The sequence below is a fragment of the Archocentrus centrarchus genome, unplaced genomic scaffold (assembly GCF_007364275.1).
Source record: "Archocentrus centrarchus isolate MPI-CPG fArcCen1 unplaced genomic scaffold, fArcCen1 scaffold_64_ctg1, whole genome shotgun sequence".
Taxonomy (NCBI): domain Eukaryota; kingdom Metazoa; phylum Chordata; class Actinopteri; order Cichliformes; family Cichlidae; genus Archocentrus; species Archocentrus centrarchus.
In genome coordinates, this window is record NW_022060281.1 from 663,011 (window position 1) to 764,547 (window position 101,537).

General features: G+C 43.6%; 1 protein-coding gene and 1 pseudogene across 1 annotated transcript; both read left to right on the top strand.

Moving 5' to 3' along the window:
• The first annotated feature begins 45,311 nt into the window (after positions 1-45,311).
• On the top strand, positions 45,312-51,632 carry LOC115777680 (verrucotoxin subunit beta-like; annotated as a pseudogene).
• Positions 51,633-59,059: 7,427 nt separating this feature from the next.
• LOC115777695 (uncharacterized) lies at positions 59,060-92,927 on the top strand. Its single transcript, XM_030725644.1, has 3 exons — positions 59,060-59,128; positions 83,435-83,542; positions 88,319-92,927. Exons 2-3 carry the CDS (start codon positions 83,443-83,445, stop codon positions 91,639-91,641), a joined length of 3,423 nt encoding a protein of 1,140 aa, XP_030581504.1. The 5' UTR covers positions 59,060-59,128; positions 83,435-83,442; the 3' UTR covers positions 91,642-92,927.
• Positions 92,928-101,537: the final 8,610 nt, after the last annotated feature.

Here is a 101,537-nt window from a genome sequence, read left to right on the forward strand (position 1 = left end):
CTGAAAACCAAAGATTAACCCTGAAGTTACCTCCATCAGCCCCAAACCCTGCTTCATTCACAGGCCTCGGGTCTCGAGCTCGTACGGCTCTATAAACACATATCTGCAGATTACTGGTTTTAGTGACCAATCGGGTTTCAGCAGGCTTTGGGTTCATAGGTAAACTGTGCAGGTGAAGAGCAAAAGAAAGAGTTCATTTATTTTGATTCAGTTCAGTTTTATTTGTACAGCACATATAGTTAATAATAGTTAATACATTTCTAGAAGTGAGAGCAGCTCCATCCAAAGTGGATGAATGTCGTGTCTCCTAACGAGACCACATTTTCCAGAAAGTTTCCTGATATCTACAAAGCTCAGAGCTAAACATGTCTGATTATTGATCTGTGATCTGAAGACCATCAGCTGTGCACAGTTCAGCTTCTTTAACTTTTCCACCTGCAGCCTCTGACAGGTGGAAACGTCCTGTTGGGCTCTGACACAGAAACATAAGGAAAAGTATGAACTCTGTGGCAGGTGAGTGTATTTGAAGTATTTACCTTTACAATAGGACACAAAGGTGGGGGAGCCACGCCTCAGACTGTAGGTGGAGATGAACTGCTTCATGAACTGTTGGCACACTTTGGCCTGTTGTTACAGATACAGCAGAAAGGGGCCGACACACCTCCAGGTTTACCTGACGACTGCATTTGGAGCTTCATGGTATCACAGAAGAAACATCAGTTAAAATCAAAGAGCTGAAAATGTTTCTCGTAAATACACAGATCCCTGCGCCTGCTCCTCGGAGCTGCGCCTGCTCCTCGGAGCTGCGCCTGCACCTCGGAGCTGCGCCTGCACCTCGGAGCTGCGCCTGCTCCTCGGAGCTGCGCCTGCACCTCGGAGCTGCGCCTGCTCCTCGGAGCTGCGCCTGCACCTCGGAGCTGCGCCTGCTCCTCGGGGCTGCGCCTGCACCTCGGGGCTGCGCCTGCACCTCGGGGCTGCGCCTGCACCTCGGGGCTGCGCCTGCACCTCGGGGCTGCGCCTGCACCTCGGGGCTGCGCCTGCTCCTCGGAGCTGCGCCTGCACCTCGGAGCTGCGCCTGCACCTCGGAGCTGCGCCTGCACCTCGGAGCTGCGCCTGCACCTCGGAGCTGCGGTAGTTAATGAGAGTTAATCCCTTAAATTAGCAGTGAGCCTCTGTGAATGCCCCACACTAGTTTGGCTGGTTAGTTGTGTTATAATCTGCAGTGCGCCCTCCTCCCTCTGAGGTTTTAATGGTTTCATCATCACCCGCTCTCAGGACTCTGCACCCACCCACATCTGTCTGAATGAGGATTTTGAGCAGCTTTGCTTCAGCTTCAGTGATTTTTGTGCAGATGTTTTCAAACCTTTGATTTTCTGTTGCAGTAAGATTTTATGAGCAGAGGTCAAAGAAACACAGGACAACGTTAAGGTTTCACTTTGTGTTCCTCGGGAAAAGTTCGACCACAAGCTGAAACATGTCGCAGTGAAGCTGCTCGGCCTTCCACCTGAACAGGATCAACAGGTGTGATAAATAAAGAGCTACTGTGACTAATATCATAACACATTCCTGAAGCACATTTATGAGCTGCTGCTCGACTCTTGGTATCATTTTAATGATCATGTGAATCTGCAGGACCTCTCCTACATCAGCACGAGGATAATGGAAAGCTGTGTGAAATACACTCACCGGTCACTTTATTAGGTACACCTTGGCCCTCACAGCTGCCTGTATTCTTGAGGTTCACTGAGGAGCTGGAAACATTTTGGTCCATCCTGACATGAGAGCATCACAGCTGCTGCAGATTTCTGATGATGGGAATCTCTGCATCCACCACATCCCACAGATGCTCCATGGACCTGTGACTGTGGAGCCGCCTGAGTGCAGAGAGCTCACTGCGATGTTCATGAAGCCAGTCTGAGATGGTCTGAGCTCTGCTGTGTTATCCTGCTGGAAGCATCCATCAGAGGGTGGAGCACTGAGGTCATGGAGACGGTCAGCAACAACACCCAGGCTGCTCAGCTGGTACTGAGGGCCCATTATGGTATCACCAGTCCATCAGCACAGTTTGATCCTAACATACAGACTGCACTCAGACTGACCTCAGGCTCTAAGAAAATGTGAAAGAAGTCAAACAAAAATTATACAAACAAAAATCATTTTGTTTGTATAATTTGTGTTTTTTTAAACATTTTTTTAGCATCAAATTGAGTGAAAACCAAAGTAACTCTGTTATACTCTTTTATAATCTGTTATAAGCTTAAAAATAACCCCTAAAAATTCAACGTGCAAGAAAAAATGCTTTAAATGTTAAAAAAATGGATGTTTTTAAGCATTTGATTAATGCAGGAGGGACCAGATCAGACTCCACCCTGATGAATCTGAGCTAATCAGACCCACACAGACAACAACAAAGACTCTCAGGCTCGGATCAATATTTCAGATTTGAATCACTCCTTTTAGTTAACAAACTAAATCCTGTTCTTCAGCTGGATCAGTGGGACCACAGATTCCTTATTCCTGCCTCTGCTTCATGGTTTTAAATGTTATTTGGTACATATGAATCCTGCAGGCTCTGAGCTGATACAACAGACCTGCTGAGACCTCTTCCTGCCTCTGAGCTCGTCTCTCCCTTGGAGCGTTGCTGCCCTCATGTGTCCAAACTCTGAGTTGCATGTTGTTTCCTCTGCAGCAGGTCTGACCCTCAAAAGACTTTAATGGAAATAAAACCAGAGAAACTCCAACATACCAGATCCCTGAGGATCATTAAAACCTCTGAAACAGTCCAGAACGTCTCAAAATGTCTGTGAGAAACAGTCCTGTCAGCTGACTGATGTGTAACCAATCAGAGTGCAGCAATAACCCTGCACAGGTGTGATGTGCAAACTTGCAGCTGCAGGTCAGAAATACTGAGAACGTTTGTTAGACAGAGGAAACATCTGGTGTCCAGCTGTTAAACTTTACAGACAAGCATTTAATGAGAGACACTCCAAGTCACAACACAACAAATCTGATCCTTGATTTTAAAACCCTTTACGTCCATCTGTAATCTATCATTAAATGTAATTCATTGTTATACCTCTGTACTGCAGACGACTCTTCACGACCTCAACTCTCAAAAACTCTTGAAAAACTGTTTAATAACCGACTGGAAACATTTATAGATAAACATCAACGACTCACCGAGAGTCAGTTCACAAACATCACAAAACAACACGTGGTTATTCACAGACAAAGCATTTGGTTCAACAGATCATCATCCATCCATCCATCCATCCATCCATCCTCTCCTGCGTATCCTTTTCAGGGTCACGGGGGGCTGTCACAGGGTGAGAGGCAGGGTACACCTGTACAGGTCACCAGCCTGTTGCAAGGCCAACATAGAGAGACAGGCAACCAATCACACATATGGACAATTTAGAATCACCAATGAACCTAACCCCACTGACTGCAGGTCTTTGGACTGTGGGAGGAAGCCAGAGTACCCAGAGAACCCACGGGGAGAACATGCAGACTCCACACAGAATCGAACCCAGCAACCTCCTTCTTCTGTGAGGCAGCAGTGCTAACCACCACCGCTGTAATGCTGAAAAAAACCCATTATGGTAGTTTTAAACTGGGTTGGGAGTTATTTAAAAACTGTTTGTGATGTTGCGTTATTGCTGCTTGTGTCTGGACATTGCCTGTGGTGAACCCCAGGGGTCAGTGTTGGGTCCCAAATAGTTTGATTTACACATCAGTGACTGTAACATGTCCCAAGTGTTAAAAATGGAGAAGAAGAAGAACTTTATTTGTCACATACATATAGTGAAATTCAGCCTCTGCATTTAACCCATCACACATGGAGATGTAGCCCATCATGGATGTTCTCCATCCATGATGATACAAATATTTTCTGCTCTGGTGATGATTTACAGCATTTATTGGATTAGATTAAACTGAAAATTTCATTTGTTAAAAACAAATAATCAAATTTGAACACAACTAAAATAATATTATTTGGAAATAATGTATGAAATTCACACAGATTCAGAGTCGATGAAACCTGGTTTCTGGGGTAATAACACTTTGCTGGAAAGCCCATATTAGGTGTATTTATGCCAAAGTATCAACGAGTACTGCAGTACTAAACTAGAGGGGTACTCAGCATACCCCCACCCCCACCCCACACTCTGTGGCCCCGTTTACACCGTGACACGTGAAACGATGAAAACGATGTAGTTCCCATGCCAGGCCACAAGTTGGCGTTGGCTTTTTCTTTGCAGCTTGTTTACGCAAGACGGGCATGCGTGGAGGGACACAGTAGGAAGCGCAGCAAATTATTCGCTGCCGCACACAACGCTGAATTACTGTCAATCACGAGAGAGGCGTATGATCTAGGTTTCAGTATTTATTAATACCAAGCTGTTAAGAGACAATCCACAAAAGTCATGGGGGAGAACGCCTAGCATATCTGTTCCCCTAACACCTCGCGTTACTCTCGACCTCGCGAGACCGACTCATACGGCAACACCGTTAGTCAAAACAGTGCATTAACACAACTGTCTACATCCCCCTTTGTAGGCCTAACATGCAAAATGAACACAACTGACTGAGAGTAGGTCATTTTAGAACTTCTTGTTAGAACTTGAATTGACAATCAAAACTGAACATATCAAAATAAAACAGAGGACAACTGAGTTAAGGTGGTGCATAAACGTTACAGTCTAGAGCGAAACAGCTACTCATTCTAACCAACAAAATATAACAGTTTACACCATGTGTACATTTAAGCCACTTATATAATGGTGCCTTAATTTGAGTTTTACTTTCAGTCCAGGTACTTTCTGTTTGGTTTGGAAACTCTGCCAAATCTGGTGACATATGTGGATGTGGAAGGCTGTGCCACGCTTTCTCTCCGACTCTCCTGCAGTACACTGTTGGGACTCTTTTCTGCAGTAGTTGGTATTTGACACTGTTCTGGGTATACATGTTCCGCGTCAGGGTTTGTTGTTTCAGGTTGGTGTTTATTTTGAGGTTGTTTCTGTTCGCTTATATGTGTGAGTGGCTCAGAGGGTCGAGGAGGTTGTGGTTCCATCACTGGCAGGAGGTGCTTTCTGTTACGTCGGTACTCTCTCCCTTCAGACTCAACTACATATGAGCGTGGTTCATTGCATCTTCGCCTCACGATGCCCATCCTGTCATATCCTTTTTCCGTTTGGAGTCTTACTACTTGATGTGGTAGCAGGGGAAGTAAGGGTTTGCTGGACTTGTCATAATAACGTTTCTGTGTCTCACGTTTCTTTGTGAGCTGGGCGTTGACATAAGCCGTTGATCTTGCTGCAGGTTTTAACAGATGTTTGCAGATGGGCAGGACCGTCCGGGTCCGCCTGGACAGCAGTCTTTGTGCGGGAGAGCCCAGGATCTTGTCCCGTGGTGTGTTACGCAGGCTTAGCAGGTTCAGGTAAAAGTCTGTCCCATCCCTTTTTGTCGTCTCCAGCAGCTTCTTTGCACTCCGTACGGCCCTTTCACTGAGGCCGTTGGACTGCGGGTAGTCGGGACTGCTCGTCACATGTGTGAAGTCCCAAGATTTGGTGAAGTCACGGAATGTCTGACTCGTGAACTGAGTGCCGTTGTCTGAATACAATTTCTGCGGTATGCCCTGAACAGAGAAATGTCGTTTTAGTTTGTTAATTACACTTAGGGAGGACATGTTGCTGAGCTGGTCAACTTCAAACCACCCTGAGTACGAATCCACGAGTACAAGGTAGTGGTGGTTCTCCCATTCGAATATATCTGTGGCAACGACAGACCAGGGCAGATCAGGGACTGCGTGTAGTTTTAGTGGTTCTCTTTGTTGGTGTGGTTTCAGGCTGTTGCAGGTACTGCATGCTTGTATAGCAGTCTCCACATCCTCATTTATTGAAGGCCAGAATGCGCATTCTCTTGCCCTCCTCTTTGTAGCTTCCACACCTGGGTGGCCCTTGTGTAGCGCCTTAATATACTCGGAATGCAAGGAAGTAGGGATGACAGCTCTGTGCCTTCGCATGATGATGTCATCCTCGACGGTGAGTTCATCGCGGAGATTGAAATATGGTTTGGCCTCTACGGGCACTCTCCCTGTGCACCTGGGCCATCCATTTCTGATAAACTGGGTGATTGTCTGGAGGACTGGGTCCGTGGCTGTGTGTTCACGCAGTTCAACAAGCCGCCGTGGGGATATCAGTTGGACTGACATCACCTCAAACTCGTGCTTTTCCTCATCTGAAGGACCCACATCACGTCTAGGTGCGCGTGAGAGGGTGTCAGCCAGGTAGAGGTGTTTCCCCTTTTTGTACATCAGGGTCAGGTTGAATTTCTGCAGCGTCAACATCATGCGCTGCAGACGTGCAGGGATTGCATTAAAGGGCTTACTGTGGATTGTGACCAAGGGTTGGTGGTCAGTTTCAATCACAACAGGTTTGCCATAGATGTAGTCATAGAATTTGTAACAAGCAAAGACCACTGCCAGTAGCTCTTTTTCAATTTGTGCGTACCTCCGTTCTGTCTCGGTCAGTGCGCGGGATGCATAAGCCACTGGCATGTCGTTCTGAAGGCAGGCAGCACCTAAACCATGTTGTGATGCGTCACAGGTGAGAGTCACAGGTTTTGTGACGTCGTAGTAACAGAGCACTGGCGGCCTTGTGACACACAACTTGAGTCCATCAAACGCATCCTGTTGGTGTTGCGTCCAGCTCCAAGCCACATCCTTGTGTAGCAGTTGCCGTAGTGGCTGCGTCAGCTCGCTCAGGTTCGGGATGAATTTACCCAGGTAAGTGACCATTCCCAGAAAGCGCTGCAAGGCTGATTTGTCCTCTGGAGGGGGCATTTTATTGATTGCTGCTATTTTTGTAGGATCAGCTTTGAGGCCTGCCTCAGTGAACACGTGTCCTACGTAGCTCACCTCCCTGAGCCCGAATTTGCATTTTTTTCTGTTGAGTCTGAGCTTTATTTTTCTGGCCCGGTCCAGAACCATTCTCAGATTTTTCTCATGCTCTTCTGCGTCTCTACCACCAATAATAATGTCGTCCACGATTATAGCGCAGGGGTATCCGGCGAATATTTGTTCCATGGCTCTTTGGAAAACCTCGGAGGCGGTATTGATGCCAAAGGGCATCCTGAGGAATTTGAACCTGCCGAAGGGGGTAGTGAATGTGGTGTGGAGAGATGAGGCACTGTCTAATTTAATCTGCCAGAATGAGCTTTTGGCATCAAGGACGGAGAAGACAGTGGCGCCTGACATTTGCGCTGCCACCTCCTCTACTGTACGCATTGGGTGATGGGGGCGCATTAGTGCTTTGTTTAAGTTTCGTGGGTCTATGCATAAACGAACCTCATCTGTGTCTTTCTTGTGTGTAGCAACCATATTAGAGACCCACTCAGTGGGCTCGTCCACTGGTTCGATTACTCCAAGGTCCTGCATTCTCTGGAGTTCCAGTTTCACCTTTTCCTGCATTGCCACAGGAATGCGGCGGGGGGGGTTGATGGCTGGCACCACGGTAGGATCTAACTTCATTACATAGGTTACAGGTAGATCACCAAGTTCATCTGTAAACAAGTCCGCATATTCCTTGAACATCCTCTGTGATATTGTTTGATCCTGAACAGTGTCTATGTGGTGCACATCTTTGCTAAAGGTGACCAGTTTCATCTTCAGGCTGTCTTGTAAGCCTAGTATAGGCTGTGCACTTTTGTGAATAACTTGGAATTTTAGCATGTGGTACTGGCCATTGAGCTCACATTGCAGAGTCACTGTGCCAATTGACTCGATCACAGTCCCACCAAAAGCAACAAGTTTTATCATTCTACTTGGTTTGCATATTTCTTCATGTTTTTTGATGGTTTTGTATGTATCGAGGGAGATCACGTTGCATTTGGCCCCAGTATCAACTTTTAATTCAAGGCTCTTGTCATTAATCATTACAGTGCAGTGTCCTTCCCCTTTGTAACAGTCCTCAGTGTGTATAGTGTCGATATTGTTGTCTCCCTGTATTGACAAGCCCTCAACCATAAAAGTGTCAGTGTCAGAATCTGCCTCTGTCAATAGCTGATTTACTTGTCTGCTAGACTTGCAAACTCTTGTAGATCTGCACAGCTTCTTGAAATGGTTGTAATTCCCACAGCCGTGACACTGCTGACCAAAGGCCGGGCATTGGTGGCGTTGGGCAGGGTGTGTGCCTCCGCAGTAGCTGCAGTTTGAGATCGGTGTACTTTCCGGTTTGGCTTTAAATTTCAACTGGCCTTTGGGTTTGTTACTGCGTTTTATCTGCATGGTATCCACACTGGCAGCTGTCGCATATTTAGGTGCAGAGAGGGTTTTTGTATGTTGGTCTGTGAGCTCACTTATTTGGCAGATACGTATAGCCTTTGCTAGCGTGAGGTCAGTTTCTTTGAGTAAGGAACGTCTGACACTGTCATTACATATTCCAACGACCAGTCTGTCTCTAACAAGTTCATCCTGTAATTGGCCGAAGTTGCACGTTTTGGCAAGGTTTTTCAGTGTGCTTACGTACGATTCAACTGTTTCTGCTGGTTTTTGGCATCGAGAATTGAAATTGTGTCTCTCCATTATCACGTTTGTTTCCGGGTTACATATTTCTCTAAATTTTCGTAGCAGGCAGACGGGATCCTCCCGGGACTCCGCCTGTGTGATGACGTTTTCGCCATCTGTGACCGCGGGTGCATATGTGAATGACTGTTCCCTTTCTATAGCCTCCGGTCCCGCCAGATTGAGGAGTATGTATGCTCTCGTCTTGGCAGGCTTATCACTGTGTGCAGCGGCGATAAATATTTCGTATTCACGTTCAAACTTACGCCAGTTTTCTGCTACATTTCCGTCAAAGACGAGGGGATCGGGACGTCTGAATCCATCCGCCATTCCGGCGATTTATTCACCTCCTTTCCTGGTGCCGAGTTGTCTGTGAAATTCCGTCCGGCTCAGTCACAGCGAGGGATATCCCACTTCTGACACCATGTCAATCACGAGAGAGGCGTATGATCTAGGTTTCAGTATTTATTAATACCAAGCTGTTAAGAGACAATCCACAAAAGTCATGGGGGAGAACGCCTAGCATATCTGTTCCCCTAACACCTCGCGTTACTCTCGACCTCGCGAGACCGACTCATACGGCAACACCGTTAGTCAAAACAGTGCATTAACACAACTGTCTACAATTACAAAACAGCAAAAACACGAGAAAAGCATAAGAAGCACTCGTGAATCCGCGAGTACTGTGTATCAATTTGCACATGCACGGAAAACTGTGGCCGTCGCAACCATAGTGTGCATGTGCGAGTCACCTGTTTTCAGATCACCCCGGTTTGAGCTGTTTACACGAGAACGCAGCCAGAGAATACAGTGAAATGAAACTGAGATCAGATTCGTCTGCTCAGAGATGATCCGCTGCTCGACTCCTCTGCTCAGACTTCCTGTGGCTGAGGTTAAACTCTACCACACAGGAGGTCATGAACTAAAGTACGAAGAAGCTTTTGAAGCTCTCTGTGAAGAGCTCAAAGATCTACATTCTTCACACAAAAGAAGCAGATTTTATTTCAGCAGCTCAAAATATCAGCAGGTTATGACATGAAATGGAAAAACACATTATTAATTATCATCTACACTCATCAGTTACACTCTGATACTGCATCATCATCTGCTCAAGGAGGGGCTAAGACACAAGGAAAGGAGATGAGGATGCACAGATTAGGAACTAAAAAATGGGGCAGGTGAAGGGAATCCTACCTGGACTCCGCCCACCAGGATCCTGCAGGCCTGAGCAGGAAACAGAGGAAAACAGGAGAGCAAGAGAGCAGCGCCATCTCACCTGAGTCCCTCCCACCAGGGGCGTGAGCAGAGGGTGAGGCATTTAATGAGAGGACACAACGAGGGGCACCTGGCAGTGTTCTGCTGTCTGGCCTCTGATTGGCAGAGGAGTCCTGACAGGAAGTGAGGTGTGTGGGGTGTTCGTGTGTGCTCAGCAGCTGAGGGCCTCACCCTGAGTGTGAGTGTGATCTGTGTTACAGGATATTTCAGAGTTTTATGACTGAACTGAGATCTGCTGTGAGGGGAAGTGATTGCTGTGTTTTTGGACTAACGACAGTTTTAGTGGATGGTTCAGTTTGTGTGTTGTTGTTGTGACTGTTTCCTGCTCTCTTCTTGATTCAGCTGTAGCTCCTGTTTTGGACAGTCTGCCCAGCTTTGTACGGTTTATTAGACGAACATGTGGGAGTGTATAAACATGAAATGAAGACCAACACCACAGCTGTTTTTACAGACACGGTTTATTAAATCAGTCGAAGATCTGAGCTAAAAACCTTCAGCCATCACAAAGTCGAGGCAGAAACAGTGTCCCTCCCAGGCCAGCCTCAGGTGAGCCTTTATCCACCTTACCTGGGCTTGGTTTACACCTGACATCACAAACAGACACTTCCTGTCACTGTAAGGCCAGGAGGGGCTGCAGAGGGTCTTAATATCATTAACTGGTTTTTTCTGCCTGTAATTCCTGGTCGAACTGAGACCTGACCTGTTTGCAGTGTGCATACCCACGAGTGCACTGCAGTCATATTTCAGTTCATTTTTAGTGATTAATGAGGAGTTTAAATATATTTTTATTTGTTGGTCATTGTGTGGATGCAGTGCAGTTAGTTACACATGACACAAAGATGTGGAAACTTCCACAGAGGATCAGTAATCACTGTGTGCTGAGCTCTTATTCAGGCACTGAATGCAAGTTTATATCTATTTAAACTCTTTGTTCACTGTGTAGATGGATGACAGCGTTAAAGGCTTAAACGTTATATCAATCATTATCAAAGTGCAGGCTGCAGCTCCCTCTAGTGGGTCATAAAGTTACTGCAGGTGCTCCATGGCAATAAATGGTTTTGATTTCATACCTCTGTGTATGCTCTATATCAATCATATACATTATACTGCCAAAAGTATTCACTCATCTGCCTTCACACACATGAACCTGAGTAACATCCATTCTTAGAAAACAAAGTGGTGCTTTACACCACTTTGCATTGAGCTTGGTTTATACACCTGTGGCCATGGAAGTGACTGGAACACCTGAATTCAGGGATTTGGATGGTGAGTGAAGACTTTTGGTATTATAGTGTACATATACGAGTTATGATATTCACTAAGTGAAAAGACTGAAGAGAAGTTTGTTTACATTTTCTTTTCCCTTTTTTCCTACTGAGCTGGAGTCGGTTCTTCTTAAATTTGATGACTTTTTTATTGAAGTGTGATTTTTCCACAGTTACAGCTGAAAAAACAGGAAGTTACAAACAAAAAGAAAACAAAGTTAATCAGAGTCACTGAGTTTGTGCTCCAGCTAAGAGCAGCTTCCTCACTGTCTTGTAAACCAAACATGTTGTTTCAATAACATTTAAGAAACACAACAATAACTCACATGCAGATGGAGGACCCCCACCAGCACCTCCATGCTGCCTTGTCCACTGGGACTTTCACATCCACCTGCACACTTGTGTCTTTTTTGGGTACTTTCATTACCATTTCACTCAAACTTAAACAACACAACTCCAAACTGGACCTGAAACCTGAAGAAGGCACAAAGGTCCAGAAAAAATGTGCTCACTGCTGCAGGAGGGCAGACAGGGCCTCATCTATGAACAGCTGATCTGAGGTCTTCAGTGTTTGCAGGATGAAAACAGAGCTCAGAGCAGCTGAAAGGAAACCTGAAGGTTGTTGGTTTGTTCAGATCTCAGAATAACTCATTAGTAATATTTTCTTTTACTAAAATATGTCAGTTTGTCTTCAGTTCTTAGAGCCTGATTAAAACTCTACAATCATACATGCAGATGTAAACAACAGATGAACAGAAATATGGTGAAACTGAACAGTACAGTTAGAGTAGAATGGGAGGCAGAGCCTTCAGCTTTCAGGCCCCTCTTCTGTGGAACCAGGAGACAGACTGTCAGGGTGCGGGTGAGTGGTGTGGCTCTGTGTGTCCTTTTCCTCTCGCTGTAGGCTGGGCCGTTTGTGGCTGGGCGGAGCAGGCGGCTGTCCTCGGTTGGTTGTCGCACCGGATGCTCATCCATCAGTGATTCTTTGCTTTTAAGACCTGCTGAATCCTCCAGTCCTCGCCGGAGTGTTGTTTACCTGCATGACCTCGGACGACGCTTTTTGACCCTCCCAGCCTGCCTGTCCTCCCGGACCACTGCGCCCGCATTACTCACCTCACCTCCCTGGGACTATACTTATCAAGCATTCTAGTAAGCTATTCCACTCATCTCCTTCTCCTGTCGTTACTTAAGACCACTTATCCCTGTCAGGCTCGCTAATCGTTATTTCCCTCTTTTTAGACTTACTTCCCGGTGACCCATGCTTGTCGTGAACGCCGCCTGTGACAAATCCTGCACGCGCTCCGTAGAGACCTTGCATATTCAGCTGTTTGCCTTTTGTAAATAAAACCTTTCCACGTTTGTTGTGACACTTGGCTACCGAGTCTGCTTTTGGGTTCCTCCTTCTGAGTTTTTCCCCGGCCATGACACAGACACCCTCTCTATGTTTAAGATTCGGCTTAAAACTTTCCTTTATGATAAAGCTTATAGTTGGGGCTGGATCAGGTGACCCTGAACCATCCCTTAGTTATGCTGCTATAGGCCTAGTCTGCTGGGGGGTTCACATAATGCACTGTTTCTTTTCATTCACCTTATTTACTTTGTTTATACTCCACTCTGCATTTAATCATTAATTGATATTAATCTCTGGCTCTCTTCCACAGCATGTCTTTTCTCTCCCCTCAGCCCAACCGGTCGCGGCAGATGACCCCCCCTCCCTGAGCCTGGTTCTGATGGAGGTTTCTTCCTGTTAAAGGGAGTTTTTCCTTCCCACTGTCACCAAGTGCTGCTCATAGGGTGTCATTCTGACTGTTGGGTTTTCTCTGTATTATTGTAGGGTCTTTACCCACATTACAAAGCACCTTGAGGCGACAGTTTGTTGTGATTTGGCGCTATATAAATAGAATAGAATTGAATTGAATTGAATTGATGCCACATACGTCGGGGGTTGGAGTTTGAGAAGTGCTCCTCAACCTTCAGCCTGTAGTATTTGGCCTTCTTGATGCCCCATTTCAGGTTAGCCCTTGCTGTGCTGTAGGTTCGTGCATCACCTGATTTGAAGGCAGCATCAAGGGCCCTCAGCAGGAGACGGACAGCCCTGTTTGTCCAAGGCTTCTGATTTGGGTACATGGTAATTTGTTTCTGGGTGGTGACACTGTTTATGGTGATGGAGATTTAGGCCCAGTTTACACAACACCGTTTCAAAATGAAGATGGTGTCATTTTGATGAGTTTTGGCCTCTCGTTTACACGAGAATGGAGTGAAAACGATGCGTTTTGGAAACTGGGTCCAGAGTGGGGTGTTTCAGAAATGCTCCGGCCTGCATTTCCATGTAAACAGATGAATACGATGCCTTTTTGTAACAGAGGCACTCACACATGCACACTATGGTTGCAACCACCACAGTTTTCCACGCATGTGCTCATAGATGAACAACACTCGTTAGAGTTAGGATTCACGAGTGCTTCAGCGTACTTCGAGTAGAACGATTCCCAGTCGATCTTTTCTTGTTTTTGCAGTTTTATAATTTAGTGTTGTGTGCAGCAACAACCCAACCTCGTTGTCACTCCACACAAAGCCTCTCACAATGGCCATTTTGAAAATAATGAACAGGTGTATTTGCGTGCGCGCGTGCGTGTGGGCGGGTGTGAGCGTGGGGGGGGGGCTCCATCTGGGACCTCCCTCTGGGACCTCCCTCTCCCCTCTGCTGGGGTGGGTATGCGGTTGTCGCTGGAATGTGCGGCCGCGGGTTTTCGTGGCTCTTGATGGGCTGCGGATGGCTCGGTTTTCCTGGGTCCTTCTCTGCCTGCCTCTAGCTCCTTGTGGACGGAGCGGCGGCTTTTTTTGTAAAAAAGGTCGATGATATCAGGGCAAGTGTAAAGCCACCTCCAGGGAACATTGCTAGTGTTGGCTCTACAGCATGCTCCTGGTCCTCATTTACTTCTGTCACTTTGGAGGATGTTAGGGTTTTGCTAAAAAGGATTAAGCCGTCTTCCTGTGTGCTTGATGTTATACCCACGCCTTTGTTTTTAAAGGTGTTTGATATTGTTGGCCCATATGTTGTCAAGTTGATTAACATTTCTCTTTCAACTGGGTCAGTTCCATGCTTTTTAAAACAAGCAGCACTATGTCCACAGCTAAGAAAATAAACAAAGAAAACCAACATCTCAAACTGAGTTAAAAGCCAATTAGAAAAATGTGTTTTAAGAGAGGACTTAAAAGCAGAGAGTGAGTCAGCCTGCCTAATGTGCAAAGGAAGATCGTTCCACAGTTTTGGGGCAGCAACTGAAAAAGCGCGGTCACCTCTGGACTTCCTCTTTGTCTTTGGAACAGCCAGCAGTGCCAGATCAGCTGACCTGAGTGAACGTGAAGGAACGTACAGGTGGAGCAGATCTGACAGATATGACGGGGCGAGGCCATAAAGACATTTAAAAACAAATAAAAGGATTTTAAAATCAATCCTAAAATGAACTGGGAGCCAATGAAGTGAGGCCAAGATCAGAGAAATGTGCTCACGTTTTTTGACCGCAACTAAAAGCCGTGCAGCAGCATTTTGGACCATCTGGAGCCGGGCAAGCAGTGTCTGACTGAGCCCAACATAAAGTGCATTGCAGTAGTCTAAGTGAGTCGTAATAAAAGCATGGATTAAAATCTCAAAATGATGCTGAGAAACTTTGGCCAGTTGTCTTAGCTGATAAAAGCTGGACTTGACTACTGACTTAATTTGGGCATCAAGTTTGAGTTCACTGTCCAGCTTCACACCTAAGTTTGTTGCTGTCTTAATAAGATGTTGAGTTAAGGGACCCAGGTCAATAGTCATTTTTGAAGTATCACTGGGCCCAAGCAGCAACACCTCTGTTTTTTTATCAATTAGGTACAAAAAGTTAGTGGACGGCCATGCCTTGATTTCTCCAATGCACTCGAGGAGATGGTTAGCAGAATATGCATTTTGCTGCTTGAGAGGCACAAATTTGGCAGTCATCAGCATAAAGGTGGAATGCGATGTCATGCTTTCTGAGAATTGATCCCATCGGAAGTAGGTAGAGAGAGGAGAGGACCAAGAATAGAGCCTTGGGGCACCCCACATGTAAGGGCTGCTGCGCAAGATTCAGCAGCCCCAATACGAACACAAAAACTTCTCTCTGACAGATAGGATCGAAACCAATCTAACGCCACACCCTTAATGCCCACCCACTTTTCCAGTTGAGACAGGAGGATCTGGTGGTCCACAGTATCGAAGGCCGTTGTTAGGTCCAACAGGACCAAAGCAACACAATGACCAGCATCTGTGGCTAAGAGAATGTCATTAAAAACCCGCAACAGTGCCGACTCAGTACTGTGGCGGGATTTAAAACCAGACTGGAAGTCTTCTAGGGTGTCATACTTATCTAAAAACGAACTGAGCTGGCAGTAGACGATCTTCTCTAGAATTTTTGAAATAAAAGGGTGTTTAGAAATCGGCCTGAAATTAGAAAGTTGAGAGGAGTCTAGGCCAGGTTTTGATATTGATGGCTGCAGACTCTGGTCAGTACAGTGTATTGGTTCTATTAGATTTGTCATCTGCTTTTGACACAGTCGACCACAAAATCCTGTTACACCGATTGCAGAATGAGATAGGAATTTCTGGAAATGTTCTTAAGTGGTTTTCCTCCTATCTGAGCAATAGAACCTTTTTCTTGTTTGCAAATAACGTAATGTCCAAAGTCGCTCCCTTCCTGCATGGCGTTCCTCAAGTTTCAGTCCTAGGACCCATTTTGTTCCTGTTATACATCAGCCCCCTTGGTAAGATTATCAGTAGCTTTAATAAGGTATCTTACCATTTGTATGCTGATGATATTCAACTTTACTGTTCCTTCAATGATTCAGAATTACACAAGCTTGATGACTTACGTAACTGTGTCTCTTGTGTTAAGGACTGGCTAGCTAACAACTGCCTTCAGTTAAATTCTTGTAAGACTGAAACCCTGATCGTTGCACCGGAACAAAAAGTTTCTTGGATCAAACACCTTGGTCCTCTGGGCTCCTCCTCCCAGTCCAGCCTCAGAAACCTTGGTGTTCTGTTTGACCAGTCAATGTCTCTGGACAGACATTCAAGACATCTGGTAAAAAGTTGCTTCTATCATCTGAGGAATATTTCCAAGTTGAGGTCAATTTTATCCAAATCTGACCTAGAGATGATTATTCATGCTTTTATTTCCTCTCGTTTAGATTATTGTAATTCTCTTTTTACATGTTTTAATAAATCTAAAAAAAAGCGAGGCTTTTGACAGGAACCAACAGAAGGGCACACATCACACCTGTTTTATCCTCTCTACATTGGCTACCTGTAAAATTTAAAATTGATTTCAAACTTTTAGTCTTGACTTTCAGAGCTTTTAATGGACAGGCCCCCCAATACATCATCGAAATGTTGACCGTTTTTTTCTTCAGGCCGCACTCGTCGGTCCTCAAGCCAGAACCTCCTGAGGGTCCCTAAGACCCGGTTTAAAACCCGGGGTGACCGGTCCTTTCAAGTAGTAGCCCCCAGGCTGTGGAATGCCCTGCCGTTGTCTCTCCGTATGGCCGAATCTGTTGATTCTTTTAAATAGCAGCTCAAGACACTTATTCAGACAAGCTTTCAGTTAAATGTCTTACTTTGTCTTATCGGCTATTGTTATTTATTTTACTTGCACATTGTAAAGCACTTTGTGATTTTATCTGTGAAAGGTGCTATATAAATAAAGTTTTACTTACTTTCTGCCCTCGTTGGTAAGTGCGTTCCATGACACAGACACTAACGCAGTCACAGCATAACAAAATTGTTGTTCTTATTGTCACAGGCTGGCTCACGGCCCATAAACAAAGAATGAGGGGAGACAAAGGTATAGGCAAACAAATTCGTTTTATTGAAACTTAAGCAAAACCAAAGGAAAGATAAATATGAGATGTGAGTATGTCATGATGGTCAGTGTATGCAATGTATGAGTGTGTGGACATGTATGTCCACGCACTCATACATTGAGGGGAGAGGGGAGAATAATTAGTGGAGCCCTGCTTATATTAGTGAGCCCAGGTGGCTCCAATTACTCAAGGCCCACCTCTGCCTGCAGGAAGCACCGCCCCTGCAGGTCAGAGGAGGGGCCGTGACACCTCCCCCCTTAAAATGAGGGACCCACCCTCATCCCACAGCTTTGGCCAAATAAAAAAATCCGAAGGCCCTCAAAATCCAAAATTGAGTCCAGTCCTGGCTCCCTAAAAGTTGCCCTGTGTCCTCTGGCCAGCTGTCCATCCCTCCCTTGCAACAGCCCTGGTACCTGGGGAGCAGCTCAACAGGAGAAGCAGACAGCCTGGAGAGGAGAGCAAAAGACAGATTAATTTAAAGGAGCACAGGATAAAGCATCTGCAATCACATTATCTTTACCACTGATGTGCCTAATATCCAGGTGAAAGGGTTGCAAGAATAGAGCCCAACGCATAAGGCGTTGGTTGGGGTTCTGCAAAGACTTCAGAAAAGTAAGCGGGTTATGGTCTGTATAGACCGTCAGTGGAGTCAAACCAGAGCTGACATAGATCTCAAAATGCTGTAAAGCCCAGATGAGAGCTAATGCCTCTTTTTCTATGACCGAATAGTTTTGCTGATACTTATTAAACTTTCGGGAGAAGAAACTGACTGGACACTCAACTCCCTCATCGTTGTCCCGCAATAAGACAGCCCCTGCCCCTATCTGACTGGCATCTACCATTAATTTGAAGGGTTTACCCAAACATGGTGCCTTCAACACAGGAGCTGAACACAAGAGAGCCTTGACTGCCTCAAAGGCTTCCTGACACTGAGTAGACCAGACAAACTCAGCCTGGGCTTGTAACAGGTTGGTCAATGGCGACACTACCGAAATGTTTTTACAAAAAGCACGGTAATACCCTGCCATTCCCAAGAAACGCATGAGTTCCTTTTTAGTGGTGGGCTGGGGGAACTGCTTCACTGCCACCACTTTTGCTTCCACCGGCCAAACAAAACCCTGACCAACAATTTTTCCCAGGTAAGTTACAGTTGCTTTAGCAAACTCACACTTTGCCAGATTAATGGTCAACCTGGCCCCCACCAACTTTTCAAACAAAGCCTTTATTCGCTGGACATGCTCCTCCCAAGAATCTGAGTAAATGACATCATCAAGATACACAGCACACCCTTCCAGGCCTGACAACCAAATTCATCAGCCGCTGGAAAGTGGCAGGAGCATTCCTCAAGCCGAAAGGCATCACTGTATACGAGTACAAGCCAGATGGAGTTATGAATGCAGCTATTTCAATCAACTGTTCCTTAGTACACAGTTCCAATGCCAATTCTGAAGGAGACTGAACAAAACTTTGCAAAACAGAAGCCATTTCCAACAAATTCCACAACCATTAAAGTCACAAAAGCAACCCACCTGCTGCCAGACTGGGTCTAGGATTCAATTCAATTCAATTTTATTTATATAGCGCCAAATCACAACAAACTGTCGCCTCAAGGCGCTTTGTATTGTGGGTAAAGACCCTACAATAATACAGAGAAAACCCAACAGTCAAAACGACCCCCTATGAGCAAGCACTTGGCGACAGTGGAAAGGAAAAACTCCCTTTTAACAGGAAGAAAACCTCCAGCAGAACCAGGCTCAGGGAGGGGCAGTCATCTGCCGCGACCGGTTGGGCTGAGGGAAGAGAACTGTGGAAGAGAGCCAGAGATTAATATCAATTAATGATTAAATGCAGAGTGGAGTATAAACAAAGTAAATAAGGTGAATGAGAAACAGTGCATTATGTGAACCCCCCCAGCAGACTAGGCCTATAGCAGCATAACTAAGGGATGGTTCAGGGTCACCTGATCCAGCCCTAACTATAAGCTTTATCATAAAGGAAAGTTTTAAGCCTAATCTTAAAAATAGAGAGGGTGTCTGTCTCCCGAATCCAAGCTGGAAGCTGGTTCCACAGAAGAGGGGCCTGAAAGCTGAAAGCTCTGCCTCCCATTCTACTCTTAAGTATCCTAGGAACCACAAGTAAGCCAGCAGTCTGAGAGCGAAGTGCTCTGTTGGGGTGATATGGTACTATGAGGTCTTTGAGATAAGATGGTGCCTGATTATTCAAGACCTTGTATGTGAGGAGAAGAATTTTAAATTCTATTCTAGATTTAACAGGGAGCCAATGAAGAGAAGCCAATATGGGAGAAATATGCTCTCTCTTTCTAGTCCCTGTCAGTACTCTAGCTGCAGCATTTTGGATCAGCTGAAGGCTTTTCAGAAAGCTTTTAGGACAGCCTGATAATAATGAATTACAATAATCCAGCCTAGAAGTAATAAATGCATGAATGAGCTTTTCAGCATCACTCTGAGAAAGGATGTTTCTAATTTTAGAAATATTGCGCAAATGCAAAAAAGCGGTCCTACATATTTGTTTAATATGTGCATTGAAGGACATATCCTGGTCAAAAATGACTCCAAGATTTCTCACAGTGTTACTGGAGGCCAAAGTAATGCCATCCAGAGTAAGTATCTGGTTAGACACCGTGTTTCTAAGATTTGTGGGGCCGAGAACAAGAATTTCAGTTTTATCTGAATTTAGAAGCAGGAAATTAGAGGTCATCCAGGCCTTAATATCTTTAAGACATTCCTGCAGTTTAACTAATTGATGTGTGTCATCTGGCTTCATTGATAGGTAAAGCTGAGTATCATCTGCATAACAATGAAAATTGATGCAGTGCTTTCTAATAATACTGCCTAAGGGAAGCATGTATAATGTAAATAAAATTGGTCCTAGCACAGAACCCTGTGGAACTCCATAATTAACCTTACTGTCTGAAGAAGACTCCCCATTTACATGAACAAATTGGAGTCTATGAGATAAATATGATTCAAACCACTGCAGTGCAGTACCTTTAATACCTATAGCAAGCTCTAATCTCTGTAATAAAATGTTATGGTCAACAGTATCAAAAGCTGCACTGAGGTCCAACAGGACAAGAACAGAGATGAGTCCACTGTCAGAGGCTCTAAGAAGATCATTTGTAACCTTCACTAATGCTGTTTCTGTACTGTGATGAATTCTGAAACCTGACTGAAACTCTTCAAATAAACCGTTCCTCTGCAGATGATCAGTTAGCTGTTTTACAACTACTCTTTCAAGAATCTTTGAGAGAAAAGGAAGGTTGGAGATTGGCCTATAATTAGCTAAGACAGCTGGGTCAAGTGATGGCTTTTTAAGCAGAGGTTTAATTACAGCCACCTTGAAGGTCTGTGGTACATAGCCAACTAATAAAGACTGATTGATCATTTTTAAGATTGAAGCATCAATAATTGGAAAGACTTCTTTGAACAGTCTAGTAGGAATGGGATCTAACAAACATGTTGCTGGTTTGGAGGAAGTAACTATTGAAGTTAACTCTGAAAGATCAACTGGAGCAAAAGAGTCTAAACAAATACCAGCAGTGCTGAAAGCAGCCGAACATGAAGAATAATCTTTGAGATGGTTATGAATAATTTTTTCTCGAATGTCTAAAATTTTATTTGTAAAGAAATCCATGAAGTCACTACTAGTTAACGTGAAAGGAATACTCGGCTCTACAGAGCTCTGACTCTTTGTCAGCCTGGCTACAGTGCTGAAAACAAACCTGGGGTTGTTCTTATTTTCTTCAATTAATGATGAATAGTAAGATGTCCTAGCTTTACAGAGGGCTTTTTTATAGAGCAACAAACTCTTTTTCCAGGCTAAATGAGCATCTTCTAATTTAGTGAGACGCCATTCCCTCTCCAGCTTTCGGGTTATCTGCTTTAAGCTGTGCGTTTGTGAATTATACCACGGAGTCAGGCACTTCTGATTTGAAGCTTTCCTTTTCAGAGGAGCCACAGTATCCAAAGTCGTACGCAGTGAGGATGTAAAACTATTGACGAGATAATCAACCTCACTGGGAGCAGAGTTTAGGTAGCTGCTCTGCACTGTGTTGGCACATGGCACTGAAGAGCATAACAATGAAGGAATTAGATCCTTAAACTTAGTTACAGCACTTTCGGAAAGACTTCTACTGTAATTAAACTTATTCCCCACTGCTGTGTAATCCATTAAAGTAAATGTAAATGTTACTAAGAAATGATCAGACAGGAGGGGGCTTTCAGGGAATACTGTTAAGTCTTCAGTTTCTATGCCATATGTTAGGACAAGATCCAGAGTATGATTAAAGTGGTGGGTGGGCTCCTTTACATTTTGAGAGAAGCCAATTGAATCTAACAATAGATTAAATGTCTAGGATAGGAGACACCCCACTATAGCACAAAACAGCTAACTAAATACACCCTAGGCTTCGTGCAGTCACATGTGGGGGGGTCTTATGCACCCAAACCCAATGGAACGAAAAAAGTAACCAGAATCTGGCCACCCTCCCCATCCATGGAGGTGCTCCCGAGCCGATGTCAGGGAAAAGGGAAAAGGGAAGCTCTACCCACGTTCACTGTCACCTAAAAAACAAAACACCACGAGCGTCCTAATGACACTCGCTGATTAACCTCAAAAGGGGAGGACTCCCACCAAACACAAACCCAGTACAGGCCCAAAGTGAGTCACAAAACCAAATAGCAAATGCCAACCAAACAAAAGGAACAAATGCCCACTGCTCACTCCAACCAAAATGGCCCAACCAAAATCTCCCCCCAACAAACAGCCAGGGAAACAAATCCAAAACCCAACAAAACACCGAAACAATCAAAGTAGCCAAACAACAACAAAAACAAACACTTAACGAGCCCCCACTTGTCACAGGCTGGCTCACGGCCCATAACAAAGAATGAGGGGAGACAAAGGTATAGGCAAACAAATTTGTTTTATTGAAACTTAAGCAAAACCAAAGGAAAGATAAATATGAGATGTGAGTATGTCATGATGGTCAGTGTATGCAATGTATGAGTGCGTGGACATGTATGTGGAAAGCTGAATGAATACTGCAACCCAAAACCAAACCAGAACCAAAGACAAACCAAAATTACCTGGAGGAGCAGAGAGGGGAGAATAATTAGTGGAGCCCTGCTTATATTAGTGAGCCCAGGTGGCTCCAATTACTCAAGGCCCACCTCTGCCTGCAGGAAGCACCGCCCCTGCAGGTCAGAGGAGGGGCCGTGACATTATACAATCATGCTTCATTTTGTTGTGCCTTTTCCACATAGTTATCTTTCCAGGTGTTGCTTGTTCTGTTTTGGTATGTTGTCTGTTTTCTGGTTTTTTTTGCAGTTGCAGCATTTGAATTGTTTTGGTAAGTTTAGTGGTGCTCTGTCCTCTTTTTCTGTTTTCTCCCCTCTCTCTCTCTCTCTTTTTTTTTTCTTTTCCCCATCCTGTCAACTGGAATTAAATTTATATGTACACAAATAAATAAATAAAATAAAACAAACAAACAAAACAAAAAGACAAAACATTAACAAGAAAAGCTTATAGAGACTCTATAGAGCTTATCTTGGAAGAATAAATATGTTTGGCACAACAATGCATTCAGATCACAATTCTGTTTGCAAACAGTGCCAGACATGACAGGCTTTAAAAAAAAAGAAAAAAAAAAAGAAAATAATGAACAGATCTTTGCAGCGCATCCTACTGAGTCCCCCCACGCATGTGCGTGTTGTGTAAACGTTTCAAGCGTCTCCGTGTAGACGCAGATCATTTTTGAAATGTCTCTGTGCAAACAGGAGGTCAAAACGCATCAAAACAACACCGTTTCCAAATGGTGTTGTGTAAACATGTCCAGTACTGTGGCTAAAGCATAGTTCTCACTGTCCATGTGGGAGTGACACGAGTGGCAAACATTTCTCAATTGCTACGTTTCCACCGCCAAGGAGCCGGTGCTCGTGCCAGTGCTGGTGCTGGTTTCAGTGAACCAGTGAAACACTTAAGAACGGGCCCGCGTTCCCACCAAGTTTCTGCTCCTTTACGTATGAGTGTGGGCGGGTCCTCGTCTGCACACGAAGCCGAAGCGCACAAACGTGGGAGAACACGCTCTCCTTTCTGTGCTGCAAACACGTTTTAGGGTCCAAACCAAACTACTGCAGCATCTGTGTGCAGCACAGAGGGAAACACAGACAGTGATTAGAGCAAGACGACAAGTACGCACTTTGTGTCCTTTTATCTGTGATATGAACTGATACAAAGCAGCAAGTTCAGCCTTAGAGCCCAACCTAATTCACAGCCGTGAAAATCGCTTCGCTTTTCTCCTGTAATACACATGTAATATGGTAGAAAACTTGATGTTGAGACGGCAGAGTCACGCCCTTCTGCTGCTTTCATCACGCGTTCTTGGTTCCAGACCAGCTAGTTTGCGGGACCGGAGTTGAACCCGTTTTTCGGCCGAGCACCGAGTGCGTTCGCAGTGGAAAAATTGCTGAACGGTTCAAATAAAGGCACCAGAACCCTGTCGGTGGAAAAGAGCCCTGTGAGAAATCTTGGAGCAGTGATGGTATAGTTACCATGAAAAAGTAATCCGATTACTGCTTTAAAAAGTAACTTAGTTACTTTACTGATTACTTAATTTTAGAAGTAACTAAGTTAGATTACAAGTTACTTTATTAGTTACACCAACCGCTGCCGGTGTTGTGCCAAAAAGTGATCGTCTGTCATAAAGTGATCCCGATGTTTCTGTGTGCTTTTCTGTGTAATGTCTTTGCTTATATTGGTAAACAGAGTGCAGTCAGCATGATTTATGAAGGGCTTATATATAAAATGAGGAAATAACCTGTTTTTCAACAATCTGTAGAAGTCTGTGTTACTGTACCTACATTATAATCAATCCAGCATTTCCTTAGGGATGGGAAGCTCGACACTGAAGTTTCGACACTGTGTCGAGCTTCCTAAGCGCAGGTGTTTCGAAACACTGCTCCGAAACGTGGTTCAAAACGCCCACATCACGTGACCGTGGCTAAGCTCAGCTTCAGTTGGTTTCACTCCTGCTGTTTCCAGGCAGGCAAGGCGCCAGGATTCATTTGTTTTTCTTCTATTTTTAATTTAATGAACGAGTACTACAGTATGCTTACCAACTTGGTCTCTCCGACCCTTGGAGAGTCACCCATCCCCTTGATAAAACTTTTATATTCTTCTCTGGTGTTCACCACACTTACTCCAGGACTGATTGATTTCACAGGTCTCGTCTTCGGTCTACCATCCCATCGTTACACACCTAGCCAGAAACGATGGACATTTTGCTATTATATGCTGTCGGATGACGACTTTAAAAAAATCCATCTCTATTTTTCTCTTAATGAGTCCCCTGAGGTTGGCATCCCGTGTGTGTGAGAGGCCTTCAGAGCTTTTATCTGGGGTCGTATTATTTCATACATCTGTTACTCTGAAGACAGAGAGGCTGAGACTGTCAGAGATCACAGAAGAATTATGCAGGGTTGATGCAGCTTATGCTATCAATGCCTCTTCCACATTTTATAATAAACGCCTTCAGCTTCACACAGAATGAGCTTCTTATGACACGTAAAACTCAATTACAGCTGAGACAGTCCAGGTTGTGCTACTATGAACAGGGTGACATCTTTTGGCTCATCAGATGTGCCTGGGCCTGTAGGCTGTGGAAAAAACACTGAACGATTCAAATACCGGCACCGGAACCCCATCAGTGGAAAAAGGGCCTCAGAGGAGAGGTGAGAACCTCCAATGGTTCTTGAAGGTGGACCGTGGGCAGAAGGGGTTAACGGGAGTCCTGCTGTCGTGTAGGTTTGGTTTACAGGTGAGCTTCAAGTTTCACCTGTTGACATCAGCTCCTCTGCACTGCACACACATGCTGTTTGAGATCGGGCCCTGCAGTAACGCCGCTCATTCATTCACCTTATGATGCAGTGACGCTGAGCTGAACACCGATTCACCAACCTGTTGGTTCCATCGAGTCGACCGCTTCAAAGCCGGGTCACATATTAAACATACAAAGATCTGAGAAACAGACTAAAGTCCATAAAACATTCAAAAAAACCTTAAATAATCCATGAAGCATTCCTCAGCGCTTACCCCACGAGCACTTCCACCCAGGAAGAGTGGGCAGCCTCCAGCATTCTGGAGATCCCTGGAATGAGTCGAAGATCAGTGATAAAACGGTTTGAGTTTGGTGTTCTGACGACAAAGAGCTCCCGTCTGCTGTAGGATGTTAAAGCAGTGCTGTTCTGAACGAACAGTGCAGCAAGGAGCAGGCAAAATGCCACTAATTTAGAAAAACTGGAGAGATGCTGAACCTCGGTGGTTGACAGACAGATCCGGTCTGTCGTGGTCAGGGTTATTATGGTCAACGAAAACGAACAAAATAACGAAAACTGAAATCATAGATTAAATGACCTTTCTTTTCTTGTTTGTCATTTTATTTAAAAGCTTTGTGGATCGATCATTTTTCCGCTCTCCGAGTTTAAGCCGGGAGCGTCGTCGGGCAGCTGTGTGCGTGTGTGTGCACGAGAAAGCGGCAGAGTTGCTCTGAACCGATGTAACCTGACGTTCACCTCTGGAGAAACGTCACTACTGGTTGGGTCCAGGCAGCAGCAACGTTGTGATGAACCTGTTCCATCCTTGTGCGTTTCCAGCTGCTTTATCAGTGAGAGAATAACAATCAGGAATAATAATCAAAGCATCAGTATAAGGACTCACAAATGTCAGCAAATTCCTGGAGGGAGACTGCTGAAATTGTCGGAATGGATGTGAGGGAATGAAGAAAGTGGAAAAACAGGGACAAATATGTTTGCAGCCAAAAAACTGAGACAAAGAGTGAGGACCAAAAAAAACACAATACCACAAGGTAATTAACACAAAATCCAGCTACACAAGCAGAAATGTGGACATGAGGTCGGACACTTCATAGATTGTACAGAGGCCGCAAAGACCCTAAAGGCTAATTAGAGCATCCAACCAAGCTAGCTCCAAAACAGAAGCAGCTTCAGTTGGTGAGAACATCAGGATGCAGCTGGATTTGACCTTTGACTCCTTCAGTCAAACACCACATGTAGCTGTTGTTAATCTGCTGCACTGACACTGGAGTTTATTGGTAGTTTATTGTAGAATTTGTTGAGTTTGGGAGTTCATGTTTTTCTTTGTTTCTCCCTGTTGATGTCCATGTGTGTCCTTGATATTACACACATTTAGCATGTAGTGCTGCTGTCTTGTTGGTTGTTGAATATATTTCTCTAAACGGGATCTTTTGTTGACTTTTTATTACACGTTACTCTTGTGCCTTGAATCTTGCACCTGACAAAGTATGAAAAACTAAAAATTAATCCTGAAACTAATGAAACTAAACTAAAACTAAGCAATAAACCAAAAATAAAAACGACTGAAACCACTATAAAAATTAATTAAAACTTACTGAATTAGAGAAAAAAAAAGTAAAAACGAACTGAAACTAAATTATAATGTAAAATCCAAAACTATTATAACTCTGGTGGTGGTAAAGAAGGAGCTGAGTGTGAAAGGGAAGCTGTCGATTTACTGGTTGATCTATGTTCCCACCATCACCAGCTCTGGGTAGTGACCAAAAGAACGAGATCGTGGATACAGGTGGTGGAAATGAACTTCCTCCAAAGGGTGCGCAGCCATTCGGGAGGGGTAGATGTCAGAGCTGACAGAGTAGAGCTGCTGCTCCTCCACACCAAAAGGAAACAGTTGAGGTGATTCAGACATCTGATTAGGATGCCTCCTGGACGCCTCTTGGGTCCTGCTGAGAGGAGGACCCGGGCAGACCCAGGACACACTATAGGGATTTCCTCTCGTGGCTGGCCTGGAAATGCATCTGTGTCCCCCTGACAGTATTCTTGGTAGCTTTAAAAATGGTTTGGCATGCATTTACATATTTCTATGTAAATATTTACATATTTTATATTTATTTTATATACAGTGGATATCTTATTAATCTAAACTGAAATGCTGTAGCAGCACGAAGACAGTTTGTCCTTGTTTGGCAGTAAAAACCAAACCTCTGCAACAGCAAATAAATCTGTGTATGCTTTTAAATTCTGTTTATCAGTTCATATAAAAATGGTGCTCTAAACTGAAAAGGATATGAGACAGTTTAAGGAGACGAGAAGGAGATATGTATGAAGAAATTCAGGAATTCACGTTAGATAAATAACTGAATGTTTTCTTTATGTATAAAGATTGAATCTTATGTTTCTCTCCTTCCTGTTTACTGTAGAGGCACACAGAGATCACAGTTTCTGAGAAATCGCCTCCTCGTCTCTGCACTTCCTGTGAGAGCAAAAAGGCACAAAGCTTGTGTCTCAGTGACCTCAGAGGTAGAAGTGAGAACAACCTCAGAGGACCAGCTCAAATATCCTCATTTTGTCACAGTGTTTTCAGCCTTCAGTGCGCCTCTGAAAACAAGTTTGTAGCATTATTAATTTGTACAACACTGATGGTTCACCTGATCACTGAAAATGTCTGAATGGTTCAAACACTTTGATTGTTGGGCTGCAGTTTTTGATGATCTTTAGATGTTGTGTATAACAAAGAAAAAAAAGGGGGGGGGGGGGGGGGGGGGGGGGCGTCTGTTTTTTTAAAGCCCCTCATGTCTGTCAGTGTTCACAAACAGAATCATGATCTGAATGCACTGTTTCCAAACATGCTGGCTTTCACAGGAAGAGTGCTATAAGTCCTCTTCTCTGTGGGCTCCACTGTGGGCTCCACTGTGGGCTCCTCTGTAGGTTCCTCTGTAGGTTCCTCTGTGGGCTCCTCTGTGGGCTCCTCTGTGGGCTCCTCTGTGGGTTCCTCTGTGGGTTCCTCTGTAGGTTCCTCTGTAGGTTCCTCTGTGGGCTCCTCTGTGGGCTCCTCTGTGGGCTCCTCTGTGGGTTCCTCTGTGGGTTCCTCTGTAGGTTCCTCTGTAGGTTCCTCTGTGGGCTCCTCTGTGGGCTCCTCTGTGGGCTCCTCTGTGGGCTCCTCTGTGGGCTCCTCTTGATAATGTTTGTGTTTTTATTTATTTATTCATTTGATTCTATTACACAGCCACGTCTGACAGGCAGGAAGGAGAGAAGAAGAAGAAGAAATAAAGGAGTGAGAAAACAGAAGAAATTACAGGACACAGGTACACACACACACACATGCACACAGACACACACACGTACACACAGATGTGTTTTGGACAGATGTGTCTCCTGTAGAAAGACGATGGCAGCCTCGTTTCTGGTTTTGTGTGTGTGTGTGTGTGTGTGTGTGTGTGTGTGTGTGTGTGTGTGTGTGTGTGTGTGTGTGTGTGTGTGTGTGTGTGTGTGCATGCTTCTCCTTCTTCTGATTCTGATTCTGAAAGAAGAGAGGTGTGTTAAAAGTGACAAAATAGAAATAAGAGTCCAAACACCAAAGAGCCAAAGTGAAAAACCTAAAAACAACAAAACCCAACAACAGCACTGACAGAATCACAATATCAGAATATCCTTTATTGTCACTGTGCAGCAATGAGACAACAAAACTGTGTAAGCACTCTCTATTTAGTGTCTTTAAAAAAAGATAAAATAAATAATAAACAAAATAAATAGGTACATGCATACTTCCACAGATTAACACTCATTCTTCTAGACATACACCCTGCCCAGCCAACCTCAAAAATACACAAATCCGTTTATAAAATAAAACATTACAAAATATGCAATTCAACACAAGAACAAGACAGTACCAACATAAAATTAACCTGGGTTACTAATATGTGGCACCTGTTTCCCGCAGCTATCAGGTTTTCCGCCACTTATTGGCACCAATTAAGCTCCGGCGCTATTTTAGCCTCCGAGCTACTTTAGCCTCCGAGCTATTTTAGCCTTCGAGCTATTTTAGCCTCCGAGCTATTTTAGCCGCTGAGCTAGCCCAGCCCAGTGCACTCACCAAGACGCTCACACTGCTCGAAACCACAAGGGGGTCGGTTACGTCTCCAGGTTGTTGTCTTGTTCACTTTCTTCAGCTTATTTCCAAGTTTGCTCAACTTAGCTCGGCAGACACTGTCATCTGCCCTCCTGCTCTCTGCTTCTGCAGTGCATACGTAACAACCGTCAACATAAAGAAGAACACACAAGTGCATAATTCACACATCACATCATTAAAAATAGTATAAATTTGAAAGGAAAATAAATATATATTACTTAGGATCAGGGTTATAATAGTTTTGGATTTTACATTATAGTTTAGTTTTAGTTAGTTTTTACTTTTTTTTCTTTAATTCAGTTAGTTTTAATTAGTTTTCAGAGTGGTTTTTCTCGTTTTTATTAGTTTTTATTTTTGGTTTCATGCTTAGTTTTAGTTAGTTTCAGTATTAGTTTTAGTATTTTCATACCTAATCAGGTGCAAGATTCAAGGCGCAAAAGTGACTATTGTGTAATGAAAACTATATATATATATTCAACAACCAGCTGTTCACAAGACATGCTAAATGTGTGTAATATTAAGGACACACATGAACATCAACAGGGAGAAACAAAGAAAAACATGAATTCCCAAACTCAATAAATTCTACAATAAACTCCACAGTAAACTTCAGCATCAGTGCAGTAGATTAACAAGTTCCAGAGAAACACATGTGGTGTTTGACAAAAACAAACTCTTTGAAGGAGTCAAAGCTCAAATCCAGCTGCATCCTGATGTTCTCACCACCTGAAGCTGCTTCTGTTTTGGAGCTAGCTTGGTTAGATGCTTGCAGGGTCTTTGCGGCCTCTGTACATAGCCTACGGAAGTTGCCGACCTCATGTCCACATTTACGCTTGTGTAGCTGGATTGTGTGTGTTAATTACCTTGTGGTCGTGTGCAGGTGTTTTATATGCGGCGCAGGCTGGGACTTCTTTTTTGGTCCTCGCTTTTTGTGCTCAGTTTTTTGGCTGCAAACATATTTGTCCCAGTTTTTTTTCACTTTCTTCATTCCTTCACGTCCATCCTGATAGTTTCAGCAGTCTCCTACCAGGAATTTGCTGACAGTTGTGAGTCCTTATATTGATGCTTTGATTATTATTCCTGATTGTTATTCTCTCACTGATAAAGTAGCCGGAAACGCACAAGGACTAAACAGTTTAGTCACAACTTTCTGGGCTGCGTGGACCCGACAAGTAGTCCCGTTTCTCAGAGGCGCAGGCCAGGTTACCTGGTAGGATCAGAGCGGTTTCTGTAGCCGTTGTGCGCTTCTCAGCTGGACTTTGATGTTGCTGGTTTTTCCTGACTGAGAAATGTTCCGCACATTTTTCATCATCCACAACAAGACTTTCGATTCTATCTGTGCTCTTGTACTCAAAGAACCTCCATACGGGACTCTGCCGCTTTCTCGGCAGACCGCAGCCATTACTTTGCGGACCAGCGCGGTGAGCGCACGCACATGCGCACACACTCACTCAGTTGTCCGATGGCGCTCCCAGCTTAAACTCGGAGAGCAGAAAAAATGATTTCATATCAATCCACAAGGCTTAAAAAAAAAAAAAAAGTAAATGAAAGTCAGTTTATCGATAATTTCAGTTAGTTTTAGTTAGTTTTGTAAACTCACAATTCAGTTTTAGTTAGTTATCGTTTTTTCCTTTTAATTATAGTTTTTATTAATTTCAGTTAACGACAATGTTTTTTCAATTTCAGTTTTCGTTATTTCGTTCGTTTTCGTTAACTATAATAACCCTGCTTAGGATACAACATTAATCTGAATTTACTTTATCAGAGCAGCTGGCCCTCACACTGTCTGACAAGAAAAATGCTGGCCCTTGGACAAATGTAGTTGATGACCCCTGCCCTAGGCCACAGGTTGATGATCAATTTTGCCATCGTATCATCAGATCTGCGGCCGTATGTTCTGGACACTCGGGTGAAGAGAGGAGCTGAGCTGTCACCTGATCACCACCTGGTGGTGAGTTGGATCAGGGAGTGGGGGAGGATGAGGGACAGACCCGGCACACCTAAACGTTTTGTGAGGATGCGCTGGAACACCTATCAGAAGCCCCATTCCAAGAGATCTTCAGCTCCCACCCCCAGCAGAACTTCGATAGCATTCTGAGGGAAGCTGATGACACTGATTCTGAATGGACCATGTTCTGCACCTCCAATGTTGAGGCTGCTGCTCAGAGCTGTGGCTGCAAGGTGGTTGGTGCCTGTCGTGGTGGAATCCCCGAACCAGAGGAGTCCTGTTGGGCTTGGTTAGCCTGTGGGACTCCGGAGGCAGCTGATGAGTACTGGCAGAACAAGCAGAACGTGGCTCAAGGGGACTCAGTGAGGCCACGGAAAAAGACTTTCAGATGGCCTCAAAGCGATTCTGGCAAATTGTCATCAATTCAGGAGGGGAAACGGTGCTCTATTCACACGATCTACAGTGCAGGTCGGGTGCTGACTTCAACTGAGGCTACAGTCAGGTGATGGAAAGAATACTTCGAGGACCTCCTGAATCCCACTGACACGCCTTCTGTAGTGGAAGCAGAGTCTGGGGATGGTGGGGATGACTCGCCCATCACTGGGGGTGAGGTCACTGAGGTGGTTACACAACTCCTTGGTGGCAAGCCAATGAGATTCACGCAGAGTTCCTAAAAGTTCCTGAAGGCTCTGAATGTTGTAGGGCCGTCTTGGTTGACATGCCTCTGCAACATTGGGTGGAGATCTGGGGCGGTGCCACTGGATTGGCAGACCAGGGTGGTGGTCCCCATCTTTAAGAAGGGAGACCCAAGGGTGTGCTCCAACTATCGGGGGATCACACTCCTCAGCCTCCCCGGTAAGGTCTATGCGAAGGTGCTGGAAAGGATGGCCCATCTGTAGCTGACGCTATGGTGGTCTGTGTGGGTTGCCGTAGTGACAGGAAGTAGGAATATGCTACGAGATTTTATTTGCTAATTTTGGTTTAATAATGGCACAATTATTTTATAACAATAAGTTACATGGCATTTCAGTTAATGTTTGTTTGTAAAATTACCGGTGCTTAAAAGAAAACTATATTTGTATTAAGTCATGGAAATGCATGACCCGGAAGTGTGTGTTGTCAGTAGCGGGAGAGAACGGACACAAGAGAAGGCAGAGAGAAACGAAATCGTCGATAAAAGACTCAAATCTGCTAACGATATTCTACTACTGGTCAACAGGCGCACACGGTAATGATTATTTGCAATGCTGTTAATATGTGTTACAACTGAAATGTGTGATTTATGTTTAATATGAATGCGAGAGTTTGAACGAAGCCATTTTGTTCTTTATTTTAGTTTTCACGGTGTTCCAGGTGTTCCATTGATGATCCGTGCATCGTTTATGATCTGTAAAAGAAATAAATGTCTGTGGACATCAGTACGAAGCGTGAAGTCCTTTTGAGCAGACCAGAGTAGCTACAGTGAAAACGTGACCTGATTCATCGCACCGAGGGGGCGTTATAGCGACACGTGACCTGATACGGCGCACTGAGGCGGCTTCACCCTGCATCCACAAGGCGGCGCCAGAGTTCTTCACATCCTGCCGCAAGCTACAGGCTTCAGAGTTCAACTGCGGGAGTAAGATCAAGTCCAAATGCGCATCCTATGGTCAGATTGTGTAATTAAACGGCCTCTGCTACTGATGGATGAATAAGAGTTGAATAAACACAAAATGACTTCCAATGATAATCCCTTGTTACAAAATGATAGCCATATTAACCATGAGCCTCAAGAGCAAGGCAAACAATGTACAGAAGCAGATGTAAGACCAAAAGAAACTGTAAAGTATGCTGTAACTGATCAAGCTAAAACAGATTAGAAAATCCTCCCGTGAAAGACATTTTACACCTAAAATGCAGGAGCTAAAAGAGCAAGAATTGGTCCAAAAGGAAAGAAAGTTCCAGTCAGTCTACGACAAGTGGAAAATTAAAGTAAGAGACATTCGCACAAGATTAAAAGAAGAATGCCCAGAAAAAGACTTATACAGCATGATGGATGATGTTGAATTGTTTGATTCTGAATTGAAAGAACTGTATGACAATATCAGAAAGCAAACAGCCCCAAATCAAGAAATTCGGAGGAAAGTTGATGCATGCTCTGCTGTAACTTTGGACTTGATGCGGTTAATGAGAGTACGGCTAACAGAGGATGCAAGTGAGTTTGATGCGGTAGCAGAAAAGGCAAGATTACGCATGCTCCTTGACAATGAATATGCCAGATCAATATATGGATCTACCACCTCCGGAGTAACTGCACGCAGCCCTCATTCTGACCATTTCTCAGAGTCAACCAGCATCTCTCACAAGAGAGCCGAGACAGCCGCACAGCTAGCTGCAAAGAAAGCTGAAATTGAAATGGAAGATGCTATTGAAGCTCATCGTCAACAACTGAAAAGGCTTGAAAACCAAAGAGACATTGAAGTAATGCAAGCAAAGCTGAAGGTTTACACTGAAGAGGAGATCAAAGACAAAAATGAGAAATGTGCACATGGTAAAGTAAGTTCTAGCCTGTCCACCTCTTATATTGAATGTCACAGTGATGCCCAGCCAGTCACAAAAAATGAGTCAGCCATTGTGCAGGCAGTTCAAGAGTCAATAGCTCTTACTCAGTTACCTGCTCCAGAGCCTACTGTGTTTTATGGTGACCCTCTAAAGTTTATAGAGTGGAGCACAAGCTTTAAAGCTCTTATAGAAAGACGCTGCTCAAATCCTGCAGACAGGCTATTTTACCTGCAAAGATACATTGCAGGAGAGGCAAAATCCACACTTGAAGGCAGCTTCTACCGGAAAGATGAAGAAGCCTATAAGCAAACATGGGACAGGCTCGATGCAAGATATGGACATTCATTTATAGTGCAACGTGCTTTTAGAGAGAAACTTAACAAATGGCCAAAAATTGGTGGAAAAGAGTATGTCAAACTGAGAGAGTTCAGTGATTTCCTGCAAACATGTAGCAATGCAATGCCTCACATAAAAGGTCTACAAGTGCTAAATGACTGTGAGGAGAACCAGAAGTTGCTGGTCAAACTCCCAGATTGGATAACATCCAGGTGGAATCGCTATGTAACAGAACAGCTAGATCAAGGTAAGGACTATCCAAGCTTCCAAGACTTTGCTTCCTTTATCTCTAAGGAGGCACGCATAGCTTGTAACCCAGTGTCGTCCTTACATGTTCTAAAGCCACCTGCAGAAATCCCAGTAAGAGAAGCAAAACGCACAAAAGCAAATGCATTTGTCACTAATGTAAAGGCTTCAGACACCTCAGCCACTGCAACTAAGCCTAATATAGAGGAAATCAAGCCAAGAGACTCTGATAAACGAAAGAAAAGAGACATACCACCACAAATCTCAAGCCTGAGCAAGTGCATTTGTTGTGGAGAAAACCACACCGTACACAAATGTCCAAAGCTAACAGAAATGTCTGCGGATGACAAGAGAAAATTTGTTCATGAAAACAAACTGTGTTTTGCATGCTTGAGGAAAGGTCATAATTCTAGAGACTGTAAAAACAGAGCCATGTGCAGCATATGCAAAAGGAGCCATCCAACCCCTCTGCATGAAGACCGCTCTCCAGCAGGCGAACCTGAACAAAGAAAAGCAGAACAAAATATGTCCTCACTGTCTTGCTCAGTGGAAGGAGGTGATAATGGGAGCACCTCAATGATTGTGCCAGTGTGGATATCAGCAACTAATACTCCTAACAATGAGACTTTGGTGTATGCGCTATTAGATACGCAAAGCACCCACACGTTTGTTGATCAGGAAGTGTGTGAAAAGCTGCGGGCAGTAACAGAGCCAGTGAAACTAAAGCTCGCAACCATGGTCAAAAGAGACAGTATTGAGAAGAGTCAGAGAGTACAAGGACTTAAAGTCAGAGGATTCTTCTCCAATACATCCATTGACCTACCTCCAGCTTACACAAGAGACTTTATTCCACTTGAGCGCACACACATTCCTACATGCCAAACCGCCAGCAAATGGAAACATCTTGCAAACATTGCTCAAGACCTTCCTCCTCTAATGGATTGTGCAGTTGGATTGCTGATAGGCTATGATTGCTCCAGAGCCCTAGCTCCCAGAGAGGTCATCACTGGTGGCAGCAACGAGCCTTATGCTGTAAGAACAGACCTAGGCTGGAGCATTGTAGGAGGGGCACCGCAGTTTGTCAATGCAAGAGATGTAACTGGTCTGTGTCATCGTGTATCTGTGAAAGAGGTACCTCCTGTAACTCCATCAGCAATTATTAAGGCACTTGAGTTAGATTTTGCAGATACCAGGTCAAATGACAATGATATATCACAAGATGATATTCAGTTCCTCCAAATCTTAAAAGAAGGAATTCATCAGAATGAGTATGGTCATCTTGAAATGCCTCTTCCCTTTAAAGCACGTCCACAGCTCCCAAACAACAAAGCTCTTGCTCTTGTTCGTTTAAAGCACCTCAAAGGGAAACTGGACAGAGATCCCAAGTTTAAAGGTGATTATGTAAAGTTCATGGAAGGAGTTCTCGGAGATGGCGATGCTGAAAAAGTGGACACACAGCCAACAACAGGAAGTGTCTGGTACATACCACACCAAGGCGTTTATCACCCACGAAAGCTGGACAAGATCAGGGTGGTATTTGACTGCTCTGCAAAGTTTAAAGGGACAGCTTTAAACGATCATCTGCTAACAGGGCCTGATCTCACAAATGGACTGACAGGAGTACTGTGCCGTTTTCGCAAGCACCCCATTGCAATCATGTGTGATGTGGAGAAGATGTTTCATAGGTTCCACGTCAACTCAGAGGACAGAGACTATTTGAGGTTTCTCTGGTGGGAAAATGGGAACACAGACTCAGAGCCCTCAGAATACCGAATGAAAGTCCACCTCTTTGGGGCATCCTCATCCCCTGGCTGTGCTAATTATGGTATGAAACATCTGGCCAATGAAAATGAAAAAGAGTACCAGTTAGCAGCTAACTTTGTCCAAAAGCATTTCTACGTGGATGATGGCCTTGTAAGTGTGGAAACTGTTGGAGAGGCAACTGAGCTTGTGAAAGAGGCTCAGGCTTTGTGTGCCAAAGGAAAGCTGCACCTTCACAAGTTTCTCTCCAACAACAGAGATGTTCTAGACTCAGTCGATGTGGCAGAACGTGCAGCTGAGATAAAAGATGTTGACCTCAACTACAGTGACCTTCCAGTGCAACGAGTACTAGGTGTAAGGTGGAACGTAGAAAGTGACAACTTCTTCTTCCAAGTAACACTTGAGGAGAAACCACTGACACGGCGTGGTATTCTCTCAGTTGTAGCATCCCTCTACGACCCCTTAGGGTTCTTATCCCCTTTCATCTTGGAAGGGAAAAGAATGTTGCAAGAAATGTGTCATAAGGGCATTGGGTGGGATGATCCACTACCTACTGAACTGAAGCTAAGGTGGGAGAGTTGGATAAAAGATTTAGAAAATCTCAGAATGATTCAGATCCCCAGGTGCTTCAAGCCCACGAACTTCGGTGAAGTCCTGAGAGTTGAACTTCACCACTTCTCTGACGCAAGCAGTCAAGGATATGGACAGTGTTCCTACATCAGATTAGTGAGTGAACATCAAGTACACTGCACTTTAGTCATGGGCACTTGGCAGAGTTGTACGTGTACATGAAGATGATGATGGACTGGTTAGGAAAGTGACACTACAAGTTGGAGACAGAAAACTGGGGAAGAGGGGTGAACGCTTACATAAGCCATCTATTATTGAAAGACCCATTCAAAAGTTGGTTGTTCTTGTAGAAAGTAGTTAAAGGGTATATCCCACTGTTATTTTATTTCTAAATGTGTAAAGTTTGAGGAAAGTGTATATTTGGAAATTACCATTGATTTATTTGTAAGAATATTGTAAAATGTAACATTTACATTGTATATCAAAGGTAATTTGGTGGGAGTGTAGCTGACGCTATGGTGGTCTGTGTGGGTTGCCGTAGTGACAGGAAGTAGGAATATGCTACGAGATTTTATTTGCTAATTTTGGTTTAATAATGGCACAATTATTTTATAACAATAAGTTACATGGCATTTCAGTTAATGTTTGTTTGTAAAATTACCGGTGCTTAAAAGAAAACTATATTTGTATTAAGTCATGGAAATGCATGACCCGGAAGTGTGTGTTGTCAGTAGCGGGAGAGAACGGACACAAGAGAAGGCAGAGAGAAACGAAATCGTCGATAAAAGACTCAAATCTGCTAACGATATTCTACTACTGGTCAACAGGCGCACACGGTAATGATTATTTGCAATGCTGTTAATATGTGTTACAACTGAAATGTGTGATTTATGTTTAATATGAATGCGAGAGTTTGAACGAAGCCATTTTGTTCTTTATTTTAGTTTTCACGGTGTTCCAGGTGTTCCATTGATGATCCGTGCATCGTTTATGATCTGTAAAAGAAATAAATGTCTGTGGACATCAGTACGAAGCGTGAAGTCCTTTTGAGCAGACCAGAGTAGCTACACCATCCACTTGTTTAACCTCAGTTTCTGGAGGAACAATGCTTTTTTTTGTTTGTCCTGGTCATGGAACTCTGGACCAGCTCTTTAGCATCTCGAGGATATTTGAGTGTTCGAGGGAGTTTGTCCATCTAGTCTACATGTGTTTTCTGGACTTGGAGAAGGCATTCAACCATGTTCCTCGCGGTATCTTGTGGGAGGTGCTATGGAAGTATGGGGTGTCTGGCTCGTTGTTGCAAGCCACTCAGTCCCCATACAACTGCAGTGAGAGCTTGGTCTGCATTGCCGGCAATAAGTCGAACTAGTTTCCTGTGATAGTTGGATTTCGCCAGGACTGCCCTTTGTCACCAATTCTGTTCCTAATTTTTATGGACAGAATTTTTAGGCGTAGCCAGGTGGCGGAAGACTTCCGCCTTGGTGACCTCAGAATCTTATCTGCAATAGTCATAGTCATGCCCCTCACACTGGGAAAGACTAGAGCAGAATAACACCACAGCAGCAGTACCTTTAGCTCGAGAGCCCAACAGGCCACTGCTTGAATGTCTAGATTTAGATTTCAAAATGGGGCACTGATTCTTCCAATGACCTAACCCATGGCAATAATGTCAAGACTGTGCTGGATCAGACACAGCCCACAGACCTCTAGCTACTTTGAAAACTGGTGTCTTATTAGAGTGCCAACGCCTAAGTACCCCTGTCAAATGGGGGGTACACCCCACCAGCATTATTTCTGTGTACCAATACATAATCGTCAGCCAAAGTGGCTGCTTCAAAAACATTAGTAACTTTACGTTCACTCAGGTAGGTTGCAATGTGCTCTGGTACTGAGTTGTAAAATTGCTCTAGGACAATTAGGTCACAAAGGCAATCAAAAGTAGTCACACCTGCTGCAGAGCACCAGCGGTTAAAATATGTCAATAAATCCCAAGCAAAACACTCAATATAAATTTGTAGACTGTCTAGGTCTTCACCACTGTCCTCCAGTGTGCTGCAGTTAGTGGAAACATAGCTAGTATAAATGTTATTATCTTTAAGGTTATCTGTAAATAAGCTGGTGGAGAACATTAATAACTAGGCTGTTCAGTGGCATGCTGCCTTGTTCGGTACTGCCGAGATTCACAAAAAAGACTTGAGTTACTACACCGTTGTCTTGCCTTCTTTCTGTTGGGAAATAGTCTTTTTACCACAGGCCTAAACACCTGACCATGACTGCATCACAAACAAAGTCAAATTTAAACTGTATTACTCTGATATATTTCCTGTTTACTTTTTGTGTGAACCATCTACAAAGATTACAGCTTTCACCAGACTAGCAATGCTTCAACGACTCCATTAACAGCACCATGCGGGTCTCACAGTGCTGTGAACTGACAACTGCTACGTCAAGTGCTCTATTGGGGTGATACGGGACTATGAGGTCGTTGAGATAAGATGGTGCCTGATTATTCAAGACCTTGTATGTGAGGAGAAGAATTTTAAATTCTATTCTAGATTTAACAGGGAGCCAATGAAGAGAAGCCAATATGGGAGAAATCTGCTCTCTCTTTCTAGTCCCTGTCAGTACTCTAGCTGCAGCATTTTGGATCAGCTGAAGGCTTTTCAGGGAGCTTTTAGGACAGCCTGATAATAATGAATTACAATAGTCCACCCTAGAAGTAATAAATGCATGAATGAGCTTTTCAGCATCACTCAGAGAAAGGATGTTTCTAATTTTAGAAATATTGCGCAAATGCAAAAAAGCGGTCCTACATATTTGTTTAATATGTGCATTGAAGGACATATCCTGGTCAAAAATGACTCCAAGATTTCTCACAGTGTTACTGGAGGCCAAAGTAATGCCATCCAGAGTAAGTATCTGGTTAGACACCATGTTTCTAAGATTTGTGGGGCCGAGTACAAGAACTTCAGTTTTATCTGAATTTAGAAGCAGGAAATTAGAGGTCATCCAGGCCTTAATATCTTTAAGACATTCCTGCAGTTTGACTAATTGATGTGTGTCATCTGGCTTCATTGATAGGTAAAGCTGAGTAGCATCTGCATAACAATGAAAATTGATGCAGTGCTTTCTAATAATACTGCCTAAGGGAAGCATGTATAATGTAAATAAAATTGGTCCTAGCACAGAACCCTGTGGAACTCCATAATTAACCTTAGTGTGTGAAGAAGACTCCCCATTTACATGAACAAATTGGAGTCTATGAGATAAACATGATTCAAACCACTGCAGTGCAGTACCTTTAATACCTATAGTATGCTCTAATCTCTGTAATAAAATGTTATGGTCAACAGTATCAAAAGCTGCACTGAGGTCCAACAGGACAAGTACAGAGATGAGTCCACTGTCAGAGGCTCTAAGAAGATCATTTGTAACCTTCACTAATGCTGTTTCTGTACTGTGATGAATTCTGAAACCTGACTGAAACTCTTCAAATAAACCGTTCCTCTGCAGATGATCAGTGAGCTGTTTTACAACTACTCTTTCAAGAGTCTTTGAGAGAAAAGGAAGGTTGGAGATTGGCCTATAATTAGCTAAGACAGCTGGGCAAGGTTATTATAGTTAACGAAAACGAACGAAATAACGAAAACTGAAATTGAAAAAACATTGTCGTTAACTGAAACAAATAAAATCTAAAATTAAAAGGAAAAACGATAACTAATTAAAACTGAAAAATGTATGGAACACGTCTCAGTGAGGAAAAAACAGAAACGTCAAAGTCCACCTGAGAAGCGCACACAAGGCAGCTACGGAAACCGCTCTGAACCGATGTGATCTGGGGTTCACCTCCAGAGAAATGTGACTACTCGTTGGGTCCGCTCAGCTGCAACGTTGTGATGAACCTGTTCCGTCCTTGTGCGTTTCCACTTTATCAGTGAGAGAATAACAATCAGGAACAATCAATATAAGGAATCAAGGGAATGAAGAAAGTGAAAAAACAGGGACAAATATGTTTGCAGCCAAAAAACTGAGCGAGGACCAAAAGAAGTCCCAGCTGGAACCACATATAAAACACCAGCACACGACCGTAAGGTAATGAACAGACAATCCAGCTACACAAGCAGAAATGCGACATGAGGTCGGCCACATATGGAGCATCTAACCAAGCTAGCTCCAAAACAGAAGCTGCTGTTAATCTGCTGCACTGACACTGAACTTTAATTGGGAGTTTATTGTAGAATTTATTGAGTTTGGGAGTTCATGTTTTTCTTTGTTTCTCCCTGTTGATGTTCATGTGTGTCCTTAATATTACACACAATTAGCACATAGTGCTGCTGTCTGTGAACAGTTGGTTGTTGAATATATTTCTTTACGGTATCTTTTGTTGAGTTTTTATTACACAATAGTCACTCTTGTACCTTGAATCTTGCACCTGACAAAGTATGAAAAACTAAAACTAATACAGAAACTAACGAAACTAAACTAAAACTAAGCAATAAACCAAAAATAAAAACTAATAAAAACGAGCAAAACCACTCTGGAAACTAATTAAAACTAACTGAATTAGAGAAAATTAAAAACTAACCAAAACTAAACGATAATGTAAAATCCAAAATTATTATAACCCTGCTGCTCAGTGATGGCTTTTTAAGCAGAGGTTTAATTACAGCCACCTTGAAGGTCTGTGGTACATAGCCAACTAATAAAGACTGATTGATCATTTTTAAGATTGAAGCATCAATAATTGGAAAGACTTCTTTGAACAGTCTAGTAGGAATGGGATCTAACAAACATGTTGCTGGTTTGGAGGAAGTAACTATTGAAGATAACTCTGAAAGATCAACTGGAGCCAAAGAGTCTAAACAAATACCAGCAGTGCTGAAAGCAGCCGAACATGAAGATCAATCTTTGCCCTTTGGCCATGGGGGCTCGGTCTGTGGTCTCCCTCCTTCCTCCTCTGGGGTGTGCACACGGTTGCCATCAGGATGTGTGGCCTCAGGTCTTCTGAGCGCCTGGGCTGTGGATGGCCTGGGTCCCCTGAGTCCTTCTCTATCTGCCTCTGGATCGCGGGCGGCATGGTTGCAGTTTCTTGCCCTCATTATTGAGTACATTGCACTACAGAGGCGCATACACACACATTACTGCAAACAATAAAATTGTGTGTATGTGTGTCTATGTATGTATGTGCGTGTGTGTGTGTGTGTGTGTGTGTATGTGTGTATATCTACTTTTCTTTGATTTTTTTTTTCTTTCTTCCTTTTGCCCCCCCCCCCCCTTGTTCTTGCCCCTTCCTTGTTGCCTGTCAGACTTGGCATAAATAACTAAATAAAAAGATAAATAAATAAAAATACAAACATTAACAAGAATAGCCTATAGAAAACTTATAGAGCTGTTCTTGTTAAAGCAAATATGTTTCGTACATCAGTGCATTCAGATCATCATTCTCACTGCGAAAAACGCCAGACATGACAGGCTTAAAAAAATAAATAAAAAAATTAGGGGTGGGACTTGATTAAAAAAATTAATCGAATTAATTAGGAGCTTTGTAATTAATTAATCAAAATTAATCACATTTTAATCACATTTCAATATTTAACATGATAAATATTAATTTAAGTTTAGTTGATGAATGAATCAATATACATAAGCTTAAACTTCAAAATGTTGTTCATTTTCCCACCAGTCTACTACACAGACCAACGAAGGGTGGAAGTGCTCCTGTGATAAGCAAACTCCTGAAATTAAAGTTCAGCATCATAACTGGATAGTTTTATTCAACATTAATGTCTCACTTAATATAGTTGGAAATTAATCATTCTCTCAGCTGTATTCCTTGATGTTGTTATGCTTGTTTTAACAGCTTATTTTGAATTAAAGACTTAAAATTAAACCACAAAAAAATCAACAGCATCACGGACTGCATCACTGATTACATCAATTTCTGCGTGGAAAACACTGTGCCCACCAGGAGGGTACGGTGTTTTTCAAACAACAAACCCTGGATCAACTCTGAAATAAAGGCTCTCCTGAAGGAGAAGAAGAGAGCCTTTAGATCAGGAAATAAGGAGGAGCTGAGAGCCGTGCAGAAGGATCTGAGAAGGAAAATCAGGGATGGAAAAAACATCTACAGGAAGAAGATGGAGGACCAGCTACAGCAGAGCAACATCAGTGGGGTTTGGAGGAGTTTGAACTCAATTTCAGGCCACAAACCAAGCCCTAGGGTTGTGGGAGACTTAGAGTGGGTTAACAACCTGAACCAGTTCTTTAACAGGTTTGACCAGCCACCCACCCCTCCCCCAGCCCAGTCCCCCCTGCTGTCAGCCCCACCATCTTTAATGACTGCCAACCTTTCTTCTTCTTGGGACCTCACACCTCTCAGCTCTCAGCCATCACCCACCCCCTTCACTTCTGAGGACTCCATCTCACAACCCCCATCCCCCACCTCCATCTTGTCCCTCTCAACTCATCATGTGAGGAAGGAGCTACGTAAGATCAAGGTGCGAAAGGCTGCTGGTCCAGACGGCATCAGCTCCAGGCTCCTGAGGTGCTGCGCAGATCAGCTGTGTGGCATCATGGGATACATGTTCAACCTGAGCTTGAAGCTGGGGAAAGTACCACAACTGTGGAAGACCTCCTGTGTGGTACCGGTACCAAAGACCAAACATCCAAAGGATCTTAGCAGCTACAGGCCGGTAGCCCTGACATCGCATCTAATGAAGACCCTCGAGAGGCTGGTCCTCAACCATCTACGCCTCATGGTGTCGTCTTCGTTGGACCCGCTGCAGTTCGCCTACCGGCCTGGCATCGGGGTGGATGACGCCATCATCTACCTCCTGCACCGAGCTCTGACCCACCTGGAGAAGCCTGGAAGCACTGTGAGGATCATGTTCTTTGATTTCTCCAGTGCTTTTAACACCATCCAGCCAGGACTTCTGAGAGACAAGCTGGAACTGTCAGGAGTGGACCACCACATCTCCGAGTGGATACTGGACTACCTCACTGACCGCCCACAGTACGTGAGGACACAGGGCTGTGTCTCTGACAGGCTGGTCTGCAGTACGGGGGCCCCACAGGGAACTGTGCTGGCACCGTTCCTCTTCACCCTCTACACTGCAGACTTCTCCATCAACTCCCCACGCTGCCATCTGCAGAAGTTCTCTGACGACTCTGCCATAGTTGGCCTCATCACAGGTGAGGATGACTCAGAGTACAGACAGTGGACTCAGGACTTTGTGGACTGGTGCCAGCGGAACCACCTCCTGATCAACGCCGCTAAAACCAAGGAGCTGGTGGTGGATTTCCGCAGGCCCAGACCCACCACACGGACACCGGTGAACATCCAGGGAGTGGACATTGAGATAGTGGACTCTTATAAGTACCTGGGTGTTCACCTAAACAATAAACTGGACTGGACTCATAACACTGATGCGCTCTACAGGAAGGGTCAGAGCAGACTCTACCTGCTGAGAAGGCTGAGGTCTTTTGGAGTGCAGGGGACACTCCTGAAGACCTTCTACGACTCTGTGGTGGCATCAGCCATCTTCTATGCAGCAGTATGTTGGAGCAGCAGCTTGTCTACAGCTGAGAGGAAGAGGATAGACAAGCTCATCAGGAAAGCCAGCTCTGTCCTAGGATGTCCTCTCGACTCAGTGCAGGTGGTGGGAGACAGAAGGACTCTGACCAAAATAACATCACTGATGGACAAGGTCTCCCATCCCATGCATGAAACTGTTGCTGAGCTGGAGAGCTCCTTCAGTGACAGACTGCTGCATCCTAAATGCACAAAGGAGCGTTACCGCAGATCCTTCCTCCCAGCAGCTGTAAGACTTTATAACCATCACTGCTCCCAACAAAAACCACAATAGCCTACACAATGTAGGATAATATATAATATACTGTAAATAGTCCGGCCTGTTAAGGTTCAACACACAGGCACATCATGTACATTGTATATAGTGTTATTATTAGTAGTATTAAGGTTAATATTGTTTGTTGATTTTATATATATTCTTTTCTTAATAGTGTGAATTATTATATCTTTATTTATATTTATAATAACTGCGGCTGCTGTTACACCCAAATTTCCCCTCTGTGGGACAATAAAGGCTGTTTCTTCTTCTTCTTCTTCTTCTTCAAAAAGGAGAAAAAGTTCGTTCTCCGTGTAACCAGCTGTTTTTACACAGCTGTGCTTCACACTCACGGTTGCTAGGCGACATGAGCTATGCAGAGGTGAGGGCAGGTGACGCTGATATGAAGGCTAGCCGCTCACTTCTGGCTTTTGCGGTCTACGTGGGCTCTGAAGGACGTGGGCCGGGTTCATTCGAAGGATGAGGCCCCTGAATCTGGACATTGTGCGTCGATATAATCTGTATGCCTGGAACTCGTGCACTGAGAAACGTTCCACGGTGCAAAGTGCGATTAAAATGCGTTAAAATTTTTAATTCGTTAATTTCCCCGTAATTAATTAATCGAAATTAACGCGTTAAAGTCCCACCCCTAAAAAAAAAAAAATAAACCTTTGAGATGGTTATGAATAATTTTTTCTCTAATGTCTAAAATTTTATTTGTAAAGAAATTCATGAAGTCACTACTAGTTAAAGTGAAAGGAATACTCGGCTCTACAGAGCTTTATACAACACGTTTGCATTTACCCATTCATACAAGCACTTTTGTCTGAAGTTAAGCACTTTTACTGTCTAACATTCACACTCCAACGCTTGCATCGGAGAGCAACTTGGGGTTAAGTATCTTGCCCAAGGATTGGCATGCAGGATGCTCTGGAATGCTCTGTGCATGTGTCAGAGTAACATGAATGATTGGCTGATATGTTTCCCTTTTTTGATTGGCTCTTTGGAGGCAAGCGGGGAGATCACAAAGAGAGTCTCACAAACTGTTTTCTATTTATTCCAGTTTGGACTGAAGGATGGAGTGTACATCAGGCAGGGCGATGGAGGTGGCAGCACTCGGTCGGCCTTTCAGCCTCGGAATGATGTACGACTGCCGCAGTGACTTGCTCATTCCTGGTAAGAATTTACATGTAAATTTCTTGATGTGCCACAAACTTTTCTTATTTAAAGTCATTAACTCTGCAGTCTAAAGTCTGAGACTAAGTCTGAAATGTAAAAAAAATTAAATTAGATATAAGTTCAGTTTGAGCAGTCATTACAACATTTTAAGGATCGAGTCAAGGCCCTTGTATGTGAGCACCACTTTATTGAGTGAACATGAATGTTTGTCAAATTTCAAACTGGTATCGCATTATTGCAAACTTTTGTAAAAAGTATTGATGATGGGAGAGTGTGACAGCTAAAGTCTTCTCCAGCACTCCAAAGATTCTCAGTGACGTTAAGGTCTGGACTCTTTGGTGGCGTGAAAATGATACCACATGCTCTGTAAAGCACTCTTTTAGAATTTGAGCCCTGGACTGGATGGGTGCTAAAACCAAACATAAAATATGGAGCAGGGTGACACACAGCATGGTTAAAAAAAAAAAAAAACCCAAAGCTGCGACCAAAACAAACAGTTTAGGTGGTCCCCCTAGCCATGGGTACAGAACAATAAGAGGTGGCACAATGCCAGAAAAACAGTCCAAAACCAAAAACCTCAGGATGAGTCAGAACAGGGGCGAAAATGGTTCAGGGGTCTGGGGTCAGGGGTCTGGGGACTGTAACCAGTCTCTGAACTGGTTACAGTTCAGGAACTGCCCAGGCCATGCGGCCAGACAGCAGAGTCCAAACAGTTCAGGACTTCACCCGGGCCAAGGGGCCAAACCTAAAGACTGGGGGTCTAACATGGTAGTGAAGCAGATCAGGGGTCCAAGAAGGTGGCCAGCAGCAGAGATGATGCAGATCGGGAGGCCAGCCACAGAGCCAGCAGTGGCAACAATGCAAATCCAGAGGCCAACTGCAATCCCAGCTGCGGCGATGACAACTTTCCAGAGCCTTAGCATGCAACAGGACACCTCAAACACTGGTAGTGTTGGACCCTTGGGTTCTGGCTCCGAAGACTCGGGATATTGTGAAGACAGGGAAGGACCGGGACCCATCAGCTCCAGACACTCGGGACATTCAAGTGGAGCTGGACGCTACACAGACCACTGCACCAGTCCTGGTTCAAACAGGGTACAGAGGCCAGGCATCAGCAGACGTGTGTGGGGAAAAAAGTCCTTGCTCTGTAATCCAGGTAGGTCTGGGTGCGCAGGCTGGGGCTGCAGTGCGGGGCACACAGCTATCTCATCCAACAGCTGGGGCTGCTTTGACGATTGTTTGGGTGGCTGTTGCGGAGGTGCAGGTTTCTCAGGTGGCGGAGTGGCGAGCAATGACACTGAGGTCCCTTTCCCCAGCAGGGACCTCCCAGGACAAGGTGAGTGCCCCCAAACTCTGGCTCACACTCTGGGGTGAGCCACGGCTTCGACTTCACCAGTTCCTGCAGGTAGGCATGGACAACTCGCTGCCGCCCACACAAGTCTAAGTCCGCGGGGTACATGTAATGGTTGTGTCTTTCTGTATTGGAGAGCTGTGTGGGAGGTGAACTTGGACCCAGAATGCAGGACTGACAAAGCAGAACTGAACTTAAACTGAACAATTAAAGTGGACTCACTGGACGGGTACCAGAATTAACCATAAATTATGGAGGAGGGTGACACACAGCTTGGTAATATTGACGACGACATGACAAGGGACAAGGGACCAGGGGAATACAGAGACAATATATACACAAAAACTAACAAGGAAACAGGCAACAGGTGGGAAGCACAGGTGCAAGGAATAACAAAAGACAAGACCAGGAAGTGTAACTAAACACAGCATAAATGACAGAGACTGACAAAGTAAAACAGCAAACAAATAAGCGCAGGAACAGAGAAGCAGTCATATCACAACACTAGGAACAAAACATATGAGACAAGAGGAACGACACTGAGGAGTCTAAACATTAAGAAAACTCGGAAACAATGAACCATAAGGGAAAGAACACAAAACACTGGGCATACGGCCTGGGACCATGACCCTTTGTGGCTGATTTCCATGCAGATGCTTCATAAAAGTTCAAATTTTAATAAATAAAATAGAAATTTTCATTCCATTTAGAGTGTTTAGAGTGATTTTCAGCATACGTCACAGTGTATTGTTGTGTAAACCTCCAAGATTGTGCCAGTGTCTGTGGTCTGCCTTCTCTCTCTACGAACTGTGGTTGTTGTCCTGCTGTTTTGGTTGTTTGTTACGCTGAACGTCCACTCTCTACTGGTTTATGATCGCCAAACACTCCTAAATACCTTCCTAAGGACCTTCTACCTTCGACCTCCTTTGGGTATACCGGCTTACCTCTGCCGTTTTCTGGCTCTATCTGCACGCAGAAGGCGCAGACATCGTGGGAAATGCAGCAACAGGCTGACAAAACGTATTAGTTTGGTGTGCTCTCCTGTCGCTTTCTCTGGAGATACGGGATCAGCATCTCTTCATCTTATTTTGTGGGGCTTCCTGGATCTGATTGCCTCCTCTCTGGATCCTGTGGTCGGCTTGGATGAGGTGCAACCGACAGGTCTCTCCTTTCCCTACCTCTGTGGCTGTGGGGTGAACCTATGCGATCTGCGGCCTCTCTCTCGGGCCCAACAGTCACCTAATGCTGCGGCTCCTGTCAGGATGGTGCTGGTAAATGCTAGATCACTAGCTAGCAAAATGTTTATCCTGAAGGATTTCTTTATATCCCGCAGACTGAACTTTCTCTGTGTTACTGAGACATGGAAGGCTGTTGGTGAGTCTAGTGCTTTCTGTGAACTTTTGCCACCCAACTGCACTTACTTTAAATCTCCGAGGACGTCAGGACGTGGCGGAGGCACAGCAGCTGTTTACAAAGAACGATATAAGTGTAAACAGGTCAATCTGACAACATCTTATTCCAGCTTTGAAATGAACTTATTTGAGCTTTGCTCTGTCTCCCCAGTGTTGTGCGCTGTTGTATACAGACCACCCAAGTGTAACAAAGAATTCATTGGTGACTTTTCTGACTTCTTGGCGGGAATAATGCCAAACTATGATCGGATTTTAATAGTTGGTGATTTTAATATTCATGTATGCTGTCCCTTGAAGCTGTTGGCCAATGATTTCCTACATCTTATTGACTCTTTTAATTTTGTACAGTCTGTGTCCAGTCCAACACAAGAACGTGGGCACACTCTCGACCTTGTTTTAACATATGGATTTACTGTTTCTAATTTGGAGGTTTGTGATGCTGTTTTTTCTGACCATATGCCCGTTGTTTTTAATGTGCCTTTCTTTTGTCATATGGTGAAATCTTGCGCTGCTACACAGCGCTGTCGTGTTTTTAATTCCTCCACTGCCACTCAGTTCTCCACAGCCTTTAACGCTGCAATCAGCCCTTCTGAGTCTCTCAGCTCTAATTCAGATGTTGAGGAATTTACCTCTCAGTTCAGCTTGACCTGCCAGACCGTCTTAGATACTGTGGCTTCGCTGAAAAATAGATTTTCCAAACCTTGATCTGAGCCTTGGATGAATGACGCTACGCACGCTGCCAGGTGCACTTGCAGGAGAGCTGAGCGAAAGTGGAAGAAGGACAAGTTACAGGTGTCCTTCCAGTTGTTATGTGACAGCTGGCGTTTTTATCAGAAAACTGTGAAAGCCGCTAAATCTAAGTACTTTTCTGATATTATTTCTTCTGTCACAATCCCTGTGTTCTTTTTAAAATTGTAAATTCTGCTCTAAATGCACCACAATCAGATTGCCTGGAGAGCTCCACTGAATTGTGTGAGAACTTTATCAATAAGGATGCTATCATCAGGGCCATCATTAGTTCTCCCTCTTATGACCCCTCTGTCTCTGTGACATGCCCGGCTGTTTTTGACCAGTTTGAGCCTGTCAGTTTGCCATCTCTGAGAGATATCATTGGTCATTTAAAGCCTGCTGGCTCTCCAAATGACCCCATTCCACCTCGTCTTTTTAAAGAGGTTCTTTCCACCTTGGCACCATATGTACTTAATATTATTAATGGGAGATTAGCGAATGGTACACTGCCTGCCAGCTTTAAGAAGGCAGTTGTGTCCCCACTTATTTAGAAACCTTGTTTAGACTCCTCTAAACTTTTCAATTTTAGGCCAATCTCCAAACTTCCTTTTCTTTCTAAATTTTAGAGAAAATCATCTACTGCCAACTGAGATCACTTTTAAATAATCATGACACCCTGGAGGTGTTCCCGTCTGGTTTTAAATCCCATCACAGTACTGAGTCGGCACTGTTGCGGGTTTTTAAAGACATTCTTTGATCCATTGACTCCAATCACTGTGTTGCTTTGGGCCTGTTGGATCTAACAGTAGCCTTCGATACAGTGGACCTTCACATCCTCCTGTCTCATCAGGAAAACTGGGTGGGCATGAAGCATGTTGCTTTAGATTGGTTCAGATCCTACCTTTCAGAGAGAAGCTTTTGTGCCTGTATTGGAGAATCTTGTGCGGGGCCCCTTACATGTGGGGTTCCTCAAACAGGTTGAACCATGTTATCTTCTTCTCTTGCAGGAATGACCCTGTGGGATTGGGATGACCTGATGAAGGATATTGGAGAAAGACCACAAACATATAATGATTTTGAAATAGTTGCATCTGAATCAATCGATGACAAATCTTCAGCTCTAAGTGTTAATGCTTCACTGAAGGCAAGTTTCTTGGGTGGACTCGTTCAGGTTGACGGATTGGCCAAATATCTGAATGATAGTAAGTCTTCCAGAAATCAGGCCAGAGTAACACTGAAGTACAAGGCGACCACAAAGATCCAGGAGCTGTCCATGAATCAGCTTGGAAGAGGAAATGTGAAGCATCCATATGTTTTTGATCAAGGTTTAGCGACACATGTAGTCACAGCTATTCTTTATGGAGCACAAGCTTTCTTTGGGTTTGACCGTGAGGTTTTTGAAAAGGAGAATCATCGAGATGTTCAGGGCAGCTTGAATGCGATCATCAAGAAAATTCCAAAATGTGTCATAGAGGGGAAAGGTTCCCTGAAGATAGAAGAAACGGACAAAGCAAATGTTGATTAATTCTCCTGCAGATTTTATGGAGACTTTTGCCTTCCAGAACCTCCAACAACCTTTCAAGATGCTATAGAAACTTACAAAAGTCTGCCAAAATTACTGGAAACCAATAGAGAAAAAGCTGTACCAGTGAAGGTCTGGCTGCTGCCACTGACAACTTTAGATTCTTCTGCTGCTAAACTCATCCGTGAGATCAGTATCGAATTAGTCCAAGAAGCTCAGAGAGTTCTGGAGGACTTCAGTGAGCTGGAAATGAGGTGGAATGATGAGAACCATCACTGCACAGCAGTTCCCACAGATCGGCAAAAAACTGGAAAGTTTTAAAGAAATATGCTCTGAGTTTAAGCTGGAATTCCAACAAACTTTGGCAAAGAAACTTCCATCAATCCGAGGAGGAGGAGAAGAGGAGGCTGAGCTTGCAGAGGTCCTGAAGAAGAGACATTCTTCACCTTTCAGCAGCAAAAACCTGAACGAGTGGATGGACTGTAAAGAGAGAGAAATCAGTATCTTAAAATCTGTCACCAAAAACATGACAAACACCAAGATCATCCCATCACACAGTCATCTGTACGAAGAAGAGCAAGTTGTGTGTTTAGTTTTCACCTCTCTGGGAAAGGATGAACCATACCTCTCAGCTTTATCAAACTACTTAAAAGGAAAAACCAACACAGACCTTCAAGATCCTCACTCTCATGATGTAGAGAAGGAACAGTGGTACGCCTCCAAAGAAGTAACAGGTGAAATGAGGAAGAAAGCCAAACTCTTCAGTGATTTTTCAGAGGCCAACAAGAAGAATGAGTACATGAAGTTCCTGACAGTCGGATTAACTAATGAGACACAGGAAGGTTCCAGCACTTACCTTTATAAAGACGGATTTGCTGTCAGTGAGAACTTTGAACCTCCTTCAAAGCCTGAAACTGTGACAGCAGCTGACAGAAACCACAACAGTGTGACTCTGAAGATTTCTCCACACACATTTGGAGCAGAGAACATCACCTCCTACTCTGTTGAGTACTGTGTCAGTGGGGAGGATGGATGGCAGCAACAGACAGGAGCAAAGGCTGAAGAAGTCACAGTGACAGATCTGAAACCAAACACAGAGTATGTGTTCAGATGCAGAGCAGTGACTTCAGCAGGTGTTGGACCAGCTAATGAAGTCTCCATGGTTTTGGACCATGGAGATAAAAAGCATGAAGAAGTTTTTTGCTCCCAAGTGTCTGAACAGACTTAAAGCCATATCAGTGAAGCCACGCCCTCCGTCCACAGAGAACGTCGACGTGCTCGACTGAGAGAAATCTGAGGGCAAAGCGGGCTGGAAGGGACGAGTTCAGTCCCTGAAGGAGATGAAAGAAAAAGCCCACATCATGGATAAAATAGAGAAGGGAAAGAAACTTCTCAATCACTGTAACCCACATACTACTGATCGGCATGAATGGGCCCTGAGTTCGTATTCAACGATATTAATTACTTAACCACTATAACATCACACACTCTACAATTGGAATGAACAATGCCACCCTTTAATTAGAAAACACCAAAAACACACTTAAAGCAATATTTCAGTTCTTTCAGGTCAATTAACAATTCAAATATATATGTATTCCCACACACAACAGTCCCAAATAATATGTTATCAAACAAAACAAACCCGTTGCAGGCCTGATTCGGAGCTCGGGTACGGTGATACCAGAAACTTTGCGGTCCTTTCACTCAATTAGAGCCAAATAAAATAATAAGCCAACAGTACCTTTTTCCAATATGGCGGTGCAAACGTTCAATCCACGTTGTCCTTCCCACACAGGCAAGAAGCACAGGGAATACCCGCCTGGTCGCCGTTTCCCGCGTGGCCAGAGGAACTCTGAACTATAGGTAGCTCAGAGCGCTATCTGGGATCCTCCTTATGTCTGTGTGCGGTAAGAGTCAGCCGAGTCCTGTAGCGATTATGGGCTCGACACACGGGGAGCGACAAACGACAGCGACGAATGGGTCGCATCGCCACTGGGGTGAAACTGAACACACGGGACGCGATAGCGAAGGCAGCTTTGCGAATCGCGCTCTTACGTCACTCGTCTCCAAGAAATGTGATTGGTTATGAAACTGGAGGGATTTAGACATTTTCAAAGCAGTCCGTGTCAGACACGGCAATAAAGATGAGGAGTCTGAAGATTTTATTGGAACTGACAGAAATCTTGCTGTTAAGTCTCCTCTACAAAAGAAAAAGACAACCTCGCGTTCATCCTATATTAGCACAAAAGTCCTCTCTATCCGTCTGTTTAACGTTAGTCTTGCACCAACACGTTCTCATATGGCTGCCTTTTATGTTTAACTCGATAATCACTGCGTGAAATGTCATATAATATAGGAAAGTCAAACACAGCTAAAACGATGCTTTCCTTCCTGCTGAAAGTGGTTGCAGACTGCAGTGTGTAGCATACTCTTCGCTCATTGGTCAGTCAATGAAACTCTTGCTGATTGGTTTAGTGCCACGCGACAGCGACAAAAGTAGAACATTTTCCAACTTTGTTGTGTCGCGTCGCCTGGTCGCGTGTGCACGTCTACGTGTACGAGCTCGAAATTTCACATGCACGAACGTCGCCGGTCGCTTAGCTGGAGGAGGGCAAGCGATTGTCGCCTCATCGCACAAGCTCCATAGGAAATGAATGGAGAGCGAGCGACGTCGCTCCCCGTGTGTCGAGCCCCTTAGCCGGGCTAGCCAACCGCAGCTTTCAGACGATCAGCGCGGCTAATTTCCGCTCGATTATCCAGCGAGCAAACCACGACTTTCAAGTCCAAACACTTAGAGGCGTAGGCTGCGCCAAATTAAACTGTCCTCCTTCCGTCCACCTGGCCGATGTCCGAACACGGAGTACCAGTTTAACTCGCCATAAAACTTTCACTTTTCCAGTCAAAGTTGCCTCTCTTCTCGGGTCTCTCTTTTTTCCTCTCTCGTGCACACTCACACCACCTCCAATCAGCAGCCAGTACAGAAACAGGTGACTAAAATGAAACACTAGATTGGCTTTCCTCCACAACAACTGAAATAAACAAATAAAATAGAATATTTATGGCAAATTAATTATCTTAACACCTTAACATTTGAAATTGTAACATTCACATAAATGCATTTAACCACATTCAATCAACTTATTTATGTCCATTTCCTACAGGGCTACATCATTTTGGATTCAAGTGATCACAAACAGGAATTAAGACAAAGTCGAGACCAGTTTGAACCACAACTGCAACAAGACCTGATCAATCAAGAAGTGACGATCAGATTAGAAACAAAGAAACAAGTTCAGAAAACTCACTCATTCTGTTTGCTGATAAAAGTTTCCAAGTTTTTAATTTTATCAAGTGTTACATCCAGGTCTAATTAAGATTTCACTGAAGATGATCACAGTATTTAACCTTTTGTCTCTGAGTTTCAGCTTCATTGGTATTTTTTAGGTTTGAATAAATATTACGTTTATTTTCTTTATGATTTGAAACATCAGGACAATCTGAATCATTTAATGACTCCTGATATTGATGTTAATGCATGTTTATTTTAATGTTTTATGTGCTTTTATTACAGTGAGTGTAACTTCAGCTTCAGTGTTTCTGTGATACCCGTGATCCTCTTTTTCTTCATTTCCTCTTAGAAATGTCGATTGTTTCTAAGGTCACGATTTTAATGACGAGGCATTGAAAGCTGCTAAGTCATGAAATGCTGAAGATCATTTTGGTTCAATCCTGCATTAAAATATTTTTAGTTTTTACGCTTTGTGGTATGGTTTGATTTTACTTTTTGTTAGCTTCCCTGTATTTTTTCTTCTTCCTACAGTTATCTGTCAATCATTTGCATTAATATGCGTTTATTCTGTTATGTATGAACAGTGTTGAACTCATTAAAATCATGAAAGCTGCCTCTGATGTGTCAGTTTGTGTCTTTTTCTGCATCTCAGTTTCCTCTTCCAGGATTTTTCAGGTCAGTCGTATCTGTGCAGCCACATCAGTTCATTAAACCAATAAAACAGTGCAAATGATCAAACAGAGCAGAGACGATTATGATATGAGAGCAGCTATTTTCTTCCTCTATCCAAAAAAAGAGCTTTTAATCTTTGTGCATAATGTTTAGCTATTTTATCTACACCCTGGTGTATTTCAATTTACACTGTGGTGTGTTATTTAGTGTGTTTTATATTTTTACTGTTTGTTATAATGTTTTTGTTTTGTAGCACTTTGAGGGTTTTTTAAAAATGTAAAGTGCGTTATAAATGAAATGTATTATTATTATTATAATTTACACATTTACAGCTTCATTTTCATTTACTTACTGTCCACTGTTTGTTCATAATTCAAATATTTGTTCAAACAGTTCAGAGTTTACACTCAATGAGCTCAGCAGATGCTTGCATTTTGGTCAAAAGTCCAGCAGAGGGCACTCTCTTTCAGCTCATTTTTCACAAAAAACAAAAACAAAAGTTGAACAAATTTTAGTAACAAAGGCTTCAGTCCATAAAGTGCCGCAGAAATCTGACAGTGAGGCAGCAGGCAGAAGTCCAGCAGCCTGAAACCTGCTCCTCTGAATGAACTGCAGCAGTTTTTAACATATCAAGTTACACCTGCACTATGACTGTTCAGCACAGGAAGATGATCAATAAAAGCAGAGGAGAGGCTGATGAGCAAAGCTGTGATGATCAGAACACAGAAACATTAAAGACGCAGTGTAGAAACATCCTGGCTTTTATATATTATATATGCTGAAAAAACAGCTGTTGAACTCTCCAATCAGAACTAACCTAAGGATACAACAGAAACCAAATGAAGTTTGTATCCTCATCTGAAGTAATTTCATCAACTCACAAACACGCATTTTAAAGCAGATAACCCATAAGATGGAGAGAAGTTGTGTCTCTCTAATTTCAAAGATCTTCATTTAGACACATAAGCCTGTGTCTATTGTCCTGTCTCTCTCCCCTCCCCCTAAACCAGTTGAGGCAGATGACTGCCCCTCCCTGAACCTTGTTCTGCTGAAGGCTTCTTCCTCTTGAAAGGAAGGTTTTCTTTCCCACTGTTTGCCAAGTTCTTTCTCGGTTGTCTGATTGTTGGAGTTTTCTCTATATTACTGTAGGGTCTTTACCTTACAATATAAAATGCCTTTAGGCTAATGTTGTGATTTGGTGCTATATAAACAGATCTAAATTGAACTGAATTGAATTGAACAAGAATTTCAATCCAATTCAAATCCTCCGTAAAGCTAGGACATCTTACTACTCAGCATTAATTGAAGAAAATAAGAACAACCCCAGGTTTGTTTTCAGCACTGTAGCCAGGCTGACAAAGAGTCAGAGCTCTGTAGAGCCGAGTATTCCTTTCACTTTAACTAGTAGTGACTTCATGGATTTCTTTACAAATAAAATTTTAGACATTAGAGAAAAAATTATTCATATTCAGCTGCTTTCAGCACTGTCTGATTGATCTTTCAGAGTTATCTTCAATAGTTACTTCCTCCAAACCAGCAACATGTTTATTAGATCCCATTCCTACTAGACTGTTCAAAGAAGTCTTTCCAATTATTGATGCTTCAATCTTAAAAATGATCAATCTGTCTTTATTAGTTGGCTATGTACCACAGACCTTCAAGGTGGCTGTAATTAAACCTCTACTTAAAAAGCCATCACTGACCCAGCTGTCTTAGCTAATTATAGGCCAATCTCCAACCTTCCTTTTCTCTCAAAGATTCTTGAAAGAGTAGTTGTAAAACAGCTAACTGATCATCTGCAGAGGAACGGTTTATTTGAAGAGTTTCAGTCAGGTTTCAGAATTCATCACAGTACAGAAACAGCATTAGTGAAGGTTACCAATGATCTTCTTACAGCCTCTGACAGTGGACTCATCTCTGTTCTTGTCCTGTTGGACCTCAGTGCAGCTTTTGATACTGTTGACCATAACATTTTATTACAGAGATTAGAGCATACTATAGGTATTAAAGGTACTGCACTGCAGTGGTTTGAATCATATTTATCTCATAGACTCCAATTTGTTCATGTAAATGGGGAGTCTTCTTCACACACTAAGGTTAATTATGGAGTTCCACAGGGTTCTGTGCTAGGACCAATTTTATTTACATTATACATGCTTCCCTTACGCAGTATTATTAGAAAGCACTGCATCAATTTTCATTGTTATGCAGATGATACTCAGCTTTACCTATCAATGAAGCCAGATGACACACATCAATTAGTTAAACTGCAGGAATGTCTTAAAGACATTAAGGCCTGGATGACCTCTAATTTCCTGCTTCTAAATTCAGATCAAACTGAAATTCTTGTTCTCGGCCCCACAAATCTTAGAAACATGGTGTCTAACCAGATACTTACTCTGGATGGCATTACTTTGGCCTCCAGTAACACTGTGAGAAATCTTGGAGTCATTTTTGACCAGGATATGTCCTTCAATGCACATATTAAACAAATATGTAGGACCGCTTTTTTGCATTTGCGCAATATTTCTAAAATCAGAAACATCCTTTCTCAGAGTGATGCTGAAAAGCTAATTCATGCATTTATTACTTCTAGGGTGGATTATTGTAATTCATTATTATCAGGCTGTCCTAAAAGCTCCCTGAAAAGCCTTCAGCTGATCCAAAATGCTGCAGCTAGAGTACTGACAGGGACTAGAAAGAGAGAGCAGATTTCTCCCATATTGGCTTCTCTTCATTGGCTCCCTGTTAAATCTAGAATAGAATTTAAAATCCTTCTCCTCACATACAAGGTCTTGAATAATCAGGCACCATCTTATCTCAAAGACCTCATAGTCCCATATCACCCCAACAGAGCACTTCGCTCTCAGACTGCTGGCTTACTTGTGGTTCCTAGGATACTTAAGAGTAGAATGGGAGGCAGAGCCTTCAGCTTTCAGGCGCCTCTTCTGTGGAACCAGCTTCCAGCTTGGATTCAGGAGACAGACACCCTCTCTATTTTTAAGATTAGGCTTAAAACTTTCCTTTTTGATCAAGCTTATAGTTGGGGCTGGATCAGGTGACCCTGAACCCTCCCTTAGTTATGCTGCTATAGGCCTAGTCTGCTGGGGGGTTCCCATAATGCACTGTTTCTCATTCACCTTATTTACTTTGTTTATACTCCACTCTGCATTTAATCATTAATTGATATTAATCTCTGGCTCTCTTCCACAGCATGTCTTTCTCTCCCCTCAGCCCAACCGGTCGCGGCAGATGACCCCCCCTCCCGGAGCCTGGTTCTGCTGGAGGTTTCTTCCTGTTAAAAGGGAGTTTTTCCTTTCAACTGTCGCCAAGTGCTGCTCATAGGGGGTCGTTTTGACTGTTGGGTTTTCTCTGTATTATTGTAGGGTCTTTACCCACAATACAAAGCGCCTTGAGGTGACTGTTTGTTGTGATTTGGCGCTATATAAATAAAATTGAATTGAATTGTATGTGGACACAAAGCATATGTCTCCTTACCACCTAACTGGAATGGACTGTGAGGCATAGCATCATTATCAGACCACGTGTTCTTTATGCAAAGAACAAGCACAACCAGCAGGCACTGCCGTGAAGTGACTGGACGGGTCGAGGATGTTCCTGAGGAATGGAGAATATGGGGAACCGGGGAAAAGATAGGACAGAGCCTATTTCCATGGGTCGGAGTTGGACTGGTTCGGGATCATTTCGAGATGAACAGGTACATCTGATAAACGCCACAAGAACTTTAGGCAAAGGAACTTCACAGGAGTTGAGCGCCTTGCGTGCAATGGTGATGCAGAACAGAGTGGTTTTGGACTTGCTGGCCGCCCCGCAGGGAGGAGTATGTAAGATAATTGGACAGACTTGTTGCACCTTCATCCCCGATGAAAACGGTGACGGGGGGAGTATTCACACTGCTTTGTCTGACTTAGACACCCTGCAGCAGTATGTGGAACGGCAGACACCTGGAGGGAGTCAGGACTGGCTCTCTTGGCTGACTACTGGAGCTTGGTGGCAAGTTCTGCTGAAAGTCTTAGTGCCACCAGGGGTCATTCTGTTACTGTTTTGTTTATTTTTCAGTTGTATTGTTCCATGTCTCAGAAAAATGATGACGAATGTTTTCATTTCAGCTTTCTATCAGTATACCCTTGTGCAGGGTGGGCAGGAGGGTGAAACAGAAGACCAAATATGAAACCCCCATTGAAAATGGGAGAACAAGTGATGGGGGTGGATGCAAACTGGTTTTCAAACTAATGTTTAAATTTTGTACATGTATGTAGGTGTTTCCCCGAGTGAGACTGACTAGCAGTGGCTGCCTTGAGCGGCGGGGCTGTTGAGGAGTTTTCCTGTCTTGAAAGAATAGAGAGTGACTTTGGGTCAAAAGAAGGATAGACAGCCGCACGACAGGCTTTTCGCCTCAACCTCATTCAGGGTAGTATGTGCTATGTTCATGATAAACAGGGAGGAAATGTTAGAATAGATAAACGTTTAACTGTTTTTCTGTATATCACAATGTGTTGGAAGTGTTCATCATAAACATGCACATGACAATCTGATTGTAAGCACAAAACATACTCGTACACACCCGCACCCTCCAGGTGAGGAAAGCAGGTAATGCCTGTTTCCTGACGTCACACACACATACACACACCCCCACACACTCACATGATGCTGAAATAAAAGAGCCGGCAGGAAGAAGGAGGTCAGACTCTCTCTCGGACCCACACACACGCGTGTTGGCTGACAGACTCTCCCTGCAGGTAAAAAGATCAACTACGGGTTTCTGTGTCTTCTTTTATTTAACAGTGTTCTGAACCTAACAGTAAATCCTCTATAAAAAATTCTACCTCATTGTGCCCTTCCTGTTTACAGTGCACGCACACAGGTCACACCATTTCTGGGAAATCAGCCCCTCCCCTCTGCACTTCCTGTCAGAGCAAAGGTTCAAAGTGTGATCCTGTGATCTTGTCTTCCCTGTGTCCTCACCCCTTTTCATGTTTAGTCTCCCTTCGGGTGGTTTCCTTGTGTCTGGTGTTTAGGGTTCCCTCTGTGTGTCCCAGCCCTCGTGTTCTGTTTAGTCTGCTTGTGCGTCATGGTCAGTTACTTCCTGTTTCATTTTGACAGTCTCGTGTTACCTGTGCTTTGCGTTTAGTTTTGCTTCCTCTGTGTTATTTGTTTAATTTGTCTCAACTGTTGTCATAGGCGTAGGAACCGGGGAGGCGGGGGGGGGGGGGGGGGGGCTGTCCCCCCAGTACTGGAGGCAGACGCATTGTCCCACCCAAAAATTACACCGCAGAGGAGAAAAATACATGATTTTGAAATCTTTAACTCGCGTGCTTTTATTTTGAAGGCGCCGTGTCACTGCGCTCCCCCCGCCCCCCACTCTGAGTGTTTGGGAGGCGGAGCCAGCGGCAGAACTCAGAAACTCTTGAATGAGGTAAAACGGTCTGTCGGGACGTTTTGTCCACACTTGTTTAAGTTTTGTGTGCTCTGCACCTGTTTGGCAATTATTAAATGCAGGGCTGTAAAGTGCAACAGCACACTGTGTTGTCAGTGAGGAACACAGCTTGTCTGTTGTTAAGTGACCCGTGGCCAGAATAAATCACAAAGAATAAACGCAAGTTATAACAATAATAGCATTTATCCTCACACAGAATAGGGGGTTTCCCTTCTTGAAAATCTTTTCCATTCACTGTTAATCACATGCCATTTGACCCAAATCAGAACACCACTTTAGGCGGTCATACCCGCATAAACACTGCAACCGTTCACTGCAACCCATATGATGCACTCATTTCACTGCAACTCAATCGCATGCAAACACCAAGGTACACTGCAAACCGGATCGGGTTTCAGGATTATCATTAACAGCAATATGGAGAAATGGTCTAGTTGGGGAAGTGACGCAAAGACAACACAACAGTGGCGGATCTAGGATTTTTTTTAGTAAGGGGCCATCAAGGGGCCACAGTATTCATAGAGGGGCCAAGTATTTGTGGTAGATGTGGTGATATACGGACCAATAAAAATTAAAGCCATTACATTAAAGTTATGGTAAATCTTATCACCATGAGGTGTAAGAATTCAGTGAACTTATGTGCCATTTCACTAAATAACAACATCAGACATTTCATACATTACAGCATTAACTGTTGTTGCTCTCCCTAAATGATTTCTGACCTGATGAAAAGGGGCTGGAGGTGTCCTGCTCCTGACCAGCCTCTGGTCTACTGTGTCCTGCTGCTCTCTCCCTCCTCTCACCCTGCTCATCTTCAGCTGGCAAACCGCTGAATTCCTGCCTGAGACTGACCCTTTCTTTCATATTCTTCTCTATCACTGCCAGACATTATAGTTAATGTTAACACACAAATGCAAATTACAAAGAAGTACATGAATTAGTATTACACGAATTATTGAAATGCTAACTTTCATGTCCAAACACAAGTAGGGCCTCAGTTAACATTACTCTTAACTAACTTTGCTTCTTAATTTAATGTTTATCAGACTTGCGCTGTGTGACAGCTGAGTAAAAAGGGATTTATGACTTATCATTACCAACAAACTCCTCAAAATGTAGACTGGCATCGATTGTGGGTTAAAAAAACTTTCTCTGCAAGATCGGTCAAATCTTCTTTTTCTTCTGTAAGCTTTATTGATGCTGAGCATTCCTGTTTGGCTCATTAGCGCTACTGGTGTTTCGGCATGGAATTGCATCCACCTATAATTTGATCCTCACTCTCAGACAAAGTGACAGGACAGGGGCACTTCAGGGGGCCAATCAGATTTCAGATGGGGCCAATGCCCCTGTGGCCCCGCCCCTAGAACCGCCCCTGCAACACAAAGCATACAAACAGAATATGTCTGTGTAGATTCTCAGTTATCCAGGTCATAGTAGTCTCTGGAGCTTGAAAAAGGCGACTGGACTTCTTTTTGTTTCTTGAAGACGTTTCACCTCTCATCCGAAAGGCTTCTTCAGTTCTCAACCAAATGGTGGAGAGACCCAGGTATTTAAACCCCTGTGGGCGTAGTCCCCTGGAGGTGGTTATGACCCTCTGTTGATCATGTGCTTGAACACATGTGCCCAGGTGTGAAGGGGGCGTGGGTCATATTTAATCAGTGGTTTCAGTTGAAACCAACTTAGGACTCCGCTCCATTGTTTCCTGTGGCCTATTGAGGTCACTGGAACAAAGGTGTGAATGGGGGTTGAGACGTCTGGGAAGGGAGCTCAGGACAGCACTGTAAGCGGGGGAAAGTTGGTGACGTAATCCACCTCCTCTGTTCAATGATGGTTGTTCACAGTGGACATAGATGGCTTCTTTCACTCCTCTTTCAAACCATCTGTTTTCCCTGTCCAAAATGTGGACATTGGCATCCTCAAAAGAGTGCCCTTTTTCCTTCAGATGCAGATGTACTGCTGAATCTTGTCCTGTCGAGGTGGCTCTTCTATGTTGTGCCATTCGTTTGTGAAGAGGCTGTTTGGTTTCACCAATGTAGAGGTCCGAGCACTCTTCACTGCACTGAACAGCATACACTACATCGCTGATCTTGTGTTTGGCGGGTTTGTCCTTGGGATGAACCAGTTTTTGTCTTAGGGTGTGACTTGGTTTGAAGTATACTGAGATGTCATGCTTGGAGAAAATTCTTCTGAGTTTCTCTGACAAGCCTGACACATATGGGATGACAATGTTGTTCCTCTTGTCCTTCCCATTCTCTGTAGTTTGTGTTTGGCCTTCATTCCTGTGCATCTTAGCTGATTTGATGAAGGCCCAGTTGGGGTAACCGCATGTTTTGAGGGCTTTCTTAATGTGTGTGTGTTCCTTATGCTTCCCTTCTGCCTTAGAGGGAACACTTTCCGCACGGTGTTGTAGGGTCCTGATCACCCCAAGTTTGTGTTCCAGAGGGTGGTGGGAGTCAAAGAGGAGATACTGGTCTGTGTGTGTGGGCTTCCGGTAAACTTCAATGTTGAGGCTTCCATCTTCCTCGATAAGCACCGCACAGTCCAGGAATGGTAACTTGTTATCTCTGGTGTCCTCCCTGGTAAAACGTATGTATTTATCCACTGAGTTAATGTGACGAGTGAAGGCTTCTACTTCTTGGGTTTTGATTTTGACCCAGGTGTCATCTACATATCTGTACCAGTGGCTAGGTGCCATCCCTTTGAAAGAACCAAGAGCTTTACTTTCCACTTCCTCCATGTAAAGGTTGGCTACAATGGGAGACACTGGGGAGCCCATGGCACATCCATGCTTCTGTCTGTAGAATCCATCATTGTATTTAAAATATGTTGTGGTAAGGCAGAGATCTAAAAGTGCACAAATCTGATCTGGGGTGAAGCTGGTTCTGTTCAGTAAGGAATCGTCTTCCTGTAGTCGTCTTCTGACGGTCTCCACTGCCTCAGTTGTAGGTATGCAAGTGAAAAGTGAAACCACATCAAAGGACACCATGGTTTCATCTGGATCCAGTACAAGATTCTGGACCTTGTTAGTAAAATCTGTAGAGTTTTCAATGTGGTGGGGTGTGATGCCAACAAGCGGTGATAAGATGGTGGCGAGGTGTTTGGAAATGTTGTAGGTGACCGAGTTTATACTGCTGATAATGGGTCGAAGTGGGACTCCTTCTTTGTGGATCTTTGGGAGTCCATAAATGCATGGAGTGGCTTCTCCAGGGTACAGGCGGGTAGTAAGTGGGGCGGTCAATGGCTTTTTCCTTTTCAAGTTGTTGCAGGCAGCAAACAACTTTTTTCTTGTAGTTGCTTGTGGGATCACGTCTCAAGACCTCATAAGTATTGTTGTCACTGAGGAGTGTAGTAATTTTGTTGTGGTAATCCGATGAATTCAGCACAACCGTGCACCTCCCCTTGTCGGCTGGCAGTATGGTGATGTTTTGATCCTTGCTTAGGGCTGTGATGGCCTTCTTCTCCTGAATGGTGAGGTTGGATGGAGGAAGTCTTGCACTGGAGAGAGTGGCTGAAACTTTCATCCTGATCTGTTCTGCTACAGGATGAGAAAGTTTGTTATTTCTTATAGCGGTTTCTGTTGCTGTGATGAGGTCTACTACAGGAAGCTGTTGTGGGGCTATGGCAAAGTTGAGTCCTTTGGCTAGCACATTTTCTTCTGGTTTGGTGAGGACCCTGTCTGATAGGTTCTTCACCCACTTTCCTTGGTTTCCATTGCTTATCGTGTCGTCCTGTTTGTTAACAGATGAATGGTATGCCTTGGTTTGCAGAGTTTGAAATTTACGTAGTTGTCTTTCCTTGCCTTTGATGTGTTGTGCGAGCTGGGCTTTGTCCACAAATGTAGAAACTTCTTCTGCGATGGTGTGAGGTAAGAGTGATGAGAGTTTCTGCTGAGTCTGGTGGATTTTGTTCTGGAGTGCATCTATGGTGAAATGGACCTGTCTTATCCTTTCACTTAAAAGGTGGTTCTGTGCTCTCCATAGAATTTGGTCAGCTCTATGTCCTTTTACTGTGGACCCAAGGTGCAAACTCTTGGGAACCAGTCTGGACTGTCTGCATCTCAAGTTGAAACGAAGGTGGTTCCTGTAGTCCGCTAGCTTTCTTGAGTCCCTTTCATACTCCCGCACCAATTGAAGGGTGTTCCTCCCAAAGTGCAAGGCAATATGTCTGTGTAGATTCTCAGTTATCCAGGTCATAGTAGTCTCTGGAGCTTGAAAAAGGCGACTGGACTTCTTTTTGTTTCTTGAAGACGTTTCACCTCTCATCCGAAAGGCTTCTTCAGTTCTCAACCAAATGGTGGAGAGACCCAGGTATTTAAACCCCTGTGGGCGTAGTCCCCTGGAGGTGGTTATGACCCTCTGTTGATCATGTGCTTGAACACATGTGCCCAGGTGTGAAGGGGGCGTGGGTCATATTTAATCAGTGGTTTCAGTTGAAACCAATTTAGGACTCCGCTCCATTGTTTCCTGTGGCCTATTGAGGTCACTGGAACAAAGGTGTGAATGGGGGTTGAGACGTCTGGGAAGGGAGCTCAGGACAGCACTGTAAGCGGGGGAAAGTTGGTGACGTAATCCACCTCCTCTGTTCAATGATGGTTGTTCACAGTGGACATAGATGGCTTCTTTCACTCCTCTTTCAAACCATCTGTTTTCCCTGTCCAAAATGTGGACATTGGCATCCTCAAAAGAGTGCCCTTTTTCCTTCAGATGCAGATGTACTGCTGAATCTTGTCCTGTCGAGGTGGCTCTTCTATGTTGTGCCATTCGTTTGTGAAGAGGCTGTTTGGTTTCACCAATGTAGAGGTCCGAGCACTCTTCACTGCACTGAACAGCATACACTACATCGCTGATCTTGTGTTTGGCGGGTTTGTCCTTGGGATGAACCAGTTTTTGTCTTAGGGTGTGACTTGGTTTGAAGTATACTGAGATGTCATGCTTGGAGAAAATTCTTCTGAGTTTCTCTGACAAGCCTGACACATATGGGATGACAATGTTGTTCCTCTTGTCCTTCCCATTCTCTGTAGTTTGTGTTTGGCCTTCATTCCTGTGCATCTTAGCTGATTTGATGAAGGCCCAGTTGGGGTAACCGCATGTTTTGAGGGCTTTCTTAATGTGTGTGTGTTCCTTATGCTTCCCTTCTGCCTTAGAGGGAACACTTTCCGCACGGTGTTGTAGGGTCCTGATCACCCCAAGTTTGTGTTCCAGAGGGTGGTGGGAGTCAAAGAGGAGATACTGGTCTGTGTGTGTGGGCTTCCGGTAAACTTCAATGTTGAGGCTTCCATCTTCCGCGATAAGCATCAACTTTCCCCCGCTTACAGTGCTGTCCTGAGCTCCCTTCCCAGACGTCTCAACCCCCATTCACACCTTTGTTCCAGTGACCTCAATAGGCCACAGGAAACAATGGAGCGGAGTCCTAAGTTGGTTTCAACTGAAACCACTGATTAAATATGACCCACGCCACCTTCACACCTGGGCACATGTGTTCAAGCACATGATCAACAGAGGGTCATAACCACCTCCAGGGGACTACGCCCACAGGGGTTTAAATACCTGGGTCTCTCCACCATTTGGTTGAGAACTGAAGAAGCCTTTCGGATGAGAGGTGAAACGTCTTCAAGAAACAAAAAGAAGTCCAGTCGCCTTTTTCAAGCTCCAGAGACCATACAAACAGAAAAATATATAAAATAGTTAGTCTGCCCTCACATATACCAAAACAGAACACAGCCCAACGCTGGGCGGACTAACCAAAAAAAACACAAAAACCAAAATAGGACAGAAACTGGCACCTCCCAGCAACACTGCCAGCTTCCTTTTTATTGAGGCTTAAGCCAGGGAAAATGCGACCCCTTGTGGTACCACCTGTTACACTATTAAATGTGAGAGGTATCGCTTTTATTTATTTGTGTTGGTTATTATTTTTATTGATATTTATTTTCATTTATTATTGCTGGCCAAACAGAGTTTCAAACTGAATAGGCATATTTTATTAGCTGTTTTTTACTGAAGGTTGATATTACAAAGTGAATATTGTGTTCATTACATTATCTGTGAGGATTCTTTCATGTCAGAAAGTTGTTTAATTAAAGAACCGGTTCTGTTGACAGTCAGCCTTCATAAATGCATTTTTGACCAGTATTAAATGTTTTCCACCAATAAAACACATCAAACTTTGGACTTGTGTGTGCTAATAAATTATTTTTGTGCTACTGAAATATTTAGCTTGCTCGTACCAGTGCGGCCACCTGATAAAATAAGCGTACAGCCTGGAATGACATGGTCATTGTGCTTGATAAAAGACTCGAGCCATTGTTTGGTGGTTTGCCCACGTTTTATGATTATAAAACATATACATATAAATTATGCGTACAATAATATAGATTCAAGATTCAAGAAGTTTGTCATGTACACCGCAAAACACTGTGGTTATGCTGAGCAATGAAATTCTTACTTGCGACTGCTTTACAAACAATTGAAATAAGCAACTAAGTTAAAATAAAATTTAAGAACTAGTTTACTAGGAAAGTAAAAGTAGAAAATAAAAATAAATAAATAATAAATCAAGTGCAATATATACAGATATATATTATATATACAGATAAAAAAAGAAAGGCAGGTAATCACAGTTTGGTAATCAGTCAGTGGTTCAGTAGCCTGATGGCCTGTGGATAGAAACTGTTTTTTAGTCTGGTTGTTCTTGCTTTTACACTCCTGTAACGTCTGCCAGACGGCAGGAGTGTGAACAGTGTGTGCTGTGGGTGGGTACGGTCCTTGATGATGTTGTGTGCCCTCTTTATTACCCGGGTATTATAAGTGTCCTGTAGTGATGGGAAGGCAGCTCCACAGATGAATTGTGCTGTTTTGATGACACGCTGGAGAGCCTTCCTGTCCTGACTGGTGCAGTTTCCACACCACACCGTGATGGAGTTTGTCAGGATGCTCTCCACAGTGCATCTGTAAAAGTTGCTGAGGAGCTTGGGGGATAATCCGAATTTCCTCAGTTTCCTTAAGAAGAAGAGTCTCTGCTGAGCTTTCTTGACAGTCTGTGCTGTGTTGTAGGTCCAGGTGAGGTCTTCACTGATGTGGGTGCCAAGGAATTTGAAGGTAATATAGGTGTACACAACACTATTTTTCCAAGAAACATTTTAAAAAGAAGAAAGTAAAAGATCACATAGCATTTTTTATGCTTTTTCCAAATATTTACAGATCTGTCAGGATTCTGATATGTGCCCCCCCCCCCCCCCGGCCAAAAATAAACTCATTCCTGCGCCCTTGGTGGCTGTTCCCTGTTCTTTCTGCTCTCCCTGATTTCCTTGTGTGTATTTAAGCCCTCAGGTTTTCTCTGTTCTTTGCTGCAGGATCATCAATGTTTCCCTGTGCGTTTCCCCAGTTTAGTGTTTTGTTTCCTCCTTTCTCACAGGCTTGGGGCTTTGGCTTTTGTTTTAGCTAGTGACGGGCAAAGCAAGGCTTTGTGAAACAGTGAAGCGTTCGAAGCATTTGTGCTGCAATTGTATTGAAACAATGTGAAAACCATCTGCACAGGGACACCTGCTGGCAAACTTGGTTATCGCCACACCTTGATAATGCTGTTAAGTGAAACAATGACACAGGCGTGCCCTGCACAAGTCCAAACAAAGCTCCTGATTATACCTGACTATCAATAATTATGATCAGCACATGGTCTGGAGGAATGAGGAGACTGTTAAAGACAGAAAGCTGTGACTATTTTTACTCTGTTAACATTTGTGAGCCTGTTAGGTTTTTATTAATTCACTAACACACAAACCAATTTCTAAAATAAAAATACTGTTATGTTTATTGTGATAACCACACACGGCTGTATTTGGGCTCAGTCGGCTTCATTTTTGCCAGTCTGGGGAAAAACAGGAAAGTTTGGATGGGTTTGGTTGGCTTTGAGTTTTCTGTGTCATCAGGTTTGTTGTACAGTCAAACAAAGCTAGAAGCTGGCGTGGCTTTATTAATTAAAAAATAAATGTTCAAATTAAGAAAAAACTAAAAATTTTCCTTTTGTAAAAAAAATGCTGACATTTATCAACTTATAATGGGAAAATTCAATAGTCATTTTCACATCTTCACACTGACAAGTACCTTTATGAATCTGAGGAAACATGCCATCCTCCAGAGAGACCTCTGAAACATGAAGAATCTTTCTTTATCTGCATCAGCTGATTGGACGGGTTTTGCCATTCAGGCCCGTCCAATCAGTCACTGTGCCCCCTGAAGCTGAATCCTACTGATACGCTTCAACTATAAGTTACACAAACTCATACAATTTATTAATGGAAAATCTTAATATAAAAAAGACAACAGAGCACTTCGCTCTCAGACTGCTGGCTTACTTGTGGTTCCTCGGATACTTAAGAGTAGAATGGGAGGCAGAGCCTTCAGCTTTCAGGCCCCTCTTCTGTGGAACCAGCTCCCAGCTTGGATTCAGGAGACAGACACCCTCTCTATTTTTAAGATTAGGCTTAAAACTTTCCTTTATGATAAAGCTTATAGTTAGGGCTGGATCAGGTGACCCTGAACCCTCCCTTAGTTATGCTGCTATAGGCCTAGTCTGCTGGGGGGTTCACATAATGCACTGTTTCTCATTCACCTTATTTACTTTGTTTATACTCCACTCTGCATTTAATCATTAATTGATATTAATCTCTGGCTGTCTTCCACAGCATGTCTTTCTCTCCCCTCAGCCCAACTGGTCGCGGCAGATGACCCCCCCTCCCGGAGCCTGGTTCTGCTGGAGGTTTCTTCCTGTTAAAGGGAGTTTTTCCTTCCCACTGTCACCAAGTGCTGCTCATAGGGGGTCGTTTTGACTGTTGGCTTTTCTCTGTATTATTGTAGGGTCTTTACCCACAATACAAAGCGCCTTGAGGCGACAGTTTGTTGTGATTTGGCGCTATATAAATAGAATAGAATAGAATAGAATAGAATAGAATTGAATTGAATTGAATTGAATTGAATTGAATTGAATTGAATTGAATTGAATTGAATAGTCCCTCTGCTGCTTCCTGCTGAAGTCCACGATCAGTTCCTTCGTTTTGCTGACGTTGAGCAGGAGGTGGTTCTCCTGGCACCAGTTCTCCAGGCGGGAGACCTCTCTCCTGTAGGCTGTCTCCTCATTGTGAGAGATTAGTCCCACAACAGCAGTGTCGTCAGCAAACTTGATGATGACGTTGGACTCTGACGTGGCCTCGCAGTCATGGGTGTACAGTGAGTACAGCAGAGGGCTGAGCACACAGCCTTGGGGGGATCCAGTGTTGAGGGTGAGGGAGGATGAGGTGAGGTGACCCACTCGTACCACCTGTGGTCTGCTGGTCAGGAAGCTGTGAACCCACCTGCACAGGGATGGGCCCAGGCCCAGGTCCAGCAGCTTAGAGACCAGCCTGGAGGGAACTATGGTGTTGAATGCTGAGCTGTAATCTACAAACAGCACTCTCACATAGTTCCCCTTACCAGTGTCTATGTGTGAAAGGGTCTTGTGGAGGAGGAAGGATATGGCGTCATCTGTGGATCTGTCTGGCCGGTATGCAAACTGTAGTGGGTCGAGGGTGGTGGGCAGTGAGGAGGTGATGAATGTCTTGATGAGTCTCTCAAAACACTTCATCACCACTGAGGTGAGTGCTATGGGCCTGAAGTCATTGGGGCTGCTGGGGTGTGGTTTCTTTGGGACAGGGACTATGATGGACTTTTTAAAGCAGGTGGGAATCACACACAGTTTCAGTGAGAGGTTGAATATCACTGTAAACACAGGTGCCAGCTGGTCAGCGCAGGTCTTAAGGACACGTCCACTAATACCGTCTGGTCCAGCCGCTTTCCTGGTGTTTACACGTCTAAACGCCCTCCTCACGTCGCGCTCCGTCACAGTGAGTGTCTCCACCCCTCCGGCCGGGAGCGCAGCGGGCTGTCGGCTTCCCGACTCAAAGCGCGCAAAGAAGATGTTGAGTTCATCAGCCAGAGAAGCGTCGGCACTCACCGGGTGTGTGTGTGGTGCTTTGTAGTCCGTGATGGTGCGTAGTCCCTGCCACAGTCCCCTGGGGTCAGACTGTTGTAGTTGCTGTTCCAGTCTGCGGCCATAGCGATGTTTTGCCTCTTTCACCACTCTGCGGACGTTGTATGATGCAACCTTGTAGTCCTCCATGTTCCCAGAGGCGAGGCCGGAGTTGTAGGCAACGGTGCGGGACCTCAGGGCGTCGCGGACAGATTTATCCACCCACGGCTTCTGGTTGGGAAAAGTCCTGATGGTCCTCCTAAGTGAAGTGTCTTCAACAACTTTCCCAATAAATCCCACAACAGTTTCCGTAAACTCCTCGATGTCTCCGCCCGCGCTGCTGCGAAACATGTCCCAGTCGGTTGAATCCAACGCACCCTGCAGAGCGGCCTCTGTTTGATCAGACCACCGTGTCACTTCTCTCACAGCAGGGGGTTCCTGCCTGAGCCGTTGTTTGTATTTCGGCATGAGAAGGACAGCGGTGTGGTCAGACTTCCCAAAAGGCGGAAGAGGCTTTGCTTTGTAGCCCTCTTTGAATGGAGAGTAGCAGTGGTCTAGGGTCCTCTCTCCTCTGGTGGGGCAGTCGATGTGTTGAATCAATTCCGGTATCAGCTTTTTCAAGTTTGCACTGTTAAAGTCCCCGGCTACGATGAGAGCCGCATCACGCTGGTTAGCCTGATAGGTGGAAATAGCCTCATGTAGCTCGGATAGTGCAGTGTTTGTGTCCGCCTGAGGTGGAATATAGACGGCGCTGAAGATGACCGAAGTGAACTCGCGGGGCAGGTAGTGGGGACGGCATTTCAGGGTTAGGAGCTCCAGGTTAGGTGAACATGATTGTTTCAGAGGGACAACATTCCTACTGTCACACCAGTTGTTATTAATCATTAGGCACACACCTCCTCCTCTTGATTTTCCAGACTCACTCGTTCTGTCCGTGCGATGAACACTGAAGAACTCCGACGGCTGTACGGCGTGGTCCGGTATGAGGGGGGTCAGCCATGTCTCGTGAGACAGATGATGTTGCAGTCCCTTATGTCCCTCTGAAACTGTATCCTGGCCCTGAGGACTTGTTATCCAGTGACTGGACATTAGCCAACAGGATGCTCGGCAGTGGCGTTTGGTGCGCTCTACCCCTCAGCCTCTCTCTTACGCCGGCTCTTTTCCCTCGGGGCCTTGTCCGTGACCTGGGTGCTCCGCGCCCTCCTTTGTTTGAGCTGGCCCACTGGAAATGCAGGATCTCCTGGGGCCAAGCCGGGTCGGGAGAAAAAGGTGTCAGAATACAGCCAGAGTGCTGTATTCTGATATTAAAAAGAGTCTGTCTGTCATACGTGATATGACACAGAGCAGGCGGAATTATAAAGTCGAGAATTAAAGCTAAACCTAACAAACAAAGCGTAGGAGCAGGTACGACGGCTGCTGACCTCACCGGCGCCATCTTGTTCAGACCACCGTTAAATAAAAAAAGACACAGAAACCCGTAGTGATCTCTTTACCTGCAGGGAGAGTCTCCGTCAGCCAACACACATGTGTGTGTCTGAGTGAGAGTCTGACCTCCTTCTTCCTGCTGGCTCTTTTATTTTAGCATCACGTGAGTGTGTGGGGGTGTGTGTATGTGTGTGTGACGTCAGGAAACAGGCGTTACCTGCTTTCCTCACCTGGAGGGTTTGGGTATGTACGAGTATGTTTTGTCCTTATAATCTGAATGTCATGTGCATGTTTATGATGAACACTTCCAACACATTGCGATACATAGAAAAACAGTTAAACGCTTATCTATTCTTACAAGTTGATAAAAGATTGATGAGCTACATAGTTGGGGACACCGGGGGACACAGACCCACCCCTACCAAAACACTCTGAAGGCATCTGTTTGCCCCTTCCCACCCCTAAGCTGACACCACGCTCACAACCCACCACAGACTGAACCTTAAAGGGGTCTCCACCTGACATCATGAATAAAAATTGTCAATGGCAAAGGAGAGAGAAAAATTAAATAAAAATTCAAAACACACAACCAAATGTGCAGCAGAATGGAAATAAACACACAGAAACCCTCAAAAAAATTTCAAAGCAATAAACAGAAACAAAAATGTTCATACTTTTTCTATGTAGAAGTCCAGTATACAATCCCCAATCGGCCTGCCCGATCTGAACCCGAATGGTGTTTTGTTATTGGACTTCTGTGCAAACCACAGTTTGTCCATAACAAACACCGTGTTCGAACACAAGGATGTCCATAAGTGCACATGGCACCAGGACACCCTAGGTCGCAGGTCGATGATCGATTTTGTAATCGTATCATCAGATCTGCGGCCGTATGTTCTGGACACTCGGGTGAAGAGAGGAGCTGAGCTGTCAACTGATCACCACCTGGTGGTGAGTTGGATCAGGTGGCGGGGGAAGATGCTGGACAGACCTGGCACACCTAAACGTATTGTGAGGGTGCGCTGGGAACGCCTGGCAGAAGCCCCAGTCCGGGAGATCTTCAACTCCCACCTCCGGCAGAACTTCGACAGCATTCCGAGGGAGGCTGAGGACATTGAGTCCGAATGGACCATGTTCCGCACCTCCATTGATGAGGCTGCTGCTCAGAGCTGTGGCTGCAAGGTGGTTGGTGCCTGTCGTGGTGGTAACCCCCGAACCAGATGGTGGTCACCGGAGGTGAAGGGAGCCATCAAGCTGAAGAAAGAGTCCTATCGGGCTTGGTTAGCCTGTGGGACTCCGGAGGCAGCTGACAGGTATCGACAGGCCAAGCGGAATGCAGCTCGGGTAGTGGCCAAAGCAAAAACTCGGGTGTGGGAGGAGTTCGGTGAGGCTATGGAAAAAGACTTTCGGACGGCATCGAAGCGATTCTGGCAAACCGTCAGGCGACTCAGGAGGGGAAAGCAGTGCTTCACTCACACTGTTTATAGTGCGGGGGGGGTGCTGCTGACTTCAACTGAGGCTATAGTCGGACGGTGGAAGGAATACTTCGAGGACCTTCTGAATCCCACTGACACGCCTTCTGTAGTGGAAGCAGAGTCTGGGGATGAGGGGGATGACTTGACCATCACTGGGGGTGAGGTCACTGAGGTAGTTAAACAACTCCTTGGTGGCAGAGCCCCTGGGGTGGACGAGATTCGCCCTGAGTTCCTGAAGGCTCTGGATGTTGTAGGGCTGTCTTGGTTGACACGCCTCTGCAACATCGCGTGGAGATCTGGGGCAGTGCCATTGGATTGGCAGACCGGGGTGGTGGTCCCCATCTTTAAGAAGGGAGACCGGAGGGTGTGCTCCAACTTTCGGGGGATCACACTCCTCAGCCTCCCCGGTAAGGTCTATGCCAGGGTGCTGGAAAGGAGGGTGCATCCGTTAGTCGAACCTCGGATTCAGGAGGAACAATGCGGTTTTCGTCCTGGTCGTGGAACGCTGGACCAGCTCTTTATCCTCTCAAGGATATTCGAGTGTGCGTGGGAGTTTGCCCAACCAGTCTACATGTGCTTTGTGGACTTGGAGAAGGCATTCGACCGTGTTCCTCGGGGTGTTCTTTGGGAGGTTCTGCGGGAGTATGGAGTGTCTGGCCCATTGTTGCGGGCCATTCAGTCCTTGTACAACCACAGTGAGAGCTTGGTCCGTATAGCCGGTAATAAGTCGGATTTGTTTCCTGTGGGTGTTGGACTCCGTCAGGGCTGCCCTTTGTCACCGATTCTGTTCATAATTTTTATGGACAGAATTTCTAGGCGTAGCCAGGTGGCGGAAGGCTTCTTCCTTGGTGGCCTCAGAGTCTCATCTCTGCTTTTTGCAGATGATGCGGTTCTGTTGGCTTCATCACGGGGGGGCCTCCAGCTCGCAGTGGAACGGTTCGCAGCCGAGTGTGAAGCGGCTGGCATGAGAATCAGCACCTCTAAGTCTGAGGCCATGGTCCTCAGCCGGAAAAGGGTGGAGTGCCATCTCCGGCTCAGGAACGAGTTCTTGCCTCAAGTGGAGGAGTTTAAGTATCTCGGGGTCTTGTTCACGAGTGATGGGAGAAGGGAACGGGAGATCGACAGGCGGATCGGGGCTGCTTCTGCAGTGATGCGGACGCTGCACCGGTCCGTCGTGGTGAAGAGGGAGCTTAGCGTAAAAGCGAGGCTCCTGATTTACCGGTCGATCTACGTTCCTACCCTCACCTATGGTCACGAGCTTTGGGTAGTGACCGAAAGAATAAGATCGCGAATACAAACGGCAGAAATGAGTTTCCTTCGAAGGGTGGCTGGCCTCTCCCTTAGAGATAAGGTGAGGAGTGCGGCCATCCGGGAGGGGCTCGGAGTAGAGCCGCTGCTCCTCCACATCGAAAGGAGCCAGTTGAGGTGGCTCGGGCATCTGATTAGGATGCCTCCTGGCCGCCTCCTGGGTGAGGTGTTCCGGGCATGTCCCACCGGGAGGAGGCCCCGTGGTAGACCCAGGACACGCTGGAGAGATTGTGTATCTCGGCTGGCCTGGGAACGCCTTGGGGTCCCTCCGGATGGGCTGGAGGAGGTGGCTGGGGAGAGGGAAGCTTGGGCTTCTCTGCTTAGGCTTCTGCCCCCGCGACCCGGCCCCGGATAAGCGGAAGAAAATGGATGGATGGATGGAAGTCCAGTATACACTCTTCAAAATACACATCCCTTATTCATGTCTGTGTAGATTCTCAGTTATCCAGGTCATAGTAGTCTCTGGAGCTTGAAAAAAGGCGACTGGACTTCTTTTTGTTTCTTGAAGACGTTTCACCTCTCATCCGAAAGGCTTCTTCAGTTCTCAACCAAATGGTGGAGAGACCCAGGTATTTAAACCCCTGTGGGCGTAGTCCCCTGGAGGTGGTTATGACCCTCTATTGATCATGTGCTTGAACACATGTGCCCAGGTGTGAAGGGGGCGTGGGTCATATTTAATCAGTGGTTTCAGTTGAAACCAACTTAGGACTCCGCTCCATTGTTTCCTGTGGCCTATTGAGGTCACTGGAACAAAGGTGTGAATGGGGGTTGAGACGTCTGGGAAGGGAGCTCAGGACAGCACTGTAAGCGGGGGAAAGTTGGTGACGTAATCCACCTCCTCTGTTCAATGATGGTTGTTCACAGTGGACATAGATGGCTTCTTTCACTCCTCTTTCAAACCATCTGTTTTCCCTGTCCAAAATGTGGACATTGGCATCCTCAAAAGAGTGCCCTTTTTCCTTCAGATGCAGATGTACTGCTGAATCTTGTCCCCCGCTTACAGTGCTGTCCTGAGCTCCCTTCCCAGACGTCTCAACCCCCATTCACACCTTTGTTCCAGTGACCTCAATAGGCCACAGGAAACAATGGAGCGGAGTCCTAAGTTGGTTTCAACTGAAACCACTGATTAAATATGACCCACGCCCCCTTCACACCTGGGCACATGTGTTCAAGCACATGATCAATAGAGGGTCATAACCACCTCCAGGGGACTACGCCCACAGGGGTTTAAATACCTGGGTCTCTCCACCATTTGGTTGAGAACTGAAGAAGCCTTTCGGATGAGAGGTGAAACGTCTTCAAGAAACAAAAAGAAGTCCAGTCGCCTTTTTTCAAGCTCCAGAGATCCCTTATTCATGTTTATTTCAAAACAGAAAAAGAGGGTTGGATTGACAGAAATGTCCTTTTAACGTGCGGCAGGGCACGAGCAGTTCGCTACAACAAACAACACACAAACGAAAAGAGGGAGAATTAATAATGGTGGGAATAATTGGGTCTAGTTGTTGTGCAAGGGTTTTAGTTAAAATTTTATAGTCACAGCACAGGAGACTAACTGGCCTATATGTACTACACTGTACAGGGTCCTTAACGCTTTATTAGCAATACTGAAATTGTAGCTTGAGTAAGCGTTTGCAGTAATTTACCATTTCCTAGTGATTTATCGTAGACAGATTTTAGAATAGGTACAAGTTTAGGGGAGAATTCCCTGTAAAACTCTATAGGGAAGCCGTCTGGTCCTGGTGCCCTTCCTGTTCGAGACAACTTAATGGAGTCCGCTGTTTCCTCTTTTGATAATGGTTATTCTAAGAGTAATTGAGCATCTGGGTGAAGTTTTGGGATATCCAGAGAATTTAAGAACAAGCAGATTTCCAATGAGCTAATATCTACTTCTGATTGATATAAAGTAGAGTAATATGATTTAAATTGGTCATTAATGTCTTGGGGGCTATGTAATACCGAGCCAGTCCCTGTATCGATGCCTGAGATTCTCCGTTCAGCCGACTGTTGTCTAAGCTGAAGTGCAAGGAGCCTCCCTGCTCTATTTCCATGCTCATAGTAAACTTGTCTAGCTTTAAGAATATTTTCCCCTGCTTTTCATGCCATAAGGGTATTAAATTTAGATGGCAATAGTTTTTTTTTTCCTTAAAAAGATCTGGTGTAGGCAAGATAGCATAGCGTCTATCAATATCTGCAATTTTATCAGTCATCTCTTTAAGTTTGGAACACTCCTTGCTCTTATGAGCAGCATAAGAGATTATTTGTCCCCTAATGTAGGCTTTTATAGACTCCAACAGAGTAGTCCTTGACACCTCCTGGGTGTCATTAATTTCCAAACAAATTAACATTTAAAAAATGTTTTAAAATGTTTACATGCTAGTAACCGGGGGTCTAGGCGCCACGTTCATTGGGGCATTATGTTAAGTGTAAGGGTTATATCCATTTGGACTGGGCTATGATCTGATATCATTATGCTATGATATTTAGTATTAGAAACTGAGGGAAGCAGCTGATGAACAACAATAAAATAATCAATCCTAGAGTAGCTATGATGAACTGGGGAGAAAAAAGAGAAATGCTTCATAGTTGGATTTTTTATCTGCCATGGATCTGATAAGACATAGAATGAAGGAGGGTATTAATAGTCACAGCCGATGATGATAGAGTATTATGTAGCCTTCGACTAGATGTGTCTAGTTGGGTGTGAAGGACACTATTAAAGTCTCCACCCAATATCAGTCTGTGGGAACTACGGTCTGGGAGAATTGGGAAAAAAAATTACTGAAAAACTGCATTATCCCAGTTCGGTCCATAGATGCTGGCCAGTATCAATGGTGTATTAAATAGCTTGCCCATTACAACAATATATCTGCCGTTAGCATCCGATATTACTTCGTTTTGTTCAAAAGGAACCCCCTTCCGAATTAGAATTGCTGTTCCCCTGACTTTATGGTTAAAGTGATATATTTGCCCAGTTCATTTGCAACTTAGTCTTTTTTGGGAATTAATATTTAAATGTGTCTCCTGTAACAGTATTACATCAGGTTTTAATGACTTCAGGTGATTAAATATTTTGCTCTGTTTAACCCTATTATTCAGCCCTTTGACATTCCAGCTAACGAATGAAATTGTTCTCTGTTGCTTTTTTACATTTGCTGCAGCCATAGTGCTATAATTTGTGAAAATCTGATCCCTTGACAATATTTAAATACTTCTGTACATGTTTGGGTAAAACCAAAGATCAAAAATAAATCCAATAAAAAATCAAAATCAGTCAAACAATCAAACATAGAAACATATATAAACCCCTTCCCAACCTGAACTACTGGGCTGGTCTTCTTCAACCCCGAGACTACCCTACAAACTCCCCTCTCTGTCCTAGACATATGATGCTTCTACACTAACCTAACTCTTACATGAACCGTGCAAGGTCATAACAAAATATAGCCGGGCTTTCCTGTCAGCCTTACCATTGATGCATATATGTTGATATATAACACTTGCAGTTGGAGGGTATCACCACAGATAGAAACTAATTTAAGCAAGAATTTGTGGTGGGGTGTCCCCACACATCACTCCCATATTAGAAAGCATAAATAACTGACAATCATGAATCCTCAATTCAAAACATTTTCCCCCTTTCTAATCCTTAGATGGGTTAATAATAGTAATTATCACTTAGCCTTGTCTATAGTCCAAACAGAAAACACATCCAACTGCTGAGTAAAAATGTTTACTTGTTAAAGATACAGGACCGCATTACAGCCCGTGTGTTAATTGTCACTCTCTCTCCGTCTCCTGTGGGCACAAATTAGTCTCAGTATAATACGTTACCTTAATCGGATCTTTGAAAGATACCTGCTCACCAGCTGGAGTCATAATCTTCAGTGTAGCAGGGTATAGGAGACCGTATTTCACGTCTGGACACCGGAGAAGTAATCTTCTCACATCAGTAAAAGCACCTCTCTTTTTTCTTACAGTGGCCAAATAATCCGGGTAGATAAAAACACGTTTACCGTTGTGGGAAATTGGACCGCCCTCATAGCCTTCCGAAGAACATCCACTTTCTCCTGAAAATAGTGGAACTTGATGATTACTGGTGGGGGCATCCCCATCCATTGGTCTCGGCTGCAGGCTCCTGTGTGCCAGATCAAGCATCGGCATATAGGTGAGGGAAAGCGCTATCTTCAGCAATTCAGCCACGGCTCTTTCTGGTCTTATATTTCCGAATCCTTCTTCGACACCAACTAGTCTGCAGTTATCTTGTCGCTGTCGGGATTCCAAGTCGTCTGTCTTATCTGCAAGCCGGATTACCGGTGCACTCAGCATATTTACTTTAGCTTCAAGTGCTATGACTCGGTTAGCTTGGCCATTAGCTTCTTCCTCAAGGTCGCCAATGCGGGTTATAATCATGGTGTTTTCCTTCTTCACTTTCTCCATTACTTTCTTAAGTTCTGCATGTACGTTCAGAATTTCAGATCTGAAGTTACTTGCCAAATTATCTATTTTCTTGTGAAGTTCACCTGTAGCGTCCCCCACAGACACTTCAATTTTGGTTAGCACACACTGCTCCATTTGCTTTATGGCAGCCATGATTGTATCAAGATTTGGTCCTGACCCCGCTTCCGTGGCTGGATCTGCATCAAGTGAGCCTGAGGCGTTGGGGCTTGGTCTTAGCTTCTGAGGTTTTGGCATTTTGAGCAGCTTTCACCTTCGACTTAAACCAACAACACAGTAAATTTAAGGGATTTTCCCATTCAGAAGCATGTTGGTTCAGAGAAAGATGAGAAGGAATATTAAGAAAGAGTCACACGTCTTCACATGTTGCTCCCCACCCCACGTCTCTTCAAAGTTATTCTTGAGGTTTTATTTTTCCATAAAAACTTTGAAATGCTTGAGTCTCATGACTTAAACCAGGCAACAGAAGATTTATTAGGGATCAGTGAGAACAGATTATTGATTTTAGTCAGAATCATCATTTTTACTGTGGCAACTCTCCCTATGAGAGATACAGGTAGAGAGTTCCCATGTGTGAGATCATCCTCTATTGTTTTTAGTAGAGGAATATGATTCAATCGTACCAGGTCTGACAGCCTGGAGGAAAAATTTATACCTAAAGATCTAATGTTGCTGGACTGCAGTGAGGTAGTGGTGGTGCTCTGAAAATTACAATTCAGAGGTAAAACTGTTGATTTACTCCAGTTGATGGAGTAGTCTGATATAGATCAGAACCTATCTATAAGTGTGATGGTCTTCAGAAGAGAGGTTTGTGGGTTCCCAAGGAAAAGTAATACATCATCAGCATAAAGGCTTATCTTATGGTCTGTGTTCTCTGTTTGAATTCCTTTAATATCTACATTTTGTTGGATTGTAGCTGCTAGTGGTTCAATGAAAATGACAGAAAGTGAAGGAGAGAGTGGGCAGCACTGTCTGGTGCCTCTCTGCAGACTGAAGCTTTGGGAAATAAGATCATTTGTTCTAACACGTGCATTTGGAGAGCTGTATAGTGTTCTGATCCAGTTTATGAAGGATGAACCAAATCCAAATTTGTGTAGAACTGCTAACAGAAATTTCCAGTTTACCCAGTTGAATGCTTTCTCTGCATCTAAAGAGACAACTGTGGTTTCTAATTTGTTAATGGAACAGTAATCTATTATATTTATTAGTCAGCGTGTATTATTGGGTGAGTGCCGACCCTTGATAAAACCTGTTTGTTCTGGATGTATAGTAGATGGAGTGATTTGTTCTAACTTTCTGGCAAGGACATTTAAAGTCTATATTAATGAGAGAGATTGGCCTGTAGCTGGATGGGTCTTTGCCTGATTCAAGAAGTAGACAAATGTTAGCAGAGTTCATGTTTGGCGATAACGTCTGATCATTCTGAATCTGAGTCACCATTCTGAAAAAAATGGGTGCTAGCTCAGACCAAAATTCTTTATAAAACTGGGGCTTTATTATTTGGGAGATGCTGTATTGCTTCATAAAATTCAGATGATGGAAGAGGTAAATCAAGAGCCGCAGCCTGTTCATCATTTACAGTGGCTTGCAAAAGTTTTCATACCCTTTGAACTCCATATTTTGTCACATTACAACCACAAACATAAATATATTTCACTGGAATTTAAAGTTAAAGACCAACACAAAGTGGTATACAATTGTGAAGTGGAAAGAAAATTATACATAATTCAAAACATTTTTTACAAGTAAAAAAATGAAAAGTGTGGTGTGCAAAAGTATTGAGCCCCCCTGAGTCAATACTTTGTGGAACCACCTTTTGCTGCAGTTACAGCTGCAAGTCTTTTAGGGTATGTCTCCACCAGCTTTGCACATCTAGTGACTGAACTTTTTGCCCATTCTTCAAAACAGCTCAAGCTCAGTCAGATTAGATGGAGAGTGTTTGTGAACAGCAGTTTTCAGATCTTGCCACAAATTCTGGATTGGGTTTAGGTCTGGACTCTGACTGGGCCGTTCTAACACATGAATATGTTTTGTTTGAAACCATTCCATTGTAGCCCTGGCTTTATGTTTAGGGTCGTTGTCCTGCTGGAAGGTGAACCTCTGCCTCAGTCTCAAGTCTTTTGCAGACTCCAACAGGTTTTCCTCCACCATATTTGACAGTGGGGATGGTGTGTTCAGAGTGATCATCTCACTTTTTTATTTACATTATACATGCTTCCCTTAGGCAGTATTATTAGAAAGCACTGCATCAATTTTCATTGTTATGCAGATGATACTCAGCTTTATCTATCAATGAAGCCAGATGACACACATCAATTAGTTAAACTGCAGGAATGTCTTAAAGATATTAAGGCCTGGATGACCTCTAATTTCCTGCTTCTAAATTCAGATAAAACTGAAATTCTTGTACTCGGCCCCACAAATCTTAGAAACATGGTGTCAAACCAGATACTTACTCTGGATGGCATTACTTTGGCCTCCAGTAACACTGTGAGAAATCTTGGAGTCATTTTTGACCAGGATATGTCCTGCAATGCACATATTAAACAAATATGTAGGACCGCTTTTTTGCATTTGTGCAATATTTCTAAAATTAGAAACATCCTTTCTCAGAGTGATGCTGAAAAGCTAATTCATGCATTTATTACTTCTAGGCTGGACTATTGTAATTCATTATTATCAGGCTGTCCTAAAAGCTCCCTGAAAAGCCTTCAGCTGATCCAAAATGCTGCAGCTAGAGTACTGACAGGGACTAGAAAGAGAGAGCAGATTTCTCCCATATTGGCTTCTCTTCATTGGCTCCCTGTTAAATCTAGAATAGAATTTAAAATCCTTCTCCTCACATACAAGGTCTTGAATAATCAGGCACCATCTTATCTCAAAGACCTCATAGTACCATATCACCCCAATAGAGCACTTCGCTCTCAGACTGCTGGCTTACTTGTGGTTCCTAGGATACTTAAGAGTAGAATGGGAGGCAGAGCCTTCAGTTTTCAGGCGCCTCTTCTGTGGAACCAGCTCCCAGCTTGGATTCAGGAGACAGACACCCTCTCTATTTTTAAGATTAGGCTTAAAACTTTCCTTTATGATCAAGCTTATAGTTAGGGCTGGATCAGGTGACCCTGAACCATCCCTTAGTTATGCTGCTATAGGCCTAGTCTGCTGGGGGGTTCACATAATGCACTGTTTCTTCTCATTCACCTTATTTACTTTGTTTATACTCCACTCTCCATTTAATCATTAATTGATATTAATCTCTGGCTCTCTTCCACAGCATGTCTTTCTCTCCCCTCAGCCCAACCGGTCGCGGCAGATGACTGCCCCTCCCTGAGCCTGGTTCTGCTGGAGGTTTCTTCCTGTTAAAAGGGAGTTTTTCCTTTCCACTGTCGCCAAGTGCTGCTCATAGGGGGTCGTTTTGACTGTTGGGTTTTCTCTGTATTATTGTAGGGTCTTTACCCACAATACAAAGCGCCTTGAGGCGACTGTTTGTTGTGATTTGGCGCTATTTGAATTGAATTGAATTGAATTGAATTGAATTGAATTGAATTGAATGGAATGGAATGGAATGGAATGGAATGGAATGGAATGTGCAGTCTTAATTCTCCACCACACATAGCGTTTTGCATTTTGGCCAAAAAGTTCAATTTTGGTCTCATCTGACCAAAGCACCTTGTTCCACATGTTTGCTGTGTCTCCAACATGGCTTCTATGGTTTTCTTCTTGCCACTCTTCCATAAAGACCACATTTGTGCAGTGCACCACTAATAGTTGTCCTGTGGACAGATTCCCCCACCTGAGCTGTGGATCTCTGCATTTGGTCCAGAGTCACCATGGGCCTCTTGGCTGCATCTCTGATCAGTGCTCTCCTTGTTCGGCCTGTAAGTTTAGGTGGACGGCCTTGTCTTGGTAGGTTTACAGTTGTGCCGTACTCTTTCCATTTCTGGATAATGGATTGAACAGTGCTCCTTGAGATGTTCAAAGCTTGGGAAATCTTTTTATAGCCTAAGCCTGCTTTAAACTTCTCCACAACCTTCTTCCTGACCTGTCTGCTGTGTTCTTTGGACTTCATGATGCTGTTTACTCCCCAATATTCTCTTAACCAACCTCTGAGGCCGTCACAGAGCAGCTGTATTTGTACTGAGATTAGATTACACACAGGTGGACTCTTTGTAGTCATTAGCAGTCATCAGGCAACTTCTGAATGCAACTGGTTGCACTCAGAGAAAAGGGGGCTCAATACTTTTGCACACCACACTTTTCAGTTTTTTATTTGTAAAAAATGTTTTGAATCATGTCTAATTTTCATTACACTTCACAATTGTAACCACTTTGTGTTGGTCTTTCACATTAAATTCCAGTGAAATATATTTATGTTTGTGGTTGTAATGTGACAAAATATAGAAAAGTTCAAGGGGTCTGAATACTTTCCTTACCCACTGTGGGTAAGGAAAGTATTCAGACCCCTTTAAATTTTTCACTCTTTGTTTCATTGCAGCCATTTCTTAAACGCAATAAAGTTCATTTTATTTCTCATTAATGTACACTTTAGCTATTTTAGCAAATGGCTGCAATGAAACAAAGAGTGAGAAATTTAAAGGGGTCTGAATGCTCTGTACTCACTGTAAGTCTAAGGTATTATTATTATTAACAAACTCAGAGTTGTAGCTAAACCTGCTTCCTGGAATAGGGCCCTGAGTTAGTTCAATTAATTCTGAGAATGTTCACCCTGAGTTCAGCACATGCACCATCATCAATGGAGCTCCGATACCAGAGCAGCTCCTCCATTTGAATCCAGTGGACCAAGGAATATAAAAGTGTGGTAAATATTAAAGTCTGTGAGGATGGTTAATATTTAAACTGCTGCTGTGGTTACTCAGAGATGAACGACAGCTTGGTCAGCAGAAGAGAAATGAACTAACCAGCTGTTCATTTAAATTTTTCAGACTGAACCATGGACTGGGAATCTGGCAGTACGATGGAGGTGACGGCACTTGGCCGGCCTTTCGGCCTCGGGATGCTGTACGACTGTCGCAAAGACTCACTGATCCCAGGTAAGAGCTCAATCATTTTATAGACTTCTACACTTAGGTCTGTAAGTCTGTGTCAGAGGGAACACGAGATCACAAGAAGAACAAAGGAAAACAAGAATTTCATACTAAAAACTAGAACTAACAACAGCATTCAAAGAACTATAACAAACCGAATCTAAACTGTAAGTAAACTTGTAAACCCAGAAGACTCAAAATTAACAGAACCTAAAGGAACAAAACACCAGGCAAACAGTCCATGACAGTCTAAGAGTCTTCTACACTGCATTTCATTTGAATTTAACCTTTTAATAACAAATAGGAATATCAAGTTAAAGACCTGAGTGTAATCAATGAAGCATTTAATAATTTCAAAGTATCAAAGTATTTGTTTGCTCGCCATTTACTGACGGTGGCACTCAGCTGCATGGACTGATAACCCATTTTAACCCAGCACACACTGACGATGTTCCAAATATCTTTGTGGTTCAGGATGAATAATACGATAGATCTTTGATCCCTTACAACCAAAACTTCACTCACAAATCACACAACAACATTTGTGTTTTAATTTTGCATTTCTATTTATATCTCATGCACCATTTAAATATGGGCCCAGTTTATAAAAGTCTTCTTAATCTAACTGTTGTATCCTGGTAACCTGGTCTGTTTTTCATTTTTGATTTATTTGAATTAGCAGAAAAGAAACAGCTGATATGAGAACGCTGTTACACAGCAAATAAATTATAGATAATATCAGATACAAATAAAATACCAGCTGCTGTATGCTGGTTCTAGAATGAAGGTTGAGGAACAAGAGAGCATCAGCTCAGACGCAGTTTAGTGTTTTTCCAGTGGACATCACATTATCTGGTGTATTTTGTTCTTTATCATCACAGACTGATGTGTTAGACACTGAGATCAAAAAGTAAAATTCCCTGTGAAGACTTCCTGCTGCTCCGGGAACGTGCTCTGGATGTACTCATCTGGTGTAATGGAGTATACTCATAGAAAAAAGGGTTTTGTTATCATTCCTCAATGACTGCAGCTGCCAGGATGAAAAGATATTTTAGCTCCGAACTCATGTCCCAGATCCTTTACAATAAAAACCTGATTTCTACTTTATGTTTCAACTGAAACTCTTATTCTCATCAAATTTTTTTGTTGTTGTTGTTTGCTAATGGATGGATGGATGTTTCATTTTCACACTGTTTGGTTTGAACACCAAACCTTGAGTCATTTTAATAGGTCATGGAATAAATTAACATGGACTCTTTCAGGCTGACTGGTGAACAGCGTGAAGGTGTTTGGTTGCATGAGGAGAAGAAATTTCAGAAACCAAGATTTCTGAAAAAAAAAAAAAAAAAAAAAATATATATATATATATATATATATATATATAGTACAATTGTATATATAGTATATATATTAGTACAAGTGTTTGTGTTAGTACATAACACAGTGGCCCCCCGCTGAGATGACAGAAGCAACAGTAGCCCCCAGGTCATTTGAGTTTGAGACCCCTGAAATGGAGGATTCATGAAATCGGTAAGCCAGAAGTCCATGTCCTTGTTTAGCAGTTCCACAGTAAATACTGTGACGTAAGAGGAAAGAAAATGTAACAGGGACTAGAGAAAACTGAACAGACTGAAAATTATGACCAAGAAAGAATATAAAGATATCTACGCAGCACCAGGACAGAATGCATTTAAATTTCCTGCACTGCTACACACTCAAATTACACAACAAAGTGTATTTAAGGGCTAAAAAAGTGGATTTTGCATATGTCACCTTTAATACCTTTAATTTATAATGCACTTTACATTTTAAAAAACCTCAAAGTGCTACAAAACAAAAACATTATAACAAACAGTAAAAATATAAAACAATAGATAACAGACCACAGTGTAAATTAAAATACATCAAGATGTAGATAAAATAGCTAAAAATTATGGACGAAGATTAAAAGCTCTTATAAAAAGAAAAGTCTTTAAGCCCTTTCTAAAACTGTCCAAAGTTTGAGGCGCTCTCAGTTCAGATGGAAGCGAGTTCCATAGACGAGGGGCAACCGCACAGAAAGCCCGGTCACCCATAGTCCGTAAATTTGTCCTTGGTATGATAAGAGAGTTTGTGTGAGCCGATCTGGAGGAGCGTGTCGTACATTTTAAAGAAAGAAATTATTTAAGATAGGAAGGGGCATTGCCATAAACACATTGATAAGTAAGAAGAGCGACCTTATAGTCAATCCTATAAGAAACAGGAAGCCAGTGGAGGGACTGAAGAGTTGGTGTAATATGATCATATTTGCGAACTCCCTTCAGTATCCGGGCCGCAGCGTTTTGAATTTACTGTAGTTTCTGAAGACTCTTGTTGGGGATGCCGACAAAGAGTGCGTTACAGTAATCCAGTCTGGATGAGACAAATGCATGGACCAGTTTCTCTGCATCTTGGAGAGTTAAGGCAGGGCGAAGTTTTGCAATATTGCGAAGGTGGTAGAATGAGATTTTACTAAGGTGGTTTATATGGAGTTCCATGTTGAGTTGGGGATCCATCCTAACACCAAGATTGGTAACTGATGAGGAGAGAGGACTACTGTGTCTGAGAAAAGATATACTAACGATGGGTGATGATTTGATCTGGTGGGGAGCACCAATCATAATTGCTTCTGTTTTAGAGCTTTAAAGACTACATCAGATGCTGTCTTCACAACTACTATGCAAAGCAACTACTGAAAGGTTACACAAGGACCCCACCCCAAGGAGACACCTCTCTGCACATACAACAACTTACACAGCAATTTATAAAAGCACGATTATTATAACTAGCACAGCAACTGTTTTTCTAACAGAACTTAAAAAATTAATAAATAACAATAACAGATTAGAAACCACACAAAATAAAAGCAAACACAACCTTACAGTTACATTTTCAAATAAATTTTAATATTAGAGGCTGTCGTAAGAGAGACTGTGGATCAGGAGGAGCAGGTCCTCTATTAAGATGAAGGTTGTTGACTCCTTCCCCAGATCCTCTGCATCAAACACCTTATCAGTGTAAATCTTTCTCACTGTTGAGCTTAGAGCACATAGAAGTCAGCTGACTAAATGACATGATAAACATGGGCAGCAGCATTGTGGCTTTAAGATGTTTACAGAGGAAGTGCGTTGTTAATGAATCAGTGATTCATGACTTTTTCTAAGCAGTGGATATTGGACAGGAGTGGACAATTTGAGGGTCCAAATTATGGTACCAGTGATTTTACATGATAAAGACAATGCATTTATTTCCTATGAGAACATCTCTGTTAGTCTATTTATCTCATAGACTCCAATTTGTTCATGTAAATGGGGAGTCTTCTTCACACACTAAGGTTAATTATGGAGTTCCACAGGGTTCTGTGCTAGGACCAATTTTATTTACATTATACATGCTTCCCTTAGGCAGTATTATTAGAAAGCACTGCATCAATTTTCATTGTTATGCAGATGATACTCAGCTTTACTTATCAATGAAGCCAGATGACACACATCAATTAGTTAAACTGCAGGAATGTCTTAAAGACATTAAGGACTGGATGACCTCTAATTTCCTGCTTCTAAATTCAGATAAAACTGAAGTTCTTGTACTCGGCCCCACAAATCTTAGAAACATGGTGTCAAACCAGATACTTACTCTGGATGGCATTACTTTGGCCTCCAGTAACACTGTGAGAAATCTTGGAGTCATTTTTGACCAGGATATGTCCTTCAATGCACATATTAAACAAATATGTAGGACCACTTTTTTGCATTTGCGCAATATTTCTAAAATTAGAAACATCCTTTCTCAGAGTGATGCTGAAAAGCTAATTCATGCATTTATTACTTCTAGGCTGGATTATTGTAATTCATTATTATCAGGCTGTCCTAAAAGCTTTCTGAAAAGCCTTCAGCTGATCCAAAATGCTGCAGCTAGAGTACTGACAGGGACTAGAAAGAGAGAGCAGATTTCTCTCATATTGGCTTCTCTTCATTGGCTCCCTGTTAAATCTAGAATAGAATTTAAAATCCTTCTCCTCACCTACAAGGTCTTGAATAATCAGGCACCATCTTATCTCAAAGAACTCATAGTCCCATATCACCCCAACAGAGCACTTCGCTCTCAGACTGCTGGCTTACTTGTGGTTCCTAGGATACTTAAGAGTAGAATGGGAGGCAGAGCCTTCAGCTTTCAGGCGCCTCTTCTGTGGAACCAGCTTCCAGCTTGGATTCGGGAGACAGACACCCTCTCTATTTTTAAGATTAGGCTTAAAACTTTCCTTTATGATAAAGCTTATAGTTAGGGCTGGATCAGGTGACCCTGAACCCTCCCTTAGTTATGCTGCTATAGGCCTAGGCTGCTGGGGGGTTCACATAATGCACTGTTTCTCATTCACCTTATTTACTTTGTTTATACTCCACTCTGCATTTAATCATTAATTGATATTAATCTCTGGCTCTCTTCCACAGCATGTCTTTCTCTCCCCTCAGCCCAACCGGTCGCGGCAGATGACCCCCCCTCCCTGAGCCTGGTTCTGCTGGAGGTTTCTTCCTGTTAAAAGGGAGTTTTTCCTTTCCACTGTCGCCAAGTGCTGCTCATAGGGGGTCGTTTTGACTGTTGGGTTTTCTCTGTATTATTGTAGGGTCTTTACCCACAATACAAAGCGCCTTGAGGCGACAGTTTGTTGTGATTTGGCGCTATATAAATAAAACTGAACTGAATTGAATTGAGTTAATGCTTCCAGAAGCTGAACTTGATTTTTTGCTTCTTCTTCTCTTGCAGGAATGACCCTGTGGGATTGGGATGACCTGATGAAGGATATTGGAGAAAGACCACAAACATATAATGATTTTGAAATAGTTGCATCTGAATCAATCGATGACAAATCTTCAGCTCTAAGTGTTAATGCTTCACTGAAGGCAAGTTTCTTGGGTGGACTCATTGAGGTTGACGGATCGGCCAAATATCTGCGTGATAGTAAGTCTTCCAGAAATCAGGCCAGAGTAACACTGAAGTACAAGGCGACCACAAAGATCCAGGAGCTGTCCATGAATCAGCTTGGAAGAGGAAATGTGAAGCATCCATATGTTTTTGATCAAGGTTTAGCAACACATGTAGTCACAGCTATTCTTTATGGAGCACAAGCTTTCTTTGTGTTTGACCGTGAGGTTTCTGAAAAGGAGGATCATCAGGACATTCAGGGCAACTTGAAGGTGATGATCAAGAAAATTCCCTTACTTTCTATAGAAGGTGAAGGTTCCCTGAAAATGGCAGATAAGGACAAAGCAAATGTTGATAAATTCTCCTGCAGATTTTATGGAGACTTTTGCCTTCCAAAACCTCCAACAACCTTTCAAGATGCTGTACAAGTCTACAAAAACCTGCCAGAATTACTGGGACCCAATGGAGAGAAGGCTGTACCAGTGAAGGTCTGGCTGCTGCCACTGATATGTTTAGATTCTTCTGCTGCTAAACTCGTCCGTGAGATCAGTATCAGATTAGTCCAAGAAGCTCAGAGAGTTCTGGAGGACTTCGGTGAGCTGGAAATGAGGTGGAACGATGCACTGAGAACCATCACTGCACAGCAGTTCCCACAGATCAGCAAAAAACTGGAAAGTTTTAAAGAAATATGCTCTGAGTTTAAGCTGGAATTCCAACAAACTTTGGCAAAGAAACTTCCATCAATCCGAGGAGGAGGAGAAGAGGAGGCTGAGCTTGCAGAGGTCCTGAAGAAGAGACATTCTTCACCTTTCAGCAGCAAACTCCTCAATGACTGGATGGATTGTAAAGAGAGAGAACTCTACACCTTAATGTCTTTAAGCAGCATGATGAAAAACACCAAAATCATCTCATCTCAGACTGATCTGTACAAGGAAAGTCTCGGAGCTGAGCAGGTTGTGTGTTTAGTTTTCACCTCTCTGGGAAAGGATGAACCATACCTCTCAGCTTTATCAAACTACTTAAAAGGAAAAACCAACACAGACCTTCAAGATCTTCACACTCATGATGTAGAGAAGGAACAGTGGTACGCCTCCAAAGAAGTAACAGGTGAAATGAGGAAGAAAGCCAAACTCTTCAGTGATTTTTCAGAGGCCAACAAGGAGAACAAGAACATTAAGTTCCTGACAGTCGGATTAACTAATGAGACACAGGAAGGTTCCAGCATCTACCTTTATAAAGACGGATTTGCTGTCAGTGAGAACTTTGAACCTCCTTCAAAGCCTGAAACTGTAACAGCAGCTGACAGAAACCACAACAGTGTGACTCTGAAGATTTCTCCACCCACATTTGGAGCAGAGAACATCACCTCCTACTCTGTTGAGTACTGTGTCAGTGGGGAGGATGGATGGCAGCAACAGACAGGAGCAAAGGCTGAAGAAGTCACAGTGAGAAATCTGAAACCAGACACAGAGTATGTGTTCAGATGCAGAGCAGTGACCTCAGAAGGTATTGGACCAGCTAATGAAGTCTCCATTAAAACCTTACCTTGCAGCCCTCCTAGAAAACCACAAGTTCAACCAAATTCCCGTGAGATATCAGTGAGCTGGGAGAAACCTGCTGAGCTCGGACAGGAGGTCCAGATATTGAGCTACATTGTGGAGCATACAGAAACAGACAGCAAGGTAAAGGAGGAAGCTCTGCAGTGGAAACAAACCGAGTCAGCAGGTGAAAAGGTGATCCTTTCAGGCCTTCAGTCAGAGACAGAATATGCAGTCAGGGTCAGATGTGATTGTGGTGCAGCTGGAAGAAGCAAAGAAAGCATCACTGCTAAAGTCTGCACAGCAGCGTTTACACACCTCGCTGAACTTCTCAGAGGTAAAAGTGAAAAGATCAGCTCTGATTGGCACTCAGTTTACAAACTGCCTCTGACAGAAGAAATGATGAACATAGATGGATGCACGAGGTTTCACTTTGGCAAAGAAAGCACGAGGCAGAATCGTACAATAATGCTTGTTGGAGCGACTGGATCAGGAAAGTCCACTCTGATCAATGCAATGATCAACTACATTGTTGGTGTAGAGTGGGAGGACAGTTTCAGGTTTAAGTTAGTTGATGAGGATCAGCTGAGATCAGAAATCTCTGTTTACGACATCAACCACCAGGATGGATTTAAGATCCCGTTCTCTCTGACCATCATTGACACTCCAGGATTTGGAGATACAGGAGGCATAGAAAGAGACAAACTGATCTCAGAGCAGCTCTGTAACCTCTTCTCTGCTCAGCACGGTGTCAGTAAGGTTGATGCTGTGTGTTTTGTAGCTCAGGCTTCTTTAGCACGACTCACAGCAACACAGAAATATGTGTTTGATTCAGTGCTCTCGATCTTTGGCAAAGATGTGGCAGAAAACATCAGGATTCTGGTGACATTTGCAGATGGTCAGAGACCTCCAGTTCTAGAGGCGATCAATGCTTCAGGAGTCCCATGTCCTAAAACCAACAAAGGGCAGCCAGCTCACTTCAAATTCAATAATTCAGCTCTGTTTGCAAACAACAAATCACCTGAAGCTGATAGTGTGAGTGATGATGATGAAGAAGGCTTTGATCAGATGTTTTGGGAGATGGGGACAAAAAGCATGAAGAGATTTTTTGTTGCTCTGAATATCATAAATACAAAAAGTTTGACAATGACAAAGGAGGTCCTCAGAGAAAGAAAGCAGCTCGAGAATTCAGTGGAGAATCTGCAGGTACAGGTAAAACTTGGATTAGCCAAGATGGAGGAGTTAAAAGAGATGAGTGAAAAACTTAAAGAAAATGAAGCAGAGATCAGCAGAAACAAGGACTTTGAGTTTGAAATTACTGTCAAAAAACCTGTTCGGGAGGATATTTCTGGCACTGGAAACTACATCATGAACTGTCAGCAGTGTCATGTCACCTGTCACTTCCCCTGTCCCATACCAAATGATGCAGATAAAAGACGCTGTGCAGCAATAGGACCAGATGGATACTGTACAAAGTGCCCAGGTAAATGTATCTGGACTGTACATTTTAATCAGAAGTACAAATGGAGATATGTAGACGTCAAAGAAAAAAAAAACAATAAAAGAGCTGAAAGAAAAGTATCAGAGAGCCTTGGGGGAGAAGAAGACTGTTCAGATAATGGTTGATAAACTGAAGGGTGATTATAAATATTTGCAGGATGAGGTGGATAAACTGATGCAGAGATCTGCAGAGTGTCTGAACAGACTCAATCAGATCGCACTGAAGTCCAACCCTCTGTCCACTCCAGAGTACATCGACATGCTCATTGAAGGAGAGAAACATGAGGCCAAACCAGGCTGGAAGGGACGAGTTCAGGCTCTGATGGAGATGAAGGAAAAAGCAGAGATCATGGCTAAAGTAGAGAAAGGAGAGAAACTCCTCCATCATCCTGGAGTCATGTGATCACAAACAGGAACTCAAAGTCGAGACCAGTTTGAACCAAAAGACCTGAACAAGATCCACCAGGAAGAAACAAAGAAACAGGTTCAGGAAACTCAGCTTCTCTGTTTGCTGATAACGTTTTTATTATTTCATGTGTTTCAACTTTTGTATTTTATGTTTGCTATAATAGTTTATTAAGACAGATTAATTTAATGACCCCTCAAATTAATGTTAATGGACTCATATTTTAATGTCTGAAGTTCTAATAGAATAAATGTACCTTCAGTGTTTCCGTCACACCTGGAACAGCAGCAGACCTCTGTTTGTTTCTGAGGTCACGCTTTAATGAGGCATCGAGAGTTGCTGAGTCATCAGACCTGAAAATCATTAAAATGTTTCATGGTCACATCTTCTCAGTATGTGGGTATCATTAGAGATGAGAACTGATCATTGAAACCTCTCAGCAGAAAGCTGGAAACTTAAACTGAGCTTCTTTATTAGGAATAAATCCTGTTTGTGAGGAAATACTTGATTTCCACCTTTTTACCTTTACTGGATTATGAGTAGGCTTTTTATGAATGTTTCTGGTTACTGAGTAAATAAATAGGATTTATGTTTGTGCTTTATGTTTTATTCCTGGCTGTGGAAATCATGATCATCTCTGTAAGCTGATAAATGTTTGTCACTCTCATGATCTTATGCAAATGTTTGTCCTCAGAGTGGAACCAGGGAAAAAGGCTGAAACGGTCGGGATGTAGATTTATTATTATTATTATTATTATTATTATTATTATTATTATTATTATTATTATTATTGTCACTCTGACTGCTTTAATGTCACTCCTAATATGATCTCTTATTAAATATGATTTGCATACATGTGTTAGATTGTTGTGTGTTGCTGCCCTCTTTTAATCTCAGTGAGACATTTACCTGCATAAATAAAGGATAAGTAAATATGCTTCATATTATTAAAAAGGTTTAATTTTACTTTTGATCTTTCTTGTATTTTCTTCTTCCTACAGTTTATCCTGTTGTGTATGACCACTGTTAAACTGAATAAAATCATAAAGTTGCCTCTGATGTGTCAGTTTGTCTGTTTTTACCTTCTGTTTGTCCATCCATGGCAATTATATTGTATTTTATTATTACTATAATATATATACATATATTTACATACATGTATGTAAATATATGTATTATTTCATTTATATATATACAGACTTGTGTCCTGATGGTGCTGCACAGGTGTGAGAAGTCAGAACACAAACTGGCAGTGTGGCTCCCCCTGGTGGTTGAAGCGGCAAAAAGCCACAGAGAGTTTGTGGCTGCAGACTCTGTGATGATGCTCAGTGTTTCATGTTTGCAGGTTTGCTCCTGCTTTGGCTGCTCAGGGTGATCAAACTGATTCCTGGATAAATGAGGATTTTCTCTGGACTAGATCATGTATGGACAGCAGAGCTCTGTGCTCTCCCTCAGGAAGCTGAGCTGCAGCATCAGTGATATTAATAATTTACTCTGCAGAGTGAACACAGACTGGAGGAAGTTACTCGCTGCATTTAAAGAAACAAAGCTGAAGAAGATTTTTAATTACAGAAATATATTCAAAGAAGAAGAAAGCTCTGCTCCCAGAGCTCCCTCTCTGCTCAGCATTTCCTCTGAGAGAATAATATTTTATTTTCTTTGTTCTTTTTAACAGACTTTAAGAAGTTTGTAGTAAAATCAGAGCAGAGGTTTACTCTGATTACAGTAACATGATGTAGGTGATGATCACAGGAATGATGCACATGAATAACTGGAGCTTATTATACAATATTAGACTATTTATAACCAGGCAGCTCGCTCTCTCTCCTCACACTTTACAGATAAAACACAGTTTGGGCTCAACCTGAAAGAAAGGTAACAGTGAGGTCAGAGGTCAAAGGTGACTGATACTTGAACTCTTTATATAGAATCATGATTTCTAGGACTTTTTGCCAAATTTCCACAAATGAATCCTGAAGTTGACCTTGCAGAGCTCTGTGGCTGTGAGCCGGATTTTAATGGACTGTGAACATGACCTCTGACCTCTGAAGTTTTATGAGGATCATTCAAACTTTGAGCCTTTGCGTTCACAGACACAAACAGCCTCCTCAGCAGAGGAACTAAGAATGTGAACATTTACACACAGCGAGCAGCTTGTTGATGTGAGGACGAGAGAATCAGACGAAGCTGAGACTGAATCACATTCTTCTATAGTGACCTCATCAGGATGACATCAGAGCGTCTACAGCTGATCAGTTAATGAGAGAAATGAAGTGTTGGGTAATCAGCTGTAGGTCGTGGTACTGATGTGGGTCTGGTTGGTGTTTAATGGGTTCTTGTGAGGCTGTCCCTTCTTTTATGCAGATGGAGATCTGTACACTTTCTGACCTCTGACCTCCAGGTCGTCCATCACCTCGTCCTGGCCTGTTTGTTCTCCTGCAGCTGCAGTAGACTCTGCTCAGACTGTGGTTTGGTTCTTTCCTCCTGTTTCTCTCTGTCCTCTGTATGTGTTACAGAGTGTGAATATTGTGTGAATATTTCTGAGCCAGCTGCCCTGAAACTGACGTCAGTGCAGCCTGAGGACCAAGACAGGTAAAATCAGCTGAAGTTTGTCCTTTGAGCTGCTTTAAGCTGTTTGTTTCTGAGCAGGTCCTTCAGTGGTGTTGCACTGCTGTGTTTGTGACCTCCCTGAAACAGCAGAGGGCGCTCTCAGCCCCTGAACATTATACACTGCTGTTATCCTGTGCATGAATTCCCTGCATCATCACCGAGCTTCGCAGACCTGGATTAAAACTCGAATAAAGGAAAAGTTCAACAAAGGCTTCACTCTCTGAGAGCAGTTTGATCCACGTCTGGGAAAATGAACCTTTAGGTTTCCAGGAATCAAATTAAATCCGAGCCCTGAGAATGACACAGTAATGAAACCAGATGGATCAGTTATAATAAAGGACGGGGATGAGCTTTAAGCTTAGACTCGAGTTTAACCTTCAGTCGATGTTGATCTGATGGACTTCTTTGTATTTCTGACTGTAAACCCGTCATGAATGAACTCTAAGCAGGAGCCACAGACGCTCATCCCTCCATCCTGCACATCTGGATAAATATCGACCAACAAAACCATCTCCTCCCAGCTGCCAACCTCACTGCTGCTGTGTGACACGGATCTGTGGCATTCAGGTGACACTGGGATTAACGGACGCTGCTCACCGCTGATCTGCAGACCCGGAGAAATCAGGGGGAGAACAACGGTGTGATTCTCAGCAGTGACAATATCAGCTTTGTTGAAGCTTCAAAACTCTGAGTGAGGGGTCAGCTGACACGGGCGGGGCTTATTTAAGAACACACACTCCATACCAACAAGATCCTCTGTAACGCGCACACACACACACACAACATGGAGCAGTTCATACCACCACACACTGTTGTACCATTGTGGTTCAGATGATTCAACAGATTGTAGACCAACACAGGCCCATTATACTGAGTGTGTGTGTGTGTGTGTGTGTGTGTGTGTGTGTGTGTGTGTGTGTGTGTGTGTGTGTGTGTGTGTGTGTGTGTGTGTGTGTGTGTGCGTATGTTTATAATACCTTGTGGGGACAATTTTCCTGACATATACTACGTTGTGGGGACCAATTGCTCCTTGTGGGGACTGGAACCTTGTCCCCACAAGGGGAAACCCTGTTTTTGGGTCAGGGGTCAGAGTTAGGGCTAAGGTATGAATTGAGTTTAGGTTAGGGTTAGGGTTAGGTATGTGATGGTTAGGGTTAGGAAAAGGGTAAAGGTAAGGTTTAGGCTGTAGAAATGAATGGAAGTCAATGGAAATTCCCCACAAAGATAGCAAAACACACTTGTGTGTGTGTGTGTGTGTGTGTGTGTGTGTGTGTGTGTGTGTGTGTGTGTGTGTGTGTGTGTGTGTGTGTGTGTGTGTGTTTTGGTAACATGTGTGTCTGCAGTGGATTTTAAATCCATCAGTGTGTGATTGAAGTGCAGCTTTTTTTTTTTGGTTTGTTTTGGTCCACCTAAGGGTGATCACTGTATTCACATCTGCAAACCAAACTGCATCAATCATTAACGAGAGTGAAAACACCTTTACTGCTGCCCTCCTATCAGCTCAAAGCAGTCTGACCTCTGACCTCTGACACCAACGACCCTCAAAGAACTGCTGCTCTCTGGATACTTTCTCTTTTGCAGCTCATACCACCAGTTTAACTTCAGCAGGTCCTCCTGACCACGTCTGACTGAGTGCACTGAGTTGCTGCCCTGTGATTGGCCGACAGCTGAACAGTAAATCAAAATATTAATATCCCCAAAAACAACCAACACTTCTACGCCCCTCACCCCCGACCAGTCATAGCAGATGACCCCCCCTCCCTGAGCCTGGTTCTGCTGGAGGTTTCTTCCTGTAAAAAGGAGTTTTTCCTTCACACTGGGTGGCTGTAGCTCAGTAGGTAGAGCAGGTCACCTACTGATCGGAAGGTCAGAGGTTCGAATCCTGGCTACTCCGGGCTACATGCCGATGTATCCTTGGGCAAGATACTTAACCCCAAGTTGCTCTCCGACCGTTCTGTTGGAGTATGAATGTGAGTGAATGTTAGTTAATTAAAAAAGCACTTAGCTTCATAAAAATGGAAGTGCTTGTATGAATGGGAGTGCATGGGTGAATGCAAACAGGTTGTATAAGCGCTTTGAGTGCTCATACTGAGTAGAAAAGCGCTATATAAGAACTAGTCCATTTACTGTCACCAAGTGCTGCTCATGGGGGGGGCTGTCCTCTGATGGATGTGAAAATTCACATTGTTAGAAGTTTGAAGCTCCTGCTGTTGAAGTGTTATACATTTGAATAATTATTAAAATCCTACAAATAGCACAAAAACATGACACCAACGATAAAACTGAGAATTTTAATTTTGTTTGGAAAATAAAAATTTGATGAAACATTTTTAAAAGCAGGGACAGGATGGAGTTTGACCTTTAACCTTCTGTAGCTTCATAACAGATGTCCTCAGTGTGTCTGCAGCTTCCTTTATAACATTAATATGTCACAGACTGCTGCTGCTTCCACACACTGAAGCTCAGAGATTACAGACATGTAACACATGCTGACAACACACCACCAACCACACAGACTCACACTCAGGTGTGTCTGTGCACACCTGAAAATCTCTGCAGCCTCTCCACCTGCACAGGTTCACTTCCCTCTCCTAACAGGATCATTGATATGAAGTAACAGTAAACATGTCAAATATGCAGTACAGACAAATATTCTACACAAAATACTTCTGTAGTGATACTGAAATACTTACCAGCAGCAACATTTAGGGAGTAAAAGTAATAGTAACACAATATATAAAATACTCCACTACAAGTAAATGTACACTTTAATAATAATATTACAATAATACTACACTTTACTGAGTATTATTATCAGTTAATTTTATTTAAAGCATGAAGTACTTCAGCACTGAAGTATTCACTGACAGTTTATTACTCCTCTATCTTCTGTTAGTCACATGTGTGTAACTGCTGCAGTGATGCTGCTGTGGGTCGTTGTGAACACGTTACCTGCTGTTGTGTACTTCGATGTGCAGCGATGTCTCTGATCCTGTGAGAATATCACGTGTTCGAGGCTCTTCACAGGCTTAGAAACACAGGCCTGAGATCAGCTTTGAGCTTCCAGATGATTTTCTAACAGATTCAGATTAAATGTTCAGACAGGAAGTGAGTAGGTAAAGGTACTCTGTACTTACAGTACTTGAGTAAAAGTACTCAGCAGGGTTATTATAGCTCAAACTGATCTGAGCAGCAGATCCAGGCAGAGTTGATCTTGTCTCAGTCACTGCTGTGTAACTAAACTAAATAAAATAAGAGAAAACGTCTTCATTAATTACAGTCCAGCTGCCTGCTGTTATTAAAATCATGGAGCTCTCAGTAAACCTGCTGCACCACTGAATGGAATAAATACCCAAGTAGCAGCCATCTCAGCTGGCTGCCCTCGATGCTCTGAGCTCCTCCGCTTCGCTCAGAGGAGGCACGGTCACAGGTAACACGGTCACAGGTAACACGGTCACAGGTAACACGGTCACAGGTAACACCTTCACAGGTAACACCTTCCTGCTGCTTGTTTTTTTCACTGTTTTAATATAAATTCTTTGCAAATCATTGCAGTTATATTTCATTCTTACCTTTTTTACAGTTATTTGTAGCTTATTTAACTCCAAAGCAGCCTAATCTTCACAGCGTTGCCTCATCATCAGAGTCTGTATCATGTAAAACACTGCAGGTCACTGAGAGGACACTCGTCCTGTAATCCTGGTTCACTGATGGAGCTGCTCTTTCAGCCTCATTCTGCCTTTTTATTGATTCATTACTTCATGTAATCAGGTCAGATTATCTTTTAGAAGTAAAATATGTTTTTATTTATTTATCATGTTTTCATGTGATGATGTAAGTGAGAGGCAGACAGGCAGCATCAGTGATTATCAGGTGTGTGTTACTCATGTTGTTGGCTTTCCTCTGACAACCAAATATTAAACTATAATATTTCAGGCTCAACTTTGGTGTAAGTCAGTGTGAGGTCCTCTGAAGTCATGAAAACGTGTCTGTGTGTTTCTGAGTGCTTAAACCCCATGTGTAATATTGTTGTGTATCAGTGTGTGTGTGTGTGTGTTTGTGTGTGTGTGTGTGTGTGTGTGTGTGTTTGTGTGTGTGTGTGTGTGTGTGTGTGTGTGTGTGTGTGTGTGTGTGTGTGTGTGTGTGTGTGTGTGCCAGGCTCGGGCTGCCAAAGTCCCGATTTATGCCAAGATTAATTATGAGCATGTTGTCCAGATCGGGATGAAAACTGACATGTGCAGTAATCACATTACAGCTGACACACGGCTGTGTGTGTGGAGCAGATGGACGCACAAATCCTGCTCACCACATGTTCTACACGAAGCATCTGAGCTGCAGGTCTGAAGGCTCGGCTCTGTTTCTGATAACCGTCGAATAACCTGCGAACACGTGGAAGGAACTGCTGAAAAACGCTGTCATCCAGAGTCAGACGAGGACATTAGTCCTCCTCATCCAGGCATGGTTCATTTTATTAAGCATGCACCCATCCACAGCACCAGTTTAACTGGATTCATTGAAATTTTTCAAAAACTAAAGTGGAATATGAACTACTTTAGCATTTTTAATTCTAAATTACTTAATCATCTAAATTAGCTGCCAGTTAATGAATTAGTTGATACTGTCGTTTATTTCAGGTCTGAGGCTCTCCTCAGTGTCCGGATTCCTGGGACAGTGATGAGCTCCCGTGATGAAGTGACACGGCTGCCTCTCAGAGAAATGCCCGACATGAACTTTGGTCTCTCAGAAACGATGGTGTGAGAAAACAGAATCTGCTCCCTGAGTCGGTGACGCCTTCATCCCAGCTTTGAGACAGCAGAGGTGGACTAAACATCAGGTCATCAGAGGTGAGTCATCATTTCTGCTGCTGCTTAAAGAAAAGTGTGATGATGAAGAGCACAGTAACAGTCCAGAGGATGAGTCATCGTTTCTCATGTGTTCAATAACGTCAGTCAGAAAAAGATCACCTGAAGGTCACTGAAGATAAAGTGAGGAAGCAGGTTTGAGTGGACAGATGGGAAAACGTCTTCAAAAGAAAAGTGAAAATTTATGGAAATGAAATGAAGTCCAGGAGAAACTAAGAGCCAGATGGTGTCATCGCCTCGCTGCTGAACATCTGCTGTGCAGAAATCACCACAAACATCATTAAATCAGTTTCAGTGAAGCTGGAAGCAGACGTGTCAGTAACAGAGGAGGAAAAACTCTGTTTTACTCCATCACATCTCCACCCTGATCCTCCATCACTGCTGCTTCCTGTGTCAGCTGATTTTACTTAATCTTCATGAGCTGGAATCATTTTAGTTAAGCACAGAACAAACTTCTCATCTGAACTTCATGAAGTGGTGATATTTATATGATGAAAGAACAGCCTGTTTCTCACACCAGGGGGCGCTGCAGAGACAGGTTAACCAGGTGAAGGTGGAAACTTCCTCCACTGCAAGGAAAGAAGGAAAGCTGCACAAAGTTTTTGTCTTTAATACGTTTTATAGTTTCTCTGAATTGTTTGCAGGTGGAGGGTGATGGTGTCCAAAGTAAAGAGTTTGAGGTGATGGAGGAGATTCAGTCTCACAGGAATCAGGATTTAAACTCTTCATTAGACTTCCAGCTGCAGATCCTGAGATAATGAGCTGAGTCACATTAACTAAGATTTCCTGTAAAGTTCTTTTAATCATTTTAGAGTTTTTACAAAGAGCTTCACAAAGAAGCACAAAACCTCCTCAAAGTCATTTATTGTTCGCATAAAAACACAAAAGATGAAATAAAAACAACCATGAGCAGGATAAAGATGAAATGAAGGAGGCTGATTGGACCTTTTCACTGAGCACACATGAACATCAGTCCCAGGTTAGAGGCTGCTGCTCTGTGAGTCTCAGGTAAAGCTGCTCTTAGGCTGTGATTATGGCATCACAGGTGTGTCCTTCCTGAGTCATCACTGGGCAGTGTGAATGTCAGCTGTGTGGAGGGACTTTGTTATCCCAAACCACGACCTTTGACCCTAACCCCTGACTCAACAAGCAGGTGGAAGTAAAAAGATCAGTGAAATCCAAACTGAACACTGAGTATAAAAAAGTAAAACCAAGTTCAAATGATAAGAGTCCAAAAGACAGACCGATAACCCTGCAAACATCACCACACCTCCAACCTTCTATGTGGATGCTGCAGCATCACACCATCAGCTCTCCTGTTGCCTCCAAAGAGCAGTGGTGAGCTGCAGGCGGCACCTGAAGAACCAGGATGTGATCTCAGGATTCGCTGATGCTCCTGTGATGTCATCTGGGCTCCATCTTAGGCTTTGAGTCCTGACCAAGTTGGAGACACAAGTGAACAAGTAGACTTGTAGCTGCCAGCATCTCAGTGACGCCCAGACCTCAGAGATCTACAGAGGACAGGGGATGCTGCAGAAAATGCTGCAGATCTTCTGCTTCAGCTCCAGTGCTGAAGCAGGTTTCCTGATTTCATCATCATCACATCTACAGTTTAGGAAAAGACCACAGTGAGTCTGTCAGGCCTCAGACACAAACTATTACAGGCCTGTGATGAGGTCATCAGGATGATGTAATCATTTTATCAGTATGAAGGAGTCAGAGCAGGATGTTCCTCTGACGGGCGGAGCTCAGCAGCTCCTTCGGTCGCCTCACCGTCCCATCATGTTTCAGCCCGGTACGATGGGCGGTGAGGAGGGTGGTGTGAGAGCGGAGCAGGCCTCTGCCTCTGTACTTTCATACGATGAGCCCGGGACTCGAGGCGAGGTCATTCATTAAACATGACCGTCTAAAAATAAAGGCCTCCTCCTTCCTCCTGTTCTCTTTAATCTGGGCCACAGCTTCAAGGGGTTTGCATCAGCACATGAGGCGACACCAGAGACAAAGGAGGAGGAGGAGGAGGCGTTTCATCTTCACAGGAACCAGCGCATGGATTTGTACTTCAATGGGGCGCAGCTCGACCTCTGACCTTCCTGTATGTAAATCAAAGGCTGATGTGCATACGGCACATTTATGTTACCACATGA

What these genes read in the sequence shown, in the direction of transcription:
- LOC115777695 (XM_030725644.1), top strand. Translation starts at nt 83,443, where the DNA reads ATGGACTGGGAATCTGGCAGTACGATGGAGGTGACGGCACTTGGCCGG. An exon ending in CAAAGACTCACTGATCCCAG is followed by an intron (nt 83,543 to 88,318) that starts GTAAGAGCTCAA and finishes CTTCTCTTGCAG; the next exon opens with GAATGACCCTGTGGGATTGG.